Genomic DNA, 119,946 nt, shown 5'->3' with positions numbered 1-119,946 from the left:
GGAGCTGTTAAAATGCTGAATTGTTGATAGGGCTAAAACAATTAATCAGATTGATCATGATCAATCGATTAGTCAAGTAATTGTCAACAAATTTAATAATCAATTAATTGTTAACTGGTTCATAAAAATGCCATTTTCTGAAAGGACAACACACTCAGAGCAGTAATTAAACCAAAACTCTATGAAAATATATCATTATGCATTTAAAATAAAAATAAAAACCCTTTATCTCTACATATGTAATGCCCAAAACTCCTCAAGTGGCAGTTTTAGCTTCATTCTGTTAAAATTTTGTAAAGAAAAAGAATCCATTTAAGCACATTTTCCTATTTATTGGTTAATTCAAAAAGTAATAAGCAAAACTAATCTTGTTGCACCACATTTGTGATGCATAGAAGTTGAATGCTGCTTCTCCACATTTAGTTCTGGGAACACAGCTCATTTTAGGCAGTAAAATGTTAATTTTCTTATGTAAAATGGAATTGAATTATTTGTTTATTTTATGTATTTTTAATATTGTTTAAAAGAAATGGTTAAATGAAAAATTGGCAGAGTTCCACGTTTTTTTTATCTGATTACTTGTCAAAATAATTGTTAAAATAACTGCTAACTGCAGTTCTAAATGATTTCTAGGACTTTTATCTCTACAATAATCTAATGTCATCAGCTTAAATTTTTGTTTCTGAATGGAAATCGTAAAGCTTTGTAGTGTCAAGTCCAGAATGGTGATGTTTGTAAAATATAAACAGACACCACGTGTAACATTCAGACGCATTGCAGCTCTAGACGCTACACTCACACCCTCTGATGAACTTTCAGAAGCTCCTCACCCCCTGTGTGTAACGTATTTCTGTGCTCAGACAGGAACAGAAGCAGCTTCAGAGCTGACTCAGGTGACGCGTTTCCACCTGACTCACCTGGCAACTTGTTCAGCCGCTGTTGATGCGGGGCCGATGAGCTGTGAGGTTAAGGTCAGGCTCTCACCTGACCGACTGTCCTGCAGCATTAACTCGTTTCCAGATCAGCTCTAATCCCGCACGACAGCGGATTGTCGCTTGATTGTGCACAGTTGAAACAAACACAGCTGTGCTCACTGAACTGCTTTTTGTCCTTAGTGCACATCAATAAAATGAAGAAGTCTTAATCTGTGCAGCAAAATGATTTAATGGGAAAACATGTAATGTTTGAAAATATACTCAGATGGCGGGTTGAGAGGTGGATATGTAATTAATATCATCAGGAAATTTTGAAAATATAAAAATCCTGAAGAGGTAAACAGTAATTAGTTTTCAGTTTTGTTTTCATTCATGCTTTTTGCATTTGTGCTCTCTTGTTGCCATTTGTATCATTAGATTTAAACTTTTCATACTGTATTGGTTTGTTTCTAGTGCAAGACTTTTCACTTTGTTTTAATTTATGCCATGAATAGTTTTTTTATGTTTGAACTTTTTTCATTTTTCAGCTTTTTATAACTCACCCGTCTCTTTTCTTAGCTCTGTCTAATGATTTTCTTTAATAATTGATTAACTGATTTAGTCTTGTTTTTACAGAGTAAGTATATCCTCCGTTCCAGCAGGTGGCGTTGTGTTTCCCAAATGGAACTACATTTTACTGTAAGAAGAGTTGTACCGGAAGTGTATACTATTCTGTCTCATTTAGCTAAAAGTAAACTATAATGACAGTAAAACGTTTTCTATATCTGCGTCTTATCTACTCCATGTTCTTTAGATTTGACAATTAATTGCTTTTCGGGAAGGAACGTGAAGGTGAAGGTGAGTCCAGACTCTACACTGATAAAACGTGGAGCAGTTTGTGGAATTCCGTAACTTTTTCTACAAATTTAAGATTCATTTAAATGCTTCCAAGAACACAATTTCATTAGAAAAACTTGAACTGGTAAATATGCATTAAGAGTAGCTTTATTATAATTCGGCGTTAACAGATTGTTTAAACACCCCTTTATATTTCAGTAGTGGGATCATTTTTACTATTTTTACTTGGTTGTCTGTCTTTAACGTTTGAAAAACGTTAAATACGTTTAATCCACAAATGTTAGCATATATATATATATATATATATATATATATATATATATATATATATATATATAGTGTGTGTGTGTGTGTATTTCAGAGCTGTTGGCAATGAATTCATAGAATTTTTATGTTTATTTTAAGATATTTGAAAAGAAAAAGAATCGGGGTATGACTGAAAAAAAACAGACAGTAAAGGGAAAATGCATTAAATAAAATGAGAAAAATAAATAATAAAGGAAACTAATTTGTAAAACAGTAAGATTAGAAGTAAAATCATAAATATAAATCACATTTTATTTATATTTATATTTTAAAATCGCATATTTTAATTTTTGGATGCAACATCTGGTACATTAATTACTTAGACAATTTATTTCTGTATTGCCCATTTTGACAGGATCACTGGTTTATTGATATACTAACTTTTGTTAAAAATATTATAAGCCATAAAATGACACCATGTGCTGATTTTATTTTGCAATTTAAAATACTTAGAAACATTTCTATATGTTTATTACATCAGAATGTTGATTTGAATTACTTTTAAACATCTTTAATATTTGTGTCCCTCTGCTTGTTTCTTCAGGATGGCTCTCCCATGTCTCTGCCCTCGCCATATGCAGTCGGCCGTGCGTGTGTGTGGCTACGCAACACTCAGCGGGGCGTCCAGACCGCAGGAGAAGAGCGGCGAGCCAGTTTTCCAGTACGTCGGCAAGCACAGAAAGCCGACGCATAAAGTGTTTGTTTGGGGCTTCAGCTTCACTGGGGCACTGGGGATCCCCAGCTTCGTGGTGCCGGACAGTGGCAGCAAAAAACCTCGCAGATATCAGTATACTCCGTACCGCCTGGAGACCGCAGAGCAGGTAAACATCACTAGCCGCATTTCTTTTAACCATATAGCATTGCGCAAATTGAAATTATGAAAATAAATGTGCTTAACAGAAACACACCAATTTTGAGAAAACTGACTCTTTTTTTTTGATAGGTTCAGAATAGTTTCACACCGCTTTCCACATTTTTATATATAAAAACATTTGAAAAACTTGTTGATCTGTCACATAAGAGCCAAGTAGAAAACATTGTAGTTTGTGACTTAGCTTAGATTTTTGTTATCTTAAAGGACTCTTGCTCTTGTGTTGCAGATTTCATCGGCTGCTTGTGGTTACGGCTTCACTCTCATGGCTTCTTCAACCAAAGACGTGACCAAACTTTGGGGCATGGGCCTGAACAAGGACTCCCAGCTGGGCTTCCAGCGCACACAACACAACCGCTGTAAGAGCTGGGCTGCTGCTGCTTCCTCCTTCTGTTCTTACACCGCAAAAACAGAAAATCTTACCAAGTATTTCATGCTTAGTTTCTTGTGCAAACTTATAACATGTAAAATAAGACAAAACTAACTAACAAGTACCTCCTTAGTGAGATATAGAAGCTTGAATAATGATTAATTCTTGAATAGTGATAAAGTGACCAATTTCCATGGCAGATTATTTCACTTATACCAAGACTTTTTTGTGTTTCCATTAAGCAGATTTCTTTTCAGAATGTCAAATTGTGCAAATATATGGTCAATGGAAAAGCAGCTTCTGTCAGTTTTAAATAGATAAGTGGTGTGAATACTCCTCTACCTATTACACCTAAATGTTTAAGTGCCTGAAAACTTGTTTCCACTTCCAGATTATGGTCTGTTGTAATGTAGATGAAAAAAAAAAAGAAAAATACAATTTTACTCATTTGTGTTAAAATAAAAATGCATTGTTACATAAAATGGAAAAACTAAGGTGTTTGAATACTTTCTGGTTGTTCTGTAATGGGAACATTGGTGTTTAGGCACCATCCATCCAAAATCCTTAAGACGTCTGGGTTTAGTATTGTTACAAAGTTAAATTTGTCTAAAACGGAAAATCTAAAAGACAGTTTCTTTGACTGTGAGTTTGTTGTTGTTCCCTTCATCCAGATAAAAGCTACGACTACGTTCTGGAGCCGTCGCCGGTGGCACTGCCTCTCTCCCAGCCTCAGCAGACCAGAGTGGTCCAGGTGTCCTGCGGCCGCGCCCACTCCCTGGTCCTCACCGACCACGAGGGAGGTGAGAACCACGACGAATCCTGGACAACAAAGACCTCTGCTCATGTTTTCCTTTTATGAGGAAAACATGGATGGAGAGAAAATTTAAGACCCAAATTTTCTGAGTTTGAGCCATCAACCTCCGTCTTATGTGCATCGAATGAGATCCCACAGTTTGGCTCAAAAAGTGAATTTTTTTGGCAAGATATAGTAGCTTGTTTTTTCATCAGTAATTCCTTAATATTGATAAAAGGCACTTGGTTCACTGACAGATTATTTCACGTATAACTGCCCATTTTCCCATGTTGTTTATTGCCAGTGGAACTAATAATTCCAGTATTAAGGAAAACAAGCTCTTGTATGTTGCTAAAAAGTTACTATTAATTTTGTTTTGTCTTATTTCAAGAGCTCTATGATATTTGTATTACCAGACACAAGTACTTGGTAGGATTTTGTGTTTTTGCATTGTAAGCATTTACCATTCACCTAATTTTTAGATTGGTGCACTGAAGAAAATTTTTTTCATGCAAACAGTGTAAAAAGTTAGCTTCATGCCCTGGAACATTTAGTTTATAGTGACTTTAGCCACTCTCCAGGAAGTTTGAATACAAACCGGTAATTGGTTTGTCGTAACGTGTCTGTTTTTTTTTTTTTTTTAATTTGTAAAGAGAATCATGGCCAACCTAAACCAAGGTTCTGCTGAAGATTATTAGATGCTGAAGATTTTATTTTTCAAGCCAAGGGTAAATCTACTTTCACGTTTTCCATTTATTTCATTTAAGAGATAATTTATGTTAATCTAATCTATCAGCTCGGCTCCTCCAACAGAAACTTGCAGATATATAATTTAACCTGAAGCTGCTGCCGAAGCAAATAAACATGAATTTGCTGTTTTTTCTTTTTCTTCTTCATCTTCTTCTTCTTCATGGATCCTGTTGCATCCTTGCTGCTGCCATCTTTCTGCCTCTCCAGTGTTCAGCATGGGGAACAACGCGTACGGCCAGTGTGGGAGGAAGATCATTGATGAAGAAGTCTACAGGTCTGTGCTCACACCTTCACCATGAAGTATGACTTGCTTACATTCATTATTTCCTAATCCTCATGTTTTCTTAATCAGCCTCAACATTTTGTCCATGATGCCTTTTACTAGTTTGTTTGATGTTGTGTACAGCAGTGAAATTATTATATTTTGATCATCTTACATTGTTTGCTATAAAGTGTCATATTTAACATTAAAATATACCATTTTACCATAGTGTAGACTGACTGCAGTAACTGTGCTAACCTCCTGATGGCGCTGTTTTCCCTGTGTTTCATCAGTGGCAGCCACATCATTCACAGGATCAAAGGCTTCAGCAGCAGGGTGGTCCAGGTCAGTCGTCTGTTAAAAATATGCAATGTGACAAAAAGAAAGCATGGTCCTTTTATAAATGAGGTTAAAAGTATAAATCAGGTTCTGAATATTAGAATATATTGGTTAATATATTGGTTGTTTATGCTGATTGTTGCCATTGGACTGGTAAAAATGCCTGGTCAGAAGCTGGGAAGTTTGGATAATTATAAAGTATCAACCAAGGCTACAACTAACAACTTATTTTAGTAATTTATTATTTAATTGATTATTGTGAGGATTAATTGGATTAAAAAAATTGGCATGTTCTGCCCATTTTTCGCTTAACCACTTAGGCTTATTTTATATAATGTTAGAAATTAATTAAAAGATGCAAGCAAACAAATAATTCACTTTCTTTTTTTAAATAAGAAAATAAGCATTTACTGTTTAGTTTTTGGCTCAACCGATTAATAATTGGATAGGAAAAAGTACTTAATTGGAGAAATGTTACAGAATATGCACCAGGTGAAGCTTAAATGTCAGGTTAGAAAAGATTTACAGACAAAGTAGTTTTTTTTTTTTATTTTAAATGCAAATATATGTGTTTTTTGTACAGTTTTGGCTCAACTACTGCTTGGAGTGTGTTGTTCTTTCAGCCAGTGTTATTTTTAATCTTTATACTCAAGTTAACAATCAGTTACTAAATTAGTTGATCATTATTTTAGTACTTGATTAATGATAATCAATTACTGATTAATCGTTTCAGTCCTAACACAGTTAAAATCATTATTTAGTTTTAGTTGAATCTTACTGCTCGGGTTGAAATTGCAGCAGCTCCTGATTTCGGGTTTTGTCCTCTAGGTGGCGTGTGGGCAGGACCACAGCTTGTTCCTCACTGACACAGGGAAAGTGTATTCCTGTGGATGGGGAGCCGACGGTCAGACGGGTCAGTGACATTCACACATTAACCCGAGGAGAAGATGTTTAACTGTGATTCTCACTTTCATTATGAAAGGGTCAGAGCTTTGTTGCCTTTGTTGCAGAAATGGGACAGCTATGTTGCCATTTCATTTCAACTAGTCCTCTTTCATTGTCTGGTTTTTATATCCACAGGTGACATGTATATGGAATGTTTATCCAACGCTGTGAGAAATAATGCAAATATTTTACAACTCTTCACTAAGTAACTACAAAGACTGTCAAATGGCCAGAAACCTCTGGATGGAGGAGGCCATATGCAGAAAGTTGTGTCTCTGAAAATGTTTTGTAAAAAACAAAGCGGAGGATACCGGGATTAATTTTTAAAACTTAATAGACGTAAAGGAGACTTTAATGTCTCCACTTATCATTTTGTTACCAAATTTGCTGTCATGTGTTTGTGCAATGACAATAAAGTAAGTCTAAGTGTAAAACTGGAGTAGATAATGCCTCATATTTCTCAGGTTTGGGCCATCTCAACATCAGCTCCTCCCCGGTGGAAGTGGGAGGCGAGCTCGCCGGCGTGGATGTGCAGCAGATCAGCACATATGGAGACTGCAGCCTGGCTGTTTCCAGGGACGGTCAGCTGTTTGGCTGGGGAAACTCTGAGTACAGACAGCTGGCCTTGGCCACTGAGTCCACCCAGGTGAGGACGGCTGGGGAGGTTTTCAGGGTCTGAACAAGACTTCTGTGTTTGTGGTGGTGAGTTATTACTTCAGGCACAGGAAGCTTTTCTAACAACTGGTTTGACATTTAGACTTTGACCAAGACACCAACAGAGATGCACTGATCCGATATTGATATCTGTATTGGCTCCTATATTGAAAAATGCTTTACTTGCTTTACATTATGCTTTAATTCTTAATTGCACTTGGAGTTTGCTTTTTTTGTAAGTTTGACAAAGGCAGTCAACTTATTGTTTTTGTCAGATTGTTTATTATTTATTTTACATTGGCTGTTATACTCCTACTTGCACTGACTGAACAAAATAAAGTTGTGTTGTTTTTACATGTTTGACCAAGCTTGTGAAGCTATTAGTGCAGAGTTATCAAATACATTTGTAATTCAGTACATTTATGTCTGAGTTCCAAAAAAAAACAAACATAACAAAAATGTTTGAAGTCAAGTCAGCACTGTTTTTCTGTGTTGGTCAATAATAAACCTCAGATATCTGTGTCAGTATAAGAAGTGAAAACAGTGGATCGGTGCATCCCTAGACACAAAACATGATTTTGTCGGTGACTAATTGGGAGGACCGGGACATTTCCCAGTGGGCTGGTCTGACGTTTGGGCTGCAGGGGCCGGTTTCCTCTTTATTCTTTATATTTTTTGGCCTTTATGCAGTGGTTGTACTCGTAGGTTGATCATATAAGCTGCTACTGGAGTATGGAAGGCAGTTTTAACATAAAATAGGTTTCCTTTGATTGTCTGTGAAGCTGATTTTATGTGAAAACGACCTGCCGTAACTCCTGTATCCAAGTTGCATCCGCCTGCACTAGCAGGTCTCGTTTTTTCGGTTTCCTTTCCAAAGACACACCCTGACGTAAAACATCAGAGGTCTTGGTCAGCGGTGTTTAAAGATGGAAAGTAGAAGAACAAAGGGTAACGCAGAGAAGGATTAAGAAGAGGAGAGGTCTGGAAACGGATGCAGCTAAATGTGCAAAAACTTGCAGCTTTTTCACAAAAACGAGCTTGCAGTTAGTAACATGAGAGGAGGACGATGAAATGGGTAAGGCAAACCGCTAATCAGTCCAGTCAATGAAGTCAATGTGTGGCGTTGTAGCATGTAATTTAATATGTATGACGCAACGCCCCATAACTAGGAAACTTTGTCTTGTAGCAGCTCAGTCAGAAGGAAGAAACAGCGTCAAGCAGAATGAGACCACAAACCCACAAAGGACAGGTAGGATTACTTATTGAGTGGATAGCCATTATTAGAATCAATAAAAAGAAGAGTCTGGTGTAGAACTGCGTATAAAAAGAGCCCTGAGACACCAGATAAATTAGCTCATTACAACTGATCTGAATTGACCTGAGAACTTTGTGAAAAAAATTGAGAAGTAAGATCATTTTTAAAATGTGATTTAGTGTCAGAGCAGAGCCAGGAGCTGAGTAGTAAGTTCTCATTTCTTTAGACAATACTGTAATAAAGTCCTAAAGACCACCAGTCCACTGCTCAGGTGTATATTTCTGTTTATAGCTGGTCATGTTTCTTTAAAACTACTCTTATGCCTCAGGAAAAAAGATAGTAGGGTCATTAGAAAGTTGTCAAACTGTGAATAACAGATTGCAGAGAGGAGTGCAATTTTTAAAAAAATCTAATCATAAGGATAACTGTGAAAACTCATTTGCTTGATATTTTAAATGCTGTTGTTTATTTATATAGCACATTTCAGCAACAACAATTTAAGGAGTTTTACATTCCAGTGGCCAAATAAGGAGAAATAAAAAGTTGTAAATCAGACCAGAATTAATCAATGTTCTAGTTATTATTAATGGAAGGCAAATCTAAACGGCTGGGTTTTTATTCTTGATTTAAAGGAACTCAATGTTTCAGCTGTTTTCCAGTTTTCTGGAAGTTTGTTCCAGATTTGTGGTGCATAGAAGCTGAATGCTGATTCTCCATGTTTGGTTCTGGTTCTGTTGATGCAGAGCAGAACTAGAACCAGAAGATCTGAGGGGTCTGGAAGGTTGCTATGACAACAGCAGATATTGTGGTGCTTTGCAGTTCTTAAAGTCTTTTCTCTCGGTGAGCAGATTTCAGAGCTGAGGTGATGTGCTCTGTGTTCCAGGTTTTAGTGAGAACAGCAGCAGTGTTCTGGATCAGCTGCAGTTTTTTCTAAAAAATTTTTTGAAGGCAGACCTGTGAAGACACTGTTGCAGTAATCAGTTCGACTTAAGAGAAACGAGTTTCTCTAGATCTTTCTGAGACTTTAGTTCTTTAATTCTGGAAATGTTCTTCAGGTGGTAGAAGGCCGACTGTAACTGTCTTTATGTGGCGTTGAAGGTTCAGGTCAGAGTTCATCACTACTCCCAGATTTTGGGCCTGATGGCTGATTTTTAGTTGTGATAACTGAAGCTGTGTGCTGACTGTACATCGTTCCTCTTTAAGTTGTTCCTCTGCATAAAGTTTTGGCCCCTCCACACATCCAGTGCCTTACATCTAACAACCGGCCCATATCTTCACTGATTAATGGGCAGCGGCTCTTGCTTCTTTGAGGTCATTGCTGATGTCTTGATGTAATTTCACCGTTTAGATGAACTCTCCGCGTCATCTCCCTCTAAAAGGCTGTGGGAAGGTGGTTCAGGCAGCATGTGGAGGAACCCAGGTGGCCGTTCTCAATGGTGAGTCCACAAAGTGATCGTTACCGTTGTCTTTAACTAAACCCAGGAAGGAAAACGCTGAAGTACACGGACTCATTCAGGTATCTGAAGCCTTCATTTCCTAACGTTTCTGAATTCTTCCAGAAAAAGGAGAGGTGTTTGTTTGGGGCTATGGCATTCTGGGAAAAGGTCCGAATCTCTCTGAGTCTTCGTACCCGGAGAGGATTCCTCCCACTCTGTTTGGACGCTCGGAGTTCAACCCCTCTGTGGCCGTCGTCAAGATCAGGTGTGGCCTCAGCCATTTTGCAGCAGTGACAGGTGAGACTCAGATATGGTCACATTTTTGAGAAATTCTCCTTGACGTTTGAGTTGTCAGATCATGTTTTAAGTAGCAGAAATGGAAACATCCGCTGGTTTCTCACTGTTTTAAGATTCTGTAACTGAGAATAAATGTTTGAAATGTTGCATTGAGCCCCAACCAAGTATTGCGCGAAAAAAATTGGCATATTTTTCAGAAACCTGACATTTGTGCTTTAAAAATCTGTTTTTGATTTGTCTAATTTTATATTTTATATTCTAATTTTATATTCTAATTTGGGTTTTCATTCCATGTGAGCCAGAATCATTAAAATTATTACTATTAAAATATTTCCCTCTGTCTATGGGAGTTTGTCTTGTTGAATTAAATGAACTTTTCAGTGATAATTTCATTTATTGAGATTCACTTACAAATTCCTAATTATATAAACCCTTTCCCCTAAACCAGGGCTCTGGAACTGCAAGTGACTCTATACAACTTTGTACAAAATTGATAATTAATGATTTTTCCAAAATAGGTAGAATGACAAATCCAGATTTTACCAGTTTTTCATTTCATTAAATATTTTTATTACGTGAGACTAAAAGTACTGATAATGTATTTATAGATAAATTTTTCTGGTTCCATTTATCATTTTGGAAACTGGAAACTATGCGTCACAAATATCAGGATCCCATTGAAGAAGACATATCAATCCTATTGCTTGCTACCTTTTTATTTTTTCTCTCTATTTAAAATGTAATGCCGACTCCTGCTGCGACAGACCTTTAACTCTGAGACGAGACGTTACAAACTGAAGTGTGCAGCTTTGATGTCGCCGTTTGGTTTTCAGGTCGAGGTGAACTTTTCGTTTGGGGGAAGAACGTCAGAGGCTGCTTGGGTATCGGAAAGAAAGATGACCAGTTCTTCCCCTGGAGGGTAAGAACACAGATCACATTTTGTTTTGTTTTTAGGCTAAAGGTTTTAAATATGTTGTACAAGTCGGGTGTTTAGGGTTAGCTTTGTCTTTTACAGCCGTCTCCATCTTGTCTTCATCTATAAAGCTTTCAAATTGTAGTCACGTTTGTAATAATTCATAAAGGAACTTTTGGATGCAATATTTGGTTGGCTGTTATAGGTTTAGTGACAGATTCATGCTCCAAACACCTAAAAGATGCAGAAACTTTTTATTTTCAATGTTTGACATTAAATCAGTTGTTTTACATCAGCTATTCTGATGATGAACGTTTTTTGAAGGGTCATTTTGTTTATAGAGACTTCATAATCCATGTTATTTATGGTTTCAGTTGTTTGTGCTTTTTATTGTTTTGGTTGTTTTTATTTTGAATATTTGAAATACCTTCCAGTTACAGTAACCTTTGACAGGGCAAACTTGCATAATTATGCTATTATTATTATATTAGTTAAAAATGATCTCAAAATGACAATATTATAATTTACCGCAATCATTTCTGGGACAATTTATTGCCATCAAAATTTGCCATGACAGGCTTAGGTGTGTAAGAATGTTGTAGGAAGACAAATGCAGTTCATTTTCTTAAGTTGAATCAATAAAAGATGAAAAAATGAAAAAAACAATAGGTTTGATGAACTTTGAGCTAAATACTTTCAGTGTCCAGGTCTTTCATGAAAATGAGGTCTAGCTCTCAGCGGGGTCTACCTGGTTAAATACAGGAAATACAAGAATATTTTCAGTGTAATTAGGTTTGTTGTTGACTGAAAAAAATTAACAACACATTTTTTTCCCTACATGAGTTGTGTGTAACATATTTTGCCGTAGGTTTTTTTTTCTTGGCCAGTTTCTTTCTAAATGAGACATTTATAGATGAGGCTCCTGATGTTAAAACCTTAGAGCTGACATGGAGGGCTTTCTTCTTCCCATGACTATATGAAGAGTACTGGGGAAAAGTTATAAACCACTAATGCTTTCAACACACTTTGCTCCAAGCAGCCAGACTTTCACTTTAAAATAGTCTTAATCTGTATTTCTGAGGCTCTTCAGTGCCGTTCTTGTACCTGACTGTGTCAGAATACTGAGCCGTTTGGACTTAAAAATGATAAAATCAAACAGCCGGCAGCAGATTTTTCACAGTTTCTGTTCTCTGCTGATATATTTTCTGTATGTTGTTGTAAAACTCCAGAACCCGACGGTTTATTTAACGTTTCACATCTGAAAAAGATTGTCTCGCTGTTTTAAACCTCTGCACCTGCTTGTTCCCCCGGAGAGCTTTTCATTTCACCTCCGCAGACGTACATTAGCATTTAAACAGGATTTGAGGGCGTGGAAGTCTCCGTGGAAACCCTGCGGGGTTTGGAGCGCACCAGGAATCAAAATAAACTGATGTGTGAACAGAAAGATGGAAACGGTTTGTGCTGCTGATGTTCTGATCTGTGCATCTCTCTGTAAAGGTGACCGTTCCAGGTCAGGTGGTGGATGTAGCGTGCGGTGTGGACCACATGGTGGCGCTAGTGAAGTCTCTCCTGTGAGCTGGGATCCATCAGGTGACGACTGAAGGTGGAACCAGAACCAGCTCTTTACTTCCAGACTGAATCTGGACTCATTAAATAGACTCCCCCCCCCCCCCGAGTTTAAATCTCCAGTCGGTCGTTTTGCGGCACATGGAGATTATTTACGACACAAAGGAAGAGAAACGGCAAAGAGCTTGGAAAAGGAAGTGGTTCTGAGGAATCGGGTTCTGGTTGTTTTTGGTACTTCTGGACTTTGTGTTTGAGCTGCAATAATAATAATGATCAGATGGATTATTATGCAGCAGAAAATGGGCTCAGGTTGTAATAATGTAATCTGAAACTGACCATTTTTGCTAAAAAAATAAAATTTGCAAATAAATAAAAGATGTATATAATAAGAATATTCTGATGTTAATTCAGTTTGTTCTATTTTATGCATCCATATAATTTTTTTGCAAGATCTTCCTCCACTAAGCTTATCAGTTTCTGAGGTCAACTGGATGAATAAAACCTGATAATTCACTGAATCAGTTTATCCCAGCGCTGGGCGCTTTGGCTTAAAAAAATAAATAAAAAATAAAATCTTATTTTCATACCAGATCTGATTTTAATCTTTTTTTCTTTTCTTTACAAAAAGAAAATTACAGCGACAGAAAATATTTTCAGAAAATGCCTTGTATTTTACTCATCTTTTCTGCGAGTTGTACAGAGAATTAGGGCTACAAGAAATTTTATTTAGTTAGAAGAATATTGTCACAAGACTAACAGTACTAAAAATGTGACTTTACGAGAACGTAAAATTATGAGAAAAAGCTTCGAGAGTTATCAAAATGTGTGTTGACAAATAAATGGTCAGAGAAAACACAGCTACTGAGAGCAAAGTGGAACCAGAGTAGAATTCTGTACAGATTCCTGAAGTGTTGAAAGGATGTGAAATTTCTGTCAGGGTTTCTAATGTGGTTCTTTTTATTTTTATCAAGAACTGGACAGAAAATGAACTAAACAGCCAAAAAGTAAGAAAAAAAAGTTTTGATAAAGATCAAGAAAGTCTGGTGCTTGGAAGAAAGATAGAGGAAGTTTGAGATGTTTGCTGTGTGATTTGAAGCTGTGACCTTTGACCTCAGCACAGTGATTTCCTGAAAGGTCCAACTGCTGTTAGGAGCAGTCGGACCTTTCAGCTGAATAACTGCAGGTACCTGGGGGATTTCGCAGACGATCCACAGGATTATGTAAGAGGTAAGACAATCATGAGGGATAACGCTAACGGTCCACACAGGCTCCTGTAACCCCGCCTTGACCATTCTCTTTTTGTTCAGGTCGGGTCAGAGGTGAGCCCAGCAGCCGCATCATAGGAAGCAGGAGGAAGGAGACGGGTGAGTTACCTGGTTTTATTCCCCGCCTTGCATAGAGCCACATTAGAAATATCTGTGTAATTACAGCAGTTATCGGCTCCTCTGTTGAAAGCACAGTAATCTGTCACTGAACGTTCTGGAAAATTTAGACTCAATTACTTAGATTGGGGGAAAAAAAATACAAGATTCAGGAATAATTTTACAGCAAAAAAATTCATTTGTGCTGCTATGATTTTAAGGAAAATAAAAATTTATAAAACAGTTATTCAGAGATTAATACCATTTGATTCACACCAAATTGGCTTAACTGTGTTCATGTGGAGGGGCTGGTTGACCTTTGATGACCTCTGGTCATTTTCTTAATATCTTTAAAATGATAGCAGCACAAACAAGTGTCTTTGCTGCACAAATGTTTGACAGTAATTTTGTTTAGTTTGATCCAAACTAAACAAAATTAGTTTGGATCAAATATTTTGGCTTGAACCAAAAATATTTGTAATATTGATACAAAGTCGGTATCAGCAACAGATTGATGCTAGCAAGGTAAAATCAATACTTCAATACTTTAGTTTAATTTCCTGTTAAAATGTTATTTTGTATTGTAGTTTCCCAACTCTACTGTAAGGCTTCTCTTGAGTTGCTCTCACATAACTTTTTGCACCTTATTTTGGTAAAATGCGAATAGATTTGTTTTTCATTATCTAGCTATGTTTTTAAATGATTTTATAGCGACCTATGAACTTTATCTGGATTCACTTCTAGATTTGAACAAACCTGGGACAGATTAAGCAATTTTTATTTCAATCATACCTTCTGTGGGTATTAGGGCAAATCTATGAGAATTTATTATTTATCAGAACGGTGTCTTAATATTTGCAGGATAAAATTTTAATTTTACCATTAGAACATCTTAAAATTATGAGGGAAAAAAAAGCTGTTTCAATGACAAAAAAAGCTTGAATAATTAATTTTTCAATTGTTTTCTCTAAAAATGTCTATTCTGGTCATTTTAACACTTTATTCTCGCATTACAACAGTTTTCTGGTAACATTGCTTTGTTTTGTCGTAAAGTTAAACTGAATTTCAAGTCCAAATAAATAGAAGCTGAAAAACACGCTTGTCAAACAAGATGGCTGCCTTGGGTACATTGACATAAATCTGAACTATTAAAAAAAAAAAAAAAATCAAAATTTTCCACAAATCATATCTTCAAAATCCAAAAATTGGATTATTTAAAATCTGTTTATCTCTCAACCCTTTGCTGATTTATTACATAAAGTTCCAGTAAAATCACCAGGAGTTGAAGCTAATCTCTTTCCTTTATTTCTCTCCATAAGTAATCCTAGAGGATTTGAAAATCAGATTGCACCTGGTAAGTAAAAACACAGAGGCTCAATAGAAAAAAAACAAAACAGCTCGTTTATTTTGTTTTCACACGAGAAGCTCCAAGTGAAAAGCTTTTAACATGTTTCTTTGAAATGCAATCAGAAAAACAAAAGTTACCTTCCTGGAGTTTTAACACTGATAGACATGATTTCTACTAATCTGATCAGAGGCTGAAGGCCAGGGAGAACATCGTCACAACTTCTTCCACGTGGATAAAATCATCGTGAAATGAGAAGTCCTCTCTGGTTTCACATCAGTACAGCAGGTCAGTGTGGGGCGGGGGGACCTGTGTTAAAGTGCAGACTGGAGCCGGAGGGGGGCGGCTTCAAGACCTAAATGGACACCAGGGGTCAGAGAGGAGCCTTCCTTCCCCCTGTGAACCGTAGCTTATGTTCAGCACATTTTCAAAGTGGCTCAGTAATTTATTACGACTGTAGATCACCATTCATCGAGTCTCACTGCGGCGTCACACTGTGAGCAACGCCAGCGTCAGAAAAACATGGCAGAGTGCAGGTTTTTATTGGCCTGTTCTGAGGTGAAACAGTTGGTTTTAAAGTGTAAACACTTTAGAGGATTAGAGACGCTAAAAAAAGAATTCTGACTTTAATCTCAGAATTGTAACTTTTTTTTTTTTCTCAGAATTGTTTATACACAATTTCATCCAAATCTAGTCTGAAAACTCAAATCTAGGTACAGGCTTCTAGTGTGGATAACGTTTACAATTCTAAAACAAGAAACAGCTAAGTAATTATTATATTTTGACGCAGAATTAGAATTCAAAGAATTAATTCAGAAAAAAAAGTCTGAATTCTGAGATTAAATTCAAAATTCTGTTTTTATTCAGTGGTCCTAATTATCTTCTTTAAACCCTTGGTAATAGTTGAAGGATTTTTTTTTTGTTTAATGTAGTGTACAACTCCAAAAGGATCAACTGATTGGCCCAACAATGGAGTTTTAAAAGTGGTCTGACTGGATAAACAGCAAATAATTTACTTATAAAATTGTTTTAATCAAAAAGTTTTTAAAGATCATTGTGCAATGCCTTAAGGACGCATTAATCTGTGAAGTTTTTATTTTGCAGCTTTCTGCAACAAAAAAACCCCGACAGGAAGGGAAAAAGCAGATAGCCAAGTTTCCAGCTGTTTCTGGTGAAAATGTTGATTTAAGCATTAGGAAAGCATCATTGAAAGCTTAGAGTTTTGTTAATTTAAATGAAGAAACAAACATTTTGGTTTGCTTCAGATGCTTTATGGTTCATATGAATGATTGTTTCTGTATCTAATGCTATGTTGGTTCAAGCTGACTCATGTTTCTGTCTTCAAAATGTATTCTCTCCTAATCTGGTCAAAAACAACTTCATGATTTCATCAAGATGTTTAAAATTTTAGTCAGTCAGGACCAACTTTTGGCTAGAAATGGAAAAACAGCTGCTTGTTCTTGGCTGGAGAACTTCTGTAATTTCTACATCAGTTTTATGAATAAAAATAATTTTAAATGTATTTAAATCAGGCTCTTGTTTTCACAGGGGACTCAGGCAGAACTGAAGGTGTTGAGCCTGATTCTCTCCCTGTTCAGACCCAAAGTTAAAATCAGAACTTTAACAGATAAATCAGAAAATGTTCTGTTGTAGCTGATGGCTATTTGATAAAAGTGAAAGCAAGTTGAAAAGGTGAATGTTACCAAGAAGTGGAATTACAAGTTACAGCTGGAACTTCCTGTTTCCATGCAGGGACCAAGATCCAGAGTTTAAATATTCAAAAAATAATTTTGGTATTTTCTAAACCTTTTTTTTATTATTAAAGAGTGTTGGTGCTCTTTAATAGAGCGGTCAGTGCTCATGCTACTTAGCAGTTTTTCCTTCCATGTTTTTTTTTTTCTTTCCAATTAGATGTCTCTGCTGAGCAAAACAGTTACAAATTAAATGATATTTAATAATATATGACCCAGAATAATAATTCTGACATCATATGGTAACCAGCAGAAGCATTACGGCGATTATTTTTTTCCAGATTGGCTAATATAAGGTAATGCAAATTGTTATGTCTTAGAAACAATAGTGAAATAAGATAAAACATCATATCTATACATTTCTACAATTTTGATAACTTCAAATAAGTGAGAATTGTTGGGTTTGTTACAATGCATCTCTGTTAAAATAATAATAATTAAAAAAAAAACTAATTTGTAAGTTATTTAAAGTTCTTCTCAGTTCTGGGAACTGAGAAGAACTTTCCAGAAACTAGTTTAGGTTTTAGAGACAAAGTTTTGTCAAATATTTCATTTGGGAGGCGTAAAGCTGACCTGTGAACACCAAACAATAACAGTGCAATGATGATGGAGTGTCTTTAAAGTTTTCCATATAAACCTGAAATCAAATCTTTTAGGTTCCAATTTTAAGTACTGATTTATTAGATTATGAAGAGAAATTAATGCTAAATTTGAGTCGGTTCTAAAATCAGCCAGGCTGCTCACAGTGTGAATTCACCAAACATCTCAAAGCACATCTTAAGATTTCCTTCATGTGTCGCCAGACCAGACTTCCCATAATAACCATAAGGTGTGAAGGACTGGGTCAGGTCATTGCTGGTTCAGTTTAACATGGACTAAAAGATAAAATGAAAAGTCTAACTATGAAACCGCCTCCTTCACTGCAAATGTGCAGCGGTCAGACAAGGCATCGGGTTCGGCGTTCAAGCACATTGGCACTGAGAAAACGATGGGGGAGGGGAGAGATGGAGAGCTTACTGAATATTTCTTTGATTTGGAGTACATTCGTCATTCTTCCTTGAGAGGATTGAAGTAGGTTTTACAGTATGGTGCTGGTGGGAGGAAGCAGCTTTTAGAGGTAAAGAAACATCTAGTGTCGCAAACTAAAGCAGTGGCGGCTGGCAGCCAGCAGGGGGCTCCAGGGAGAAAAACAACAGTGATGGCAGCAGAAGCCTCCTTCTTCTCTGAGCTGATCCACAGCAACCCACCAACACACTCTTGGCACTTTTTGGGCAATGATAAACGTTTGAACGAAATGACTGGAAAAACAACAAAAAATTAAACAAAACAAGGTCGTTCACTGCGCTGTGCTCTCGGTCCGCAGAGCTCTGATCACGCTTTGGATGTTCTCTTCCGGGACCTGGAAGAGAAGCAGCAACAAGAAATTTTGTTTTAGTAGATAAGGTTACTTAGTTCACACGGTCTGGTAGTAAGAAAGCAGAGATGATAAAAACGACTGAACAGATGAATGAGGAGAGGCAGACTGCTGCACTCAGCTGAAAATTTTACCATTATAAACAGACAGCATCTAGCGACCAAAAGCTAAGCATTGTGTTTGTCTACTGCATATAAGATACTGACTACTAAGGTTTTCCTACCAGAGCGTGGTCAAACTTGAAGGTACTAATGTAGTAAGCAGGAATGTCAGCTGTTGCCAGAGGTTCTGATATTTGAGCCACGATGCCGCATTCATCTGCAAAACACGTCAGAAAAAAAAAAAAATCAACTCTTCATCTCAACGTTGATAAAAACGGTTTGCATTATTCACACATTCTAAGTGCAAAAATACAAAACCAGAAGCAAATATGACAGTGGATAATCCATAATCCACAACTGATCCCCAACTTTCATTTAAGGAACATATCAAAAAAATAATTTATGTAATTAAATTTCTTTATCCAAGTAATCATCCAGAATAACCAATTAATTGGATATTAAAATTGTTAATTTTAGGAGCCATTGAAGCTTCCTGTAGCTCTCAGACTAAGAAGAGCTACAAGAAGTCGACTAATCCTTCAAAATAAAACGGCAGGAACTCACCAAAGCCTAAAGGTTGTCCTCCAATTCGAACCATTTTCCAGAGCTCACCAGAGGCGCTGGTGAAGAGAACGTTGTTTGGAAACCTGGAAGAGAAGAAATGACAGATTAAAACTGAAAGAAAATCCAGATTTAAACATTTATCACTAAAATCAGTTAAAAACTTAACTGATTAAAACCTCACCCCGTAGACATTTTAATTAGACAAAATAATGACAAAATATACAAAGCCATTCAAAGCATAATTATCATGCTTTTTACTATCCACAGCTAACTATGATAATTGTAGAAACAAGAAATTACTTAAACACAACCAGACTGACAACACAAAGCCCTGATGGATGTTGTTGCTATGGAGACACACCACAACCAATTGTTAGGTTTAGGAGACTTAACATTTAAATAACTTTTTTTCCCTTAATAAATTAAACTACATTTTGTATTTATTCTTTGTGGTATCAAATCTGAGATATGTAAGAGATGAAATCATGAAGACGAAACATGTCAGGTGGTAAATGTGGTTTCTTTTGAATATTTTCTGTAACTTCATGTATTTTTCCCTCATCTAGGAACTTTCTACAATAAAGTGAAGCTGCGATGTTTCAATGTCATCTCTACAAAACACCACTCGTAGAAAAGTATGGTTGTTGGTTGCCATGGAGACTAAACGCTGGCTGGGGAAGAGATTTTTTTGAGAACAGCGACGCCACACAAGTGATGTTTGATCTCCTAAATCTGAAGGAAAAAAATCTATATAATCCACAGCATTCAGGACAAAACCTGTTGGTTTATTGGATATAGTTTTTTTTAATAAGAGGTTGAGTTACTTAGCTTATCTAACATTTACTATAAATAGTAAATGGCCAGGTGCTGAATAAGAAATCTGCAAGTAATGAAAAATACAAGAGGGGTGATAGATTAGGAAAAAAATGGATAGATTGATGAACAACTGATTATCCAGAAACTCCATTCCCTATGAGACAGGGAATTAACTTAAAAATATTTATGTAATTTTATGTGTTAATGTTATTTTGTATGGCATATTTGTTTCATGGGACTGTGGATGGAAATGAGCATCTTGATAAATTTGGTGTATTTACATTAATATGTACCATTGTACCATCATTAATATTCATTATTCCATCAAATAAAATATATTCAACTATTGATTAATTATCCAAGCATTTATTTATTTTTTTTTACTTTTGGCTTGTTTCACAAATAAATAAGGTAAATTGAAGATATTCAGTGGTTAAAATAGAAATGAGAATAAGAACAGGTAGATTCTTCAGCTTGTTAAACCCAGGAAACTGCAAAGTGAAGATAAATGGGTCCCCTGTTCCTTTAAGGCACATTACAGAAAACATGGGGACAATTCTGACCTATATGCTACAGAAACCTGAAACTAAAGGTTTGATTCATATTTTTTAAATGATTTTTTTGTTACGATTTCAGTTAAGGCATCAATGACATGTCCACTTCTGGTTCTGAATGGCCGGGCTTTGATTAGGCCGTTAGGGACGAGGTGGAACATGAAGCCGGATGCTTTTCTGCATGGGCTCCAAGCTTAATGAGGGAGTTCATGGAGAGAAAATGGGGGACTCGGTGGAGAAGGAATGAGTCAGAACGACACCCACTGTGATTTAAGTACACCGCATCCACCCAAGAGGTTCGTTATTGCTTAGCAACAAGCTAATCACCCCCTCAAATAGCAATCATGAATTTATTCCCCCGACATAAAAGTAACGACCCCTTTAGCAGAGAAAAACAACATCTTGAGGAAACGAGTGGGATTTTCAGGGAAAAAGAAAGATAATTAAGTTTAATTTGTGCTCACCTCTGAGCCGTCTGCTCGTCCATGACCAGAGAGATGTAGCCCTCGATCAGCGAGAAGGAGAAGAAGCGGATATGACTGGAGTCCTCGCCGGACGCCCCGACCTCTTTTGACCTGGGGAAGAAACTGAAACCTTCAGGAACTCAACGTCTCTTATGGTCACATCCAGCTCGTTTTCATTCCTAAAGGTAACCTGAGGTCTACGGCCCATACAAAACATATTACATTTCATTGCACCAACTCATTCTTATATAATCAGATTTTAGTCTGATCAGTTCTGCCTATTTTCAGAAGGAGCCATTTTATGGTGTCTTTTCACTTTAAATTAAAATAACGTGACAACGTTGAGTCTAAACTCAACGTTTAACCTTGCAAATAGACGCGCAACTTTAAACCGTACATCTTGGAAAAGCAGAAGTAGAGCCTCCTGCACAAACCAGCAAGAATGAAGAAAGTGGTTTCTGGTTGATAATTCGACAACTAGACGCTTGTCTTTTCCAGTGGCCATTGTACGGTTCATAAAGAAGTAAAACAGATGTGCTGGAGCTTTGATAGGTGAATAAGATACAGCAGATCCATAAAACCGTACTTGTTGCCATCAATGTTAGATTTTCAGATGAATTTTATAGTGTTTATTTATATATATGTGTGTGTGTGTGTATATATATATATATATATATATATATATATATATATATATATATATATAGTATTAATTTTAAAGCACACATCCAAAAGAAAACTATATCACTTTGTAATCATAAAATTGCAATAGTAATATGTATAACTTTTTATTATAATTAGATGGATTCAATGAAAGAAGGTGTACTTTCATTTTTATTGTGACTATAATACCTCACAAGTATACTAATATCTTTAGATTTTACAGATATTTGATCAAATATGTCTATATAGAAACTATTTCAGGCACCTGGTGTTTCACTGCAATAGAGAAAATTTGAGAGTCAAATCAGGAAATTTAAATGTGTGGTTGTTTGTTCTCTTAGTTTATCTGCTTGGAAAAGGAGAATGTGGATTTAGTCACTTATTAATCTATTTTATTGTTTTATTCAGGCAATCTATCATCAGATTTGGTCAAATGACTAAAAGATTTTTCATTTTGGTTCTAAAAGCAGCAACATGTTAGCTTCCTGTTTAGACTGAGCTCCAGAAAACAGCTTCTCTTCCTGATCAGCTTCAGAGTTGAACCCTTTCGGGATACGTATGGCGTAGTGAGTGTCTTACCCTCCAGAGTAGAACATGACATCCATGAGCAGCGTGGCGACGGAGGGCAGTGTGTCTGGGTCCAAGCTGGTCACACAGAACATGTTGCTGGGGCTGGACAGAGGGTGAATGATGGGGCGGGGCACTAACACACGACAAAACATCAGTGGTTAGGTGAGATCAGCTTAAAAAATAAATACTAATAAAAAAAATAACTACCAAGTTTTGGCTTCACAAATCCGTTGGAGATTCCCAGATTGTGTGCGGCGACTGTTTCTCCATTGACAACCCGGAACAACGTGAACTCGGAAGACAGGGTGTGCATGACCATCGGCAGGTCGCGCTCTCGGACCTGATGGGGGGGAAAAATAAAAACATCAAAGAAATTTAGAGAAAAAGTTGCAAAAACTTTAGTTTGACTTAAGGTTAAGGGGTGAAGATTAAAGGTCCTGAAAACTTAATTTTCTTTAACTCACCCTTCACTTGGAAACTGTGCTTACAAAAACTCAAAAGCTAAATATTCTTTCCAGAAAAGTATGTTTATAAAAAAGAAATAAAATAAACAAAAAAGTACTATTCTCTATTAAAATGTTCCAATGTCTAATGTTTGAGATAATTTTCAATCAACCCCAAAAAACCCAATGAAATTGATTTAAACTAAATCAAGGACATTAAAGCTTTAACTTTGATAAATTAATTAGATTTTAATGCCTACAAAATGTTACTGTAACTTTTGTATTCACATGTTTCTGCTACACCCGTAAATCAGATGCACAAGCTGCGTCCACAAATGGCGACAAAGCCGCTTCTGCCCGAGTTCATTTCTGCGTCACAAAGAAGAATTAACTGCTTTATGACGCATGAAAATACACTATGCTGTTGTTCTAGTTGTGCTAAAATGAGTTAGCTAAACAGCGAAGCTATTCTAGCCTAAAATAGCATCTCAGTGCTAACTATGTATCAGCAGCACAGACTAACGCTAATGTCAGCGTCCACGTTTCTAAACTTCCATGAATGACCAGGAGATCCTGAAACTCTTTACACCAAACTGATGGTTGGATAAACTAAATAACAGGTTAAAAACAAATGTGTTTGTTGTTGAGCTAATATGTCTATTTATTCAATAATTTAGCAGCTCAAATGAGTTTTTAAATTGAAAATGTTGCTTATTTTGACAGCATACAATTCTCGACTAAATTGCAGTTTAATTACAGACCTGCAATTAACTTGATTAAATCATTTTAACCAAGTCTTAATGTAACTAAAGGCTTCTCACTGGTTTCCAGCTTTGCAGCTTCTGAAAACAGATGTTTGTTTTGTTTTTTTTACTTGCTGCTTGCAAATGCAAATATGCAAACTAAATATTTTCTCCATAAAATGTGTCTCATTAAAAACAGGAAAAAACAGAATAATTGTTTATTATGTTCCAATATATAATGTTTTAGCTCATAATCAGTTATCCTCAAAAAGCATTAGAAATGCATTTAAATATGCTTTAGTCACAAAAAACATTAGAATACCTAGTTTTTCTGTGTGTATGAAAGGCTGGCATGTTTTCTTATATTTTCACAAACAATAAAGCAGAAATATTTAAATTAATGAGGCTAATTCAGATTCAGTAGAAATATTTTAGTCTGATTAGGACTTACAATCTGTCTGAGGGTCCAAATGAGGATTAGAAACCCAAATAAAAAGGGGATTGAATGTAATTCAGAGTAAAAATTTCTTTAATATTCATAGATCAGGCCAACTTCTTCCATCTCATGCATATAAATCAATATAAAAATCTACTTTTGTTTCAGATTATAGAATAAGAAATATATTAAAGACTTTTCTGTACTTAATTTTCATTTATTCCTAGATGAAATGATGCAATCACATGCAGTAGGGACATTTTAGGTTATATTTGAATAATAATCTTAACATGAAGCAACATAACAGTGAAAACAGACTTTAATCCGATTTGTTTTTTGGCTTCCATAAAGATTTGGTTGGAAATCTACAGTAAATCAATGTCAGACGTTAAGGAGTTGATGTGGGGAACGCTGCAGTAAACATTTGTCTGTTTTATGTAAAGCAGGCAGAGTGGAGACAGGAAGCAGGTCTGAGTTCGGTACCTTGGTTTCCAAGAAGCTGAGCTGCTGATCCTCTTTATGTAACAGATTATCAACGCACACAGCCATTATTTTCCCCCCCATTTAAAAAAAAAAAACAGAAGCTGCAGTGGGTCAGCAGACCTTGTTTTTCCACAGGACTGAGGCGGTAAAAACAAAGAGTCCCTCTGGATACTCCAGAGGATTTCCTTCCAATTTAAAAATCAGACAGTCAGTCATCGGCTCATCTCATCCACTGTTATTGCCTTTTTCATGCGGGCTCTGTGGATGTAAACAACAGCCTGCCAGTGGTTGCATAACAGACAAATAATGCAACAGTTACAGCAGGCTGTAAAGCTGACCAGCTTTATGCCAGCATGAATGACGTGACGGCAACCTGTTCAGTTTAAATCAAAATCATCATCATCATCATCATCATCAGCTTAATCACATCCAAATGTTTCCTTTAATGTCTCCAAACTAGTGGCTGAGAGGGATGACATCACAGCTGGTTCTGTGGATAATTAAACATTTTTAATTTACCTGCAATAAAGACGCATTTCAAAGTAGAACAGCATCAAAAGTTAATCTAGAAACAGTAATTCTAGATTAATTCCAGTCCTTTCAAGCACTTTTTCCTTCCACTAAACTTTGTGAGTATGCTTGGATACATCAATCACTGTAGAGGGAGACGATGGCGACATTCACACAGAAGGTAAATGTGACCCATATTCAACTCTCACCTGAACGGCCCAATTCTGATCTTTTAAAACAGACAAAAAAAAAACAAAAAAAAAAAAAAGCCGATTTGTTCCACTTCCATATGTGGAAGTACATCGGATAAATATCCGATAGTTTTCAAAGGGTCTGGAGCATAAATGCTCATGTCGCATCTTATTCGACTGTTACATCATAGATGTGAGACATGCGTCATAATTCTGCACCAGAAGAAACCAGACGCTGTAAATCTGGACATAAACAATTTAAACAAATTATATTTATGAAAAGGATGTAAAGTTTGCGTCAGTGAATCACATCAAACCCAAACTTATTTCTGACTACACATCAAAAAGACTTCTCTACAAAAAAAATGAAATTTTTAGATTAATATCAGAGACAAATTCTCAGAGAGTTTCTTCAAAATTCATCAATCTTCCATATTCTGTTTTCAAAGTAAATTCCTTCCACTGCAGCTCTAATATGTTGGGCCTCTCTATATTCTCATTTTCTACATAACCAACATGGCGGCAATGAGTGAGAAAGAAGCAAAAGTACGAATAAAAACTTGAACATCCCTTCATAGAGCCGGAGGAACAACAGATCAGCATCGCTTTAAAACATTATGATGGAGTCTGACTTCCCTTAAATAAAAGAAACGGCACTATGACGGTCAGAAAGGACACTCACCAGGATGAAGTCGGTCTGATACGTTGACAGCATGAAAACAGAGATGTTGTGGTCGGCCAGTGGCGCGATGACTGATTTGGCGATTTTGGTGACGCCGATAGGCTGTGAGCTGGAAGCGTTGCCGCCGCCGGAAACCACATTGAGCGCCAGCCATGTTGAATCGGCAACACTGATGAGATTTGACTGAGGCAGCTCTGAGGAAGAGGGGGAAAGAGTTTTTATTCATCCTTTCTGTGGAAACAACTGGAGTCTGACGTTTTCAAACAACTATACTGGGCATGGACACCACTCCAAAAGCAGGAAGCAGGCTAGAGTGCAGGGCATTCTGGGTAAATCCAATCAAAACAGACGAACGAGTCTAGAGCTAGCGGAAGAAATGGGTTGTGTTCTTTTAGCCTGAAACAAAAGAGAAATCCAACAGCTGCTATAATCTGATGCCACTCCTTTTTGTTTGCTTTTTATGAAGAAGGACGTAGCGCTCAGTGTCTTCTTTAGAGGTTTTTGACGTTTCCTTCAGTGGTTCTTGGTGCACCGCCCCATAGGCGAGGAGGGGAACATGTTTTTTCTTTTTTTTTAAAGTGCAGTACGACAGGTTTTAGGGTCAATGGAGATAATAAAGGGAAGAGTAAATTTCCGTTAAAAAAAACAACTTGGAAATTTTCTAGAAAAAAGCTTGGAAAGTTCTGTGTTTGAAACGTCAAAGATTTTCTAGAAAAAACTCAGAAATTTCTCGGTTTCAAAAGTTGACTTTTAAAGCTCAGAAGTTCAGAAATGTCCTTGTTTCTAGTTTTGTTAGAAATATACTCTTTTTTTTCTCCCTACATAGAATGGCCCTAATATGCCGTCGCAGTGCCCTGTGAAAGTGAAATGCACCAGTTGAAAAGGTAGCAAAAGTTGCAATTTTCCAATTGAGTCTATTTCTAACAGGTGAGAAATCACCTGCACACAATAAAAACTCATAAATCCTTAAATGTTACTAAAACCATCTATTGTTTCTCAAAGCAGACGAGTACTTTAAAAACACATTTTACCAACACAAAATGAGCTTTTGAAGTAAAATGCATTGTCATATGTGGATAACAATGTGTTTGGATCACCAGTGAATGGACAGTGTCTTCTTACTGACAACGCATAAATGCTAAATCAAAAAGATAAAAAAAAAAAAAAAATGTACAGATTTTCTGTACTTAAACAGGAAAGTCACGAGTCAGAGCTGATTAAGAGAAAATTCATTTCAATTCAAATTCAAAGATAATTCCAGAAGGAATTATTTAATGATCCAAATATCTTCAAAGAGTTGTGGTTGGTGATGCTGCGGCCAAGAAGGATTTCCAGTAGCAGTCAGTCTTGCAATGAATCTGAAGAAGTCTCTGACTAAAGACTGTTGCTGGATGACATGCTAACAGCTCAATTTCAAGGCAGAGAAGACGATATTTCCACAGCAACATGCTCTGGATGACACCAAGCGCTGCTAATCCACCTCATTTGCTTTTGCCACTCGTCTTTAAAATCTCTGTCTGGCCTTTTGTTTAGAAAGACGTTGGAGTCAGGGGCATGGTGAGAACATCCTCCTTCTCTCTCAGCTCTTTGGTCCTGCTCTGCATCCGTGAAGCCTCCTTTTTTAACTCCTCTGGGATTTGGGGTCAAAGTTCAGGTGTTATTTGAGCTTCAAGAAGTTCACCAGCTGCTCCCGGTTGTTAAAAAACATCTTGTTGCCACGGTTACATCATATAACAAGTGTCCGAAAGTAAAAGAGAAAAAAGAAAGAGCAAAAATCCCTCCGGCTGCACAGCATCCAGACAGAGGAAATAATTGTTTTATTTTGGATCTCTGGCAAAACTAGTGCAGAAATCAGCTTTTTAATACAAGTTTTACTTTTTAAATCACTTATTTAATAAATGTTTTATAAATATCTAATTTCATTCAAAGTCAGAAAGGTTTGAGTGGAGCTTGATCATTTCAAGAAACAAGTAGGGCTGAAACGATTAATCGTATTAATTATAATTGATTTTTAAATAATTGTAAACTAATTTAGTAATCAATTAATGATTAACTGCAGTATTCAGATTCAAAAAAGGAAATGTTTGCTGAAAGAAAACATTCTGAGAGCGGTAATTAAGCCAAAACTGTACAAAAATATACACATTTTGCAGTTAAGATATATATATATATATAAACTTCTTCAACTTGGCAAAAACATATTTACATAGTTCTAGCAAATTTGATAAAATAATTCAAAAATTAATCAATAGACCAGTCGTTAAGTCGTTATGTTAAGTCAAGCAGAAAGGTCTGGTCTTTTCACATGTTGAATATTTTTTTAGCTGCTTAGCTCCTCTGCTACAAATGATCAAGCGTTCACTAAGAAAATGCTGTAATTGCATCATAGGTGGTAAAATGTTTATTATTCAAAAAAGGAATTCAATCATTTTATCTTCATATTTTAGTGTATTTCTAATTTAGCATAAAAAAACTTAAACAGTTAAATGGAAAATCTGCAAAATGCACCACTTTTTTTATTAATCCGATTATTCAATTAATCATCAGAATAATCGACAGAATCATTGATTACTTATAAAATCCTTAATTGCAGCTTTAAACACAACAACAATAAAAAAAAAGAAGAAAAAAAAAAGTAAAAATCACAAAAAGCTCTTGGTTGTAACCACTGGCAGCGTTCTGTCAGGGTCCGGTCAGAACCGTGTGTTCTGTTTACTTGATGTCATCCGACACGGCTTGCTTGAGTTTCACCCCGTTTCTTAGTCCAACAAAACACACACACACACACACACACACACACACACACACAGAGGCACTTATCAGTGTAAAATACCTGCAGCAGTTATGCAACACACACCATGTGTCTCCAGAGTAACTGAGGAGGGTCACTGTGGAAACGGCGGCATAATGACACGGGTTCGTTCACTCAGCCGGCCGCAAAGAACGGCGGCCGGCCAATTGGCCTCGCATCTATAACGACAGAGTGTGCTCAAACAGTGGCAGCCGAAGTCGCCGCCGCTGGACGCGATTAGAGAAAACACAACGCGATCCCCATCCACGGTTGCCAAGGCAACTTCCTTAGAGACAGAGGCCCACCTTTAAATCCTTCCTCGTCCACGATGATAGTGTAGTCCTCTGGAGTCTCCGTCAAACTGAAGAACTTGCATCTGAAACAGAAAAAACCCCAAAAAGAACCCCGGTAAATATTATTATAACACTTAGAGCTGCTTCAGCTGTTTTAAGTATTCATAAAGGAATTAGATAAGCTGGGAAGTTGACCTAAAAAGATGCAAGGCGTCCCCAACAAAAAAGGCAAAGCTTTTAATACATAAATTTGATCATTTAATCAATTTTTTTTTTTTTTTTTGGTTTAACAAATGAGGTCGAACCAGTGGTTCTCAGGGAGTGAATATTAACATCCTGGTTATAAATATAGCAATAGATGGCTCAATGGGGCATTGTTCTGAAGAACTGAACAGGTCAAACAGAAAATGATAATTGAGGTAAAACAATCTTGGTTTGAGTAGTTTAAGTTTTTTAGACTTCACCACCAGCTGAGCTTACAGCTCTTGTTTAAATCTTTGTGAAATAATCTAATTAGTGTAATATTAGTGTAGGCGGTAAAGAAAGCAATGATGAGGAACTGGAGAAAATGAAGGAACCAATAGACTGCAATAGTGGAGAAAATGTTTATAATTGAAACTACAAACTACACAAATGGACAGAAAATGGGTAAAATGGAGAATTTATATAAAAAAAATAACTGAGGTAAATGTTACCCAGCAAGTAGTTGAATGTGCCCCATGTTTTCTGTGTTAAAACAATGTAAAATCAATAAAGACTAAGTGACAAACAAGCTGTTTTCAGTGCACTTTGTTCACTTTAACCCATGTTTCAGCAGAAGCAGAGATTTTCCATCATGTCCTTGAACAGACAGGGAAACAGCATCAACATGAGTCTGGTGATAACCTCGCTGCTCGCCGGCCTGCCGCTCAATATTTACACTTTATATTTGTCTGAACGGTGTGAAGGAACAGAAAGACATCAACACAGAGGCTCTAACAGCTCTGCCTGGGAACAAAAGCTGATTTCCTTCTTGAATTAGACGAGCTGTCACACGTCACCCTGATTTACGGCTTGTTTTGTCGAACGGGGACATTAAAGATGACGAGGACCGAGCGTCGTCCCTCTGGTCTGGGCAGATTCGTTCTCCTTTTATCATATTCATGCGAGCTCTGTTTAATGACTTTGTTTACTCTTTGACATGACTGCATTCAGATTAACACGAGACAGGAGAACCACTGCAGAGACGCTGCACATTCGCCTTCAGGAGGAAGCGGCCGCTGCACGTCTGGCTGGCATAAGCCTCACTCTGTGAGCATGTTAGGAACTTCACATGCAGGCTTTAAATGATCCCCAAACACACACGATTCACAGCTCTGGGTTAAATTACCGCACCGTGGAGAACAGTGATTAAAACAGAGTTTAGTCATCACGAGTATATAATGAGGATTTTTTTTTTAAATTTTAAAAAACAAAAACAGCAAAAAAACAACTTGGATGGTTTAATTTAAGACAGAAAAGGAAAGTACTTCTAAATGCAGTACTTTCAGGTGCCTTTTAAGCAGATTTTAATACTGTTTTTGTTTAGTTTTTATTTATTTTTTTTCTATTTTTTTTAAATAAAATTACAAATGAAAAATTATTTTCAAAAAGTGGCTTTTACTTCAGTCATCACTTCTGTGAGATATACATTATTAGTTTATTTATAAAAAATAAATCTAATTTTATTTATTATACTGTACATAAAATAATGCAAATATTTTTTTATATTTAAAACATATTTTAAAAAACATTTAAAAATAAATTTAATTAAAAAATTATAAAATTCTGTCATAAAAGTAACTAAAGCATGAATTTCTGAATTATTTCAGGTCTTTCTGGGAGAAACAAATTGAGGACACATTCCTCTGTTGAAGCTGTTAAGTCGTATCGAGTGATTTGCCGATTCTGCAGAGGTGCTGACATTCATTTGGAGTCATGCTGCAAGCGCCTGACAGTAATCAGGATCTTTATCTTCCAGGAGCTGCTCTGAACTCGTCAGCGGCCGGGACGATACCGAGCCAGAATCCAGATCAAACATTTATCTCATGGAGATTTTCAACATGCTTTTCAGAATCTTTCCCTGAATCTGGCAAAAGATTCAGGAAGCTTTCACCAGTTTCTAACAAACAAATAATCATACTTTACCTCAATCCCACTAAATAAGGTTGGTCTTTGCTCACTAAACTGGATTCACTTTAGGGATAAATTAAATAATATTTATATTTTTACAGAAGGTTTTAGAAAGAATTTTTTTTTTTACAAAATTTAAGCAATACATTGAGGGAAAATGCGTAATTTATAGTTATGTAAAATTTCTCATGGGAATTTTGATTTGTAGTAGCAAAATTACTGTTAATATGTGAAAATCTCCAAAATTTAAAGTGTTGTTGAAATTGTTATTTAAATTCATGTTCTCTTCTGTAGATCCAGTGAAAGAATCAATAAATCTCATTAAAATCAATAAGATATCCAGTCACTCTGTGCCCCACAGCAATAAAAATAAATAAATAAATCACATTTTCTGCAACAAGTGTCCAACAGAAGCCTTTTTGGCTTAATTACGGCTCTGATTTCAACAAATTGAAATTTTTTTGAGTCCTGAAAAATTAATTAGTAAATTAGTAATTATTTCAATAATTGATTCATTACAATCATTTCAGCCAAAAAAAGTCCAAATCTAGTTTATAGCATCTCCACCCCCCAAAAGAAAATATAATCCTTGTTCTCTTGATGTCATTTTATTGCAAAACGTTTGTGCAAATATTTTATGACAACGCTGCAAAACTTTTGAAACTAAACATGACTACAAGAAGAAGAAGAACTGCTCAGATTTATTCAGGTTTTGGCCAAGAGGAGCCCTGCATTAGGAGGATCAGCAGGTAACAGAGAACAGAGTGGAAGCTTGTTTAAGAGATAAATAAGACGCTGTAAACAGCAGCAGAAAAACATAGCACTTTTCTTTTTCTTTCTGTAATCACCTGCTGCCGAGTTTCCATTGTGTTCCTTTGAAAGAGCAGCACTTAAAGACTTTTCCATGATCTTTTTAGATTTCATTTTGTGAATGGGTTCAAAGAAGAAATAAGAAAAAAAAAAGACAAACTGGGTTTTCAATTCTTAACCGCAGATTTGAAAAGAAATCAAATCAATATCTGCAAAAACAGACTGTATGTTCTCTAAAGATGAAAGAAAACACTTGAAGAGGCTCATCAGAGAGGAGCCACTTCAACATTGGTGCCTCAGTGGAACAACAGGGAAAAACAACAAAAAAAAAATCCAGTGTGAACCAATGAAAACTCGGGCCCTGCAGTCAAATTATATGAACTTATGTAATCCTATCTGGATGGCTGCCAGCAGCATGCAATCACTTAAAAAATGGCCACAAACATCAAGTCTCATATGGGAGGAACTTGACTTCGTTCAAGAAATGTTCTCGTCTCATCTTTCAACTTACACACTGCAAAAACAAAATCCTACCAAATGTTTTCGGTCTAGTGTCTAGTGCAAATACCTCAGTACACTTGAAATAAAACACCAATAACAAGTAACTTTTAAGCTATTTATAGGAGCTTGTTTCAAGTAAATAATTTCTTAATATTGATGAAAAAGTACTAGATCCACAGGGAGAGTATTTCACTTAAAATACATTTTTTTAAAATCAACAAAAAATGATTTACTTAAAGCGGGCCTATTATGTAAAATTCTGATTTTGCGTTTTTATACTTCCATTTGGGTCTCTACTGCTTAAAAAAACCAAACCAAATGCTTAAAAACAAACAAATAAAAAACACTCATCTGTTTTTTGATGTCTGGAAAATGTGCCGTTTCAAAGACCTTCCAGATGTAACATAACAAATTAGCAGGCGCTGCCCGTCACATAGAAACCCAAGCAGAGCTTCAGTACTCTTGACCAACTGGTTTTACTACTGAATGTGCTGTACAATGGCTGCTGGAAAAGTGCTTTGTTCTTGAGTTACACCCAGTAACAGTAAGGAGCTCAAAATAGGCAGAACTTAAATCTCATTAGTAGAATTATTTTGTACAACAAATGTAATCAACATGTTTTGTATAGGCCATAGATCTATCCTAACCTGCTCAAGGAAGCATAATAGGCCACATTTAAAACACGCTCCTATAGCTTGCTAATTTTGTCTTATTACATACAAGTGCTAAGACATTAACACTAAGAACCAGACCAAAAATACTAAGATTTTGTGATTTTGCAAACTGCAAATTTAACTTATGCTCATATGTAAAAGAAATAAGTTTTTAAAGTAGTTCTTCTGCAGGAGGCGGACTTTTGATGCAGAAAAAAAGGTCATTTTTACAGCAAAAGTGAAGCTACTTGTTAAGCTAGCAGGTAATATTAGCCCACTTCCCTCATCAGGTAACGAGCCATTCATTTGGTACAGGTGTGTTGGAGCAGGGATGCATCCAGCTGCAAGCAAGAAGCTCCAGAGGACCAGAGTTGTACACCTCTGGTCAATTACATAAAATCCCAACAAAATACACTGACGTTTGTATCTTTGTCATGTGAAAAACCCTAACAATAAAAGGGAAAGACTAAACATTTCAGAAAACTCCCAAAAAGTAGTGGTTACCATTTCAAATGCAGTGGAAATTAAAGTTGGAAGATGACCTCCAGAGAGCATCAAGTGCTCATGGTTGCAAAACAAATGGTCATTGTTTATAGTTTATCACAAGTTGTAAAGGTTAGTTTTTCCAGTTTATTTCAGGCAGCCTGGCCTGTTTAACTGCAGTAACTTAATATGAGAATCAATATCAATAAAAAAACAAACAAACGCAAAAGCACTTCTTCTTACTTCCTGTCTGAAACATCAGAAATCAAGGAAGCTGACAATAAAACCATTGCCAATAGGTATTTGTATATTAAGCATAGGGCACGAAGGAGGGTTTAATTATGGGGTTTAATTGGGAATATTGCTATGAAAGTGGAAAGAAAGAAGAAAGGAAGATTGGACACAAGGAAGGGATGAAGGACATGGATATGAAAATAAGAAACACAATGAAGAAGGGAGTAAAGAAAGTTGGATACAATGAGAAGATAAGACCCAAGGAAAAAAACATGAAGAATGGCAGAAAGTATACAAGGGAGTTAAAAGAAGGGAAAAAACGAAAGAAAGACAACATTTAAATAATGGGAGAAAGAAAAAAAGTCAGCAAATATGAATATTTCCAAACTCTTATTAAGGCTGCAGTATATAACTTGTATTAAAATATATTAATTTCAGTAGGTTTTTGAAACTGTCACCATGTTAACAGTTTGATATGAGAGACAATCTGTGGAAAAAAAAAACTGAGCTCCCCTTTCTTCTCCCAGTGATATCTAGAAAACCAATCAGAGCCAGGAGGCAGGTCTTAGCGCTGTCAATCACTTCTTTGTGTCGCTGCTCATCCCTTACTCTGTGGTACGCTGCAACTAGCACAGCAAGTCATGAACGCTAAGGCTAGTTGGCATAGCCACCGATGATGGAAGACAAATGGTTTTTCTGTAACAGTAAGTAGTTTCTCTATCATTAGCACATTTAGCAGCAGGTACATGTGTTTGAGAGCGGTAAGACCCTCCTCTTGGCTCTGATTGGTTGTTTTTGGTCAAGAGTGGTGCATTTCTTCAGACAGCAATAATAGCTCAGTGAGGAGGTGGAGAGGATCCATGTTTTTACAGATTATCTGTCTCACGACATGCTGACAGTTTTTACCAATATATAAAGAAAACATTTTTATAGAAGTTACATACTGCACCTGTAACTCACCATTTTTCTTGTTTTTTTCTTGAAATTCTACAAAAGCTCTTTGCCTTAGATTTGATTACACAAAAAGTGTTCTATAAATAAAGTCTTATCGGTTGGTTGGTTGATCTTACAGACTGCTCTTTGGAGAATGTTGCTAGCATAAGTAGTTTGAGATGACGATTGATTAGATCAGCTGAGAAAGATAAATCTTCAGATATTATTGGTCCCCAAACTGTAATCAATACTAACAGCATTTGGCTACAATGCAACTTCAGGCAGTTTTGATGCCGTCAGGTAAAGATTAACCTTAAGGGATTCTGTTTTATCAGCAATTAATCACAGCAGCACCAAGTTTTATCTGGGACACCACACAGAAGGACAGAGAGGTAATTACAAGACACCAGCCACAACAGAACCAGAAGTAAAAACCAGTACTATTACTTTCATGAATGGGTGTTAGAAAAGTTTTCTGCAACATTCTGTGAGAGCGCAGATTAAAAACCAAGTTAGCCACAATGTTTCTGATGTTTGTTTACATTGAAACCTGGGAAAATCTTAACAGAAAATAACTAAAAAGATGGGAATTTTTAAAAATGTTATGTAATGCCATGGCGGGTTCAACAAATGATAATTAATTATTATAATAAATATCAGTTAAGTGACTTCTAATAGTCCTAATTTTGCTAGAAAAACATATTACTTCAAAAATGAAATGTTCATAATTAAATACACTGACAGAAAAGTTGGCCTTCTTTTTCAAAAATAAGGAACAATATGTTCAACTTTTAATGGAAACCAAACTCCTTAAAAACCTGAAACAAGAAATACAATAAAAGTCAGAAAATGATCACCTTTACAAATTTAACTGTTAAAGACAATTTGACAAGATATCAAAAATATTGTTGTTTAAGAATAACACATTTTATATTGACAATTTACAGACTTAAATGTTAAATACTAATAAAAAAAGTATGTTCAAGTCTATAGTTCAAAATATTGCATTTTTTTTCAGTTTAATTTTTTTTTATCAATAATGCTTGTTAATGTTAGAAAGATATGATATATAAACTGATGCGATAAATCAGTGATGTCCACGCATCTTGACATGCTCACCAAAATAGTCTGACTTATTGTGATATTTTTTACTTGCTTAGCAATGAATGAAACAGAACATTTTAAAGAAAGAAGAAAGTCAGTTTGTGGAATTACTATTGACAAACTTGTTATTCTTTTATTAATTATTTTTGAACAATCATCACTTTTGGACTGGTTAATATAATTAAAGTACTCATTTTCTATTTTGTGATTTCAATTTCTTTGGCTATTATTCAATTTTCAAGTCATTAAGCTATATTTTTAGCCTTATGATTTTTTTTAAAACCTCGGGTTATACTATTTTAAAAAACATGTGTTCGCACACTTTATTTCTATACATACTTTACATAATTTGATTCTAATAATTTGGTATTGGTGGGTTGTATAAGGAGTTTAAAGCTTTATTTGGACATATAAAAAGCCAACATAACATTATTTGTATACCAGTAGCAACTAGGGTAGAGCACCAAAACAAGCTTTTACCCAGGGCCCGCATCCTGCCACTTACGGCCATGACGACCGGATCTTCTACATTAAAAGTTTCCGCCTTTAAAATGCCCTCATCTGCATGCAGAACTTTGCCAGATCAGGCTAAAATTACCCTGACAGAAGCCAGAAAGCAACAACATAAACACCAACACCGGCGTCGAGCCACAAAGCTTCGTCATAACCCTCCACAAGCCGGACAGGCCCTGAAACTGTGAGCTGCTCTGACAATAACACCTAAAAGCAGCATGTTTGGAGCATTAACACAACTCCAGGAGCGAGCTGCAGCTCCAGTAAACACCCTTTAAGATGCAACCCCCGGTGTTTGCTGGCTAGGTTATCAGCAGCAGCAGGAAAAGCACATAAAACACACATGAAAACAGTTTTACACGGATAACACCTCTCTGAAGTTGCCTACCTTGTTTTGGAGGCCAGGAAGGCGAGTTTTATTAATCCATGGGTGCAAATCTCGATCCCCTCTTTCTCTATACTTGCCACTTTCAGGCTGTGCTCTAAAATATGAAGCTCCATCTTTTACGCCTTCTCATTGGAGGAACGACTAAAACTTAAAACAAAATAACTAAATACTGTGAGGCAGGAAGCATAAATAAATAAATAGACACATACGGCAGGCTGGGGCGCATTAAACAGGGAAAGAAACGGGGAGGTAGGGTGGAATAAAGAAAGCTGAGGTAAAACCCGGACCTAATGTCAAACCCACAGCGGAACCCCACACCACTTCCGCTCGGTGCTTTTCAAAGTAAAAGCGGCTTAAATTACCCAAAATGAAACATGTTTCAGACATAAAACGTCAAATTAATCATTTTGGGTTGTTTATGTAAACCGATTAACTATGTAGTACCTAAATATACTATTCACTTTACAATGAATATATTATTCTTGTCAGTCCCTCAAACAGAATATATGCTAAAGTTAGCATCTGGTTTTACCTGGGCTTAAATACACAAATGAATAGATTACAATTTTTACAATACAATTTTTAATCAAGAAAGCTTTTTAAATTCAAATGGAGCTATATCAGTATCACTGTAATCACATAATATTGTAATAACTATGATTTGTTTTTAAAAGTAAGCTGGCGGTAAGCCAATTAGCCAGTTATAACTGCTGCTAGAAAATGCAATGTTCAACCGTTTCCCAATTGTTAAAGTTCTTATGGTGCTTTCCGTCTATACTCGGAAAGTTGGGGAAAAGTCAAACAGATTGATTGATTAAACCAAACCATTGATGTTTGGTTTAATTAGAAACAATCAAAAGTAAAAATTTAAAGTTAGTTTCTGTAACTTTTAGCTTTATGCTATTGACAGCAGCCATGTTGGATTTTAATTCAAAAATATTTAATTAGAAAAAAAACTTCATTATGGATACTAAATGTAACCTATACATTTAAATTTAATCAAAGAGTTGTAGATAATTATGGTTGTGTGTATGAAATTTTTCCTATAGCTGTCTGTATTACAGTAAGTCTGAAGAAGCCTCTGATGACATTCTGTTAATGTATGACAGAAATTCCTATTTTTGAAACATCCAAACCACACAAACAATAGCAACTGAACCAAAATAAAGTACAAAGTGCGAGACCAAATGATGCAAATTGTATATAAAAAAAAATGGAAACAATTAGATAAAGTGGTGACCTAATTGTTGTACATTGTCTTCATCACAATCATTAGTAACTTGGTGACTGGATAACTACATAATTCCACGCTCTTTATTAATGTACCTTTATTTTGAAGAAAACCTATGAAAGCGGAAGGGACTCTTTAGCATTTCTGCAGTAGCTTTTTGCGCTAAGGTACGCTGCTCCCCATGTTTGCTCACGGACTGGAATAGTTAGCAGCTGGTCGGAGTGAAACAAACAACTTGCCATTCAAACGAAGGGGGGCAGGTCTGCGCTCGACCGGAGCACCCTGGGAAATGTAGTTTTCTTGGGCACCTGCCAATCTCACGCTTAATACTGACAGAAGCAGATATTATCCCTCACAACTTTAACTTTTGTATAACTTGACACCATTTTCATAATATAACACCTGTTAGTTTTAACCAATAAATGATCTAGACATAAAAAGGCTGCTAAATCTAAGGGATTAGATAATGTTAGAGACTAAACATTTATATTAGAGAACAGAGCCAGTCCAAGGATATATGGGCAGTTTAATTTGGGGCCTCTTTAGATTTTAAGGGTGCTCACTCCTGTAGTTGGTTGGCCTTATTTAGGAGTTGACATGTTACTGGGTCCACCCCTATGTCATAACACAAACGGTGTTATGACAGACGTAAAACTCAATGTGTTACCAGAGGCATTTTTTCCCTCATCAGCCAAGGTTAGGGAGGGGTTGCACGATGGCACTTTTGGTAGTATTGTTGCCTTGCAGCACAAGGTCTTTTGGTATGAAGTTTGCATGTGGGCTCTCTCCAGGTACTTCAGTTTCCTCCCACCGTCCAAACACATAACAGCTAGGTTAACTGAATACTCCAAGATTGTTTTCTCGCCTCATAGTATGGTTGGACTCAGTTCAATTGGTAACCAAAATTGCAACATTAGTTACCGACTCAGACGTATCATTGCCACAGGAGATTAAAGGAATTCTCAAACTTGCATGAAAGAATTGTGGCAACACTGGATGGAACTCAGATTTTTGTGGAACTTTAGTTTTAATAGAATGCTCAACGCTGCCACCCTGGGAATTTCACCCAGAGAATATTACCTTTTGTTTAAGGCACACAGGTTCGGTTATGCGAAGGATTGAAACATCCGAGACAGTTCAAAGTTTACAAAAACCATTTATTAAATTCTTTTTTAAATGCCCTTTTTAAAACCAGTTTAAGAATGAAAAACAAAGGAAGTCAAAGAAAGTAGAAGAGCTACAGTAGCTGAGGTTACCGGCCGGAGGGGGCGCTATGGTGACGACATCCACCAAACACAGCAAACCAAAAAAACAACAACCTTTAACACCAGACGCAGTGAGACAACCCAAACTCAAGAATCACAGCACACAGAAGAGGAAGACACCGTCAGCGGACCTCAGCAACTGCAAACAAACAAAAACAGTTAACCAATATAACAATCTTAAATCTCAAAATAAAACAATATCAACCCGACTAAATAAACAAAAAGGGCTGTAAACAAAATAAGAAATAGAAATTAACTATCGATAGACAATACAAGTTAAAACATCAGGACCAGGCGTGGCCCTCTTGCCCCACCAAAGCAGGAGGTGAAATGGGCTCGCCGATGCCACACCCCAAACACGCTTCAATGAAGGCGGATGACGCCGCCGCAGTCCAACTTTAAAACGATTGTGCAGAAATCCGGGAGATGAAAGCAAATAGGCAAGGCAAGGCAATTTTATTTATATAGCACCTTTCAGTCAAAGACAATTCAAAGTGCTTTTACAGAGAAACAATACAAATCAGACAAGTAACAAAATAAAAAAAATAAAAAAAATTCAAGAATAGGCAACTTCAAATAGAAATGTTTTTAACCTTGTTTTAAATAAACTCAAAGTTGGGGCAGACTTGCAGTGAGCCGGAAGCTTATTCCAGAGGGCTGGAGCATAAAAACTAAAAGCTGCTTCCCCGTATTTTGTTCTGACTCTCGGAATGACTAATAGGTTTGACTCAGTTGATCTTAAAGGTCTGGGAGGTATGTAGGGCTGAAGAAGATCCGTAATATAATCTGGGGTTTTGTTGTGTAGAGTTTTATACACCAATAAAGAGATTTTAAATTCTATTCTTTTAGCAACTGGGAGCCAGTGCAACGATCTCAGAACTGGACTGATATGTTGATCTCTTTTTGTTTTAGTCAGGACTCTTGCAGCTGCAAATAGAGATCCGGGAGACCAATGCAGACAGAGCAGAGCAGCAATGGTCCAACTGTGGGGGACCTGCGAAAATTAGTCACCATTTTAAATAAAACTGGAACAAACTGGAGCTTAGATGAGCGTTAATTTCTTACCTGCCAATCCACAAACATGCGCACACACACTCGCAGAATGAGGAAGAGAAGGAGCGCAGCGCAGTGGGCGTTTTACCTATTATCACACTTCAATTTAGATTTTCTGACCAAGATCAGCTAAAGTGCAGGGAGAGAGAACACCAGCGCAACATGCACCAGCCAGCGATTTGTTGCTTTTCGCTGCCAGAGCCCACAGGACGCGAGCCACACAGTGGGAGAACAAAGACGACACATGCCTGAATGAACGCCGCAGCTCCTTATATACACCACGCCCACCTTAAGAACCGGAACTTCTCGCCTGGAAACTACTTGTATGGAATGATGTATTTCTATACCACTACAGAATCAAGATGAGGAGATAATCCTCATTTTGATTAATGATTAATCAAATATCATGATGTAAAGCTCAAAAAAGTTTATTTTACTTCCCTTTTAAGGTCATGTGTGTTAGGTTCTCTTCAAGCAGATGAAACGTCATAATCGGGTCTCTCAAGGGGATGACACCATAAAATGGGCCTCTCCAAACCCTCTACAATCAATCTTTTATTTTTGCGTGCTAGGATCAGTATAACGTCCTTCTGGGTGCATCCAGAACAAAACCAAGCAGGGAAACAACTTACAGGTCAGCATAAAAAAGAAATTGAAGCAGCATCTGTTATCAGCACACATACTTGCTGACTGCAAGCGATCCGAAGGATTACCTGCTGTTCACACACATGGCCTCACTCCGCAACTCCCCTACAAGGGAGCAGGATGGAAAACATCTGTGAGAAGTTGAGAGGGAATGTTGCAGCTCTTGTTTTCTGACGTTCAGTTCATCTCACCTCCACACATGGATTGCATGAGGATGATTCAGTGTTGCCAGATGAGTCCTTAACAATCAGAATCCATCAGAGAAAATAATTTTGCACTACTCTTTTGCTGTTGATGTTTTTGTTGGATATAAGTAGACTTCTTCGAACCTCTGGAGTTTTTGAAGTCTAATACTAGGAAGCAGCAGTTTTACTACACTTGAGAAAATGTAGGTGCAAATTGATGTAGGCAGCACATTTTTCTCTGAAGCAAACCAGCAGCCTCAAAGTTTACAATTTACACATGCAAATCCCAAATCTTATTTAGGCAAAAAGATTGGTTTAACCAAATCTTGTTTAAATCTTTTGCACTTAAATTAATGAAACAAAACATTTCTGCTCAACATGTTTAGCTATAAATAAAACACATTAACATCAGAACTGTTCGGGTTTTTTATGTAAAATGCCTTCCTATAGCTATTTGACATTTTTACACCCTAGACATGTTAAGAACTTCTGAACTCCTGTAGTTTTTAGGGTTTTCTGTGCTCATTCAAAGTTGGGTCTATCTGAAAATGTCCTGTTAAAAGAGAGTTTTTCCTTTCTACTAATACTTGATCCAATAACTGATCAATTCAATTTGTCTGACGTACATTATAATCTGGATCAAATTGGGATTACCTGATTTAATTTAAATTTGTCTTTATGACTGTGCTGTACTCACTTAACTATTCAAATGAATGTAGAAAGAAAGTGCACCCTCGGGCAACCTGTGACATCTTTGGACTTGAGCACTTCAATTAATGTAAATGAAAAATAGAACGTGAATACATCTTACATTCCCCACCTAAAATGGCCATAAAAATCACACAGAGACAATATATTGAAATATATATAAACTAATTTGTCATGTAAAGTACTTTGATTTTTGCTATGAATTAGCACTTTGAAATAAACTGAAGTGAATTGTTGCATCTGCAGGTAGGAGGACATACAAAACAAAAAATGCATCTATACAAATTTTAATCACGGTGGCCAGAGACGTAGGGATGGATGCTGAAGAGTCATTTTTAAATTCTTTTTCTCAAATTCCTTGAGATCAATTGAAGCATGTCTGGATCCAGCTTTAAGTATCAGTTTTAAAACATCAAAAGTGTTTCTCTTAATCATTTAATCCTCTCAACTTTAGTTGAAGCAACCTCCCAACGAGTAAATTCTCCCGTCTTTCTTTCAGGGAGAATTATGTCTATTTTCTTTGAGCTCACAGCCTTTCCCGCCAGGGCTCTAATTGGAAAGAACAATTAGTCGTAACAGCAAACAACAAGCTAATCATTAGACAAACAAGAGCAGGAGCAGCGCCATCACAACAGGGAGATAATTCGGTCCGCAGCATCGTTTGTTAACATGAGGAGGAAAAATAAACTGTTTGTGACAAGCAGCTCTTTTGCTGCCGATTTTCAGATGCTTGAAAGCAGATGAAAGGATAAAAAGTAAATATTTACAACTTCCAGTGAAACATTTCAAATATTAATAGGCTGAAGTAATCAGTAAGCATTCATTTATGAGTTGTATATGTGCTCAATATTCAGAAAATATTGTTTTTTCCCCCTCTGTAAATCAGAGTGATTGTGTGTGGAAATAAAAACATTAAAATGCAAATGTAGGTAAATCACAGTTGGCTAGTCCACTGTTTATTGAAACAAACTTTAAAGAGTAACTAAACCCCAATAAAACTTTTTTTTGCTGACAAACTGTATAAATTAATCATTATGCTTCTGTGCAAATTTTGATATTTTCACATGCATCTGTGTTTAATTCTGCAATAGTTTGTCTGAAACCATCTCAGTGCTGCCCTCGTTGGTTTGAAGCTGCACTGTTGTAACCACATTTTTCAATTGGTTACAACAGTACAGCTTAATTTGATTGAAAGAACATTCAGAACCTCAGGTTTGAAGATAATACTTGAATTGGAAAACTGTCAATTCAATAAATAACTTACTGAATCAAGATTTATATTTAAAATCCCTTGAATAAGTTTGTAATAAATACCTGCTACAAATAAAAATCTAGTTATTAAAACTGAATATTAACTACAAGATTAAACAAAGTCAAAACCAGTTATTAAAGCTCTGCAAACCTGCCAGCATTTAATCAAGTTTATTTGTAGCAGAAAGTCAATTCAGAGTGCTTTACATGATAGAAACATACAAAAAACAAAGAAGAAACATAAGATTGCAGTAACAAAATAAGGAGAAGTAATAAGTTATATTCCAGAGTAGAATTAATCTTTTTTCCTGTGTTTATTGTTCTAGGCTTGATTGAAAGGACTGTGTTTCAGCTGCTGTGGAATGTTATGGAAGTTTGTACCAGATTAGAGAAGTAGAAAAACTGAATGCTGCTTCTCAATGTTTGGTTCTGGGATGCAGATCAGACCAGAACCTGAAGACTGAAGGCTGATACATCAGCAGAGTTTTAATGTACTGTGTTGCATCAAAGATTTGTAAGCGATTTATAAACTAACAGTGATAGGTATTTTCTCAAACCTATACAAAAAAGAACCACAGACAATGTATATGAGTTTTCAACCAAACTTCTGCAGAAGGAGAAGACACAGTGAACTGCTTCTCCAAGCCGCTCACCATGTGTTCTGAAAACCTTCAGTTGTTTGTCCCTTTTATTAGCAAGAAGGGTGTGAAAAGGAATGGAGGGGGGTGAAACCCACATCCTATCTTCACAGTAGAATACGAATTCAGAAACAAAGAAGGGGGACACAGAAACTTAATTAACACACAGATATGTTTTCAGCTCAGGAGTATCCCAGGAAGATCTAAGATTTAATTGTGCCTCCACAGTTTCAACAAATTTGAACACTAAACCTCTAAATAGAAAAACAACTAGTAACATAAAATTACAAATGTAAGAATGATAACAAACATAATTCTAACAAACAGTATTTTAAAGTCTATTCTCTGACCGACAGGGAGCCAGTGGAAGGGTTTTAGAACCAGAGTGATGTGATCCATTTTCCTAGTTTTTAGTTTTACTTGTTCTAGATTTTAATCCACTGTAAATCTGTCGCTGAAAATCTTTAACATTTTCTTCCATTCATATATTTCTCACTATTTTCATTGTCATTTTGGCTAGAATTTTATTTTTTAAAGCATTTTGAGTATAAATTGCAGGACCTGCAGAGTGTCGCTGGAGAGAAACTGGGTGGCTGGCCCAGAAAAATAGCAAATAGATGAATTGATATTGTCAACCTTAGCCGTGTTTCCGTTGACCATATAACTTAACATTTTGAAAATAAATACACCTAATGGGAATACACCAATTTTGAAAAACGCTTGTTTCTTGATAAAATGTTTGGCATTAGAAGGAAGTAGTGTTTTTTGGCCGTATCAAAATTGTTTCATTTAAAAAATTTTTACCCATCACATAAGTTACATGATCAACAACTGGATGTTTTCACTGGACCAAGACGAAGATGACAACAGGAAGTAGTTGGAGGATGATGGCGGGGCATATTTTTAATGACATATCGCATGAGTAAACTTATTTACATGTGATTTTAATTGCATTTAGTATTTAATGGAAAAACCGCATTGATGGGACCATCTGAAAGTTGTTTTCAGTTTTCTCTTCAATAAGTCAGTTGGGTTTAGTTTTAACACACATCCCTTCCTTGGTTCCAGACAAACGGAGTTCAGCAGACCAAATGTTACCCTCCACTTGTCTTCCTTTCCATTTCCTTTTATTAACTCTCTGCAAATTGATCACAAAGCTTGTTCCTTGACTTTCTGGCTGCCCCCGGTTCCATCTGAAAGTCTCGGCAAGAACTCATTGTCTTTTGTAGTCTGTTACAGTTTGATGAATCGCACCGGTTCCAGGGATCACAGCGCACACTCTCCATACCCCGAGCCCCCGTTTTAAACCTGCACTAAGCCTGCAGACTTTTCAGGAGATAATAATTCATATTACTTTCCACAGTCTGAGGAGATGACAGCCTGCATAGCTTCTAAAAATACATGATGAAACGCAAGTTCATATGTTTCTATAGGAATGACTCTGGTCTACCTGAATGAAGGCTGTGAAAAGTGTTTCCTTTGATTCTGTTTCGCGTTCGAAGCCACAGCTGTCCTTGCAACATAAACCATAACATTAATAATTAAACACTGCAGGGGTGAGAATATTCACAGTACCAGTTGATGAATGAGCACCTCTGGTTTTCATATGGGCCGATGTCAGGAACACAAAGCTGTTTCTTTCTTCATGCTCCCTTAGAAAAAAGATTAGATCATGCAGTGCATGTAGATGTATCTGTATGCACTGGATAGAGGCACATATGGAAACTGATTAGGGCCACTGAAAAAAAAGCTTTTTTCTCAGAATTCTGAGAGAAAAGCCAGAATTCTAACTTTTTGTTGTTTTCTTTTCAGTGGCCCTTGTTCTCTTCTGTAATATATAAATAATGTCTGATTTATGATGAGTTGCTATTTTTAGTTTTTGTAATTTATTTAGTTGGATTCATTCAGTTATTTTTGTCTATTAAATAAATTGTTTTTGTTCATATCCTTTATGTTGTAGATAAAGCCATCCATCTCTTTATCAAGTGTTCAATATTTTCAAAAATGTCTTTCAAAGTTTTAGTAATTTAAAAAATTTTTTAAGATAACTCCCGGTGCTCCCAGTGCTAACTGCAGACATATTGGTCAGAAAAACAATCTGAGCCAAGAGGAGGATCTTAGCGCTCTCAATCATGCTCACATATACACCGCTCACACTCCGCCATAGTTGACCACAGCAGAGTCTATTACGAATGCTAGGACAGTTAGCATGGTAACCAATGATAGCGGAAAAACAGTTTTCCCGCAACTGTAAGTTGTTTCTCCGCCATTAACATATTTAGCAGCACATACACAAGAATGATTGACAGCACAAATTTCCTCCTTCTGGCTCGTATTGGTTGTTTTTGACCAGGAGCGTTGCATTTCTTCAGTCCATCTCATCACATACTGTCAAAACATGGGTACAATTTTAACAAATGTGTTAAAAAACAGATTTTTAAAAAAATAAAAGTTACATCCTGCAGTTTCAATGTTGTCTTTGTTCACTCAGACACTGCATTAAACAGTGGAATAAATGAGAATTCAAAGCTTACAGTTTAAAAGCAGTGGTAATGAGCATAAACAGCTCCTTAACTTTTAAACATCAATGCCAAAAGACAAATCTACCAGAAGGCTGCAGCAGAATGGAGGACAAATAAAAATCCAGATTGTTTGCCCACCAGCCAAGGTTGCATCAGATGAGATGTGACGGTCAAGTCTAAAAAAGCCCCAAGTGTTTCATGCATCACTTCTGAGCAGCTCTGTGGGCCCCAGCGGACAGACAAACGATGCCAACAGTACAGACGGGTTAGAAGACAGGGAAGAGACAGATTACAGAGGAACGACTCCACAAGATCATTGGAAATCATTTGGGCTCCAAGACACAAATATGGCTTACACGGTTACACAGTCAGACAGTCAGCAAACTAAAGAACATCAACCTGCAGGTAAGATGCTGTTAGGATGTCTCTGCTTTTCCATTATAAATATGCCAAAACTTTGGTAATAATCCACTAATGTAAAAACCCCCCACAATTTTGCAGTTACAGTGTTCCCACTAAATTAGAAAATCACACATGACTAAGTTTATTAACGCAATAAGTCACAAAATAAAACATGCCATGCCATCATCCTCATGCTTTTTCTTCTTCGTGGTTTGTCCCAGTAGTAAAATCAGATTATTGGTTATGTGACTTGTGTGATGCAGAAAAAGTGTTCCCATTGCAGTTTTGTGAAATAAACCAACTTTGATACAGCCAAAAATCCTAGTGTCTATCCAAGTTTTTTTTATTTTTATTTTAATTGGCTTGTTTCCAATAAGCAAATTTATTTTCAAAATGTAAAATTGCACAAATACATGGTTCATGGAAATTTAGCTAATGATCCAGAAAACATCTACAAGTCAACCTGGCGCAGAAACAAAAAAAGGAAAAGTTTTGGGTTGGTCTAATCAAAGTCCAGATTAAAATCAGACAGAAGCTTTGACATGATTTTCACTCATAAATGTGGAGGGGAAAAAATACCTCCCCTAATCTAAAGACTCATCGTTTTCTATTCCAAACATTTGATGCTAGCTGTTACCACCAAGAACAATGCAACCACTTAAGTTTAAGGGGGAGTTATTTATTTATTTATTTATTTACATGAAAACAGGTTTGTTGGAATATTTTTTTCGACTAAGTAAAAAAATGTTTTTTAAATAGCACCAATCACAGACATTAAAATCACAAAGAGCTTCACAAAGAAACAAAATCAAGAATATAAAAACTGACAAAGGTAGCAGACTAGTCTGACTGGTTTTGTTTATTTTCTTTTGCTTATTGAATGAAATCTTCATGGAAAAAATATTTTGTGTGTAGAGGTAGAAACAGAAAAGATTTGTGATTCTATAGACATGATTATTAGATATTAATTCCTGCTGAAAACCAGGTGAGGTTTTATGGACTGAACTCAGTGTTGTTCCAAGAATCTGATTCAGTAAATATTTAAATGAAGATAAAACTTAGAAATGATTACAGTAAAAAGGTGTTTTTCCTCACTGTGACCATGAAGCTTCATCTCTGACCAGCACTGTAATAATTGGGCATCATGGGTAAAATAAAATCAAAGCAGAAGGAGCTGAAAAACAATTAGAGTGTAAAACTGGGGTGTTGCATTCTGGAGGAAGTTAGACAATGGCTTTCTAAAGAATATCCATACAGGCATTAGGCCCCTTTTACACAGAGTCGTAGCTGAGTTTCTATTTACCATAAAACTGTGCAAAAGAGAATTACAAAAATAAATTTGCTCAATGAAAACAAGCCAATGTCGAAGACCCTGAAAGCCCTGGGTTAATTAAATAATTTATTTCTAGTTTTAGTTTAATTAATCGTAAAATTGTCTTTTGTTTTAGTAATGAACTGATTGATTATTCACAACATGCACTGTGACCCACTGGTGAACTGTTATTGACAGATTATGTTTATTATATCAGTCATGGGGTTGTGTGGAAATTTATTAGTAATCAGTATCTCACGGACTATGGAGGACCAAAACTGACATGATAAAAAAATAAAATCATAAATATATATTTTATTTTTCCTTGTCCTTACACATGTTGACATCAAGAAATGTATATATTTTGTTTTTCTTTCCTTTATACATGCGCTGTCATCAAAAAATTTATACTAATTTTTCTTTTCCTTACACGTGTTTTTGTCAAGAATTGTATATATTTTCTTATCCATTTTCCCTAAACATGCGTCTTTGTCAAGAAAAGTATATATTTTGTTTTGTCGTTTCCTTATACAAGCGCCTCCTTTTATTACTTTTCCTTGTGCATTGCAGCATTGTCGTTAAGAAAAGTTAAATGCAAATGAGGGGCGGTGTCGTCAGGCTTCAGCTTCTGCTGATGGGTTGGTTAGCATCACACTGGACATAGTAGTGAAACAAATGTTCAAAAACTCAGAGAAATTACTCCATTATTGCATTTTTTTATACCATACTCTGATAGCAGGCAGCTAGATAATTATTTCCCAAAATCAGTTTTCAATTTGACTTGAATTGAAACTGAATTTGAGAAATCTGTTGTTTTCTTACATGTTCTTCTCAAATAAATATTAAACAACAAAACATGTTAATAAATGCAATAAACACATGCTCCTGTTTACTAAGAGTTTGTAAATAATAAATGATTTGTCTTATGTCCTCTTTTAGTGGCATTTCAAACTGTTTTTACTGGTGCAAAGACTCATGACTGTAGCTCCTAATTAACATGCTTGTTTATTTTGGGCCTGCACTCATAAGCGAGTAATGAATCCCTGAGTCCACCTGGAGGAATGAATCAGACATTTTCTAAAAAACAACAACAAACCAAAACAAAAACAAACCCCTTCATCAGGTGCTGCACATATTTGGCCTTTACTGAAGGATTACACAAGCTGCAGGTTTTAGGCATGAATTAAATGAAGTTAATCTTTGGCCTTGACATTTGGATTGTAATTAAAATAAAGGAGAGAAAGTTGTGCAGCCGGATTGCAGGCTTTCTGCAGCTCGCCTTGATTGCAGCCAGCATTCCTGTTTGTGTAAAAAAGGGGAACTGAGTTAAGCTGTAATCTCTTCCTTGTGACTCAGATCAAATCCCGAGAACAATCAAGCTTCTAGCAGAACTCGGACCTCGTCTTAGAGCAGGGGTCACCAACTCCAGTCCTCAAGGGCTACCACCCTGCAACTTTTAGATTCACCTCTGCTCCAAAATGTTTGAATTCCCTCACCAGCATTCATTCCTCTCTGCAATAGGCTGGAAACGAGCAGTTTATTTGATCCAGGTGTGTTTGAGCAGAGACGCATCTAAAAGTTACAGGATGGTAGCCCTCGAGGACTGGAGTTGGTGACCCCTGTCTTAGAGGAACCGCCCACCATGACAGAACAAAACACAGATCTATGCAAACAAAATTCTGCTGGTCGAGTGGGCAGAGACCCGCTTGTTAAATAGGCTATAAGAGCTTCCATTAACAGCTGAAATGTACAATTATAATCTGAAATGCACCAAAGATGCATGAAATGTAATATCAGTCACATTTAAGGTGACCTACTATGCTTCCCTGACCAGGTTAGGATAGTTCTATGGTCTATACAAAATCTGCACAAAAACATTTGTAAATAATGAGATTTTAGGGCCTTACGTCTTTAAAAAGCAGAAGTGGAGCCTCCTGCACAACCAACAAGATTAGTGCATTTTCAAACTGCACATCTTTATTATTTAATAGGTAAATCAGACTCAATAATTAAATCTTTTCCTTTGCAGTTGGTTAATCATTAGTGGTGGGGCTCGATTAAAATTCTTACTTGAGCTAATTGGAGGGTTTGTAATTAAATTGTCAAAATAGGCAACATTTTTGATTCAAAAATGCTTTTTTGGTTTTAGATTATTGAATAAATAGACATGTGAGATCAACAAAGATATTAAGATATTATATCCTGAACTAAAATTAGAACAACTTAAACTCAATTGGAAAGCTAATTCCAATGTGTTTCAGGGCTTCCATATTGTGACATGATATTCACTCCCAGTGGTACATTTTTTAATAAAGCAAAAATCACAAGACAGAGTCAAAGCAGTTACTAACATGTGGGAAACGTTTTTGACATATTACCAATAAAACCTGAGAAAAAGGGAACCTATTAATCTTATATTTGTGTTTTGTTTTTATTGCCTTGTTTTTATTACTGCATCCCTCTTCTGACAGGCAGTAATGTTTTCTTTTTCTTCATTACCTGCAGAGAGTTTGGCTGCAGGACCCGATGAACCTCCAGAGGCACTCGCTCCATCATCCTATGCATTTTCCATCTGTTAGATAGATGAAAGCACAAATTTCTTCATTTTTGGTTGCTTTCAAACACATAAATCACAAACTTTTATATGCTGTGGAAATATGCTGAAAGTCTGCCTCCTGACAGTGAAAAAAATGGCCATAATCTATAGTTCAGTTCATGCTCCAGCAAAAAAACAAAACAAAAAAAAAAACAATCCTCTAATGTGGACAATCAGAAACTTGACTTCGGTCTCTACATTAGTTTTGTTTTTTGCTTATTTTTTAACATGTTCTGTCAGAGTAGCAATAGAAATTGCTATGACTGCCAAGCTCAACAGATTTGTTTTCACAAGCAGAGTATCAAAGCTTTCATGGTAATACCATTATTAGAAATTGCCTTGGGTTTATTTCAAATAAAATGTACATGTAAAAGACAGAAAAAGAAAAGCTGCTCTTCTTAAAAGAAAGAGAGAAAAGACCAAGAAACAACAGAAACACACAATTCATTTAGAACAACAATGACTGCATTTCCATTCACCATATGATTGCACAAAATAGAATTACAGAAATAAATTTGCTTAATGGAAACATGCCAATTTTGAACAAACATGTTTTTTGAAAGGTTTTTCAAAAAAACCTTTCAAAAGGTTTTTTGAAAGGTTTTTCAGCCGCAACAAAGTTTGTATATTTTTCAATGCTAAATATTAAAATGGTATTGTTTTACTGTTGTTTTTTGTTTAAAATTATAATACTCACAGAAAAAAGGATTTATGATATTACAATTTCTACAATTTAAACTTTTCAGTTTGCAAACTGATAACAGGATCCTAATCCGAATAATACCAATTTGAAAGTTTGTGGAGATTTTCTTTGGCCAAAACAAACTAACAAAATGTTGTAGGATGAAGGACTTCTTGGTTGTAAGAAGGGTCTGTGTCCTTTGTGTTAGTTTGCACGAGATTAAGGTAGAGATGTCTATTCTGCAATGCTGATGTAATAAAAAAAAAACATGGCAGATGTTGCTGAAAATTGCAATTTCATCACTTTTTTGGGCACAAGACAAACTCCTTGACACAACAATGTGCACAGCAGTATTAGCAGCACTCTATTTGTTTCTGCTTTTATAGAAGGAACTTGACGAGAGATAAAACCTCTAAAAAGTGTGATTCTGTTGTGCTTCTTCGAGCTGTTAATTTTCAGGTAAAGCCCAGCGTTATTCATGTGCTTTTTTCTTTAGGACATATTCAGTTTAGTTTTCTAAAGAAGTAATAAAATATTAAAAAGGTAGATTAGCTGTAGGGACAAAATATCACGGGGGAGACCAAATCTGTAGTCAAACAGTATTTGTAGTAATAGTGACGCTAAACGGGACTAATGTCTTGTTTACAGTATGGTAACGATATTGGAAACAGCAAAAGTCATTTATGTTAATATGCTTGATTAGCATAGCAGCTTAATTAAATAAATTTACTTTAAACTTCTGAGAAATAAAACATACATAATGAAACTTCTACAGGCATGACGGATTTATAAGAAATCCGTCATCCGTCTTGTGGTAATGCTAACATCATTGATGTTAGCATTACCACAAGCATTTATGAGCAGAGTCTGCTTTTAATGTAGATTCAAACTAAACCTTTTTCATTTTCGTCTTGCAGGCTGGCGTTTGTAAGAACGAACCTGTCAGACCGGATAGTAGAGGGTAGAATAGGTTATCTTTTCTGTCTTTTACCTCTCTCTCCGTCTATCCCTCTACCTTTTTAGATATAGGTTTTAGCATAGACTGAAGATGAGGGTTCGTTCACAAGTGTTTCCACGTAAGACGAAAAAGAAAAGTATTAGTTCCGAGGCCGTTTTGAAGACTTTGTCTTTAAAGCCCCATACCTTATGCCTTCCCGCAGGAGGCTCCTTCCCGCAGAAGGCGCCTTCCCGCAAGAAAAGCTCCTTCCCGCAGGAGGCTTAAGGTACGGGGCTTTCAATACAAAGTCTTATAAAAAAGCCCTAGCACTAAAACTTTTCTTTTTCGTCTCACGTGGCAACACTGGTGAACGAACCCTCATCTTCAGTCTATGCTAAAATCTCCATCTAAAACGATAGAGGGACAGGAGAGAGAGGTTAAAGACAGAAAGAATAACCTTTTCTATCCTCTGTCCAATCCAACTGGTTCGTTCTTACAAACGTCAGCCTGCAAGACGAAAGTAAAAAAAAGTTAGTGACCAAATGATCGAAGAGGGCCTACATTCAAGGACTCTGCTTCAGCCGGTCATTGACGTCAATCTGTGACGTATGATTCGGGCTTTGTCTTTGAAAACCGAGGATCACGTGACCAGCTGAGCCAATCAGGTGCAGGTGACGTCACAGTCCTATTGACACACAGTATTTGAATGTAGGCCCTTTTACTTTTTATGCCTTCCTGCAGGAGGCGTAAGGTAGGAAACTTGCGCTCTGCGGGGTGGAGGAGGAGGAGTTGCCCCTGCTGCGGTGGAGCTGTACTTCCTGGAGGGCAGATCTGTATGTAAATGAGACCAATCAGAGGCAGGTGATTGGCTCAGCTGATCACGTGATCCTGGGGTGGCAGTCAAAGCTCGAGTCACACGTCACAGATTGACGTCAATAACAGGTGTTCAGACTGTCAGATGTGCGCATGCGCATACCTTACGGTAATGCGCACGCGCACATCGATGTCACGTCACATACTTCTTAGTAGATTTCTTATAAATCCGTCATACCTGTAGAAGTTTCATTTTTTTGTGTTTTATTTCTCAGAAGTTTATGGTAAATTTTATTTAATTAAGCTGCTATGCTAATCAAGCATATTAACATAAATGACTTTTGCTGTTTCCAATATCGTTACCATACTGTAAACAAGACATTAATCCCGTTTAGCGTCACTATTACTACAAATACTGTTTGACTACAAATTTGGTCTCCCGCGGGATATTTTGTTCCTATAGCTAATCTACCTTTTTAATATTTTAATACTTCTGTAGAAAACTGCACGGAATATGCCCTAACCTCCCTCACCCTCCACAAGAATAACGCTGGATGCTGACCGAAGCTGGATTAGGCAACAAGCAGAACACCTCCTCTTTCTGGACACTGGGTGGAAATAACTAAATTTTTCTTATTTCTATTTTTTTTATTTACCGTGAACTTCTGAGAAATAAAACACACTAAATGAAACTTCTACAGTTATGAGGGATTTATAAGAAACGTAACATCGATGTGCGCATGCGCATTACCACAAGGTACGCTGGATTTATGAGCAGAGTCTGCTTTTAATGTAGATTCAAACTAAACCTTTTTTATTTTCGTCTGGCAGGCTGACGTTTGTAAGAACGAACCAGTTAGACAGGATAGTAGATGATAGAATAGGTTATCTTTTCTGTCTTTTACCTCTCTCTCCGTCTATCCCTCTATCTTTTTAGATATAGGTTGATGAGGGTTCGTTCACAAGTGTTTCCATGTAAGACGAAAAACAAAAGTATTCGTGCAGAGGCCGTTTTAAAGACTTTGTCTTTAAAGCCCCATACCTTACGCCTTCCCGCAGGAGGCATACGGTGCCCCTGCTGCGGTGGCGCTTCAAGTCCTGGAGGCCAGGACCTATATGTAAATTTTAAGCAATCTGTGTTACGTGACTAAGACTTAATAGTCACATGACATGTGATACAGATATTTGATGTAGATATGTAGAAATAGATATTTAAATTTACATCCCAGTATTCTTGACAGTATTTGAATATAGTCCCTCTGCCATAATTTGCTCGCTTCCTCGTTTCTTTTTCTTGTCAATTAAAACTAAAACCCATCAAATATAAACGATCTCCCTCTGTAAGGGAGCGAGTTCATCACCAGCTCATATAAAGCTGGTGATGGTTTAATGTATTTGAGATGTTTCACTTTGACAAGCATTACAAAACGAGATGAAACAATGAAAGGGCCTACTTTTAAATACTGCATGCAAAGCAGTTTGTTTGCAGTCATGGAATACTATTAAAAATTTAACCATACAAGAGGTTAAATTTTGTGTTTTTATCAGTGACCATAACATTGATTATTGTAAATAATTTCTTAGTAGCCAGACATCATATAGACAAATGTCGCTTCTTTAAACTTTTAAATAATTCATAATTTTATTCAGTTAATTTTTTATTGTTGTTTTATAAATTCTTCTATTTTGTCAAGTCAAAAGCTGACTTCTTTTTTGAAAACATTCACAATGTTTGAATTGCCCTGAACTATTTTTAGTACTTTTTTAAGTTGTATGTTGAAGTTGCACCGTTAAACGCTCGATACATTTTAGGTTGTTTGTGTTGAGTTTTTTTTGTTTGTTTAGTTCTGTTCAATTTTGTGTATGTTGCAAATACACAATCTCACAAGAGATCAACTTGGCTGACCTTTGGTGACCTCTAATTAAAATGATTCCAGAACAAACGGAAATGGACGAACTCCAGAACCACACTGTCAATAGAAGCAAGAAAAGACAAAATGCTTTCCTTCTGGCAAAGGACTAAAATATAATTTGATACAATGCATTTATATTCATACATTCAACAAACCAGAAAATATTCAAACAAGTGCCTGAGTAGTAAAAAGGAAATAGAACAACAAACAAAAGGAGGAATTTTAATTCACATCAAGTCACGCGTTCAAATAGTCAATACAGCAGCCAAACAGGCAATGCGATAGTGTTCCAAGGTACAAAATGTTCTCCAGAAGAAAACCGACTCTTAGCGTAATTTTAGAGCATCCACAGTCAAATATTTTCTTTGTTTATACAGAAAACGGTATCAAACATTAGGCAAAGTCATCTCATGACAAAACCATGAACATACGCATGCATTTAAGATTTTTTTTCCGTTTGTTTCATAATATTGAGCTTGCACACAAAGGCAGACAGGTTACAAAACCAAAACCACGTGTTGGTTGTATTCATTACGTATTCACCAGAGAGCAAGAGGGATCACCGTGTCAAGGAGAATATTGAGATGCCAACAAGGTTTCATGGCCATAAATCAATGCGGCTGGAAAGGCTGTTAACACTTAGGGAAAACAGAGGCGTGACGCCTGATGGGATGAATTAAAGATGTTAGTCCCCAGCTTCTATAAAGGTGATAAAATGAAAAAAAAAAATCAAAGTAAATGGATGGGATCTAATAATTCAAACAGTAACAGAGAAGCCATGGTTAGATCATTAAACAAAGGGACAACAGTGCTGCTCATAGCTATCGACCGGCTGTAATCAGTGAGATAAAATGATGTGATCGCTAAAACTGTCAGCCGCGCCGACGGCATCGACATGCTCCTGTAAAACAAACAGAGTCAATCACTTTTAGGGACAAGAAGCTGTTAGCTAGATGACGAGCCTGACAGGAATTCTGATCTTTGAACTGTTTCTTTTTTTTTGTTTGTTTGTTTTGTTTGGTTTTCCCAGTCTGTTTTACAACGAGCATGCAGTGGAAATTTACAAGACGTGTGGTGTGGTGAGTGTGTGGCCATGCAGAAAAGGTCGCACTCAGAGTGGTAAAAATCACAAACACGTGACATGCATCCCAAACTACTGAGTCCTCCACATAAGATAATTAAAAACTGAATTATTTAAGTTCTGTTCAAACATAGGAGCAGGTCAGTAAACACAAAATGAACATTTCTAAGCACTAGGGCTATGCACTGAAAAAACACTAATCTTACCAACTATTTTGGTCTAGTTTCTTAGCATGCTGAAAATAAGAGAAAATTAACTTACAAGTAACTTTTCAGCAAGATAAATGAGCTTGTTTTAAGTACATAATTATTTAATATTGATGAAAAAGTACTAGCTCCACTGGTAGTGAAGTACTAGGTTACAAGTGTACTAATGAAATTGTACTAGAAACTAAGCAAAAATACTTGGTAGGATTCAGTGTTTTTACAGCATAGACGTACATTCTGTCTGATACATATGAGATCAAACACAGGCTGTAGGTGTGTTAAAAACTCTTCCCATCAATCTTTTTGCAAATTCTGCATAAATTGTTTTTTGTCTTTGCATAAACATATCACTGTAAACAATGCATGCTTTGAGTGTTCATAATACTTTATTGTATTTTGTTTTATGTCAGGGTTCACTCAGGGTTTCTGCAAACTTAAATAATTTCAATGCAACACTTTGACCATTTCTTACCTAAATAAATTCTGAAAAATATGTGAGTGACCTTTAATATTCCTACGTAACATGCCAAGTTCCCTGGACTTGGCATTGTCTGCTCTTTGCAGCTTTGTTGCTACATACAGGAGACAATGTGTCCTGTAGGCCAGTCACGAGAAGTTTTGCTGGATGATAAATTGTCCCAGTAATTAATTGGATAAATGATGATGGTCTTTAATAATGGCATTAAAATGTAAGTTAAGTCTCAAATCGCAATAAACTTTAATTTTGTAAACACTTAACACTGGAACTGGAAGATATTTTAAATATCCAAAATAAAACTCAACCAAAAACAAATAAAGTGGATTATGATGTCTCTGAAAATAAAACTGTCCTTCAAAACTATTAATCATCAGAATTGAGGTAATTTTAATTTATCATGCCATTAATTGATTGCTTATTTTGTCAGGTTTAGTGTTCAGCACATTGTATTTTTAGATAAAATTTAGTGTTTCATGATTTATTTTTTACACTTTTATTTTGTTTTTAGTAGTAAAATAAATAAACCTCACAGGGAATTACTTACGTTGCAAAAATACAATAAATGGATGCACTCCCATAGCAGAGGAGCTGATAGTAAATATTTATCAAGAATGTTTTGATATTTAAAATGCTTAAAAACACTATGAACTAGTTGAAAATGTCTTATGCTTTCCTGCATCATGGGACTCGTAGTTTAACCAGAACTACATCAATGGCACCAGAAAAAAACTGGAAATAAATGGTGGAAGAAAGGAATGAAAAGTGAAAATAGTTAAAGCCCAAAAATCTGGGTGTATTTTTTTGAGTTTCTAAGGGCTAATTTAAAACTTTACAGAAACCCTGTCACCTTTCCACACTCTTGCAGAAAACCATTTTCAACAGTGTAAACACTACACTGTAAGCACATTTGGAGCTGTCCAATCAGATGGTATCGAGAGTTCGACAAGTGATTTTCACCAGCCAGGTCCCCACTGAATGTCACTCTGCTGCTGATTAGAGCCTCTGAGCCCAGCAAACCACAGGTTCAGGATGCTTTTTGTTGTTTTTTGAGCCTGGTGATTGTAAATGTTTCCACTTCTGTGTGTCTCAAAAGATCTTAGACGTCTCAGTGGTTTTTATCCTTAATCTTAAAGGGCAGATTTCACCACTTTTCTGACACAATAAAGCCATTTGAAGGCAGGTTTGTAGGTAAGTAGTATGGAGTGATTCAAAATGGAGTGATGAATACTTTTCTTACCTGGACAATTTGATTATTTCAAAATTTATCAGCTCTGTAGACAAATAATTGGATTGAAGATTCATTGCAAAGTCCAAGCAGGTTGTCAATTGCTGCATTTTCATCGACCATATAATTGCACAAATTGTAATTCTGAAAATAAATTTGCTAAATAATAATAAAAAAGCATTTTTAATCATAAAAAGGTTTTGTGCAAGGATGAAGTGTTTTTTTTCAGCTGTACCAAAATTAGTGAATTTGAAAATAAAACTGCAATGGAAGCAATTTTTTGGCATCATGAGTCGTGATCAACAACTGAATGTTAGTACTGGCAGAAAATATGATGAGGAAGATGACAGGAAGTGGTTGGAGGATGTTTTTTATTTTAATGACGTATCTTGTGAACAAACATATTCATGTGTGATTTTAATAACATTTCTCATTTAATGGAAAAATCCCAATTGCAAAATTGTTTTTTCAACATTAGCAGAATATCTGTAAAGTTATGTGCATGTGTAATGGAAATGCAGCTACAGATTATGAATTTTTGTCATGTCAAGACGAGGACGTTAAGTTTCTGCCAGAGGTTTTAGTCAACGAAAGTGTTTATCATGCATTTCCGTCTCATTTCCATATTTTGACCCTAAATATTCTGTCAGATTGGATTGTTAATGTTCAAATGACTCTACTACTACTGCTCAGTCTGTTGTGTAAAACCTTAAATCAACAATATTAAACAGCAACATCTTCCCACACAGGTTCGTCTTTACAACACTAAACGTGAGAAAGAAGCAAATGTTAGTTTGATACGATGCACATTAGGAAATATTTGCTACTCTTAGTTTTTCAGTCACGTTCCCGCCTACATTTCTGCTTTATTTCACGTTTTGTTTCTCTCCTTCTTTTTGTTTGGTGAAATTTATTCAGCTGCTGTAAAAGGCCTCATCAAACAGAGAGCATTTGCTTCTTTTATCTTCACTGATCATGCAAGAAAGCTGAAAAGCTAACGAGTCAACAGCACAAACCCCGCCATCATTCTCCATGTTGACTCAATATCTCGGGAAATGAGAATACATCAGCAGCCGTGCGAGTTGTGTTTTTAAATGTACAAGATGTGGAAAGTATAATTTGAGCCCTGTTGACAGGAAAATGTTTTCCCAAAGAGAGGAGTTGGATGTCTGATGTGAGAAAAACGGAGAAGAGCTGAGGAAATGCAGGTGGAGAGGTCGGATCGGGTGCAGGCCTTCAGTCATTCATTGAGCCGGGTAACTCATTGGTCAGCGTGTGCCAGCGTTCGATTTTTTTGTCCTTGTTTTTGAGGCAGTCGAACCAATGTTTGAGCCTCTCTCCGTTCGCGTTGATGCCCAGAGACACTCCACCTAGAAGATGACGCACAGACAGAATGGATGAAGAAGAAACTTTCAAACTATCTCTGTGGACTTTTTCTTTTTGCCTTTCCACTTATTGTGAGTTCAGTCGTAGCACACACTGCAAAATTACAAACTGTTACTCAGTATTCCTAATGCAAATATATTGATATATCTTGAAATAAGACAAAACTAACTTACAATAACTTTTCAATAGGTGTGGGCATTTTTATATCATTTATCATTTATCGTGATACAATTTTTCAATTAGTACTTCAACACTTTTGCTAACTTTGAAAATATCTAGCGCACTTAGCTTCGTATTAATTAGGTTTCTCTGATAAATTGTAAAGGACCAGTGAGGTTTATGTTGAATAAAATTTGACATCTGTGTTGAAGTTTTGGTTACTGACTTAAGAATTCATGAAGTAGTTAGACTTTTATATTCATGATCTTATTTTGAAGTGTGTGAAGTCCACCTACACAGCAGTTCTGTTTCCTCACTTCATGTTCTCTGTCTCTTTTTTTCCTCAATAACTTCATTTCAAACATAAACTATTATAGAACAAAGACATTATGCTAAAATTAAATTGGAGATAAAGCTAATTATATAATTTGAATTGAAGCTAGTGTTTTAGCATTATCTTATACTAAATGCCATGTTTGTGTAGCATTTAGCGTTAGAAGAACTAGTGCTTATGATTAGTGCTCCAGGCTTAATGTAGCTAACTTTTTAGTTAGTGGATTCCATCACTGGAAGTCTATAAAAGTTGATATTTTAAGGTGATAAAGTTTGTTTTTTATGGAGACGTTGAAATGAAGCTGAACAGATGGACTCTTAGCTGGACAGCAGCTACGATGTGCTGCTGGATACCAATACACCTATTAAACCTGGTCTTCTACAGCAGAAATTGGAGCTGATGGAATCAGACTCACCGATGAAATCATTTGATTTTCCTATGTCATAATCCCACACTGTGACCTCCAAAGTCTTCTTAGTGAGGTCTGCATATTTTATGTCGTAACAGAACTCCTGCAGGAAACAAAGCAAAAAAAAACAAAAAAACACAGAAGTTAGCTTAGACTTACCTAATGTGTACAGACATTTTCTTTAAGTTTTTACTGATCTCCAGCCCTGTATCTGACTGTGTTCAGGGAATAACACTGAACTAAAAATAGTTTGTTCTTGAAAAGGCTCTAAAATATCACCAAGACAGTTTCATGTAATTTATAGATCTTTACAAATCTGTCTTCAAATGACCAGTAGGAGGTCACCTGTGATTATTTTGGTATGGTCAATTGGCCCAAACAATACATAACAAGATAACATCCTGGAGTTCACATTAAGGTTTCTGCTCAACCTTAATCATTGCCCTGATGCAGGGGAGGATGCTGGACTCTGACGGAAAGGCTGAGAGGTGATGCAGGAATATGGGCACCAAAAATGTCAGAGGAAATGTCAAGCTGCCAGATTGCGGGGAGGTTCGACCATTTCTATACAGCCGGATACATCCAAACTGAAACACCCTGACATCCAGAGGAAATAGAAAAACATAAAAACATCTTCAAAAATGACCTACTGTGCTTCCTTGAACATGTTAGGATAGGTTTATGGCCTATAAAGCAATATGTTCTTTACATTTTTTTGCATAAAATCATTCTTAGATATTGAGATTTCAGTTTTAGGGCCTCTGTCACTTTAAATCCAAATAATGTGCTGCTGGCTACATCCCCCAACTCAACATTTACACTCATATGTGAAAATGGGTGCAAATAGACATGCAGTTATACAACCATACATCTTTGAAAAGCATTAGTAGAGACTCCTGCACAACTAACAAGAATACAGCAAGTGATTTCTGGATGGTAAGCGAACAACAAAACATTTAACTTTTCCAGCAGCCATTGTACAGTGCATTCTGAGGTAAAACCAGCTGACCAAACTTGGTGGAGCTCCACTTCGATTGCTAGGTAACAGGCAGAGCTCCGTTGGGGTTGCTGGGAATTGAGCTAGGCAATGACCAGTGCCTACTGATCTGTGAGATTAGATTCCAGAGGTTTTCAAAACAGCTCATTTTTCAGACACCAAAAACATAAATTTGTGGCTGGGTGTTTTTTTAAGCACTTAGGCTGTTTTTAGAAACAGTTGAGATCCAAATGGAAGTATAAAAATATGCAAAATATCAATTTTGCTGAATATGTTCCCTTTCATATCCTGCTGAACCTCTGAGGCTCAAAATATTTCTGATTTATTCCCAAGTGTTGTGGATATTAAGTGTGCATATGTTCAATAAGAATTGTACATTTGTTGTAATCTGTCTCATTGGCTCTAATAAAAATATTTAGGAAGAAAAGGTTTCAGATTTATAAACTGTTTTTGTTTTTCTTTCTTACCAAAAAGATGATGATAAAGAAAAGAAATAGGAAAACATGAACAACATCATCATCACACTGTGCCTCTCTTCTGATTTGGCTTCTGAGCAACAAAATCCCCAGACGAGCCTTTATTTTAAATTGAAAACATAAAAACAGAGATAAATGAAACCTAACTGCAGGTTTTTTAGGGGAAGTTGTGGTTTTTACCTCGTTGAACTCAGGATTGAGGGTCTTCTTCTTCACGGCGGTCTTGTGCTTCGACTTTTTGTTCTCGTCAGGCTTCAGGTACCTGCAGAGGAGAGGGAAGTTTAATCTGCTTCTGTTTCTCCAGCCTGGCATTACACAGTTACTGCTATATTCTTCTGCCCTCAAGGGGGTGCTGTGGTAACACCTTGCATTTAATGACCCAGCCACATTGCAGCACATTATTCACACTAAACCACCTAATTACCTGACTTTAAGACCCTCTGGCTGGTATTAGAGACCATTTATCTCAGTCAGGACGGACATTTTATTTTACACACGGCTGTTTTAGCTGTAAATGTTTATCATTATGTGTTTCTGATGGGTTTACAGAGGAAAGTGTGCATCATCTCGCAGCAATAAATGATTTCAAACCTGCTCAATAGACCTGGATGCAACAATAATACTGTAAAGGATATAAAATAAGTAATAAACATATAGCTTTCATATAATATGATGTATAATTATTTTTAAATTCAAAGTCAAACTTGTTTATTTTTTCTTTACTGCAGTTGGATGTTTTATTCATGTAAGTCCTTTACTTACAACTAACCTTTTAGCTATCAGTACCCACCACTGCAGGTTTGATTACACATGTGCTGAGAGCTGATATTCCACAGTCTAATATATCTAATAAATGTGATTGACGAATTTAGTCTGATTGGTCATAAATACGCAGGTTGAGGCAGAAAGTACCTTTCCACACTGATAGGGGGCAGTGCTGAGCCCAATAGACACAAAGGACAGCAGGTGCTTTTCTTCTACGCATTAAAAAGACTGAAAACGATAAAAGAATAAATAACTAATAAATACAGTCGAAGTAGAACCATTCCAGGTCATCTTCACTGAAGCAGCCAGACTTTTGAAACAAGGATGAGTTTTAACGGAATGACAGAGATATTCATGGAAAATATGAAAATATTTGGAAATTTTGGTATTTTAAAGACCAAAATGAAAATAATTCGGATAAATAACATGATTACAAAGTAACATTTCTCCAAATCAATTTCTTTCAATATACTGTAAAACTTATGAAACCTTAACAAAAGCTACAGGTATGTGTCTGCGTTTGGTGAAAAAATGTTGAATAAAATTGTTTATTCAACGCAGGTTAAAAAATGCTTTTTCTTCATTACTCACAGAGAGTAGATGATCCAGAAATTTTACTCAGTTAAGAGTGGCAATACGTCACGATAAAGTTATTCAAGTAAAACTAAAACGCACAGTGCAGTCAATAAACTCCTAAAAGTATTTTTTTCCCAAAAAGTTGCTCAGGTAAATGTAACTAGTTACTAGCCGACTCTGCTCACCAGTCATGATCCTCACACGCTGAAATTGTGAAAAGTATCCTGAGGAATCTCAGCACAAATAAACATTATAACTAATTACAGAACCATCTGCAGAAAACAGAGACTGACTTTCTAATCCTTTCTCATTTCTTGTCTCGATACAGCTGCAGCAGTTGTGTGTAACGACCAAGAAGCGATACCGTTCCGCCTCACATTCCTGGTAATTATCGAGGTGTTGCTGGCCTCCTGAAAACATGCAGCAGGGTGTTTGTTCCTTATTCTCCATTTGCATTGACGGCAGTCGGTGAGTCAAAGCTGAAAGCAGATTCTTTGTGACCACCGTTGCCCCGGGTGCGTCTGTGAACGCATCTGTCCAGTGGATGCTGTTCAGTAACTTGTTCATTTTAATAAAGAATATCTGGTCATATTGTCTCAGGTTTACAGAGTTTCAGCAGCAGTAAAATCTCTGCTCACTGGACCCAGACTCCCAGTTATTTCCCCAGATACCAGAGAGTCTTTAAGGGAGGCTAAGTGGGTTATTGCTCACCCACTTCGCCTAGAGGGAAGCGGGAGCTGGGGCCGCTGTTGATGAGGACAATGCAGTGGGTTTAATTGTTGTCATGTAATGGGACCAGTGACCTCCCCAGGCGAAACGATCTTCAAGCAGAAGTTATGATGCAAAAAAATGTCACTATCCTGTGTGTATCTTAACCACGGCCGGATTTACAAGAATCTGGGCCTCTGGGCTGGAGCCAGTTTGGTGCCCTATTCTTTTACTAATGTAAACTGCAATACATAAATAGATAATCCTGACCATAAATTGATGCATGGTAGGTTGAATACATTCCCTGAGCCTTGGCTCTATATCGTTCCCAAAACTATTATGAAGTTATTGAAAATTGTTGGATATGTGACATTTTTATGTATATAACCAATATCCATAAAAATCTCACAATATTAATATAATTCAGTAGATATGGGCCTATTAGTTGTATGTTAAGTACAAAACATGCATTGATAAAATTAAAAATGAAAGTAACATTTTTTTTTGAGGAGGAACAGAATTAATTTAGTGAACACTTGATCACAACGTCAACATGTGAAAGACTTAGCCATTTCTGCTTACATTGGCTTTACATCACTGCTAGGCTGATCTATTGATTAATTTTTGGATAAACTGATTAATAATTTAATCAGTTATCATCTTTTATAATTGGATAACAAAAGGTGCTTAATATGATATTATTATTATTAATTATTATTATTATTGTTATTATTATTATTATTGTTATTTGTTACAAATTTGACTCCTGTGAGACTAAACTGCCACTTACTGAGGAATTCTGAGTAAAACATATTTACAGACAAAGAAGATTTTTCATCTTAAATGCAGAATGTATATATTTTCCATACAGTTTTGACTTAATTACTGCTCTGAGTTTGTTGTTCTTTCAGCACATAGCCCTGCGTAGATCCATCCATCCATCCATCCATCCATCCATCCATCCATCCATCCATCCATCCATTTTCTGCCGCTTATCCGGGGTCGGGTCGCGGGGGCAGCAGCTTCAGAAGGGAGGCCCAGACTTCCCTCTACCCAGCCACTTCTTCCAGCTCCACGCTTGTATCCGTGATCTCGTTCTTTCGGTCATGACTCAAACCTCACGACCATAGATGAGGGTGGGAACGTAGATCGACCGGTAAATCGAGAGCTTCGCTTTTTACTCAGCTCTCTCTTCACCACGATGGACCGGTACAGCGCCCGCTTCACGGCAGAAGCTGCCTCAATCCGCCTGTCGATCTCCCGCTCCCCTCTTCCCTCATTCATGAACAAGATCCCCAGATACTTAAACTCCTCCACTTGATTCAGGACGACCACCCTGACCCGGAGAAGGCACTCCACCATTTTCCGGCTCAAAACCATGGCCTCGGATTTGGAGGCACTGAGCCTCATCCTGGCCGCTTCACACTCAACCGCGAACCGCTCCAGCAAGAGCTGCAGATCATGATCTGATGAAGCCAACAGGACTACATCATCCACAAAAAGCAGAGATGCGATCCCAAGGCCACCAAAGTGGATCCCCTCAACACTTCGGCTGCGCCTAGAAATTCTGTCCATGAAAGTATTGAACAGAATCGGTGACAAAGGGCACCTATGTAGATCCAATTACTAAATTAGTTGACTATTATTTCAAATTGATTCTTCATGATTAACTAGTTTAATCATTTTAGTCCTAAAAGTAACACCCCAGGTATGTTTTTGATGAGGGAATAACATTACAGCATGATGTAAAGCTAAAAGAACTACCTGACAGTGTAGCGCTCAGTGTAGTATACAGAACAGTGAAATGGTAACATCTGTGCATGTATAAGTATCTTCAAGGTCAGTTTTTGTGGTTTTCTTAATGTAAAAATACAATAAAACAGATTGAGGTTGTAACATGACTGAACATTGAGAATCTTAAGAGGTGTGAAAACTTTTGTATCCCTCATTTTCCTGCACTGCGTCCTTCAGGCTTTATGAAGATTTCCTCCACCTCAGACTGTTGAAAAATGTTTTGCCAGCTTTTCTCTTCTGAAACAAGTCCTGCTTTTGTTCTCAGGGTTTGCACAGAAGAGTCAGAAATTAATTGCACTTCCATTGCTCAGCCAGATGAAAGACTTGGGGAAAAATGTTCAGGTGTGATAAATAGGACTCTCCTTCAAATTGCAGCCCCTCGCCTGGCCTCTTCGCACGCTTGTCTTTCATGCTGCTGATAATCACAGGTTGTCGACATCTTTTTTGCTACAACATCAGCTCTGCCAGATAATCCATTTCGACACTTCTACATTGTCTTGCACGAGCTAAAAATAGCTTTCCAGTGTTTGGATAGGAAAGGAAGTGAATCCTCATGTGCCAAAGTTATTTTAGGCTAACAACTCTGTTTGGATATTTATATTTTTGGCTGTTGGTGAAAAAAAAGAAACCTCTAAAAAGCTAAGAAATCTTCTGGACAAAGATGTTCTCAAGTCATTTTTCAGAAGTCAAATTCTGTGTCTAACAAATTCAAATTTCACCAAATGTATGGCATAAAGCAGTGTTGTTCAAACTGACATATTTAAACTGCTGGCAGGCCACAAAATTTACTAAGTTAAAAATGTAAAAGTTAATTTATTGTGATTTTTTCCCTTTTTTTTTAGGTTTTAGGTTTTCCTGCTCAACAATAAACAATTTTTATGTGATCTGTATATCATTAAAAATCTAAAATATTAAAAGGTATTTGGACTGCTGCCTTATTAAAAGATAAACAGACATTTTCCAAATTTTTTGGGTTTGTGCTACTTCTGACTGATGAAGCACAATGGAAATATATATCTATGTGAATATAAATTAAAGGGCAGGCGATGTTAGCAAGTTAAAATGCATTGGAACAGGGAACAAAACTTGGCAACTTATAAGGATGTGAAATGTGAAGATATTCTGTGCTGCTTATTCATTTAGAAATAATAAAATAAATCTAATTATAACTGTAGTGCGTATGAATGTGCCCCAAAAACATCAGTATAGATGGATTTAAAAGGCTCATTTTAAGATCTAATTTAGAGAAGTTGCAGATGACTTTTAAATATTGTGAAATTTGCTCTATAAAATGGTTTTGTGCATGAGGGGATGTGCAGGTGTCTGAACACTGACGTTTTGACGTAGGGGTCGGAGAAGCCGTTGGCGTCCATAGCAGCAAGGTGAGCACAGCGTATGATGCCCACAACCAGGCAAGACTTCTGGGTGTTGTACTTGAGGGAAATCATGATCCGACCCCGTTCCTCCAGAGACTTGTCCTCTGTCTTGTTGACCTAATAAGTAAAAAAAAAAAAGAAAAGAGAAAAACAAACAGATTTTGTCATTAATATGAGATGTTTTAGGGACATCTATCTAACCAGATCAGGTGCAGATGATCATCATCCTGCCTGAACCGCTGACTTAAAGGCCATGTTCACACTGCAGGTTTTGGTGCTCAATTCAGATTTTTTTCTGAAATCCGATTTTTCTTGGATGGCTGTTCATCCAAATTAAATGCAATCGCAGTCAGATGTCTGTGTCCTACAAGTTAGATGTCACACAACAGCGCTCCGTTTACAGGAGTCCAAGACAAAGACTGCATCCAAAGTGTCGGCACTGCTTGCTTCAGCCAGGCTTTATGTCCGGATTTACTACGTTTGGCTTCTTCTGGCGGAGAATTATGATGCATGTCTCACGCTACTGACGTAAAAGTGGAATGAAATGCAAGATGACTGCAGACGCTTAAGTAAGACTTAGTTGTTGTTTAAATGCAATTAAACATTGATCATGGTTGAGAAGAAAATGGTTGATACTGAGGGTAGGAAATGTTCATAGTAAGGTATGAAATGACAATGAGTGACCATAAAATTATGGAGAAAACAGACTGTACAGACAAAGATATCTATTAAAAAATAGAAAAATATCTGTTTAAAGAAATATCCACAAAAGTGTAGCTGGAGCCTCAGTTCAACAGGTATTAAAAAGGTCAGACTATTTTATATATCCTTGAGAAAATGTCTAATCACTAATTGCTAACTAATTGCTATCTTGACATTTGTGGGTCTTGAATATCACCCAATCAGTGATAGACTGATTGATGCCGTTTCAAGTGCTGAAGATGAGTCAACAACCAATCAAAAATAAATTTCCCCCATTTTAAAATAAAAATCATATGGTGGAAAATTAACCTATTTAATATGTGCATTATTTTCCATGTTTTCCCATCCTTTAATCAGTACAGAAGATAAGAGATTGACACAAAAGTGACTCTTTTTTTAATGAATGTTTTTTAGCCAAGGATCAGTTTTGTCCCTGAAGAGGACTGTAATATCAAACTGGCTGCTTCTCTGATACGCGTCTGCATTAGTCACGCCGCATACCCACAATCCCACTGACAACGCTGACATGCGTCTCAGACCACAGATGGCATGCAACTTGGAAAGTTCACATGAGGCAGGGAAGAGAGTGAGATTTAAAATTAGTTGCAAAGTTTTATTTCCTCAGCGCAATGATGGCCGTGATGCAACTGACACCGGTCCGGCTGGATGTCCACACACCAACCGGTATGCGTTTGTTTTTTAACACACGGAAAGGAAAAAAGTGGAATTATTATGCTTTTAAATCCTTCCTTTTCACATTCAAATCAATTCGATTTAAGTTGATTTTGCTCCCCCTTTTCTTTAGACCAGTGTTTCTCAACCCTGGTCCTCACCGCCTCCCTGCTCTGCATGTTTTAGATGTGCCTCTATTCCAGAACAGCTGATTCAAATGATTGCATGACCATCAAATACTGCAGAAGCCTATTAATCACCCAGAGATACAATGCAGGTGTGTGGCAGAAGAAACACCTAAAACTTGCAGGACAGGGGGGCGCTGAGGACCAGGGTTGAGAAACTGTTTTAGATCAAGTCAAGTTTGAGGCTCAATTGTTAAATCAAGTAGAAAATAATGCGTGTTTGATATTTTTAAAACTAAAATAATGCTATATAGATTTAATTTAACCTTTTATAGTCCTTGACAAGGTGCTTTAAACACTCTATGGAGAAAAATACATACTTCAGAGTATAAAAATCACAGTCATGGAGCCCCTAAAGGGGGATCCAATTTATTTTTCTCTCTCTCTGCAATGACCACTGACTTAGAAATGTAATTTGTGAGCAACACTGTGGCAGCTGCTGATTGTGTGAATATGTGCAGGGTTTTCCTTTACCTCAGCTCTTTTAAGAAGACCAACATATTATACAGAATAAGGAAGTTTATATCGGCGGGGAAAATGCGCAGCAGCTTAACAACTTCAGGCTTATCAAGAGCTGCTTGGAAGTGAATGGGGCTGCTCTGAAATGTGGCCATTCAGGGTTTGATTTCTTTCACTGAGCATTTCAAATTGTTATGCATTAAAATGATCCTTTCTACTTCATACGTGCAATATTATTTATGATAAAATGTATTTACTGTGACACTGGGAAAATGGTAATCTTACCTTAGCTTTTCCAAACAAATTTAAATTCATGTGGAAACTTCTCAGCTTTTTTCTTTACACAAGCAACCAGACTATTTTATATTCTTAAAATTGGTCTTGATCCATAGTCCATGACTTCTGCAGGTTTTTTTTTACTTCTTTATTTGGAACTTTTATGGATTTTTTTTTTTCACTAATTCAGTATTTGTACCTGAATATGACAGTTTGCTTTGTTGTATGTAGATGTATGGTGCAACAACAACAAATAAAGTGTCAGGCCTTAAAACAAAAATCAACAGCAGATAAAAGAATAAATAAAAAAAGGAACAAACATTACCAGCAGCCACACTGAAAGGCTGTCCCAAATTTATTTGGTGGATTTGAGTTTTAAGACAATATTAGCCTGATGGAGCATGAAAAAATGTGAACAATGTTGATTAAAAGATTTTTAAGATTGGAATCAGAATTCTGTAATTAAAGTCAGAATTTTGAGTGAAAAAAAGGTAAAATTAAAAAGTCAAATTTCTGAGAGAAAACAGTCATTTTTTTAAAAAAAAGTCAGAATTCTAAGATTAAAACCAAAGTTCTGAGAAAAAAAGTCTGAATTGGTAATTTAAAATCAGAATTCTGAGATTAAAGTCAGAATTCTTTTTTCCCAGTTACCCTAATCGTGTTATGTATATTTTACTTATAAAATCTCCTTATAAACCAAAAAACACAACAAAAAGAACAATAAGTTTGGAGAAAAAAAAAAAAACCTCAAATGAATAAGTAGCAAGCTTGGTGAGAAGCACACAAACGTTCCTGTCCACAGCCGTTTGTAGGAGACGTTGCTCAGCAGCGCGTCCTGTGGCGCTCACAGCAGGGTACTAATCAGAGACCTCCAGGGAACCGACTCTCTCCGCATGAATCACAGATGACTTTACAAGTCGTCTCCCTGGACCTGTGGGCTCGCCATCTATCTCATCTGGCATGCCAACATGTTTCAGCTGCAGCCTTGGTTTACTGTCAGAGCCGCTTAGTCTCACTTTTCTCCTGAGGAGATTCCACATTAAAGAGTTCCCTCTGGTGCTTGAAACTGCTTAGTTTTCTTTAACAGGAGATACTGAGATGAGAACAAACTATCAATGTACAAGTGGAGAAATAAAACCGCATCGCTCTGCAACACGTTGGATGGCCAGTACTTTTCTGGAACTTGACAGATATTCCTGAAACTCACAAGTTACCTTTGACTAGCAACTTCAAGGGTTACTTTGAAGTTACCCTTTTTCGAAATTAGAGGGGGCATTTTATGCAAATTTCACGTTTTTCTTTTTCCATTTGGGTCTCTGCTGCTTCTAAAAACAATCCAAGAATTCCAAAAAACCACCCAGACATTTTTTGGCAATAGCTTGATGGTTTTTTTTAGTTACTGGAAAATGAGCTGTTTGAAAAACCTCCCCACTATTAAGTCATATTTTATAGGGCACTGCAGTATCACCTAGGTACCTAGGTATCAAGGTAACACTGGCGTTACCTAGCAACAACAAAAAGAACATTTTCAACTTCTGAAACTTCGAAATTCCAATATTTTTTCTAGAAGATTTTTGAGATTAATCTCAAAACTTATGAATTTTTATTTCCCTAGGAATTGTTTTACTTTTGAAACTGAAAATTTTAAAATTTTTTGTAGAAAATCTGAAATTACCGTATTTTCCGCACTATAAGACGCACCTAAAAACCTTCAATTTCCTCAAAAGCCGACAGTGCGCCTTATAATCCGGTGCGCCTTATATATGGACCAATATTGAGCCACAACAGGTCCAGCAATGGACCTTACCACAGGGGCCGCGTTTCATTGGCTAATGCCCATTTTAGGTCACAGTGCAGCTACCACGTGCGTGACCGTCTCACAAACACAAGCTACAGTAGTAAACATATGCTAATGTACATTGTGGACCATCAAAACCATGAATGCTGACTTACCCAGCCTTGCAAGAACAATAGGCATCAGTGATCTCGTCCACAGCTATATTTATGCTGAGGGTGTGAGGATCTGCTGTTTTCCTCATCTATCGGTAGCTTTTAGCTGTGACGCGCACAATGTTGGAGGCATCCAGTGGCTCAAACACCTTGATGTCGTCCAAAAAAGATGACATGAACTTGTTGGTTCCCCTGTCCATTGTCGTGGCTGATATGTTGTGAAAATCCGGCAGAAATGCTACGCTAATTAACTCAGATCGAAATGAAAGACGTCATGTTTACACAGACATGCAGTAGGCTGCTTACGTAGTTGGTCCACTACGGTAAGCAGCCGCCAACTTCTTTTTCCCCGTAGAAGAAGTAGTGCGCGGTGCATGCTGGGATAGTTGTCAGAACACTGGTTTGTTAATAAAGTTTGATAATACATTTAAAGGGGGGGGGGCAGGGGAAGAGAGACAGAGACTGCAGCGGCAGCGTGTTGGTTGGTCTGTGTTACCCAGAAAGCAGTTGGGCATAATATCGCAACACCAACACCGTGAGTGAAACAACGACTGGGCCAGCCTACTATATAAAGTACTCGGGGACCATTTCTTTATTAATGTGGATGTGTAATAATAGAGTATGAAGCGTCTATTCTATGCGCCTTATAATGCGGTGCGCCTAATGTATGAAAAAAGTCCTAAAATAGGCCATTCATTGAAGGTGCGCCTTATAATCCGGTGCGCCTTATAGTGCGGAAAATACGGTAATCAGAAAATTTCAGAGTTTCTTTACCCAAATATTATTTCAAACTCCCTTGTTTCTTCTAGAGTATCTTAGAATTTACTTAGAATAACTTTTTTTTTTTTTTTTAATTCACAAAGGCCATAATACTGTGGACTGTGTTTTTTGGAGTTGGGAAGGTTTTAAGTCATCAGATCTGGGAACCCTACTGAACATGCAACTTTTGTTATTTGTAAGAGTGAGGCACATGCGCAATGCAGAGTTAGATGGAGCTACATAAACATAAAACCAGTATTCTGAAATCTATCCACTCTGAATAAAAAAAAATAAAAAAAAAATCATAATTTTTGGTGTAAGGTGCTGAATCTGTGTGAACGCACAGCCTTAACAACAAAAAACGTTTGTGGATCCACCTAAAATTGTCCCCGTGTGGGTGAGACTTAAAAGGACATTTCCAACCCCCATAATGACTCTTCTCTTCCAGTTTCCACTAATCCACTCCAGCATAACCGCACCGCCCGGCTGCTCTGTTTGCTTTACATTTCCCAGCCACTTGTGCTGCTGTGGTCTGGAGGCAAACTCAATTAAGATCGGATGGAGGATGTTTATTAATTGAATTAAGCGCAGAGTATAACCGGACACCTTTAATGCAACCCTTAACATCAGTCTGATTGAAAGCAGCTAAATTGCTTTTTAATACAGTGAAACATACATAAACCCTAATTCACTCTCTCAGTAATCTGTGTTCACTGTGTTTGCTCTCTTTATGGGATGTTCAGCTGAGAGAGAGGCCTTTAACACAGAAAGCCATTTCCAGCTCCAAACGGTTAATTAAAGTACATTTAAATTTTTCTTTTTGATGGTCCAACAATTAGACAAGCTGTTGTCTATGAAAGCTGCAAGACAGACGTTTCTGTAAAATTAGTCAAATTCTGTTTTGTTTATTTTTTGAAAAAATAAAAAATAAAAATACAGCACAAAGCATAATGTCAAAACTTTGTTTTGCATATTTAATTCCCACCCCTTAACCACGTACAGTCACATGTATAATCCATACAAACACCAATAAATCTGTAATTAATAGTTAACCCATCAGTATGATATCTTTTTAATTGTGATTGCAGTGGATGAACAATTATTTTTGCTTTAAACTTCACCAAAAAACAAAACTAGCATGAATAATAAAAAGATCATCACTAATTGACTAATAATATTAATAGGTGTAATTATTATATCCAGTAATAATCATATGCTTATATAGTGTAGTTTTGTAAGTATTGCCCCAGATTTATACACAATAACCTAGAGTGAGTTTAGTAAACAGTAGAGTACATTAAATACTTTTTGTTCTTTCTTTGACTTTACGTTGAACATAGCTGATGTGTCTGGTTTCTAATTCACTTTAAAAATGTATCAGCCATCAGTTTTTCAGTTTATTTTGCCATTTTGTTGTAAATTACTATCAATTTTAAATATCTGAGGTTTGGTTAGAGACTGTAATTTTATTATTTTTCGTTCCATGTGTCTCTGGCCTTACGTCAGACTTTGACTGACCAGGATCGATCCATTCAAGGGTAAAGAACGTAGAGAAGAAGGTGGCAATGCACAAAAATCTCCTTTAACATAATTAGGTTATGTTGTCAGGACGATGAATGTCAGAGCTTTTAGAGAATCATTACCATTCAGAAAGTTACATTAAGGACAAAAATCAACAAAGTGCATCAATAGCACTGTTATCAAATTGCTTCTAGAAACAAAACCAAAGTAATTATATTTACACATAAAGAAGAATCATGTGAAGTCAACCTGCTTCAGTTATTACAGCTAGAAACCAGAGATCAGGCCCCAAATCTGGGTGTAGTGATGAACTCTGACCTGAACTTTCAGAGCCACATAAAGACAGTTACAAAGTCGGCTTTCTATCACCTGAAGAACATTTCCAGGATTAAAGGACTAATGTCCCAACAAGATCTAGAGAAACTCATCAATGCGCTTATCTTTAGCTACATTGATTACTGTAATAGTCTCTTTACAGTTGGAAAGAAGAAAAATCTGATAGTTTCAGGTGATCCAGTACGCTAAAAACGACTAAAAGCCCACCTGTTTAGAGTTGCCTTTGATTCTTGACCAGCATATTCAATGTGTATTGATGATTTGAATGGTTGCACTTGACAAAATGCAATTTCTGTTACTTGTTTTCACAACTGTTGGCCATATGATGTGTTTAGGACATTATGTGGAAATATTGCAGCGATATTTCCACGTAAAGTTTGGGTGCAGATTGGTCTTCCAAATGAACAATTTTTACATAGTGGCTTAAGAACAACAAAGTCAATGTTTTTGAGTGGCTACCACAAATCTCTGATCTCAATCCTAGAAAAAGTAATGGACAAAACTGAGAAGGTGTGTGTGAGCGAAGTAGCCCACAAACCTGGCCCAATTCCACTGGTTCTGTTAAGATAAACAGGCCAAAACCCCAGGAGACTAATGTGAGAAGCTTGTGGGAAGAAACTCAAAACGTTTGACTTAAGAATAAATTAATTGGAATTAAATTTGATGTTTTGTTGTGCAGTGCTTCTTTCTGACTCGTTCCTGAGCTGAACGCTCCAGTCAAGGTGCTCCACTGTTGGGCCGAATCCATCAATAAGACGGACGCTGCAAGCTGCTGTATGAGATGATTAAATGACCGGTCCCAACCGACATCCGGAGCTGTGACAGCCCTCCTTATCCCACTGCCCTGAGCTTTTACTATTCCTGTAACCAGTAAAAGTCACAGCTTGGTTTACCTGTGAGCATTACAGCAACAAACTGGATCAAGAGAACTTAAGAAGCAGAAACAGCTGGATTTAAAATGAAATAACAGACTTATTGGGTATGAGTTTAGGAGCAAAATTGTTGTTTTCCTTCGAAACAAGATGTTTAAGAATTAACAGCAGAAGTTCAACCACATAACTAGATGGTGTATAAATGCATTTTTCATAAATTACCAATACTTTAAATGTCTTTTTAAGGTGACCCAAATCAACTTTTTATGCCCAAATGTGACATTTCATGGCGGTCTGAGCAACCCAGATACAACCTTTTCAACACCCAAAAATTTGATCTGTCACTTACATATGAGGAATTAAATTGTATCCAATTATTTTCAAAGCATCTGGAGTCTGAGCAAGCAAGTCACATTTTATTAAGCTTTTACATCATTGATGGAAAAACGTGCATCATAATTCTGCTCCAGAAGAAGCCAGACGTGGATAATCCCGACGTAAATAATGGCTGAAAATCATAATTATGAAATTTCTGAAAGACATTTGTGTCAGTGAAGTGAATCACATCCAAAGAGACGTCTCTACAGAAGCTGCATTTATTGCTGTGTTTACTTTTGATTAGCTCCTATCGTCTCGCTATGATCTTGTGATGATACTGTCAGCTCCCATTGCCGAATTAACTTTAAAATCGATCCACAGATGGCAATGTCCATTATTACTTCCGTAAACAGAGAGCTGCTGTGTGACGTCAACGTTCTTCTTCTGCGCAAGACTTGCTGTGTGAATGTAGCCTATGATCTCCACAACCTCTATTAAGGTAAATTTGCTATTTTAACTATTAAAATGGGCAATTATAAGCCCATTTTAATAGTTAAACCCCTAAGTTATCATAAAAAAACTTTAATATAAGCAAATATGATTGATCTTTGATACTAAAACCACTAAAACAACAAAAACAGGAAGGATCAATCAGTAGCACACTGCAATATGTTGCAGTGTTTGATTATTTGATCAAAACATTAATATTTATTCATGCAGAAATGAGCAATTTGGAAAAATCTAGCTTTGTGTTCAACAGAGAATCAGGATCTCTTTAGTAAATTACAAGTTTACAAACATTGAAGAGCAGATTAAATACTAGAAAGATTCAGAGAATTAGCACCCAAGTATCAACGCTGGGGAAAATAATTAGCATGGTTGTGATCTGAGGGCTGTCAGGCTGCTCTGTTGTAAAAACAGAAACGACTCTGGTGGAAACACAGCATTTCTTGAAATTTAGCAAAAAACAATGCCAAAAAATAAACTAACAAAACATTTTCTGAGCATGAATCAGTTTCAGACTCACTGAGGTGAAAGTAAAATCTGTCTGTTGATCCAGTGAATAAAAATATTTTCTGCAAACAAACCTTTAAACCCTCTGGTGTGTTTCAAAGTTAGCATTATGTGGTTTGGTATGGGAATGAATGAAGGCACAGTTAGGTTGCACAGCTGAGAAGGTGCCATTAATACTGAACAGCACCAGCAGCTTTCAGAGCCACATGCTGTCACTATGATGATGTATGTCGAGAGAGAGCCTTACATCAATCAGACGTCTTCCTCCATGAATAACACCGATTTGCTTCTGCAGTGAAAGTGTTCGGGTAAAGACGTTCCTGCAGTCCAAACCCAACAAAACATTGTTTTCTGCTGTTTCGGTTTTACTAATTCATTGACATTACCGGTCATATAGAAGTCCTTAGCGCTGATCTGAGGTGGCACCAGATGAGCTGCAATGAGGTCCTGATTTACAGTCTGGTAATAAATGAGCTGATATTAGTATCGGCTCATTTAACACAGAAAATGAACGACTAGCTAAAACTGCTTCACTTGATCAGCAATTACAGAAACCAAATGTTTGACATTTACTGCTATGCTGCAAAAAGTTTACAACCTACAGGGATCCAATGGTCGTTAGCCTGCATCACCAGATTCAGGTCGTTTGTGATGTTCAAGCCCACCACGATTTTGATCTTCATCATTACCATGAAAGAAATGGCAAAGTGTTTCCCAAACCACGATCCCCAGACAAAATGCTATTACTAAATTTAAGCCATTTTGAATTCTTGGATTCATGTTTTTGATGTTAATTCAACAGATCCAGCTCTGCCTTTATTCCTAGTCCCCACGAGGCTTTGCGCGATTTATGGGAGTGACTTCCGCCGCAAACCGGAACTGCCATTTGTTTACATGTTAGCAACTCGCTAACCATCTTTCGTCAGAGGACTTAAGCTATAAAATATGTGAGGATGGCAGCTATCACATCTTAAATGCTGCAATATTGTTTTACTGCTACATACAGTTATTATGGGGTGGGATGGTGACTTGAATAAGCAGCTGCAAATAACCTGCACTAGCATATGTAGCTACTTCATTAACTCAGTTGCTTTGGAGAAGAAGGTTTTCTTCCGTTGGCTTTTTGTCCACACAATGAAATGAGCACACATAAAGCATTTTGGGTTCTCTCTTCAAGTTTAGCATTTTCAGCCAAATTCTTTTTGTTTTCTTATCTGTCGGTAGGCGATGACAACTGCCGCTTATCACAGAAACTCTGGCTTTTTTTTGGGAGCCCGTTGAAACACACCTGTTGCTGCCACAAATTAAATTTGGTCTGATCATTTGAGTACAGCTATGAACAGCACAACAGTTATCCGAGCTCCGCCAGGGCATCTTACGGCACTTTCCAGTGCCAAGGTGCTTTCTATAACAGGTTAATGTGTGATTCGGTTCAGTTCTAGTCCAGTGGGGGGAGATTCTCCGTATTATGGTCTGAAGCTGCTGTCAGTTCTCCGCTGATTTGCAGCGACACTCGGCAACGGAGAACCTCGAGGTTCTGGCTTGATGGCCTAAATAAACCCAAATATTTGATTTTGTCTTATAGAAATTTATTGCTGACCCAAGGGGGATAAATGGGTTTTTCAAAGCTTTTGGTTGGTTTGGCACAGTGCAGTGTGAAAGAAAAACGCACCAGCTGAAACTGTAACAAATGTTGCAACTTTGGTCCCCAATCCACCCAACCATCAGGTGTGAAAACTCTGAAGAGCTTAGTACCAAAATATATGAAAGACCTGTTGCTGAACCAACCTTTTAGACCTCTCAGGTCTTCTGGTTCTGGTCTCCTCTGCATCACCAGAACCAGATCGAGAAGAGGCATTCCTCTAATCTGGAACAAACTTCCAGAAAACCGCTGAGACACTGACTTCCTTTAAATCAAGGCATAAAGCCCACCTGTTTAGAGCTGCCTTTGTTCCAAAATAACTGGAAATTGTAAAAATGCTTTGATGATCCTTGATCATTTTTATGATGACTTTTGACAAAATTTAATGTTTGTTTTATAATTGGTTATTTTGTTATGTTTTTATGATGTAAAGCACTTTGAAATGACTTGTTGCTGACTGTGACTTCAGAAAACCCAGTGGACCAGGACCAGCTGATCGTCACTGACTGTGGAAACTACGAGCTCTGCCTGTTTGTGCTGCTTTATTTGTTTAAGAAATACAACCAAACCTCCCATCATTTCTACATTTCATGTTTTTTAGACTTTCAAACACAATAAATAAAATCAAGTTAATTTAATAAATTGAAAAATATTTTCTATTTTCTGTTTAAAAACAACAACAAAAAAACATTATCTTTATTGATTGAAGGGAACTTAACTGTGATGTTTGTGCCCGCTACGCCTCTAGCTATGATGTAAGGTTAAACAGTTTTGTCAGGTTATTACAGCTGGCATCATAAACAAAAACTAAAGTTTCATGTTTTTCTTGAAGACATTTTGTCCATTTCTGAACTCTGATTTAGCTGTCTTCTTTGTCAACTATGGCAGCGTTTAACTGAAGCGTCCAATACTTTGTTGCAGAATAATGAACCATTTTCCACCGTTCTGTCAGGGAACAGCGAGAAAACAATGATTGCAGCTTGTCTTATTTGTTACTTTCACTGCCAAGACGCTTCGATCACAGCAGTTCTCCTCATTGATTTTGGGGGTTAAGTTTTCAGAAAACATCACTGCTAAGCAGCTTGCTAGAGGAAAGTGTAAATTCAGACTTTTTTCATCGTTTTATACATCGTTAACCACTACAACGGTGTGTCAAGGCCATTTTAGACAGAAAAAAAGGAGTAAATTTCCACCAAAAACATTAAAGAAATTTTCCAATAAAAAAAAACAAAAGAAGAAAATGAGTTTCAAAAGTCAAAGATTTATTTTTATGCTTTTTTTTCCTCAAAAATTTGAGAGTCAAAAACTCATAGAAAATACTCAGAAATTCTTAGATTAATCTCAGAAATGTTATTGAAAGAAACTTGGAAATTTCTGAGTTCCAAAAGTCAAATTTGCTAGAAAAGAGTTTCTAAGGTTGAAAATCTTTGACTTTTGAAACTCAGAAATTTCTATGTTTTTTTCTCAAAAAATCCTGAGATTATTCTCAAAATTTCAGAATGTCCAGGTATAATTGTACACTTCTTTTTTTCTACCTAAAACGCCGTTGTACCACTGATCATTGTTAAAATTCCAGGTTTTTATGTTATTAAAGTCAGACCAATTCAAAACTGGTCCACATGTGGGACATTTTGTCCCTTCAGCTGGAAAACAAAAAATATTTTAGAAGGATGATAAACTAATGTTGTTATGCACACTCCTAACCAATTGGACTCATTTTCAGAATCCAGTTGTAGTTTGAAGAAAGCTGGTTAGTGGAAATAGAAATAGAGGTGCTCTGTATCCCACCAGAACCTAATTTAAACCACAGCAGATTAAAGCACCAGGTAGTAAGCCAATAAGTGGGGTGCAGGAGTGGATTATGTGTTGTGAGAGCACCAGAGTGGAGTGGAGTGTCATTGAACTGTGATTGAATACCCTTGTAAAACTGCCCACACGGTTTGTAATTAATGCAGTGTAATTCTGGATCATCTATGTCTAAAGAACGGCCCACTGAGCCCAGCACTGCAAAACAACCATAACAGGCATGTTCAACTGAATTGGGTGCCAGTGATGTTTAAATATTAATAATAGTCTTGGTGAAACATTACTTCTGAAAGATTTATCTGTAAAATAAATCTTTCAGATTAATATATTAGTTCAAAAGTAACATTAGTAGCTTTTTACCAACATTTTAGTAATTTTCTTTCTTTAAACTAGTATAAGAAATATTAGGGTTTTTTTTTTATCAATAATTATTAGATTATTTCACCAATAACATGTAAAAATGTCTTGTTACAAGAGAAATAATGTGCCAGTGGAAATAGTACTTTTTAAAAATCAGTATTAAGGAATTATTGAGCTAAATCAAGATTTTAAATTTAGCTAAAAAGTTACATGCAAGTTATATAACACATCTTTTCCAGCAGCCATTGTACAGTGAATACAGTGGTAAAACCAAATGCCTGAGCGCAGGAGTTCCACTTGGGTTGCTAGGTAACAGGCCAGGCTTGACTGAGGTTGCTTGGTAACTTAACGTTCCAGAGGATTTTGAAACTTTTGCAGACACCAAAAAACATTAACTTATCGGACCCAAATGGAAGTACAAAAATGTGAAAAATATGAATTTTGCATAAATGGTCCCCTTTAAAACTCTTGATTTTTAAAGAGATTTAAATATCAAGACATAAAACAATATGTGACATGTTTTGTTTTCCCCAGTACCATATACAAGAGTTGGGTTGTACACTTACTGGCAACTGTTTCTCCAGGCAGTTGTTGAAGTTTTTGACTTGGTTGGGCTTCAGCTTCTTGAGGGGAATCCGCGTTTCCCCGATAAACTCATTGTGGCGAAATTTGTCCTCATCACACACTGAGATCCTGAGAGATCAGAAAATATTGAGGAAAAGGTGAATACAGTGAAGCTCATATTAATGCTTGGCAGCTTCAATTAAAGAGATTATTCAGGATTCCAGCTGAAACACAGTTGTGTTGCAGTGAATCTGCCAAGAAGCGCTTTGTCAGACCCAATCAGGGTGACAGAAAATGATGGGATAATTATATGTGTAAATTGTGGAATAAGACTCACTGATAGATTTTTTGATGAGAAGTTGTTTCATTGGGATTGAAAAATCTTCCTTATTATGTAAACATTTAAGATCAAATCAATTATTCATCTCTTTCTGTGCTTTTGTCCTTCACACGATGCTTGAATTAAATCACTCTGTGAGACATTCAACTTAACAGATTTGTATTTTGAGACACTTTAGAAATAAACACAATACTAATCTTTAATACATGATTGTATACTTAAAAAAACATTTATTAGTTAGATAGAAATCAGGTTCCAACACTAATCTACCAGCAGGGGGTCAACTAGCTTGATAAGGGAGCTTAATCTCCCATAAAGCTTAAACTGCATCAAAAGAAATATAATAATAGAACTAAACATTATTGTCAGAACAAATATTATGCAATTAAGTATGAATATACGCAAGATTTTATCATTTTATGAATATTTATCTTGGTATTCTATGAAAATAAGAAACTGATAGACATTGGTTTGAGATGTTGGTTTAGGAGGCATAAAATCTTAAAATTGTTGAGTTTGCAAACTGATCAGCAATCAGTTTGCTGATCAGTTGCTAATTTTGTCTAAATGACGAAGGTATGACTTCAGTCAGAATTCATGCAGATCACAAATGTCAGTTTCTGCATCAAATTACGGATGGAGAATGTGAAGAGTATCAAGAAAAAGACTCAAAATAATTCATACATGTCAATTTTTGTATGTATTTGCTTAATTAAAAGCCATGTTTGAATGTTCATGTTGTATTTTTTGTGCATCTCATTGGTTCCTTTGTTGCCACTTCCTCAAAGTTTATTAAAAAAAGAGAATATGAGAAGAGGAAATGGAACTGCTGCACGAACAGACTTCAAAGTAAGAGCATGAACGTAAACGTCTAACAATAACCAAAAATTTCAACACAGATGTTGAACTTTGTTCACAAACAGCCAAGTGAATTTAAAAGGAAAAGTTAATTGAAGGGGAACCTAAGTGAGATTTCAAAGTTAGCAAAAAAAGTGCTAAAGTGATAAGAAAAAAGTTGCTCTATTAGCGCATTAGCAGAAGTGTGCCTAAGAATGCTGAAATTGAGAATCACTGGAGCAGGAACATTTCTTTTTTTTCTTAAATCTGTTAATATTTACATTTTAGAGTCTTAACAAATTGAATTGTAACTTCTGTTTCCTGCTCTTAGCTGAACGTAGCAAAATGCTCTGAGATCTTCTCTGACCAGCACATCGGGCACCAACAAAGTCACATTCTAAGTCTCTTAAATCCAACCTAAAATGTCTGATTCTGAGTTTGAACTTCTTCACCACGTCCAGAAGCCTAAATGCACCGACTTGATCAGCTGATTCGCCATTTGTCTCAACAAGCTATTGAAACTATTGGTTAGTATGTTCTAAGAACTGAAGAGAAAATGAGTGAAAAGAACTTTATCCTAAAGAACTACTGATCAACACAACACAATCAGAGACTGGTTGCTAAAACTATGAAAGTTTGAATTCAGGTAGAAATCACTCAGTGGTAAAAGATGAACAGCGAGCTTCTGATTTCACTTTTCAGCCTGGGATCTATATTCCTTTTTAGCATTTCATTAAAGTTATGATGGAAGCCAATAATCGGAGCTCTCAGCAGACCTACAGTGTGCTTCCAGTAAATGCAGAGAGCAGTCCCTGTGTAAGCGCTCTCTGCCCTGACATGGCATGGTTCACACTCAGGCTCGTGTAGATGAATGCTGTTTGTTTCAAGTGCTTTTCTCTGCATAATGAGCAGCCGTATAAAGAAAAAAACATGCTGCCTTTGTATGCCCCATGGCATAATGTAATAGGGCCACAGGTTGCGTTGGATGTTGTGCAATCAGACATTCAATATCAATAATAGTACTGATAATAGCGGGAAGGGGTCGTGTTGAAATCATGTTTCAATTTGCAGGAATAAATGAGTTGTGTTATTTGGGAATGTGGAGTGCAGTCCACTGGAATGGCTGACCAGATCTCACCTCACGCATGCTGATGCTTCAGATCTCTGTTGTGATTCGGAGCGACAACATTTCAGCTGATTCTGATGCTGTGCGACATAAAATTGCCAGTAACCCACACTAATGTGTTTGCAGGCCGCCGATAAGAGTGGCAGTCAATCACTGAGGGTCAGAAACTGCATCGGCTGCCCAAATGCAACAGCCTGTCTCTGTCTGACCAAATACCAACTTCTTCAGATGGACAAAAGAGACATAAATAAATATGTATTCATGACTAATTAGGGCTGCACAGTGGCGCAGTTGGTAGAGCCAAGAGCTGTTGCCTTGCAGCAAGAAGGTTCTGGGTTCGATTCCCGGCCTGGGGTCTTTCTGCATGGAGTTTGCATGTTCTCCCTGTGCATGCGTGGGTTCTCTCTGGGTACTCTGGTTTCCTCCCACAGTCCAAAAACATGACTGTCAGGTTAATTGGCCTCTCCAAATTGCCCCTAGGTGTGAGTGTGTGTATACATGGTTGTGTGTCTCTGTGTTGCCCTGCAACAGACTGGCAACCTGTCCAGGGTGTACCCTGCCTCTTGCCTGGAACGTTAGCTGGAGACAGGTACCAGCACCCCTCCCGACCCCACCAAGGGACAAGGGTGTAAAGAAGATGGATTTAATTGGTAGTTGTAACCCTGATATATATGTATATGTGTGGGCATGTCCACACTTCTGGATATTTTGTGTTTTTACTGCTTGTTTTCAAATCAATCATGAGCAAATAAATTCATGGATATTACATTTTTTTATAATTTATTTTCGTCAAATCAATATATAAGCTTATTGATTCCTTTTCTGACAACTTCCAAGAGCTGCTTTAAAGCTTGCCCAGGACAAAACATGGTTGCATCATCTGCAAAAACGGCATACTCCTCACTCTGTGTCATTAAAAGCTTGGAGCTCAGTACTGAACCCTGTGGGACGCCACATGTAATATTTAAGCATACAGATGTTTTTACTTCCTATTTTATTCAATTTATTTTATGATTTATTCAATGAAAGGCATTTTTTAAGCCCCACTATATATTTTATACTTTTATTTTCCATTAAATTTTCCATTCACTCTATTACTGCCGTAGATGTGGATCTGATTCTCCGTTAAGATGTTTTTTCCCTATACTGCGTGACAATAAATAGATTTTCCATCATTGTGGAGAATTGTGAGTGAAAATGGTCATTAACTAGTGAAGCGATGTGAGTTAACCTGCTTTATGGGGATAGCAGTTTTCACTTTCATGTTGTAATTATTAGCTGCATGTTTGTCTCACTGTGTGACGCAGGATTTTATGTGTCCAACAGAAGAGATATATTTAGGCAAACTACCAACATACTTATCTGTACTCGCTCCGTCTAAAACAAAAACTCTGCATATGGTTGCATAACCTTCCTCCACCACTTGATTGCACGCTGTTAACACTTTGGTGCAAAGAAGGGAGCCAGTGGAGGTGAAATAACACTTAAATTACATAAATGTGTCATAATTTTCACAGGGAGTTAAATGTTTTTGGCTTCAAGTCTTTCCTTATGTGTCGTTACTGAAAAGAAAGACAATGATGATAATAATAATACTAAAAAACATTTAAGCCTCCCACTTGAGTATGAAAGTACAAAAATTCTGCTTATTTTGGTTTGGATCTTACAGAAACCAACTGGGTAAACAGGAACTTTGTCCATTTATGGACCTAACAGGCAGTCATTAAGTAAACACTGTAAAACTGTTATTTATCCTCAGGGGCAAGAAGAAAATCTTTAGAAGAAACATAAAAACATTTTATTCTAGGCTTTCCTGTCTCCATCCGTTTTCTTCAACTCTTTTTTTTTACTTTTTAAAACCTTTGTTCTTCTTAGACTTCCTGCATTTATGCTTTTTTATTATCTCCCCAGTTCCTGTGATTTTCTTTAATTATGCCACTTTACCTCTCTTCCTTCTGACTTGGTTTAATCTGATTCTTTCCTTTCAGTCTCTTTTCTTCATTCTCGTCTCTTCCTTCCTAATTTAATTCTTGTGATTTACTTGAATTTTCCTCCTTCCTTACTGCAATTTCTGATCATTTCTCACCCCTTACTTCTCTTCTCAACTTCCATATTTTTCCCCACTAGCTCCATCTGTTTTCTTGTTTTTGCAAATAATTCTGTACTTTTGCCTTTTCTTTGATATTTATCACCATTGTCATTTTGACGCTGAGTGTACCTGAGAGTTTTGCGGACCATATCCTCGTCGGTGATGCCGTAGTAGGTCAGGGTCTCGTTCCAGACGGGGTTGAGTGTGTTGTGCAGGGTCTTGGTTCTGAGTTTATTCGCCTGAAACACAAATCACATCCTCCACTTAATGCTCATGATTGAATACTGGTTTGCCTGACAGCTAAGGAGAGCTCATCCCCAGAGTCATTGAAATGCTGCCAATATTTCTTTTTTTAACTTCCAGGAAAATGTTCCACAGGGTCCTTACGTGACGTCTTGCAACGTGCATGCAAATATAATCTCACTGCTGCCTTGCAAAAGTATTAATGCTTGTGTTCAAAACTAATGGGGGAATGGATTATCTTCCAAAAATACAAGCAAAGTCCAAAATGAAAAGCCAATGGAATTAACCTGAATGAAATTAATGCTATTATATGTAGACAACATTTTTCTTTTATAAACAAACTAAAAGGCTGTTGTGAAGTTTTATATATATATATATATATATATATATATATATATATAATTTTTTATAGTGATTAATTGAAAAGCCTGTGATGTTGTCTGTGATTCACTCCAATTAAAAACAGTTAGTTCACACTGAAATCAATTGTATGAAACTGGAATATTGGAATAATGATTAATCTTAGTTTGTATTCGAATATGATTGTTAATAAATTTGATGAAGACATTTGAGAAAATGTAATTTTTCCTGCTTATTGTCTGTATGTGTTCATGTAAAGCCCAACCCTGGTCCTAAAAGCACAATGCTCTGTGTGTTTTAGGTTTCCTTGCTTCAGCCCAGGTGATTTCAATTAACAGGTGTTGGCTGAACTGCAATCAGCCAAATCAAGTATTTTACAGCAGGGAAATATCTAAGCCTTGTTCCTTCAATTTGCACAACAAACAAAGAAGTTATTGATGGTTCAGAGCTTTAACACAATCAACACGGAAAGACAGCAAGGTGTTAAATAAAAATGAATTCATATCTGGAGCAAGAAGCCAGTTTTGGTCCTCCACCGGAATTTAAAATGCGAAGGGTCATACTGGAAATGAACAACTGGTGTCATAATCGCTCCAGCAGTGGAGGCTAAAAAGGCGCTGCTCTCTAGCCAATTACTACACTACTTTCCCTTTGACTTTGAGATCGCTGCTCTAACTAACTGTAATTTTAAAAGCCCCTTGCATCTGAGACGGGCGCTGCAGTGGTGAAGCTAAAAAGAGACATGTGGGAGGTCTGATGTGCAGGTGCACTTTAAGGAGAGATCCTCCTGGATGACTGAGGAGCACCACAAATACACAATCTGATACTTTTAAACACCATAATGGCTCCTGAAAGCAACTTTCATTTAAATCCAATAAACCCTGAGCTTGATATAATTATGTTTGCACGGGTGCTGTTAATATGTTCTCATTTGTTGGAATCCCAACCTATAAGTAGAAAAAACACAGTGCCAGTCTGCTCCATGGCTTTTTGTTTGTTTTTTTTTAAAGTTTTTTTATGACAATACTGGCTTTTATTGGGTGCTAATGTTTTAAAGAGTGAGCTCTACAAGCTAGGAAACTGCACTACACATGACCTAGTAAAAGTATTCAAGGCCATTCAAATCCACATTTTAATGGGATTTATTATGAGACTAATACAAAGTTGAGCATAATTGTGTAGTGAGAGGATATTTTTATAAATAAAAATAAATAAAAACTTGACTTTTTTGGTAGTATGTCAATGGTTGCAAATATTTTCCATCTGTATTTTTTTTTAAACGAGGATGGAAATATCTGAAGGCCATCTGTCATTTAGACAAATCATAATTCACACCCTTGACCATCTGTTGCAGAGGTGCAGACATTTTCAATTTTGTGCTCAAAATACATTGTGAAGGCAATTAAACTGATCAAAGAAAAAAGCAAACATCTGAGTATGACCTCTGACTTGCACTCGCCATGCACGAGCCGACAGTTCACCACAGTTATGAACGGATTCAGTACCTATTACTAAATGCAGATCCCATCTAGATGAATAAATGCACATTTGCACTTATAAAAAAGGTTTCCACATGACATTATTTGAATAGTTGCTGAAAGCTGAGATTTCACTAAAAATCAAGGTTTTTGAGCCCTCGCTAAATTTGTATTTTAGCTGAGGTCAGAACTTTAAGATTTTCATTTTGATTAATTAATTACAAAGACTTCAATGCAATAAAAATTTTATCGCAATTACTTGTATTTTGTTACATTCAAAAGTTCCAGCTGGAACCTTGGTAATTCATGTTTCAGGTACACCGTAAATCAGACACTCAAGCAACATTTACAAACAGCGATGGACAACAAAGCATGAAAAGCGAAGCTAGCCTGAAATAGCCTGAAACAGCATCTAAACGCTAAACATGGAGCAGCGCAGACATCAACAATGCTAAAGTCCACCGTCTACATTTCTAAATAGGGATTTGTTCAAATAAGCTCCATGAATGATCAACACTTCAAAGCTGAATAGGTATAATAACATTTTACACCAATCTGATGACTTAATAACCTAGATAAAAATAAACAGAAAACAATATGTTTGATGTTGAGTTCATATGTCTAGTTATTCAATACTTTAGCAGCAAAGGTAATTTTGAAATTGAAAATGTTGCTTATTTTGTTGGTAGCTTTTGGTTAAAATATGATTAATTAATTACAGACCATGCAATTAACTCAATTAAAAACTTCAATCGAGTCCCACCACTAACTTTAATGTTACCCGTCAGTGCAGCCTAATCTGGAATAATTCCAAGCATTTCAATATGTTTGATTGTGGTTTCCGAAGTGATGAAGCTGTGATCTGACTTCGCAGCAGAGCGTGAAACGTCACTTCTCATTAGGACGCAAACAGAACTTATGACCTCTTCATCTGGCCATTAATGAGGCTCTTCGACCGAGTCTAATGACTATTTTGAGGGAACGTTGACAGGAAGGAGACGGCATCGTGTTTTGCCAGCAGAATGTGCAAAGGCCCCCGTGAGGCCTCATACTGAGACAGGAGACAAATCCAAGTGGCAACAGGCCGTCATGGAGAGGTTTATTCGACTTACTGGTCCAAGAATCCATGACAACTCAAATTTATTCGAGTTAAGCTGAAAGGAGCGTAGTTGGCATTAGTGGTGACACCCACCAGAACACAGAGAAATACCCGGAAACACCCCAGAATAAATTAAAACAAACGAGAGAGAAAATAAAAACACCTGTCCTTCAAACTATCAAGACCCTAAAAATAATTGCTTTCATGTCAGAAACTGTAAAAAGGAGCATTAATACGAGCTTGGGAAGTTAATTTCCAAGCTCTGGGTGCTGACACTGTTGCCATGACACCGCCTCACAGAAGATGCACCACTTTATCAGCAGGGAAAGGAAAGGAGAGCAGCAGCAGAGAGCCAGACTAAAACTGTACATCTTGACCTTCAGCATTTCAGCAAATGGCAGAAACTATTAGTGCATTTGTAAGAGCAAGGACGTTTCTAAAGGATCCTCTCATTTTTCTCTTCATACATGCAGAAAGCAGTGCTTCCAGAAAGTAGATGCAATATTAAGTCAGTGTTTGGCTGAGTGGTGGTGGCTCATAGAGGATAATTACTGTTTGTTTCAAGCTAACCTTTGACTCATTCTAACTGTGCATTTCTGGTTTGAATGATTACAGCTGCTATGAGTCTAAAAGGACATGAAATTGCTGTTAGAAAGCTGCTTGATGTAAAACGGCAGCATGTTTCCAGAAACTGAGCCTCATTCAGAAGAATCTAACAAGAGGACTGAGGATCAATTACTGCCTTTAACAACACAATATGTTATCAAAGAACTGGGTGTATGGAAAGCCAAATATGTAATGCATATTTCATTTTTCAGGTCCAGTTATTAACATAGACTGTTTTTTTTTTGTAGGATGGAATGATTAGAGTAGGGTTCCACGGGCAGTGTTAGCTTCTGGCAAAGGAACCCCCTTTGCAAATCTTCAAAATTTGGAGAGAATGTTTTTTTCTCATTTTTATTCATTACTCCATAATTATTACATTTGATTAGCATAACAGCTGCCTCGTACTTTCTCGTTTTAAACAGCTACGGCCTGTTCTTGTCAGAAACTTTTCCATTTTGCATTTGCTATGCTGGGTTGAAGTGCAAAGCATCTTGATAAAAGTGCAAATGAGAAATAATATTTGAAAAATCAATTTGATTTTATGATTAAAAAGTATATTAGTCAAAATTTTAACATTTTTGCATTGTTTTTCTTATTTCCCTTCAACTTGCTGAACCCTCCAAAGTGGAAGCCCCCTGGTGGCTTCCACTTTGAAAAACACTGGATTTGTGGTAGATTTACTAATGTGTGCTGACAATCATGATTTGTTTCAGCGCAAGAATGTAAAATAAATTTCTTAATATGAAATCACTATATTTAATTATACTCAGATATAATTAATTCAATATTTAATCTATTATTTTTGTATTTATTTCCAGTTTTAAACAATGAATAGCATGTAAATAATTATTTCACAAATTATTGACATCTGGCACTCTTTGCTCTCTATAGAGTCCAAGCCTTTAATCACAAAGTCCAATGCAAACTGTTGAATGCAGAGCTGTAAAGTGGAGAGATGAGTCTGGTCAGGGCTTTTCTCAGGTAAATTGTTGCATTTCTACAGAAAAATAAATTTTCTCTTTGGAAGGGTGAAGTTGTTAAAATGTGTGGTGAATAAACACAGCAATCTGCTCTCTTGTAGCTCAGAAATCCTTCCCGTAAGAAGGGAGATCATCACAGATGATGTATACAGTTGGCAGATTTCCGCCTTAACCTCAAGAGATTAAATCAGAGGATCTGTTTGACTTAAAGCAACAGAAGACAGACTTGTTGGTAGAAGAATAATTGCACTATAGCTTCATTGAAACACTCTTTTTGAATAGATTATTCCTGATTTTCCCTTCTATCTTTGCACCCTTGCTAATTATTACATTTGTGCACTTCTGGAAAATGAGCTGTGACACCTCAAAGCCCCCCGTCAGTGTCAGGACACATGGAGCAACCCAGGGTTTATTTAAATTAGATGTGCTGACAAAAACACTATGTTCTGCTTGCTGCTTTTGAGCAGAATGCTGCCTGGAAAGCTCACAGTGACACAAACTCCTGTAGGCAACAATAAAGGGTGACAGACATGATGAGTGTTTCCCTCTGCTTGCAGAGAACTAACAGTCTCTGCTTATTTAAAGTGTTCCTCTATCTTTGTTTGCAGCTGAAACCTGTGGTACACAGACAGAAAATTTGACTCTAAACGTGACCTATTATGTTTCCTTGAACAGGTTAGGATAGCTCTATGAATTATACCATAAACATGTTCATTACATTATCTACACAATATAATTTCTAGATAATGACATTTTAGTCTGCTCAGTTTCAGAATGGGCTGTTTTAGGGCCTCCTGTCACTTTAAATCCAAATCAGCTGCTGCTGGCCACGCCCCCCCAACTCAACATTTACACTGACATGTGAAAATGGCTGCAAACAGATGTACAATTACATAATTGTACATCCTTGAAAAGCATTAGTAGAGACTCCTGCACAATCAGCACGAATGTAAAGATGTCAAGACCTTAGTTTTCTAGGGAACTTGGTAGAAAAACAGGCCCCACAGCATCACATATCCTCTGCCATATCCAACAGTCCCACAATCCTTTGCTTTTTATTACACTAGACCCACTTGGAATCTTTACTTCACTGTTCCACTTAAAGTCCCACATGATTATGTTTGTGACGGCACAGCATCACACCTGCTGACAAATTTTATGTTTTCAATGTGAAATTATGCTACTTCATTTTGAGGATTTTATTCATCTTCATTATGAGGGCAGATAAGACAAAATGGTGGGGTAATCAATGGAGAAGCATCCATGTTCATCCCTGAGAAACTGATCAAAGACAGAAAATAAGACCTTTGGAGCATTCAACAATTTCTATGTCAGTCACCATTCTGGTGTCAGAACTGAAGATTGCAACTTGAAAATTTCAGGATGAAAGACACAGACTGAATAACTGAACATGAAGTTTTTACCTTTGCCCAAAAGCATCGCCTTCATAAATACATTTTAGGTTGAAAACAAAGTAATGCAGTTTGTGTCTCAACTGGTTGTTGTATTGATTTGTTGTGACACACTTTGTGATTTTCACTTCTTAAAAGGCTGAATATTAAAAAAAGTTATAGTTGCTTACAGATACATGTATGAAACATCTACTGAAAGCAGAAGAAGAGCATTTTTCCTGAAGAAGAGATTTTTATTCAGAAAAATATATTTTGTAATCTATAGGAATGCCTGTAAATATATGCTTATTGATAATGATTTTTTAAGATTACTGCACCATGTGCTGAAAATATTCAGTAATATTTGTGGGATAGAAACCCATCAATAAGGAATAAGGATCTTACGCATGTAGTTATTTGGCTTTCTACACATGATACATGATACATATTATTGCAAAGCTCAAATCAATGGTGGGATGTAGAAAAGCTTGAGAGGAAGAGATGCGAGCCAGGTAGACGGATAATCAGACATCTTTGGCTTTCAATAAGCTGCTTTGTGGATTTTAATCATTTTCAGGATCTTTTGTGCCAGGATTAACAAAATCGTCAAAGACTGCTGTCTGGTGCAGTAAAAGTGAGACAATTTGCTGTCCCTAATAAAACAACCACTGAGTCATCTCGACTCTTTATGTCTACACAAGCAGATTTAGTCAGTTTCACAATTTTTCTGGCAGGAGAAACAAAGTTTATATTAGAAAATCTTTAATGGTTTCTGCTAAAAGTTAAATCTTTTCTTTAGTTTCAACTTTTGAAGTTAGAATGTCCAAGACATTTTCTCCCTGTTCATCCATCCATCTATCCGTCCGTCCGTCCAGCTTCATCTGTGTATTATAGAGTGTGTATACTAATTTTTGTGACCTATTTAGGATCTTTTCTGGGACTGCATATGAGGACTGTCGGGTCATTTACGAAAGAGAACCTGGTCATAACAGTGAACCTTGTTTTTAGGTCGAGGGATTTAGAGGTTTTGTGTGAAACAAGTTCAGGTTGATGATGGCGTAGGTTAGGGTTATATACTGGTAATGGTTAAGGAGACATATACCAAGCTTACTCAGCCAATCAGAACCAAACAGAACGTGTTTCACCCCGAACAAAAACGGACTGAACACAAAGAAGAACCTCTGACTGATTGCTAAGCATCCATCTTTAACACAAAGTTTCTCAAAACAAACACTGATTGTTTTGAACTGGGATGATAGACGACATACAGTCAATAGCAGTGATGCCACTCACCTTGCTGGCTCCAGGCAGTAGGTGCAGTTTGACGTAAGGATCCGAGAGTCCATTGTGGTCCATCGGTTTGAGCCCCTATGGAGATAGAACAGAAAGCTGTTGAGGAATTTCCGCATATTTATATCCCACATAAAGGAAAAAGGAAGACAGTAGCTCTGTTTCAATTACAAAATGTGTGTAAAACTTTGATATTCCACTAAAGTAAAAAAAAAAACAAAACAAAACAAAAACACAATTTCACAATTGCGGTGTTTCCATTAAATAAAAAATGTGATTCAAATGACACGAACATGTTTGTTGAGTTTATATGTCATTAACACGCCACACCATCCTCCTGCTACCACTTCCTGTCGTCTTGTTTGTTGTTTCCACCAGTAGTAACATCTGGTTGTTGATCACATGACTTGTGTGATGCAAAAAAAGTGTTTCTGTTGCAAAATACACACATTTCGATACAGTCAAAAAACCACCTCATCCTAGGGCAAAAAAACTTTTTATCAAAAAAAAAGTTTTTTGCACTTTGATTAAGCAAATTTATTTTCGGAATTCCATTTTGTGTAATTATGTGGTCAATGAAAAGGCAGCAAAGAAAGGTCAATGGAAGGAAGTCTTTTCCTCTCAGAACAGTAATATGTATGTTGTTGTATGTGCCAGCTAATTTTATCATTTGGAGAATATAGTCACCGGCACATTATGTGCTACTTATGGATCTGAGAGGCTAGGGCAGGAAATCCTGCGCACAAAGACCCTGGATGGCTCCCAGAAACTCTGCGGGGAATAAGGGAGCAAACTCAAAACAGGTTTAACTTTCCCTTTAGGAGCAAATCAATAAGACTCCAGCCGAGGTGAGGATGTAAAGGTCAACAATAGAATAACCATAATGGGGTAGGAACCAACTGGGTGAAGTGAAAGACTCTGCAGGGCTGCAGAGGGAGTTCTTTAGAGTGACAACATGTTTCCAGAAGGTTTTAGTCTCCAAATGTTTGACCATCTCAGGTGGAGGAAAATTTTGCTGGTTGCTTTTGTGGCAACAATTACACCAGAAATGTTTAATCACAATTTTGCAGTTATTTCCTTGCAAACATAAATTTGAATGTACTTTACAGGGATTTATGTGCCCCTTTGCAATGGAAACTCTTTTTCGCATCACACGAGTCGTGTGATCAACAACCGAATGTTACTGCTGGAGGAAAAGATGAAAAAGACAACTAATGACTTATTACGTGAACAAACTCATTCAAGTGTGATTTCCACTGTGTCACTTGTTAACAGAACCACTACAATTGCAAAATCAAAATTGTTTTTTCAACATTAGCGGAATATCTATAAAGTTTTGCACTCATTTATAATGGAAATGGAGCTATTGCCAGGTCAGCAATGTTTCTTGCATGTGTAACAATCTTTTATCATAAAGTTATCATTCTTTTTCTTGTTAAACATTTGTTGTGATAGAAATCCATATTTCCATTATATCCCAACTGTACATTAATAGCATTATTTTTTTGTCAGTCTTACCACTGAGACCAGAAAATGCTTTCAGAGTGATTATTCCTGCAACTAAAAGGACCTTTGAAATGCAGAACTGCTGAACTTCTTTCTAAATGCGAGTTCTGGAGGTGATTTAACATGTTAAGAGGATTTTAATCTGTGATGGTTGGCATTTCAAAAAGAGCTTAAGATTCCACTTCATGTTTTTACAACTGCTGAATTTGCCAGTTTTATTATGAACCACTATAAAAAATAAAATAAAATAAAATAAAATAAAATAAAAAAAAATCAGTAAAAACCCCGATTCCAACTATAATTTATTCATAAACACTGAGTGCACAGAGGCCCATTCTTTGATAAAGGTAAGTTGAGAAATTCATTTCTCTTTTGTCCGATGACGGCGTTTGTTGCGGCTTGGGATGAACGATCAGTTTGATTTATTGGTGGTTTAAAGAGAATCAGCATGAAATCATTTTGGCCTTTAATGTTAGAATTTTCTGTTATTTTGCAATATTTCTTTCACAATTCTAGTTCTAATATTAAAAAGATAAAGTGGCAACACACTAGCTTATTTATTAGGTACACCTGTACAGCTACTTGTTTACAAAAACAGGAAATTAACCACTCATATGGCAGCAACTCAATACATTTTGACATTCAAACTGAGGTATTTTGGTGAAAAACTTTCATGCAGCTGTTGATGATAGATTTGAATACTGCACTCAGCAGGAAGTAAGTGCAGCCAGTATTGGTGTAATGTGGTCATAGTGTTCAGTTCTCATCAGTAGTTCTGATTAGAAGCATCTATGTGGCGTTGTAAGTTAGTTGTAGGCTCTGGTAAAGATTTTACCTCTGCAATGTGTTTATCTAGTTTATTTCTGCATAATGGTGCAAAATGTTGAGTCATAATACACAGAAAAGGCCCAACAGAGCAGCTGCATTTTGGCTTTAAGGGCTACAGTTCAAACCACAGCATGTGCGAGAAATTTAATCTGCGCTCAGAACAAATTTATATCAATATTACACATTACCATCAGCTTTTCAGAAAAGAGAGTGTCAGGATTTCTCGCCTCTGCAATGACCTTAACATACGCTGCGGGGATTTGGTCAAAATAAGACTAGTGTAGAGTCAGCCGATGGGGTTGGTGGCGGTTAATGAGAAATCAGAGGGATGTCTTATCACTCCACCAGATGAGTCATCCACTCAGCGCTCTGCTGTTCATCCCTGCAAGTCATCTGCAGCCCGACCTCAGGAACAGCATGGATATGTAACAGATGTCAACAATCACTAGAAACCCTCTGCTCGCTGCTGCCTGGCTACATGTTTCTATTCCAATAAAGTGCTTCGATGTGAGCAGCATTGCTTTCACGTGTTAAATAAATCCACAGGAAAGCTGTTGTATAATAAACCTTTAGCTTTTATGCTAAGTCATTCTTTTTTTGAAGAAGTACAACAGAAGTGTTTTAACAAAAACTGGTTACAAATGTACCCTATAAAAGTAAATACACACTAAGTACGAAAAATAAAATAAAGCAGATTAAAAATCATCATGAAAACAGATTTTGTAATTTATTTTATTGATGACTTATTAATTAGGGAGCATTGCTAATTGATTAAAAAAAAGTATGATTACTGCACTTCGGTGGGGTTACCAAGAAAAATCTGACTGTCAATAAGGACAACAGTTTGATAGAAACCTTTCACTACTTTGAATAATTGAGCTTCCTGTACTGTTTGATAATTAGGATCAATTGGAATGTATGCACGATTGAATTGAAATGATTTGTCAATGACTCAAGATAAAATTTGTTGTGAGCACATGATAGCAATATTTATCAAAAGTCACATTGAAAAGGAGCTTGACGAGGGAGTTAAAAGAAGGGATTTTAAGACATTTCAGAAAATCAAGTTGATTTGCAACAAAGATATCTGTCAGATAATATACAAGAGATCAGAGACTTCTACCATTTTTAAAATACATTTTATTGTCATAAACAATCTCTTTCATTTGTTTTGTTCCCACCAATAAATTAGAAACATGAATGTTTTGCATAATCTTCTGAATTTCATCTACAGGTTTCTTTATAAACAGTTCTGATTACTTAGAAGTCTGTTTCCATCATGTATAATTGAAGTGTTTTGTTTTTACTTTTCTGTTGAGAGCAGGTGAAATTTGTGACTAAACAGGCACTTATTGAGAAGTTATGCACTGTGGGTGTGAGCTGTTTATTATCTGCCAGTCTATTAGTGAATATGAACACATCATTTCTTAAATTGAAGAAATTGATTTCCAAAGCAAATTATTATTTCAACGCCGTGCACTTTCCAGCCTCCGTAGAAGCTGAAGACAACACAAACAAATAAAATGAAAAAATGAATAAGGGTTCAGTGAAAGGTTAGCAACCAATTCACCATCTGAGTAAACAGCCATCATGGCCGCTACGTTTCTATGAAGTTATTTTTTTCTTCAGTGAAGCCAAATTGAAAAAAAAAGGAGAAAAAAAAAATCAAACAAATGTTGTATGCGTATTTGTCCACAGGCTAAATGTAACAGTTCGCCTCTCAGCGCAGCACTCAGCAGAAATTACTGACAGTGAAATGACACACTCGACTTCCTCTCCAATAAGGAAATACTGTTTTACATTCCATCTGCGCAAATAGAAACAAAGTGAAAATGATTTCTTTAGTTGGATCTCATAAATATGTCTGCATTTCCTCTGATGGTTTCAGATTATTTTCATATTCTCCTTCTGAAGAAAATATTGACTGTTCAGACAAAGGAGAATATATTATGAAAACCAAGTTAGAAGAATAACCAGACGAAGATAAACTTTCTCTGGGTGTCTTTGATATGATTTGGATGCATCATTGAGATAGAGTAAACTATATTTAATAACCTGTCACCGATTCTATTAGTTTATATATAGATTTAGCAGTAACACTTGTGGCTTAAATGCTGTCAACAACTGCTAAGATCAATCAAGGTTGCTCTGAAGGATGGTGTTCTGTTGAAATGTTATTTTGAGACAGAAACTGCGCATAAGGTATAGTTAAGTAATTGTTGTTTTTAAGGCTTTTGGCAAACTTTTTTTTTTCTATTTTCACCTCCCTCTCATCAGGTCACAGAAGATCTGTGCCGATCAGCATATTTGGGTTGATGTGCACAGTAAATGAGGTTCAAAGCAATGTTGCAAAGTGAAGTATTGGACCTCTATGTATTTACCGAGAACCCCACATAGGAACAGGAGACCATTCACAATGACATATTGCCGAGAGAACTCCTCAGGTGACTTCAGGTCTCGACATGATTTTTCTTGTTGATCTCTAGGTTGAATCCCAAATTTCCATTTTTGAACTTTTCCTTTTGTTCAACATCTTATTGAACACTATATGTTGACAAAAAATTCTGCATCTTGTGTCTTCTGGCAAGTTTTTCCTCTATATATTAAATTTCTGTAGCGTTGAAATGTTAATCTTTTTGTTGTTGTTTTGTGTTTTTCCCCTTAAATGAGCAGCAGCACCACGAGAGGTGATTGGGGAGGTTAGAGTGGCACTTTCATCTGCTGCTATTGTTGCCTTCAGCAAACACCTGAGCTGCCACCGAGATGGAAGACATTACACGAAGCTGGCCTGTGATGAACAGGCAGCTGCGTCACACCACTGATTGCACGAGAACGCCGTGAATACTCTGTTGATCATAATTACTGAGGGTTGGAGGGAAAATGACCCCTGCAAAAGGAAGATGGGAGTGGATCCACACCTCCCATCTCAGGCGTGTTCTTTCATAACAGCTCGGCTGAATAGCAGCCTGACATAAACGCTGCAAAATGAAGTTGTGCTCCTTTTCTGGGAATAATTACCACCACCACCACCATCATCATTAAGATGAAGTCGTAGCGCGGCTTGATGGTTAGGAAACAACACAGAGAGAATGCCGATCTTTTCGACTTTAATTGAAGAATATGAGTTTTTTCTGTAGGTGCAGTTCCAACTTTTCTTGCGACCGACACTGGAGTTGATTTTTAGCTTTTACAGAAGTGAAATTGAACCCGCCTCCTCGAGTTAATTAGCTGCTAAAGACTCTGTGATTATTCCAAGCATGCAGCTAGCTGCCGTCAAATTTTAGATTTATGCAAATCTATTTGGTAAAAGCAGGTAGTCTGTGGCAAACAGTAATGTAGAATCAGAGGTACACCACATGAAAGAAATTGAAGTTCGACAGTCGAAGTGTCTGAGTTGATATGATCTCAAAGTATAAAAGTGTATTCAACAATTTTACACAGTATTTAATATTTTCACCATGCAAAAATCTAAAATTACTGCACTGTTAATGAATTTGAGTAATATTTTAAATGGTATGCTTTTAGAGCTGCAACCTGCAATTAATCTGTTACAATTACTTAATGATTAATGAGATAAAAATTTGGTGGATTCTGCAAACTTTTCAGTTAACTACTTAAGTCTTTTTATGCAGTATCACAAATACATTAATAGTTGCAAATAATTCAATTGATTTTTTTAAATGAGAAAAATATTTTAAGCAATAAAATGTTTGCTAAGGCTAAATAAACAGTTTTACCAACATGTGAAAAACTCAGTTGTTTCCATTTGACTTATTATCAAAACAGTGTAGTGGTGATCTGTTGATTATTTTTTCATTTATTAACCGAGTAATAATTGGATAGCCAACGGTGCTTAATAGGATGGGTTTTTTTTTTTTTTTTTTTTTTACAGAATCTGAGGTTCCATTTGAATTATAAGTAGAACATAATTACAGGAGGGTTTTTTCACATTTGTAAAATTTTTCTCTTAATTACTCTGACTGTGTTGTTCTTCCACCAAACTGACTGTTTTTGAGTCTGTATACTCAGGTTAATGATTGATTACTAAATTAGTTGACAATTATTTGAATAATCAGTTAATAACAATTAATCCTATTAATCACAGTGCAATTAATTATTTCAACCCTACATATTTTGATCACTGTTGAACACAAACAAATTCACTAAGATCTGTTATGTGTGGCATTAAGTTGTTGGAAGCCTTTATATTTAATAAATTATTATTTTCTTACAAACTTAAACTAAGAGCAGCATATTGGCTGACATTAAACTGTGGTAAGTGGAAGTGAATGGCTGCTACACACTGAAGAGATGCTAAGTGAAAGCTAGAGTTAGGACTGATCTGGTCCAGAGTTGGTATCAGGCCCAATTCTGACATAATTCTTCGATCAGATATCAGTAGTGATTCTTGAGAATAGGGACAAAACAGGTCCTATGGATAAAGCATGAAATTTGAATAAAATATACACAAAATATTTTTTTTTTCAAATATCTAACTAAACTAACCTGGGTCATGTGAGCACAACAATGTATATTTTTCTTTTTTTTGCTGAATATTTTTTTATTTTAAACATTGTAGTCGGTGGATGAAGCCTGTAAAAGCCCTTGTCCAGGAGCAGAACTCAATACATTCTTATAGTTTAAAACAATTAAAGAAATACTAAAATTATATATTATGACAATTAAGTATAAGTAGTCATATAAATAATTATAAAGTATCGATAAATTGAATTAAAAATAATTTTTAGATATTTTCCAACTCCGTTGAAATTTGTCCTTAGTTTTTGTCAACACCGTCAGAAATGAAAGGAATGTAAAAAAATCAGGCATTATTGGGGGGCACCAGAACTTCTGAGGACCCCATGACGTTGTCTTTTCTCTTCCTTTGCTAGGAGGGCTAGTTAGCTCCGGTTAGCTTAAGTTATTCTTTATTTTTTTCTTCTGTTTTATTCCTAAGTTGTTTGTCACAACCATGATGTGTCAACTCCATAACTGACAATTTACAAAACTTTGATGAAATTTTGCGAAATAAAAGCTTAATTTTGGTATAATGTGAAGATTTCATGGACCTGAAGAGCTACAATATGGCCTCCTTCAGAATAAAATCATATAAATTGAGGTAGTTTGGCATTTCGTCAACTCCGTCAGATGTCAACTCCGTCAGAGTTTTTCTGACTCTTTCAGTGAAATTGTTGTCAAATCTCACTTAATTGTGCAACTAATTCATTTTAATGTATTTTACATAAATTGCATTACTTCACATGTACCAAGTTTTTCATTTTACTCACTAGTTTGTCACCACCTTCAGTTCTGTGTCAACTCCATCATGCACTGTCAACTCCATCAGATGGACTTTTTCTTGTTTTTTGTTTTAAATAATATTTATTTTATTTCTTGAGAAGCATTTGTCTGTAAATTGAGTAAAAATATCACTAATGGGGTATTTTAAAAATCATTTTAGATTTATTTTTGTCAGATGGTGATGACAAAGTTTTGGGTCAGGTCGATTAAAAATTAAATTTTTTTTTAAAAATTCGCAACTGGGAGCCTGTACCTTAGCATCTTCATATTTTCTAAACATTATTTGTCATATTTGCATACATAAGGTTGAGAAATAATAAAAAAAAAATATGGGAAAATTAAAACCCATTTTGTCCCTATTCTCAAGAATCAATATGCATCAATTTGAAGCTAAAGCTGAGTTCTAACATTTCACAGTTCAAGAAAGTGAATTTATGCACACGCTAATGCACATGTGGTCATTCACATCTGCAAAAACACCATTAACACTGGAAAACAGAAAAAATAACAAGAACAGAAGATGCTGACTTTTGACCCTGAAGAAGTTTGTAAACTTTGCTAATAAGCTCATTATACAAGAAAGTCTTGACACGTATTGTACCATTTATTTAGGACTACTGTTCTACTCAGTGTTCTGGGCCAGAATGTGCTGTTAGAAGTAGTTTCTAATTCTTATTTTAAAATCCGGATATCATCTTAAGACCTGATGACTGACGTAACCCCGACTTTGGAAACCACTAAGCCAGACTTTGTTTTGTAGAACATGCATTGCAGATTCCAGAAGGACGGAGCCACAACTACATTCTGCAAACAACGGTTTGCTAAATCAGAAATCTTTATAAAATAAAGATACAAATAAGCCTAAAATTAACATGACATCAGTGCTAATGATGACTGAGTGTGAGCTTGTCACAGTAAGCAATAAATCAATCACATGATAAATTAAAAGCTTGATTGTCTTGTTTGTGTACTTTTTGAATTTATTTTGTATTATTATTATGTACCTTTATTACTTGAGTTTGTATTTTCAGTATCTCTGCTGTGTGTATATGTTGTTATAAAACAGTTATTGAAAATAAAATGTTCAAAAAAAAACAAAAAAAAGAAGCTTGATAATTTCCATTTGCATGTTTTTATTTTTCTCATTTCTGTTTCCTTTTACCAGACTGGATGACAAAAGGCTTCAGTCTGATGCAACTAGCCACTTTTTGAATTGCAGTTATGTTTACATAAACTTCATAAGTAATTGCATTTGTTCTGTTTTTTGTTTCTATATTTTGGATATTTAAAATGTCTTCCACTTTCAGTGTTAAATGTTAATTAGAAATTAAAATTTATTTACCTTTGAGACGGTGAACTTGGATTATTATGCCGTTACCATTATGATACTTGAAAATTGTTTCAAAACAACAATATTATCATTTGTCACAATAACTTTTGGGAGAATTTATCATCCAGCAAAATTTGTTATCATGACAGGCCTAATGCAAACTTTACTTTTTAATTGAATCCCCATAATTTTCCAAGCTTAATCTGGGTTGTGGGCTCATGAAACCGACGTGTTTATTTTAAGGGAATCATTTTTATCTCTATTTTACAGCCCTTATCTCCCACATGAGGGCATCTTCTCCATCGTGCTATCAGCCTCTTCATCAACAGGGAATACGTCTTCATTATGATAACTGAATGGCCTGCTAACACACATGTGCAGGAAGCATCAATCACTGTGAGCAGCAGATAACCAGTTGGATGGGAGAGGAGGTTATTGATCTAATACAGAGGAGACTGAACCAGAGTTATGCTGAGGCGAGGGTTAAACCTTCAGAGGGCGGCTGGGGTCAAGGGTCAGGCACTGGCGACTTTTTATAATTAAGAAACGATAGCAGCCAATATGGAAACTGTGCAGGTAGGTCTCATTAAATGCTATAGTCACTATTGTTGATATTGTCAACAAACTGATAATTGAAAGGTTTTTAGAGGAGAGCGGTTGGAGAATGGTAATCTATACATATATCATGTTCTGATCGTTTCTGAAGCCTTGAGTTCTTCCATTTTGGATATCCCTCATCAGTTCATCGCCTACTGTCCTTTAATAAGGTTAGGTCAAGTTTTTATGGAAAACAAATTGAAAAAAAAACTTACAGAAAACTGCTGAAACAATAATTTTTGCTTTTGAACAATAATAAATGGAACATTGACTGACATATATGATGTGTATTGATGATTTTAATAGCGATATTTGACAAAATGCAATGTTTTTATAATGTGAAGCAGTGGTTCCCAACCCCCGTCCGTGGACCGGTACCGGTCCATGGACCAATTGGCACCGGGCCGCGCAAAAAATAATTAAATATTTCCGGTTTATGTATTATTTGACTCTGGAGGATCTTTTATTTTGAAAATCCTTTAACAGGATTCTCTCGGTTACTTGAGCGCCAACGCTGAGCCCACAAGCAGCAAAATGAGTAAGAAACAGATCAGGTGTCTTTGGAAAGTTTCTTTGCCAAGGGGAAAAGGCCCAGAGAAGAGACAGGAGGATGGATTTATCCTGGACCGGTAGGTGAGTCCCACATTACAAGCCGCTCTGTGTAACATGCGGCGACCGGCTGCTAATGAGGCAATGAAGCTTCAAACTGCTTCGCCACGTAGAGACCAAGCAGGCTGTGGATATAAGCAACACTTTGGGTCTCATTGTCTCCCATCACTCCCAGATGGGACCGTCTCGTTGCAGAGAAACAAGCTCAGGGCTCACACGTTAGTCATTATCGTGAGTTAAAATTTTCACGAAAGTAAAATGTTCGTTTCTGCGGCGCATCTGTATCTTATTTTGAAGGGATATGTACATGTTACCATAGCAACCAGAGTCAGAGCGTTTGGGCAGTGGTCGAGAGAAGATGAGTAGAGCTTGTGAGTCTTAAGTCTGGTTTAGACGGCAAGATTTATGAATTGTCGGCCGATTCTCCAAACCTCTGTGACTACAGAGCTGATAAAAGTACAACAGGTTCGATCGGTTCGTGTTCAGCCACAAGGCAGGAGCAACACACCACACGAACCGATTTCAGTCACGAACATCGCAATTCCAGAAGAAAATCCACAAAACCCCCAAAATAGCATACGGGAATTTAAAGTAACCAAATAGGGATGACGATGTAGAAGCAATAGTGATAGTTTGTGGACTAATTTTAAGAGATAAAAGACGTAACAAAAAGAAAAGGCGGTGGATAAAAGACGACGGGAGCAGCCGCTTTATTTGCTGAACTATGATTTGGAAGTGACTGTGTTTTTTCATAGTTAACATTTTTAACTGAATAAACATATATAATAATGACCTTTACATATAATAATAAACATTTCCACATATCATCTCCAATATCCACCGGACTCACGCGATATGTCAGCTGTTCGGGATTCCCCTCTGTTCTTACCCGCGCTTTCTGATTGGCTACCTGTCACATTCATCAGGTTGTATTCTCGTTCCCAGTCAGGGCAAACCCCACAGGCTGCGATAAAAGGGCAAAGACAACCCAAATTGGGCATATTCAGGATTTAGCGGGAACACCAACATGCAGAAGCCTTATCTGACGGTTCAAAATGAAACTTTTACTCATATTGTTTAGATCAGCTTGAATTGTGATTGACAGGGAGATTTATTTCATGGCAAAATGATAGTGTGTTTCTCTCTGACTTTTGAGAAAATAATTTAGGTGTTTTTCTTATACAAGCATTTCAAGCTTTTGCACCAGACTTGGCTTAACACTGGATCTGCTTCAGAAGAAAATTCCTTAAAGGTGACCTCTGACGCTTCCTTGAACATGTTAGTATGGGTCTATGGCCCAACTCAATGTTTTCACTCGCAAGTTAAAATAGCTGCAAACAGATGAGTAATTATACAAACGTACATCTTTGGAAAGTAGAGGTGGAGCCTCCTGCACAACCAACAAGAATAGAGCAAGTTCTTTTTGGATGGTAAGTCAACAACAAAACACTTGTCTTTTCCAGCAACCACTATACGGCTGACCAAACGTGCTGGAGTTCAGCTTGAGTTGCTAGGTAACAGTACCCGTCAGTTGTGACTTAACAAAAAACATTCACATTTTTGCCAAAAATGTGAATGTTGAATGTTTTTCAAGAGCTTGGACTGTTTTTAGAAGCAGTTGAAAACCAAATGGAGGAAGAAAAACATAGGAAAAGTGAATCTTGCATAATTTTGCCCCTTTTAAGGAACTGCTTCAAAGAAAAGCTCCACTGACATGCTTTTAAGAGAGTATTTTTTCTAAAATAGGCATTAAGAAGGGTAATACATTTTAAGAATATCCTACTAATTGCTTTCTAAATAATAAGCAAATCTAGGAACCAAAGATGCATCTTTCCTCTCGTCTCTTTCACCTTCTCTCCTGGAGGAGTTCGGGTACAACTCAGGGATACGAGTTAGACCAATGAGAAAACACATCAGCATAATTACAACTTTGTGACTGTCTTTGTCTGAGTTTCTGCTTCCTTTTCACTCTGAGCTCCCGCTGCTTCACGTCGGACGTTCATTGACATCAGCAGTTTGAAGCCCGTCTCTCCTCCTAGTCTTTGCCAGATCTGCATACCTAGGCCAAATTTGTTTCCATCACTTTGTTGTCTTCTGCTGACATTATGTCTCCTCGTTTTTTTTCCTACTCGGTCGGCCTGCCAGCGTGCCTGTCTGACTGCCAGGCGTCTGCCATCTAATCTGATGTCCAGAGAGACTCTATAGGGCCTGTCTGCTCACTCCCTGCTGCCATTTCCAACTCTGATCCCACCTGTTCAGCCTGCAGTCACTCTCAACAATTTGATGCATAACATTTAACGTGACACTAAGATTGAAACCAAGCTACTATGAGGCAGTTGGGTTACAACACATGAACTTGCTGAACAGGTTGTCAGATCTTGATGACTTTCTAAGCTTTTTTCTTCATTAAAACAACTTTCTTCTTGTAATTTTATGATGTTATTGACGTAATTAAAAATGTATTCTGGCCCCAATACGCTGTCATACTTGCCCCTGCTGCCGTTTTTCCTGTTCATTCTCCTTTTCTCTCCTCCTCCATCAACTCCACTGTTCTACTGGGCAGCTTGTTGATTAATTTGAGCACTGCTGCCACCTAGTGACCGGAGGCCTGTTTCTCAGTCAAACATGAACAAAGACAATAATAAAGAGCTCCTGCCCCTGATGCATCTTGCAGTCCTAGTTTGGGATTTCTTGCGGGTTGGTCTAGTCAAATCTTCTAGGCAAAATGTTTCTCTTCTCATGTCTGAAAAATATTCTACACAAATGCTGCAGAGCAATGAAACTATGAAGTCTTCACAAGAGTGGAGAGAAAAGCATAAAAAGACCTGACCAGAAAGAACTTGCCCCTTGTTCCTATCAGCTCAAGTTAAATATTTCTCCATTCTTGCATCATCAGGCTTTTAGATTTGCCCAAATAATCATCATTATTACACTTTCCAAGAACTCTGATGCCAGGTTATTGGTCTAGCAAGTCCACAAAAAAACTAAACACAGGACAATAATTTATTTTACCAGATAATTTTCCCCCCTCCCCCCAAAAAATGACTGCATATTAATAAAAAAGAGCAAACATCCAACAAACTGATGAAAAAACCTCACAGTGATAATCTGAAGGAGCTCGGGAGGGAGATGGCGTTAGGTCGAACTGGGAGGCTGGTTGGATCAGAACTAAGGATTGATTTAGTGGAAACGGGTTGAGATCGGAGCTTAACTCAGCAGCTTACCTTTTTGTACCTGGGAACAGGAAGCTTTATTCCATCAAACATAAACCACCAACACAAATAGATGCAATGAGAGCATGCAAAAGAAAAGAAGGAAAACAGATGAGAAAAACTGAAACAGTTCAAAGTGAAAAGATTAGAGTTGCAGTGAGTGAATAGACCCTTTTCACAGTGACGTCAGACAATGGCCGCCATAACTCAAACCTGGGTATCTTTACTTCCGGTGTGATTTTGCCTTGGGAACCAAGCTGAAAAATTCCCGCATTCTCATAATCTTAAGGATATAATAAAAGGTAAGTTTAATGATAACAGCATTTAAGTGTTAGATAGCTGTTATTAATCATTGTAAATTCACCATTCTCTAACTGTGTATAAAATAAACAGCCTCCGATCGGAGAGTAAACCACCTAGCAGCAGCTTTAGCCACATTTAGGAAAAAATATACTCTCTGTCAGCGCTGTAACGTTTAGAGGTTCACTTTCTGTATTTTATAAAACAGTGTTTACGTGTTAGATAACCGTTATTAGTCATTGTCAATTTACCATTCTCCAACCAGCCTCCGATCATGAGTAAACCAGCTAGCAGCAGCTTTAGCCACAGTTAGGAAACATATACACCGCCGCCTGTCAGTGATGTAACGTTTAGAGGTTCATTTTCTGTATTAATGGAAAATAAAGGACATAAAAATAACTTTAATTTGATTACTGGATTTGAAATACGAGCTCGTTAGATTATTCGTTACCGGAAAAAGTGGTCCGATTAGAGGAAGGCATTACAAAGCAGCGGCGGCACCGGACATCTCTACTTATAACAAACCCCTATTTCATGGGATGAGTGGCAACTCCAGTCTATAATTTAAGAATCTGATCAAGATTAGAGCCTAAAACGTTATAGTTCAAAAACAGTAAAAAGTTCTGGTTAAGGAACAGTTATGTCACGTAGTTAGCTAGCTAACAAAATTCACTAATGCTAAGCTAACGGTTACGCAAAACAAAAATACCTACCTTCATAGTCAAACAGGTATTGTTCGGTGAAGAATTTCTAGCCTTTGTCTAATTTAGATTTTGTTGTCAGAGAAAATTGGTTTGCAAATCGTGATCCATCTTCAAATCTTATTTTAGGCAAATGTTTTAGAGACTGTGTAAACTCCATGCTCCGGTGTTCTGTCTGATCAACATATGCTGTCAGATATATACATATATCTAAATCTCTCTTTCTATATATATGTCTCTATATAGATATATATATGCCCATTTTACATATATATATATATGAAATAGACAACTTTATCGTTACTTACTATGTACACCGGAACTAAGGATACACAGCTTCGAGCCAAAACGGAGGTTGTGTGACGTCATGTGAAAAGGGTCTATTAAGACAAAAGGTTTTAAAAAGTTCTGCCAACAAAAACAATAAAAGGACAGACATTTGTATCCACAGATTGAAACATTGTTTACAACAGCCTGCTTGGTCTCATTAATCCATCCATCCATCCATCCATCCATTTTCTATACACCCTTGCCCCTTAGTGGGAGGGTTGCTGGTGCCCATCTCCAGCTAACGTTACGGGCGAGAGGCGGGGTCACCCTGGACAGGTTGCTAGTCTGTCGCAGGGCAACACAGAGACAAACTGGTCTCATTAATATTTCAAAATGTTCTTAAATCATTGGATTATCATCATTTCCAGTGAAACTGCTAGTTTATTTTTATGGCATTTCTCTCATACCTTGATAGTGCTGGAGGCTATTGCTAGAAGATTTTCTATGTTCAACCTGCATTATGCTAAACAAGAACTAGGGTTCTTGTCAAACATTTTCCATCTGGTTTTTAAACCTTAAGATCCTTGATTTTCTTCAAAAATAGAGTAGAAGACTCTGTCTGATCTGGACACCGCTGACTAAAATATTAGTTAGCGGTGTCCACTACTGTCTTCTGTCTAACTCTTAACATTAGTTAGTTAGGGGAAGCTAATGCTAAGGCGCTAACTTCAGCCATATTGATACTCACCATATGCCAATCTATTATACAAGCTGTTACAACATAGTATATCGCCCTCAGCAGGCCCAAGTTTGTCCTTACACACCGACCTACCTGGTTTCTGCTTCAGGGAGTGGTTCTTTGGACCAGACCTGCCACTCTATGAAACTGGGTTCAGTTTTATTGTTTTGCTGATTTTGGCTAATTGACCATAGTAAAGCTTATTGAGAAAGCATAAAAGACACCATTCAGTGGGGATGGATGGATGTATGTATGAAGGATGAACAGACAGATGAACGAACAAATAAAACTATATTTGTAGTCATTTTAGCTCCATCAGGAACTCTTTGCTTTGATCTAAACTCTGTGTCTGATCTACCAGCTGATTCGGGAACCCGACGGAGATCCGCCTGATCTCATCTATCAGACTTCTGGCTCAACAGAACCAGCGTTAACGGCTCAGGGAGGAAATCACAATCGATTCTGCTGCGGCTCAGCTGTGGCTCCTCGCTTCATCCTCTCTGCTCTGTTAGACATTTCATCAATATTCAGAGCTAAACTGTGACAACTCCAAAAGAAGTTAAAACCTTCTGCATCATACAAGTAAAAAGACGACAATAAACTACCTTTTAAAATCATTTTTAATGTAAAGTGGTAAGAACAAAAAAAAAAACAGATACAAAGACGTTGAATGGAAAAGATGTAAAACTTCTGTAAGAAGTCGAGCCAGAGGATGTTTTTTAGATGTGGGCGTAGCAGGCGATAAAAGGCCAGATGGAAAGCAATGAAAGGGTTTTTGTTAGTAAAGGTTGTAGAGTGGGTGGTGCTGAGCAGACAGGTCGCCATCTTGTAATCAAACTGTCGGAGGATCTTTGATTCACAGACAGGGGATAGATTTACTCAGCTTGGAAAAGAAAAGGATTAGGCCAGAGGTTCCCAAACTGTGGGGCGCGCCCCCTATGGGCCGTCTGGATGAAAAAGAAAACAAAACATGAACACTGCATGCACTGGGTTTTTACCTTAGAATGGCCAACTCTCTGTTATTCCTATGTCAATTTGACACAGTAGAGGCTTCCACACTTCCCATATTTGTGTCCTCTGTCACTTTTATCAGCAGTTAAAACTGTTTAATCCGTTGTTAACATGTTGTAACCTGTTTTTCCGAGTAGCCTTTAAACGCAACATGAGCGCTACGACGCTCGCGCTGGGTTTCCACCTGTGAAGGAGACCTGCTGCAGCTGGGCGGAGCTACGTAGGTTTGTGTTAGAATCACGGCTGCAAACCAGCAAAACGCAAAGAACTTTTCACAGTTTTTCCCTCCAAACTAACCGACTGAGTTGAGTAAAGCTGTTGGATGCAGGTAATGTTAGCTAAAAGATGACTAGATAATATCAATACAAGCTAATATCAATACAGAACCTTAAGCTTAACAAGTGCCTCGTAGGATACCGATGTTGGCGTTGTCGAGAAAAGTCGAGCTCATCCCACTTCCCCATGCTGGAGATTTTAGTTTAATAATAACAATAAATAAAGTTATCTTTAAAACTAATTACACAGGTGACATCAAGACCCAACAGTAGAGTCAGACGGTAATAAAATTAATCTGGTTGTGTGTGTTGTTATTGTGTCCTGCTTTAATTCTACTTTTTTCTATTTAATCATAAAAATTTATAGTCAGACAGAAAGAGAGTCATGGAACAGGAAAAGCAGGTTTCCTGAAAAAGGAGGAAGTTTCCAGCCTGCAGTGATTAAAAATAGTTCAGATTTCTCATTTCGGAGCATTAAAGGTTTAAAGAATAAAATCTAAACATTTTGAGTAATTGAATAAAACCCAGAGTAAAATACTTAAATTAATAATGATAACTTATGATTAAACCAATAATTAATATTGGTTTAAGCAGTGGTTGATGTTGGTTTGATTATAAGAATATTTGCACTTACTCTTATACTTATGGAAGTACTTACAGGTGGAAGAAGTAACTGTAACATGGTGTCAAATAATTAGAATAATGGATTATTCTTGGTTTCTTTTCAGAAATGTCTGTAATAACTCACATCATGATTATAATAAGAGTAACTAATAAGTAATGGTTATTATAAAATTATAAATGAATGCTAAATTAGAGAAACTAAAAGGTTATAAATGTGATTTTGACATTGAACTTGAAATGGTGTAAAATGTGTAACTGTAACTAAAGGTCACTGATGTTGTGTTGGAGGTAGATGGTAGGTGAAGGGTCAGGGAGAAGAGGAACCGAAAGGAGAGCAGAGGTGACCAAGGCATTAGGTCATTAGAACAGACATCATGTCTCCAAGATGGTGATGGATATTAGATCATCTGTCCAAGCAGACAGTACGGAGGAAACAGGTGCAGAATTCAGACAGGGAACTGAAAGTGCAGCTCAGGAGAAATAAAGTTCATCTGTAGTCTGAGGCTAACCAAAGAACAGTTGACGTCAAGCAAAAACGTCCATGAGGAAAGAAAGTGTGTGGCTGCTGATAAGAATAAAAAGACACCAGACAGGAGGATCGAGGTTCTTTGTTCCGCGGCGTTCGAGTCGAGCAAATGGAGATGCAGAATCAACGGAGGGCTGCGTGATGACACCCCGGGATGACTGCTCGCTGCCCAAGGAAGGAACAAGATCCGTTTACCCACAACCCGGGACTCTGATTCGACTGCGGCCCCACGCTCAACCCAAAGGAATTCAACGATGCTGCAGTGGACATGGGGAATATACCAAGATCTTTTTTGGATAAAGAACTGAGTTCGTTGAGGATTCTCACCAGTTCAACTTTGGATTTATTCTGAAAGGATTCTGCCAAGACAAAGACAGGACTCCATCCATGGACGTTAAAGTTTCTGCTGCCAAGATCGTCTCTGCATCTGGGTTCGAGTAATACTGCCTCCCCCCAAAGCCTCCGTTTAGATTTAGACACAGTGTAGGGTTAGAAGTAGGAGTAATTTCTGTTGATTCTTTAAAAGTTTTAATTTCTTAATTTTTTATTGAAATGCTGTATGTCCTTTTCCCTTGCTAAAGCTTGCTAATAAAATACTAAAGTCTAATTTGATGTTGTGGACAGTTAAATTAATTGAGTCATCTAGATTTAATTTCTCTGATCATTGTAAAATCAATGCTTATGGTCCTAGTAACTTAGGGTGGCTTCGTACGTTCTTTAGTTCAGATAAATAATGTCCCTGGGACTTATTCCTAGTCACTAAAACTATCCAAGTCGGTTACCAAGTGCACGTTAATTATTAGGGAGAGAGCTACCGTTAACAGATGTGGTTCATTGGTTCGGACACCGGCAGGGCTACTCCGATTGTCGGAATTGTGGACAGAAGCGGGGCATAACATCTGGATGTAGGTAGTTAGAACTTGGACATATCTCTCCCGCTCCCAGCTTAAACAAAAGTTCTCTAAATTCTTATCTGCGGTAATACCCGGGGATTAGAGTCTTTTCGGACCCGTGAGACGGAGAGCTGGTCAGTAGTCAGTCTGCTAAAGTTGGGAGGAGTTCAGGGCGTGGCTGAGTACTGAGAATTAACAGCGTCTATTTTCAGCTACGTACATTCATTTTGCCGATGCCCCCTCCCCCGTCACACGCGTCGTTTCAACCAGACAGCCATTTGTAATCCATGGGGGCGGGGGGTGCAGAAAATGTTTGGAAACCACTGGATTAGGCTAACCCACCCCAACTTTAGGACTTTAGGATAGTGATTTAAACCAACATTAATCCACAGTTAACAGGCAGGAAGAAAATCATCTACTTTTCCTCTTTTGTTTTAGGGATGATTACTGATCTGCTGATCAGACAAAAATAGCAGAGCAAGGAAATTAAGACTTTTAGGGTGGAAATCTTTGACTCTCATCAATCAGCACCGAAATATATTAAAGATCTGCTGTTGTTGTTATCACCTTTCCAGATAGAGGTGGGCAATATTTAAAGAAAAAATTACATCACAATATTTTTTAGATACTTCCATAACAATATTGTAGATAGTTTTTTTTTTTTTTTGATTTGGCCAAACAAATATCTTTTTACTTTCTTTAATAAAATGTGTCAAAGAAAATACAACATAAATATTTAATAAGAGAAAACTTCAAAAAGTAAAAGACTGTGCTCACTTCCTTTATCAGAAACTTCATGTTCCCTCAAATGTAATCACACAAAAAGTGGAACATTGACCAGCATATCTGATGTGTACTGATGATTTAAACAGCGGCACTTGCTGGTTTTCACAATTGCTGACTCTATGATGTGTTGTTTATGTTTTTATGTTGTCATTGCCTTGTTGCTGAAATGTTCTTTACAAATAAACTTGATTGATTGTCTGATAATGATTCGATTTGATTTTTGGGGCGGTGATTCAAACCCTCATTGATTTTTTTTCTTTGTTATTTAGTTTAGAATTGTCCGATATCTTCATAATTCTTCACCTCGTTGGATAAACACGTCAAATAAATGTTCTGTAATCATGTCACCTGCAGACACAAAAACCAAATAATGGAAGCGGACTAGTTGAAATGAAATGTCAACATTGCTGTCCGAGAGGATTTCTCCATAAAAGATGGCCACAAACTTCTGACCAATCACACAGCTCCGTATGACATTGTTTCATTTTTGCGAACCTTGCAAATGGTGAAGTTTATGTCAAGCTAGATCTTCCCGGGAATTCAGAGGAATTTTAAAATCAAATCTGAAACAAACCAAAGGTCAGAAAACCGGGGTATCAGTTAGTCAACGACCAGCTCAGCTACAAATGAGTCACCGATGTTCGTCTAAACAAGTTGCAATAAACTGATGGATTAACATCTGAAAGTGATGAAAGGAAAGAAACAATTTAGCTTTTGTACGTTGATATAAACTGGACTTGACCACTGAGAATCAAAACTGAGGATTGCTGTCATACACTAAAGGATGTTTGTTGCACCAGGTTTTAATGGAAACACCAACTGTGGACCCAGACATCATAAACACAACCTTCTTTTCATTGAAGAACAAAAAGTCATGGACATCCAAACATTGATTTCTGAAATTCAATCGAGAAGCGACAAATATGAAGAGGAAAAAAACAATTCTACTTCAAATATAGTTTTTTCAACTGTACATTTGAATTGAATTCAGTACATTTAATGCCTCATTTTCACTTAGTGGTATGAAACTAATATCCAGACTTTAAAGTTCTCCCTGGAGCCTGAACTGAAACATTTGGTTTCTTTTTTATTTCCATCATTACTCAGTTTGCTCCTGGGATGGATTTTTTTAGGGCAGCTGGTAATGGGTAAATTCAGTCATTTCAAATCTGTGCCAGTTGTGTGTTAATTTTTTTTCCACATTGCAGAGTCTTCTTTAAGACTATTAGCTTTATTAAAACCTGAAAACTTGTGAGAATCTGCGGCTGCTTTTCTGGAGACCTGGGGAAGTAAAGCCACCTTCAGACCAGATCAAGAAGTCTGTTATTTCAGTAATTCCATTCTACAAGGAAATCTACAGAACACAGATTTATTAGGTGGAAATTAATGTATTTAAAATATTTAAGTTCTGTTAATGTAGATGATTTTAGCTTACAGATAAGGAAAACCCAAATATGAGTTTCTTGGAAATGTCAAATATTAAATCACACCCAAGATTCAGCGCCTGGTTGGGTCTCATTTTGCATGAATTTCTGTTCCACTTCATTCTGAAGTGTTCTGGAAGTCCAGGTTGCTGTGTTAACGGCCTTCAGGTTGTTTGCAAAGTTGGTTCTGGTGTCTCTCATCTTCCTCTTTATGATAGTCGATAGGTTTTCTATGGGGTTAAAGGTCAGACCAGTTTTCAAAGTTCATTGGAACCTTTCAACAACTTTCAGGTTTTCATGATCATTTAGGGTGCAAACGATATCTTTTTATTGATCTCATGTAATATTCGCAGTAGTTGTTTCGGTAACACTTTATTTGAAGGGAGGTGAATAAGACTAACATGACACTTTCATAAACATGACATAACACCTGTCATGAACATGAATAAGCCTTCATGAATATTTATGACTGTTGTCATAAAGCGTCATTCGGTAAATTATGACACTTTTAATACGAAGTTGACATTATTTAAAATGTCTTTGTTATGACAACTTGACATTAACCAAGAAATCATTACTGATATAAATTTGTTATAAAAGAATTAATGATTGCACTTTAAAAATGAGGTAACTTTATGTTATTAAAGGTAAAGTTTAAACAGTAATGATTTATTGGTTAATGTCAAGTTGTCATAACAAAGACATTTTGAATAATGTCAACTTCGTATTAAAAGTGTCATAATTTACCGAATGACACTTTATGACAACAGTCATAAATATTCATGAAGGCTTATTCATGTTCATGACAGGTGTTATGTCATGTTTATGAAGGTGTCATGACAGTCTTATTCACCCCCCTTCAAATAAAGTGTTACCGTTGTTTCTTATACAGCCAATGTGGGCAGTTACCCAGGACGGCTTCTGCTCTAGGGTGGCGTGAGCTGTCACACTAAGTAAACAGTTTTTGCAGTGGAATCTTTAGCTTATTTCCTTGATTGAAAATTGATTAGTTAACAAAGAGTGGGACTTTTTATAACAGTTTTGCAAATTAATTTTTGTGTTTCTTGAAGTGTATCTTATTAAAACATTTTTTTAGACATTCCTTGACTGTGGTGCGGTGAAATTTGTGCTTTGATCAAAATGCAACTGAAGAACACATTTCATAAATGTTTCACTGATGGAGTAATTTATTTTAAATTGTATTTTCTACAGTATTTTTTGTATTTCTATTGTGTCTTATTATTCTAGCTTCTGCCACATTTTTCAAATAAAATATTAACAGAAATTGAGTGTGACTGTGGTTGCACATGATAATCGAAATGATGTCACGGTGGTGGACGCTGTCCCAGGGCACCAAACAGACTAGGACCGCCATTATGATGACAATGATCAAACTTAGCAGAAATGACTGTTTGCATCTAATGAATCTGGACCACTTTCCCTTTTTGAACTGAGCTACATTAACTTTATGATGGTATTTTAATTTATTTGGATGCAGATATCAATAACTTTGTTTTTAAGACCAGATCTGACCGCTGATTTAATTTCTCAATTTACTGAATTAACATCAACAGTTTTTCCAAAAACCCATAAATTTGGTCAGAAATTCTATAAAAGTGAACCAACTCATGGCTCAAGAAAACGTATGTTTTGTTTTAGAAGTTTGTGTCTCAGCAGCAGATCGTCACAATGGCTGTGGCCAGCGACTATCACAGTACGAAGTGGCGAGTTTGCTGGCAAGCCTGAAGACATTATTCTCGGGAAACTGTAGGGAAATGACAGCTGTTCCTGACTGAACACCAAACTGTGGGACAGATGGACAGACAGGCTATCAGATGGACTAATGTCACCATCCTGAGACCATAATAGTAAGAGGGCAAAAGAAGAGACCTGCTTTTCTAAATCAATGTGTCGCTTATGTTTTAGTGGCAGGCGGCAAGAAAATCTAAGAGGATCAGATGAGAAGTCAAAGACCTCCAGTCAGGAGAGACTGGATGCCAACAGGAACATCCAGTTAGAAGTTCAGAAGGTTGTTAAAATGTGTATTTCATTTGAAAAAGGTTTAAGAGCAACAGTTTGTACGAAGGTGAGAGGAGAAGGAGCTGCTCCTCCAGTCAGGCTTCCTGCAGGGAGAAGTTCACTGGAAAATTACAGCCGAGTGTTGAAGCATGGGCAGCCCGGGGAAAGTGAAGCATGTCTGATTTTGGATGCAGTTTACTCAATAACGTTGCTTTTTCTTGTAATGGTAACTTAATATTTTTTAGCTAGCAGTAAAAAATATTTTAAATACTCAATACCAAAAAAGCCAGTTAGTTCACTGAACTACAAAAAAAAAAAAGATATACTTTTAAAATATTACCTTATTGTTTTATTTTTTGGTAGTAGTCTTTACACTGCAATAAAACAGCCTTCATATGTAAATTCTTCTGAAATTCTTCTATGAATTTAGAAGAATATTTCCTCATCCAAACAGAGTCTGAGAATTCATCAGAATCTATTAGCTGAATAAATGGTTAACTGAGTTTTACTCAGTTACTGGTTTTATTGGAGCAACAGTCGGTTTGGCAGCAAAAGGAACCAGCGGTTAGAAAGCCCAATAATGGGTTTAGCAAACTAATTACACAGTGGGGACGGCCACATAGCAGAATATATGAAAGAGTAAATTCATTTTCAGTGCTTGGCTAGGCAGCAGCTGAAGTCTATCTGCAGAGCAGTATAGAAAATAACAACCATAAATCAATGTGGCCTTCTGCCCACTCTGCTGTCCAACAGCGCTGCCAAGAACGGCTCCTCTGAAGCCCGGTTTCCTCCAAACCGGCTATTCACTAACACAAAAAGAGTTAGAGTTGCTGACGGCAGCGGCAGCCGTCAGAAACATCACTTCATCACAGTAAAAAGGAAAGAGAGAGCCTTTTCTCTCCGGTATATTATAGAAAAATGAAGTTTTTTTTCTTTGTTAAAGCATCTTTGTTACTGAACCTGTCCAGTGAGCTGGTTCATTACAATCACCACCGTAAGGATTATTTAGCAAAGGGAAGTTTGGCTTTGGAGCTAATGTTTCTGTAGTGGAACTGATGCTGCGATTTTGCTCTCATAATTGCAGCATCGGTTTAATGAAAATGAGAAAGAAAAAAATCTGTGCCAGAAAAAAATAGACAGAAAATGATGAAACAAGACTCGACACTGTTAATGAAGGAAAAGTCTACAAGAGCAGAAGAGATGGTTTTAATTATCTGACACTGTGAAATGTTAGAGAAAACGTTAAGAGTTATATATTCTTCTGAAAGTATACAACTAGTTAAGATTGGTAAGGCAAGGTAATTTTATTTATATAGCACTTTTTCAGCAACAAGGCAATTCAAAGTGCCTGGAATTGCAATATACCTATACATGTCTATACAATAGATCAGCATCCAGATGGTCTCTGAAACTTTAATTAAAACAGTGTTTTAATTAAAGTTTAATTAATTAAACTTTAATTAATTAAACCTAATTAAATGTTTAATTAGGTTTAATTAAACCTAATTAAACCTAGTTATCACTAGTTTAATAAACCTAACTAGTTATCACTAGTGATAACTAGTGATCACCTAGTTATCACTAGGTGATCACCACCTAGTGGTGGTGATCACCACCACTAGGTGGTGATAACATCAAAAGGAATAACTTGAGCCTGGCTAAAGCAGTGTCAGGTTTAAAGGTGTTTCCATGCCTGCAGACTCTGAACTGTTTCAAACAAACCAAACCCCTTGAGCCCACCTGTGGTGCCGCTGCGCCAAGAACCACCGAAGGAAACGACACAAAACCTCGGAAGAAGACACAGAACGCAACTTCCTTCTAGATTAAATGTAAACAAAAATAGAGTGGTGTCGGATTTTAGCAGTTGTAGGATTTCTCTTTTGTCTTTGGTAAAAGACAACCAATCATTTCTTCAGATAGCGCTAAACATGCACGTTTGTTTTGGTTGTATTTACCCAGAATGCCCTTCTCTGTAGTCCACTTTCTGCTTTTGGTCTCCAGTTCACTTGGCGTTCACATATGCATTCAAATTGCACCAGAGTTCACTTCAACCGAACCCAGACTGAGGTTTTTAGTTGGAGCAGAGTTCACTATTTTGGTCCGTAACAAATTTGATTACACATTCACACCTCCCCAAAAGAACCGGACTGTCTAGGCAAATGGAGTGGACAGAACAGGTCAACTAGATTTTTCATTAATATGTAGTAGAGTTGAGTGGAGAGTACAGCAGAAGATTAAAGGCAGATGTAAATGGATAGAAGAGTGGATGGACAAAAATATGGATAGATGGATGTTTTTGGTCAAAGACTGAAGGAGAAACTGAGCCAGACATTGTGTAATAGTCTGCTAATATTCTGGCTTCAGGTTTTCAGATTACGAACAAAGGTATATTTAAAAAATAATGTTGAAAGTGAATTAAAAAATACATTACTGCTGCTAAAATGTTATGTTGCCTATGACATTTTTAGTTAAGAACAGAGTTGCTTCATATTCTTCATAAAAGTTTAATCTACTTCAGTCACAGTCAGGTAACATTTAACTCAGTGTGAAACAAGAAGGTAATTTAAGAGATTTAATAAAGGATGCAGCAAAATATGAAAATAACATCCCCATAATTTTAACAGAAGCAAACTCCTCATTAGAGAGAAAATTTAAATCGCCTCAACATTTTTTTCTTTTTTTATTGTGATTTTTTTTTTCTTTTTTACATTTTCTGAAATTTCTGACGTTTCCAGACTTATTAGGATTCCTGGGAGCTGCTGGTGTTCCGGTAAATGTCTTCATTACAGCGTTTTATGACAACAACACAGAAACTATGAAAATTATTCTAGTATTTTTAGTAGGGTTGGTAAATATGGGATGTGTAAAACACCTTTCACAATGTTAGTTAGCCAGGTGGAGGGCAAATAGTTATCTAAACATTTGGAAAATATTCTAAAAACCATCAGTTTATATAAATCTTTATTTTCTGACTGATGTTTTATTGCAGTGAAATTAATTTCTTTCACGCTTGGGACACCAAAAAGATCAACATGAAGATGCTGAAGGCTCACCTTGGCTTTGTTGATGTTGCAGTGAAGCGCGTTGTTCTCCTGGTCATACTGCAAACTGAACTCCAACGTTCCCAGAGTGGCTGAAAGAACATGAGACGACAAGAAGACATTAGGAGAAACTAGATGTTGAAAGGAAAACTTCATGGCTTGTGTTGAAATATTGACTACAGAAAATCTCCCTTTCAAGTCGTAACTGGGGGTAGTTGGAGATGAGCTCACTCTCCCATTGGGAAGTCCAAATTCCAGCTGATTGTTCCTACTGGGAAGTTGGAATTCCAAGTTCCGAGTACAAATGGAACGCATCGTTATGTAATGTATGCGGTTTGGGCCCATCAGCTGCTACAGCCAGCTGGATTTGGACTTCCTCCAGCACCAGCAGCTCTGTTTCCATTGGAATTGTGCAAATTGGAATTCCAAAAATAAATTTGCTTAATGGAAACACAATGATTTAAAAAAGCATTTATTCATAAAAAAGATTATGCACTAGGTTGAGGTGGTGTTTTGGCTGTAATAAAAGTCTTTTGGAAACATTTTTTTTTTGCATCACATGAGTCACATGATCAACAACCGGATGTTACTACTGGTGGAAAAGAAGAAGAAGAAAACAGGAAGTGGTAGAAGGATGCATGTTTTTTTTAATCACCAATGGAGTGAACAAACTTACTCATGTCCGATTTTAAATGCGTTTCTTTTTAATGGGAAGGTCGTAATGGTGAAATTGTGTTTTTTTCAACATTAGCAAAATATCAACAAAGTTTTGTAATGGAACTTGTCTTGATTACTCAAGAGTACTTAAATCCCATTCAATGCTGGATTATCATCTAAACTTATCTAGACGTGTATGTTTTTGTTGAAAACAGCTTGGGAAGCCTTTTCAAACTTGACTTGACCCAGTATGAACTATTCAACAGTAACAACTCATTTCTAGTTGGTAGATGCCCGTTTTGGATGATCTGCATCCTGTTTGTGTTGCGTGTTTCTTGTTTCCAACATTTTAACAGCAGCCATAAAAAGAAGTGCCGGTTAATAACGACTCGCTGCGCCACTGGGTGGAAACCCTCTGTTTCATTCACACTTTGTTATAAATATATATGAGCTGTAAACAACTTTAGTTTGTATGAATCTGTGATGGTGCTTGCAGATACCAACACCTCCCACATGTTTTATCTCCTTAAAGTCTGAGCTGTGTAATGTGGGATGGATCAGGGCTCAGGCTTTGTTTTACATAAAGTAGAGAGAGTTTAGCACCATTACCGAAACTTTATTTGAAAAATAAAGATGTTGCTCATTTGTGCAAATGAATCCACTTAGTGGAATCAAAGTCCTCCTAAACCAAGTTGCAGAAATGTCAAAATAAATAGATCTCTATCAGTTTTACTTTGCATCGATAGCTGGTTAGCTTCCAAAGCATCCAACTCTAAAAGATTTAAGATTAATTTGTGATTAAAGTGCTCCTGAGTCCATTAAAACCCAGTGAATCGATGTTGCGCCTGGAAAAAGCTGAGCTCAACACAGGCGCAAACAGAAGCACAAAAACACAAAGATTTACTTATTTTGTTTCCAGATAGAATGAAACATTTCATGGAGTCTGGAAACTCTTAACTATATATGAGCATATTTGGTTTCATCTGTAAATAATGTTTTACAACTTTAAGTTTTTGAATCAAATGTTAAATTGTACTTTAATACAAATCAATTACTTTAAAGGACTTTACAGAAATCAAACACTTTCCAAACCTTGAAAACATCTAATTGAGACAATTGGGGGGAGGATTTATTAAGTTGTGGCCTCAGACTTTTTCGAACAGAATATGAATTTTTTTTTATGTTTATTGTTATGATATATATATATACATATATAGCTGCAATTTTTCTTGCAGCAGCCTAATTTACGTGATTCAGGAAAAGGTGGAAGCCTTGTCTAATTCAGTTCAAGTAGCTACTTAACTGCATTGAAAGCAATAATTAACCAATTTAAGTGAAAAGAGTGAATCATAACATAACTGCTGCTAAAGGAAGGAACAAGTGAACGTAATAATTACTTCCAGCCGGGTCTTTTATTTCAAGGTT

At 36.7% G+C, this 119,946-nt stretch overlaps 3 protein-coding genes and 2 long non-coding RNA genes across 7 annotated transcripts; 2 read left to right on the top strand and 3 right to left on the bottom strand.

Moving 5' to 3' along the window:
* The first annotated feature begins 1,418 nt into the window (after positions 1 to 1,418).
* On the top strand, positions 1,419 to 13,120 carry rcc1l (RCC1 like). Of its 3 annotated transcripts, none has more exons than XM_088012440.1 (13): positions 1,419 to 1,766; positions 2,623 to 2,899; positions 3,179 to 3,308; positions 3,991 to 4,119; positions 5,070 to 5,136; positions 5,418 to 5,469; positions 6,292 to 6,376; positions 6,873 to 7,054; positions 8,249 to 8,311; positions 9,666 to 9,753; positions 9,877 to 10,050; positions 10,884 to 10,969; positions 12,461 to 13,120. In XM_088012440.1, exons 2-13 carry the CDS (start codon positions 2,624 to 2,626, stop codon positions 12,536 to 12,538), a joined length of 1,410 nt encoding a protein of 469 aa, XP_087868566.1. In that variant the 5' UTR covers positions 1,419 to 1,766; position 2,623; the 3' UTR covers positions 12,539 to 13,120. The 3 variants fall into 3 exon arrangements, with proteins under 3 accessions (XP_087868566.1, XP_087868565.1, XP_087868567.1); XM_088012439.1 differs by having other exon boundaries at positions 1,420 to 1,772; XM_088012441.1 differs by lacking the exon at positions 8,249 to 8,311 and having other exon boundaries at positions 1,429 to 1,772.
* Positions 13,121 to 15,268: 2,148 nt separating this feature from the next.
* castor2 (cytosolic arginine sensor for mTORC1 subunit 2) lies at positions 15,269 to 36,787 on the bottom strand. The gene is made up of 9 exons (XM_014968027.2): positions 36,475 to 36,787; positions 28,717 to 28,787; positions 25,621 to 25,814; positions 22,340 to 22,472; positions 22,142 to 22,265; positions 20,900 to 21,010; positions 19,066 to 19,148; positions 18,624 to 18,718; positions 15,269 to 18,385 (listed from the first exon to the last, which is right to left on the bottom strand). The coding sequence occupies exons 1-9, from the start codon at positions 36,585 to 36,587 to the stop codon at positions 18,323 to 18,325; spliced, it is 987 nt and encodes a 328-aa protein (XP_014823513.1). The 5' UTR covers positions 36,588 to 36,787; the 3' UTR covers positions 15,269 to 18,322.
* Positions 15,414 to 20,229, top strand: LOC148155616 (uncharacterized). Its single transcript, XR_015765264.1, has 2 exons — positions 15,414 to 15,523; positions 19,632 to 20,229. It is a non-coding gene; the product is annotated as an uncharacterized LOC148155616 (long non-coding RNA).
* A 17,928-nt stretch (positions 36,788 to 54,715) lies between the features above and the next one.
* Positions 54,716 to 60,487, bottom strand: LOC148155615 (uncharacterized). The gene is made up of 2 exons (XR_015765263.1): positions 59,912 to 60,487; positions 54,716 to 58,987 (listed from the first exon to the last, which is right to left on the bottom strand). It is a non-coding gene; the product is annotated as an uncharacterized LOC148155615 (long non-coding RNA).
* Positions 60,488 to 66,282: 5,795 nt separating this feature from the next.
* Positions 66,283 to 92,239, bottom strand: doc2b (double C2-like domains, beta). The gene is made up of 4 exons (XM_014968031.2): positions 91,876 to 92,239; positions 84,555 to 84,664; positions 80,036 to 80,162; positions 66,283 to 66,714 (listed from the first exon to the last, which is right to left on the bottom strand). The coding sequence occupies exons 1-4, from the start codon at positions 91,936 to 91,938 to the stop codon at positions 66,463 to 66,465; spliced, it is 552 nt and encodes a 183-aa protein (XP_014823517.2). The 5' UTR covers positions 91,939 to 92,239; the 3' UTR covers positions 66,283 to 66,462.
* Positions 92,240 to 119,946: the final 27,707 nt, after the last annotated feature.

This window comes from Poecilia mexicana, unplaced genomic scaffold (genome assembly GCF_051168715.1).
Source record: "Poecilia mexicana isolate PSO_F unplaced genomic scaffold, ASM5116871v1 scaffold_14, whole genome shotgun sequence".
Taxonomy (NCBI): domain Eukaryota; kingdom Metazoa; phylum Chordata; class Actinopteri; order Cyprinodontiformes; family Poeciliidae; genus Poecilia; species Poecilia mexicana.
Note: the sequence above shows the minus strand (reverse complement) of the source record. Positions and strands in the feature narration are given on the sequence as shown.

Bases quoted from the DNA above. Each gene is read 5' to 3' on its own strand.
- castor2 (XM_014968027.2), bottom strand. From the start codon at position 36,587: ATGGAGCTTCATATTTTAGAGCACAGCCTGAAAGTGGCAAGTATAGAG. The intron at 19,149-20,899 runs GTGAGCACAAAT...CTTCTCTTCCAG, and splicing joins GACGAGCAGACGGCTCAGAG to GTTTCCAAACAACGTTCTCT. The intron at 18,386-18,623 runs GTAGGAAAACCT...CTTCTCTTCCAG, and splicing joins TCAAGTTTGACCACGCTCTG to GTCCCGGAAGAGAACATCCA.
- rcc1l (XM_088012440.1), top strand. From the start codon at position 2,624: ATGGCTCTCCCATGTCTCTGCCCTCGCCATATGCAGTCGGCCGTGCGT. The intron at 3,309-3,990 runs GTAAGAGCTGGG...CCCTTCATCCAG, and splicing joins GCGCACACAACACAACCGCT to ATAAAAGCTACGACTACGTT. The intron at 8,312-9,665 runs GTAGGATTACTT...TTCACCGTTTAG, and splicing joins CACAAACCCACAAAGGACAG to ATGAACTCTCCGCGTCATCT.
- doc2b (XM_014968031.2), bottom strand. From the start codon at position 91,938: ATGGACCACAATGGACTCTCGGATCCTTACGTCAAACTGCACCTACTG. The intron at 84,665-91,875 runs GTGAGTGGCATC...TTTGTGTTTCAG, and splicing joins TACTGCCTGGAGCCAGCAAG to GCGAATAAACTCAGAACCAA. The intron at 80,163-84,554 runs GTACACTCAGCG...CTGATCTCTCAG, and splicing joins ATGGTCCGCAAAACTCTCAG to GATCTCAGTGTGTGATGAGG.